This window comes from Oncorhynchus mykiss, chromosome 11 (genome assembly GCF_013265735.2).
Source record: "Oncorhynchus mykiss isolate Arlee chromosome 11, USDA_OmykA_1.1, whole genome shotgun sequence".
NCBI classification, from domain to species: domain Eukaryota; kingdom Metazoa; phylum Chordata; class Actinopteri; order Salmoniformes; family Salmonidae; genus Oncorhynchus; species Oncorhynchus mykiss.
The window spans coordinates 51,929,752-52,043,959 of NC_048575.1; the positions used below are offsets into that span (position 1 = coordinate 51,929,752).

Sequence of the window (114,208 nt, forward strand, 5' to 3'; positions counted from 1 at the left end):
AGCTTCGATATAACAAGGACAATAAGCACACAGTGCCTAGATTCTGTTTTTCCAACATGAACTTCCTACTTCCTCAAATTCTAGGCAAAAGAAACCCATCAGGAAAAAACTGATAATTTCAGAATTCTTTGAAACAGTACATCAAAGCAGAGAGCGAAGTCAGAATGTGAGAGCTGTGATTCCCCTAAGAAGTTGATGGAGATCTGCTGAAAGGAGACAGAGACGCTATGAGAGGGGATATGCTAATGTACACTGTTGCCTGAAGAGGATGGGTAAACAAAGACAACCATTTAATGCTAACACAGCATCTCAGAGTCGTGACAATAGAAGACTCTGCTCTCCCACTGATGCATCAGGCACCTGTGCTATACCGCTATCACATCTGACTGAAACTCCCCTGACAATAGCACAACCACAAATCAATCAATTTGAACAGCATGCTGAGATGGGCAAACAAAGGCAGATCAGTTGCAGTGTGTCGAGGCAGTTTAGAGGTTCTGCACACACAGGCTTGTTGTTACACACAGTCCTTGTTGTTACTCTGTCAGTGCAATCAATTCCACCCTGTTATTAGTGAAAGATTCCTTCAGAGCAGTACTTACTCAGACCTGGCCGGTGCTCTCGGTGCCTTGCTGAAGAACCACCTTAGAGGGGGCACATCCTCACCCAGAAAGCCCGATCATGTGGGGTCTTGCTGGGCAGCCACCGGCCAGTACGAGGGACTCGCTGATTCATCAAAACTGGGGATGTCATCTTCACTGTAGAGAGTAGAGCCAAACGAAAGGGAGAGAAGAGGTTTGGCAATAGAGAGAGATGTGAGCAGTGAGAGCGAGGGAAGATTAGCACACAGAGAGATAGAGTGAAGGAGAGAGGGAGGGAATGGAGGAGAGAGGGAAACTGCATTGAAGAGTAATGCAGTAGATCAGTGAAAACACAATCGCATAGACACGCAGGGAAATCTCGCTTCCCCACTCTCTATTTTTCTCTCTCTCTCTCTCTCTCTCTCTCTCTCTCTCCACACTGCAATAGATTACGCTAATCACTGTAATACATGCAGCCAGATTCACTGCCGAAACTGTGTTCTCTCCTGCATAACACATGCATCTCAGTAACAACCCCTCCACAGAGACCCCAGCTCTTCTCAGACATCAAACACAGTGATCGGTTGGTTACCTATCGCAGTCTCTCCTATCACACTGCATTGCTATCAAATGTCCAATTTAGTGGACGGCACAGTGGTCCTGTAACTGATAAGACTGCTTCTATGCAATAAAAACAAGTTCAAGCTACACCTGTCCACAGCTGCTCCAAATCAACTCCAATGATAAACACATGAATACACTTCAATGCCAAGCTGTTTAGACATGCGTTTCAGCAGTATTAGTCATTCTAGAGAAGCTGTATTAGTCATTCTAGAGAAGCTGTATTAGTCATTCTAGAGAAGCTGTATTAGTCATTCTAGAGAAGCTGTATTAGTCATTCTAGAGAAGCTGTATTAGTCATTCTAGAGAAGCTGTATTAGTCATTCTAGAGAAGCTATATTAGTCATTCTAGAGAAGCTGTATTAGTAACTCTAGAGAAGTCAGTGAGGAAGCAAATCCATCACAAAAAAAAATCGTATTATTAGTCAGGCTGGTTGGCCTTTCTGTCATTGTATCAATGCTGAGTTTAGCCAAACGGACACATACACACACATGTGAGCAGAAGCACGCACACACACACACACACACACACACACACACACACACACACACACACACACACACACACATCACACTGGGGCCGCTGAGGTCCCTGCTTGGGAGCAGACGGCAGGACCTGTCCTGGTAAGCAAAACTCCATCACAGCAGTAGAGATATGAAACAGCTTGGCAAGTTCAGGTAACCAATCAATGGTTGTTATGGCCCTGTCAACTACCAGAACACAACTCGGCATTCATATTCCGGGCTACTATTGCTGTTATGAGTGTATGCAATCATTCACTGATTTTAGATCTTAAAGTGTAGAATTGTTTGAAATGAACTTTTCAAATCAAATTGGATGTGGAGCATAGCAGGCAATAAGCAGGCTATAAACTTGCATCGCGCATGAGTGGGGAAAATGGACCAGCAAACAAACCACAACAATGACTTTGACTTTGTTTCTGTTGAGTGTTTACTCAGCTGAGATGAAAGAAAAACATTGGAGGCATGCTTTGTCTTATGAGCCGAGAATATAATTGTTTCAGACTCCCAGTGATTCAGACAACCAGCCGTCTCAATCTGAACAGAAATCTGGGCCTGCAAGAAATCAAATCCAGTAAGAATCCTCAATTACTGATTTCTCGGAGAAGACTTCTGCTATTACAGCATGAGGTCATGCTCTAGGTCTATGAAAACAGTACATTTGTCTTTGGACCAGGCTGAAAACCAAAATACTGCACAGTACTATCCCCTAAGGAATACCATGCTATGCCATTTGATGTTTGTGCGTGCATTGTATACATAGACCTGCAGAACCAATCAGTGTTCTCTAAACATCTCTTGATATCCTTTGAAGTGCAACTAATTGTTAGGATTTAGAAATAGAACCCGCTTTTGGCTCAAAAGCATTGCGTAATGCAGTGTGTTGCCAGAAGGACATGATCAATAGCCTTACTGCTGTATCTCCACTTCCATCTGAGCTAACTGCAGCTAAAACCTGACAATCTGCCTCCTGATGACGTCTCTCTAAAAGACCATTCAACCTGACCAAACACAAAAAACTGTTACAAACTGTTACAATTCAATCACATCACATCATTTTCTGTAAAAGTATGCAATTTTGTGCCATTTAATAGAGATCAATGCATGCAATGGTGTACATGTACAGTATAATAAAGTTAGCTAATTAGGTTAGGACAATTGTCAACATTTTGTCGGCAGATCTTGGATTACACTCCTCTCCAAAACACATCAGTATGAAATTGGTTCTGGTTTCGTTGAGAGAATATGAGGATGGGTAGAGGCTTTTGCAGAGGCTTTTTGCTGATGTTACCTAGCAACAAGGTATTGTACATACCTTAGGCCAATCACAGCTTAATATCGAAGGAGGGAGAATAATGAGAGTTTCATCACAATTCACTGAGCTTGTATAAATGATCATTCAGACTGGATTCATCTGTTGCTAGAGTACAGAGGGGAATTCTTAATCCAGTGAAAATGACACTCCACAAAGCACAATCAATTAAATCTTATATTCCACTCACCTTTATAACAACGTGTCACAGACTTCTTTCAAGACATGCTGAATTTCAGGGACATCAGGAGGACAAAAGTTGCATGAAAGCTCTATGCAAAGCTCAATACGGCTGGAAGACTGTAAGAAGGCTGTAGGACTAAGATGGTTAGTCTGGGAGAGTGGTGACCAATGTGTGCAGAACATGCTGAGGCTCTCCTAGAGAAAATACCAGTGATTAAATATTGCCCTCCATTGGTACAAAAATGAAATGACATTACTGGCTATAACACGTGATGGTTTATGTAAGGGTAGAGTTCTTAAAGAGGAACACTGCTGCAGTCTGGAGGTGAGTGCCTCTTCATCAAAAGTGACTCTTACATAACTGGAGCCTGGAAGATCGCCCTTGCATTGGCTGAAATGTAGCGAACAGGCAGCACACTGACAGGCAGACATAGTGTCAGACCAGAGCAGGTCTGATGTATGACTAAGGCAGATGTTACATAAGTGTTCTCTTCTCACCTAGTAGAAAATATTTACTGTTAACCAGTGGTGGAAAAAGTACCCAAATGTCATACTTGAGTCAAAGTAAAAGTCACTAAGTAAAATACTACTTGAGTAAAAGTCTAAAAGTATTTGATTTTAAATGTACTTGAGTTTTAAAAGTAAATGTAATTGCTAAAATATACTTAAGTATCAAAAGTAAAGTATAAATCATTTCGAATTCCTTATATTAAGCAACCCAGACGGCACCATGTTCTTGTTTTTTTTGTTTTTTTTACGGATAGCCAGGGGAACGCTCAAACATAATTTACACATTTATTACATCATTTATGTGTGTTTTGTGAGTCCGCCAGATCAGAGGCAGTAGGGATGATGTCTTGATAAGTGCGTGAATTTGACAATTGTCCTGTCCTGCTAAGCATTCAAAATGTAACGAGTACTTTTGGGTGACAAGGAAAATGTATGGAGTAAAAAGTACTTTTTCTTTAGGAATGTAGGGAAGTAAAAGTGGTCAAATATAAATAGTAAAGCGAAGTGCAGATCCCCAAAAAAACGAGTTAAGTACTTTATACCACTGCTATTGCAGTTTTTTTGCGATTGCTCACACACTTGTTGTGGAATTTGACTCATTGTGTCAAAACTCTACACACAACCCAAATAAGACACATCACTTGGAGATAAACATCTCACTTCTATGTCAAAATGAAACTCTGCAATCAAAACCTAACAATCCTTTTTCAAAATTGCATTTTTGCAACAAAAATGATACACCATTTGAATTACTCTTTCAAAGCAGCAACAACACACTGATGTACTTTATACAAAACACTGCTGTGTACAGCTTATTTTTTTGCCATTGCAGGCTGACAACAAAAAAACTTACAGTGCAGTGGTAAACAAAAAATAGTATTGTAAGGGACTGTAAGGGTTTGTAAGGGACTGTAAGGGATTGTAAGGGACTGTAAGGGACTGTATGGGATTGTAAGGGACTGTAAGGGATTGTAAGGGACTGTAAGGGACTGTAAGGGATAGGGTGGATGGTTTATGGATCCCGCGTTCTGTTAGGGTCTGGACACATCCCCTCATCCACATCACAAGCAATGTCATCCCTGGCTAGGCAATGGGGAAAATATCGCCTTGCAACCCTGGACTGACCCCACCTCAATGTCTCCGCATGCCTCTTCCATTGCTTTCAGAAGAGGCAGGCGGTCATGTGGTTGGTGGTTATACACTTTCCAATGCCAAGCTGAAAATAATTCCCCAATCGGATTGAGAAATGGGGAGTAAGGGGGCAAGTATACAACTGTGAAGTTATTGTGGTTGGTGAACCAGTCCCTGACCAGAGCAGCCCGGTGGAAACTAACATTATCCCAGATGACAACAAACCTGGTCTGCTCTGGTCCGTCCTGTACAACTGCATTATATAGTGCATCCAGAAATATGATTATGTCTGTAGTATTGTAGGGACCTAGGGTGGCATGTTGATGGAAAACTCCTTGCAGACTAATGCCGGCACACAAGATGATATTTTCCCGGCGTTGCCCAGGGACATTCACAACGGCTCATTGTCCAATAACATTTCGGTCCAGACGCCTGGTTTTAGCTAGATTGAATCCAGCTTCATCAATGAAAATGAACTCATGAGGCTGTGCAGCTACGTCAAAGTCCAGGACTCTCTGTAACAGAAAATGCATACACTGTACCGTGAATATGGAGTAACTCAAAACACAGGACTACAATGTCTACATTTACACACCAGGATGGGGGTGGGGGGTGGGTTGGGTCAGACACATTCAGTCAAAACTGCAAGCCACAGTCAAGGCAGGTGCCCCGACAGACCCCTTCTACGTAGTCATAGCGAAGGTCTTTGATTCTAGCGCTGCTCCTCTCAAATGGAACCCTGGACAGCTGCTTCATCGTAAGTTGGTGTTGGCGCAAGACGCGGCAGAGTGTCGACATACTGACACAGTTGATATTACGTGCTACCTGTCCCAGACCTGCTGTTTTCTCACTCTCGAGAGACAGCAGAAGCGGTAGAGATACTCCTAATGATCGGCTATGAAAAGCCAACTGACATTTACTCCTGAGGTGCTGACCTGTTGCACCCTCTACAACCATTGTGATTATTATTATTTGACCCTGCTGGTCATTTATGAACATTTGAACATCTTGGCCATGTTCTGTTTTAATCTCCACCCAGCACAGCCAGAAGAGGACTGGCCACCCCTTATAGCCTGGTTCCTCTCTAGGTTTCTTCCTAGGTTTTGACCTTTCTAAGGAGTTTTTCCTAGCCACCGTGCTTCTACACCTGCATTGCTTGCTGTTTGGGGTTTCAGGCTGGGTTTCTGTACAGCACTTTGAGATATCAGCTGAAGTAAGAAGGGATATATAAATACAATTGATTTGATTTGATATTATGGAATGTTGTGTGATCTGCGATGATTTGCTCTCGTAGTTGATGTAGGCGGATGGTGGTGTTTGCCAACACTAGGTTGATAATGGCCAGTTCCTGTTCATGGTGAACGGACGTGGCCTTCCACCCTCAGGAGGTCGTCTGGCAGTTCTCTAGAAAATGCAATAATATTATGTAATTGGTTAGGTTCTTTTTTACATACTGTACTGTCATACTGTACACTGTAACATCACAACTGTATTACATGTACTTCACGGCACTGTACCTTTTTTTTTTCACTGAGGAGCATAGACCTAATATTGTAGGACTACACTGTATTGTACTGTGATGCAGAATGATGTGCAACAATTATAGGTACAGTCTAGTGTAGAAAGTTGAAGACATACCTGTTCTCCAGTCTAAAATGTCCGTATTATGGATGCTACCGTGTAGCGACTCAGGTTGGGCTGGACGCTCTGCCTCCCTCATCGTCAGGCCATGATTTATGACATGGTCCACCAAAGTGTCCCTAATGTCATCGGAAATATGTCTCAGTCCATTGCCTGGTCCCCTTCTTTGTTCTTGTCCTCGTCCTCATCCTACTCCTTCTCTCTCTCTCTTCCTCTTCCTCTACCTCTTCCTCTCGCTCTCACTGCCTCCATGTTTGCAAAGTTATCACAAAAGAGGTGAGCTTACCTGAGGTCTATTTGCAGTGCTAAGGCTCAGACTAATTGGTGTTATATTACTGTATGAATGTTTTCACGTGTGTGTGGGTGTTGTCAATATCTAGTATGTTTTGCATTCTGAATAAAAGTGTTTTCCCAATGATTGCAAGAGATTTCATTATTGAATGAAGTGTCTAATGTAAGAAACAGTGTGTAGTGTTTTGCAAGTGTTTTACAGAAATGCAAACAAAGTGCAAAGTGTGTTGCAGAATTGCAAAGCAGAAAATGTGTTTGTACTTTTGGGGACTTTGTTCAAGGCATGGTTACAAAAGTTAAGGTTTGGATGCTTTGGTCTAAGCATTCACCTTCAGTGTGTAAGCAAATCAGCAAAAACCGTAACAAGGAGCCACAGCTCTATTCCCACCATGCATTGTGTATTCCTCTCACACCAGAGTTTCTTAGTGCCAGACAGTCAGAGACTGTTAGTGTAGCATATTTAATGCATATTTAATGTACCTATTACTACTGTCTATTTCGTACGGTTATTCATTGTAATGGTATACCTTTTCTCTAATTTACAGCGTGTGTGCGTGTGTGCGTGCACACGCGTGTGTGTTTGTGTGTGTGTGGTGTGTGTGTGCGTGCATTTGTGCGTGTGCCTGTTCATATGTTTAAGACATTGGCAAGTAATAAATACTGTAGGTAGGGAAAGGAGGCTGGCTACTTACTGAACTCCGGGGCTCCCAAATGGCGCAGCGGACTAAGGCACTGCATCTCAGTGCTAGAGGCATTACTACAGACCCTGGTTAGATTCCAGGCTGTATCACAATCACCTAGTTAAATAAAGGTTCAATTAAAATAAATAAAATACTAACCAGTGAGCTGAGTCTGTGATGGAGATACCATGTCTTCTACACAGAGGGCGCCATTACACTGCCATATACACAGGTTTGCATTTATTGTGATGAATCTTGTCCTGGAGGCAGCTATGCAGAGTGGTCATCAGCTGGCCTATCCACAAAGTTATAACATCTGATTATAAACATAATCACAGTACTAACCATATGCCTAACCTTAAGACCAAAAAGCTTATTTTGTTTTCATACATTTTTTATAATGTGGCCAATTATGACTTTGCGGCTGGGCCATCTAGAGGAAACCACTCTGTCTTCAGGACAAGATTATTAACAATAAACGTCAACCTGCACCATATATATTGAGTGTAAAAAACATTAGGAACACCTTCCTAATATTGAGTTGCAGCCCCTTTTGCCCTCAAAATTTGTCGGGGCAGGGACTGTACAAGGTGTCGAAAGCGTTCCACAGGGATGCTGGCCCATACTGACTCCAATGCTTCCCACAGTCTTGATACCCACGGGAAATTGTTGAGGATGAAAAAGCGTTACAGTTCTTGACACACTCAAACCAGTGTGCCTGGGACCTACTAACATATCCCGTTCAAAGGCACTTAAATATTTGGTCTTGCCTTATTCACCATCTGAATTGCACACATACACAATCCATGTCTCAACTGTCTCAAGGCTTAAACATCCTTCTTTAACCTGTCTCCTCCCCTTCATCTACACTGATTGAAGTGGATTTAACAAGAGACATCAATAAGGGATCATAGCTTTCACCTGGATTCACCTGGTCTGTCTATGTCATGGGAAGAGCAGGTGTTCCTAATGTTTTGTACACTCAGTGTACAAAGCAATCCTGGAGAGGATGCAGTTTTATGTTTACAGCTCCAAGTAGAATAAAAAACATGAGAAAACACCCAGAAAAATTATTTTATGTAGGGTGGCTGACTAACGGCAAATAAACTATAAGCTTTAAAAATAAAGAGAGTCGCACACTCTATATTTAAACTCCCAGTAATTTATTGGGTAAATCACCAACGATTCGGCATCACTGTGCCTTCTTCAGGGTAATGTCATGAATGCTTGAACCAGTTTATGCAGATAAACAGTGCAATTAGTGCAACCAATGACAATAGTGAGGAGTGTGTCATAATGATTAAGTTAATTAGAATGAACACTGTGTTATTCTAACATCTAGCAACTCATATTCATGTTGTCAACCTATAACAAAAATATAGTCAAATCCATATTCAAATCATAGTCAAAGAACAGACTAACACACTAATATCATCACTGTGGTGATGATGATGATGATGATGATGATGATGATGGCGATTATGGTATTGATGATGATGATGATGATGATGATGATGCGAAGCTACTGTACTGAAAAATCTTGAAGCAACGATTGTTTTTATACATTTATCTCGTATACAAGAGAAAGAGCATTACATGAATATGGATGATTGAAGGCAGCTGCTTAATCCATGCCTGGCGGCCTATTTAAACGTACCTCATTCCTATGCTGTATGTAAAATAACAAAATATGGCGTTATCATCCTCAGCCAATGAGTGGATATTTGTAATAGTTTGCTGTTGACGTCAGCAACGTGGGGCGCGCATTCCAGGGAGGGAAGAAGGTGGCGCCATCGGGCTCGTGCTCTGCTCGAGTGGGTATTTTGGATATCTGGCACGGGCCTTATAGCTTCTGCAAAATGCCTCGGGTGTAAAGGGGCCAACTATTATGGGGTACTGGGACCCCGCCGCAACGGGGTGGACAGACCGACCGCTGTGGAGAGTTCGTCAGGGCGGTTAACGCGGGGGACAAAGCACGCTGGACCGACAATCTTTACATACAAGATAGCCAGCAACAGACATCAAGAGGCTTGTTTTCAACTCAGCTGCAGAGGAGGCGGCACTGTTTGCATGATTAAAGGGAGAGCTTGGTGTGTAAGGTCTTCCGAGTGTGAGGGACATTTTAGTCAGACAAGTTAGCAATTGCCGTGATTTTGATACCAAGGAACCGTATCTATGGAGATATTATCTACAAAAAGAGGATCCGGTCATCCCGACCCAGTAACAGAGCGGGTTCAGTCGGAATAAATCAATTGGTTAATCTCTTTTATTTTTGTCCGCCGGGCGGCGATGTCAGTTTTCTGCCTAGATTTGCACACATCTACCGCCGCGATTTCAGCACCACCCGAACTGGACAGCGACTGCATGGCGCACCTGCTAGATCAGGGCAACAAAACCCCACAAGAAACGGGAGGATTTCAGGGCCACTCGCTGCTACATACCGACTCTGGAGGCCTCGGGATGGCGTTGGAAGAAGAATTAGCCATGCTTACCGGGGAGCAGGACGAGGAGGAGGAGGAAGAGTTATCCGAATTGGAGACGCCTGTAATGGGACAGAATACAGACTTTTTGTTGCTCTTCCGTCAAAAGGAGAGGGACTTGGTTTTAGCTGCTAAACTCGGCAAGGCACTGCTAGAGCGAAACCAAGACCTGACTAAGCAATATGAGAAAATGAACAAAGATCTTAACGATAAACTTGAGGTAAGAAGCTAGTAGTACAAACACACACTGACAAATACTGTAGGCTACCATCATGCCAGATTCGTTTTTCAATTCACAGTTGTTTTGGCCATCATTATTCAATTAATGTGGAGTTAAGCAGTGTATGTAAACACGTTGAACTGATTAAGACTGTCCCACATTATTGGTAATGCTGTTGAGCAGACTTCACTCTTTAAACAACTGTCTTGACAGTGTTTTCAGACTGTCTACAGCTTACAGTACAGCTACAAACACCTCCACACAGTGTCATAACAGTCTAATGCCTCTTTCATGAAATCAGATTCGGGGAGCGAAACAGTACTCTTAAAGCAGACGGAGGTCACTCAATTCCTACAAAGACTTTTTATTTCAATGATTTGGCTGTCTCACACAGACAGCACTGCAACAGTTAGAGAGGAGGAGTTCACAACATCTTGCAGTGTCACTAAAGCCCTCAAATCCCATAGATGTCTCTTGCATTTTTCATGCTGACAGCAGAGCTTTTGTCCTTCTTATATTAACCCTCTCACACCACTGCACTTGGCCTGGACTGGAACAAGTCTAATCCCCTGGGAATGTCGCATGGGCATGGCCTATTGTATCTACTGTAGGATACATCTGCTCACAAAACTGATCTCTAACAACACAGTACTATGCTATGACCCAGTGCACAATATTCATCAAGCTATTTCCAGGCTTTTTAGGGGCAGTTAATATTGTTCCTTATCCTTTTACCAACTTTGTTTTTCCAACCGTTTTTTACTCCTGATGAGGCCTCTTTGTTCAGGACTGATCACCCAGCATGCCCTGTGACCAGCCATGCCACCCATCCCAACCTCCCATACTCTGACCCCCTTGTGCTCTCATTAAAAGCCCACCCTAATCCCCTCACCCCCTGCCTCAGCCTTATCAAGCGATGGATAGAAAAAAAGCTGAAGCTTTGTGCCATCCTTTCAAAATCCAATGTCTATTACTACTACTAGTCTCAGGCCTAACCTGGTCCCTCCAGTCCAGCATCATATCTAAACCTGTCCCTTGTCTCCCCTCACCCACAGCACCTGGAGCAGGAGAAGCACGAGCTGCGGCGGCGGCTGGAGAACAAGGAGGGGGAGTGGGGGGACCGTGTGGCGGAGCTGGAGACAGACGTCCAGCAGCTGCAGGGAGAGCTGGAGCGCCATCAGGTCCAGCTGAGAGAAGCCGACCGTGACAAGTCCACGGCCATCAGGGAGCTGTCAGAGCAAAACCACCGCCTGCTGGAGCAGCTCAACCGGGTGAGTGTAGATAACTGTCCGTCTGTGGACCTGTCTGTCTGTCGGTCTGTCTGTCTGTCTGTGGACCACTGGGACTCAACACTGGATGTCTCAGTCTGCTGTGTTCATTTCTGGAGAGGGTACAACTATGTTCTCATATGGTATGCATACATGCACATGCATACACTCTGCTTCAATCTCTTCCCCCATGTCTCCATCTCATGTCTCCATCTCTCTCTCGCTCACACATATGCTAAGTCATCGAAATTAAAGTGTAACGTTCCCCTCTTAAACACTGAATAATTTAGAATGATTGAGCTGGGGCGGCATACTCCTTACACAACCCTCCTGTCAATATTGATAAGTAACTACAGGCTGTTGAAACAGATTTGATATCTTAGGTAACACACAATCCGTTTTGATAGCATACAGTATGTGGCTGATGGGTTAAGAACAGAGAAAAAGAGGAAGAATTACAGCATGACTGGGAGGCTGGAGGAGGTAAAGGTTCATTGAGGGCCACATGCACTTTGTAGAGAGTGATGGAAGTATGGGAGAAGCTGTCATTAGAACAAGGTATAAACAGGGCTATCATCCTACCTCATCCTGATATTGTCCTGATCTTGTCCGTTTACACTTATAAAATTTGATCACAATCAGATCACAATGGGTCTTTTAATTGTCTACACCTGTCTAAATATATGGGCACAATCCGAATGTGGACAAGTTCCCGGACAAAGGACACATAATTAGCACCAGGTATAAACAGGGCTATTGATTCAACTCTATTCATGGCCCGGTTGGATTGACGGAGCTGAGCAAGAGCAGGTAATACTGTTGATTAGACTCCCCTAAGAAGATGGATTTACTACAGCTTTCAGTCAAATCACTCAATCCTAACTAATGAGGGAGGCATTGCCATGACAGCCTAAATCCCAATGAAAACTACAAGAAACTTCGGTAAGGAGGGGAGTACACAGCGCTTCTACCAACTTGAGTCAAGGTGCAGCAAAAATCTCATAACTATCTGGAAAAACATCTGGTAAAAACTATTTTTCAGATAAACAAATAAATGTAGAGGGTTCGCACTCAAAAATATATTGCATAAAGCATTTCGGCATGCACGCTATCCTGGATGCAGTGAAAATAATTTTCAAAAATGTAACAATGAAGTAAGCTTAATGCAACATCTTTTTGAGTGCGAACCCACTACACCTTTTTGTTTATCTGAATTTGTGGGTTTTACGCACCCAATGGACATTCAATTCAGGACAAAAACACTCAATATTTCATGAATGTATTATCCTCTACATCAACAGAGTCTTTGAAATGATTTTACTGGTGCTCATCTTGCCACTAGCCTCTCATACCAGTCGGAGGCATCGAAACCAGGCATGGCGTCAATATAGTGTTACTAAAAGAGACTAGCTTTCCACTCACGTGTGTCATGCTTCTGTGTGTGCTGCAGGGATATATCGATACCCAAAAGCTAGAACACCTAAACCTTTGAAAGTTGGTTAAGGTTGTTACATGGAGAAAGCTTTGTGTTGACTGCAGTCAGACAGAGGAGCAGTCTCCGTTTTAAAGGCCCCAGGAGATAGGTGGGTGTTGCCTGCTGAGGTGACACCGGTGACAGTGTTGTGGGTGTGGGTAACACTGCCTGTGGTGTGGTGCTGTCTGTCCTGGGAATAGATGTGAGCTGCAGTCAGGCAGATGCTGCTTCCTTCAACAGCCCAGCAGGGAGAGAGCTAGCTAGCTGTCAATGGCTGTTTTTAGCCCTCATCACTAGGGCTGCTGCTGGCTGTATGCTGTCACAGATATAGTAGCAGCACCACTGTGTCATACAGGCCTTCACTCCCTCTCATGTCCATCTCTGATCAGATTAAAGTGAATTACCTGTCATCCACCATCAGTCTCTGACCATGGAGGGGGTCGCTGAACTGGTCTGTTGCTATGGATCCTGCTAGGTACTTAACATAATTAAGTTGCAGTTGATTTAAAAGCAGCCCTGGTTGAAATTAAATATGGGTAGATCTTTGGGGGTAGAGACTTATGTAGGGCTTGGGGAGTGGGCTAATGGTATTCATGAGCCTGAATTGAGATTATTGATCAGGCCTGCGTGATTCAATGCTGTCGGATTCCAGAGAGACCTCCTGTGTAATAAAATGAATGGGGTCAGCCATGGTAGTCTCTCTTTTACTAAGCAATGGCCTGCTTACTCCACGGCTCTGAGTACACCTCCTCCGAGTGAACCCACACCACCCTGACTCTGGAAACCTCCCCAGTAGTAGAGCCACCAGAGAGAGAACAGCTATTAGGATCCAAGTAGGTTTGTGTGTGTGGATAGCCCTAACCAAAGACATAGATTAGGAGATATTTTTGCTTTGTAATGACATTCTTTGTAGCATTAGTAGGGATAAGGATGCTAACAGTTTTATCTACAGACAGACCTTAGTCTGGTAATATTCACTGCAAAACAAACACCCATTCGTTCATTTTCAAGGTTCTTTAGGTTCTATTCTTTAATATATATTCTCAAGCTTTAGCTCCACTCTGGACACAGTGTGTCCACTGTCTTCCAGTCTAAAATCAAGCATCCTCCCGGTAAGTGACAGAAATAAGAGGTAATCTGTTGCAGGCTGCATTAGAGAGCTTGTAAAATGGTTAGAATCCTGTCATGTGGTTGACAGCTCTTCAAAGGGCCATTCTCAAAATGAAGCTTTAAAGATTACACTCACAACAACAATGCACTCACAAAAACAGGTTTGAGAGAGGATCCAATTGTCTGCTGGAATCAAGTCTCTGATTGGATGCAGCAGGAATTAGCTTGTTGTGGAGGGGCTGGCCACAGGAAGTGATGTAAGACGCATTGTATAAAATGCAGCATTGAAGGGATTAGGTCATAATCCTGTGTAATAGCCTTTCCTTATGAATTAAATCAGCAGCCAGAAGAACAACACTGCTCCATACTGCGCTCACAGCTAATTAAAAAACTGTCACTCAACTATTTTGTTTGGGTGGAGAAGAGTCTGTGTGTGAGCCATTGCCCCTCATGTCAAAGGACAGTGCAAACCTGGCACTAATACACTAGGACACCATTCTCTATGAGCTAAACTTAAATCTATGAGAGCACACAAGCCACTAACATACAGTGCATTCGGAAAGTATTCAGACCCCTTGACTTTCTCCACAGTTTGTTACATTACAGCCTTATTCTAAAATTGATCAAATAAACATTTCCTCATCAAGCAATACCCCATAATGACAAAGCGAAAACGGGTTTTTAGAATTTTTACAAATGTATTAAAAAGAAAAAACATAACTTATTTACATAAGTATTCAGACCCTTTGCCATGATACTTGAAATTGAGCTCTAGTGCATCCTGTTTCCATTGATCATCCTTGAGATGTTTTTACAACTTATTGGAGTCCACCTGTTATAAATTAAATTGATTGGACATGATTTGGAAAGGCACACATCTGTTTATATATGATTCCACAGTTGACAGTGCATGTCTGAGCAAAAACCAAGCCATGAGGTTCGAAGGAATTGTCTGTTGAGCTCCGAGACAGGATTGCGGCGAGGCACAGATCTGGGGAAGGGTACCAAAACATTTCTGCAGCATTGAAGGTCCCCAAGAAAACAGTGGCCTCCATCATTCTAAAATGGAAGAAGTTTGGAACCACCAAGACTCTTCCTAGAGCTGGCCGCCTGGCCAAACTGAGCAATCAGGGGAGAAGGGCCTTGGTCAGGGAAGTGACCAAGAACCCGATGGCCACTCTAACAGAGCTCCAGAGTTCCTCTATGGAGATGGGAGAACCTTCTTGAAGGACAACCATCTCTGCAGCACTCCACCAATCAGGCCTTTATGGTAGAGTGGCCAGATGGAAGCCACTGCTCAGTAAAAGGCACATGACAGCCAAAAGGCACCTAAAGACTCTCAGACCATGAGAAACAAGATTCTCTGGTCTGATGAAACCAAGATTGAACTCTTTGGCCTGAATGTCAAGCGTCACGTCTGGAGGAAACCTGGCACCATCCTTACGGTGAAGCATGGTGGTGGCAGCATCATACTGTGGGAATGTTTTCACCGGCAGGAACTGGGGGACTAGTCAGGATCGAGGGAAAGATCAACGGAGCAAAGTACAGAGGTATCCTTGATGAAAACCTGCTTCAGAGCGCTCAGGACTTTAGACTGGTGCGAAGGTTCACCTTCTAACAGGACAACGAACCTAAGCACACAGGCAAGACAACACAGGAGTGGCTTCGGGACAAGTCTCTGAATGTCCTTGAGTGGCCCAGCCAGAGCCCAGACTTGAAACCTATTGAACATCTCTGGAGTGACCTGAAAATAGCTGTGCAGCAACACTCCCCATCCAACCTGACAGAGCTTGAGAGGATCTCCAGAGAAGAATGTGAGAAACTCTCTAAATGAACGTGTGCCAAGTTTGTAGTGTCATACTCAAGGCTGTAATCACTGCCAAAGGTGCTTTAACAAAGTACTGAGTAAAGGGTCTGAATACTTACAGTACCAGTGAAAAGTTTCTTTATTTTTACTATTTTCTACATTGTAGAATAATAGTGAACACAACTATGATATAACACATATTGAATCATGTAGTAACCAAAAAGTGTTAAACAAATCAAAATATATTTTATATTTGAGATTCTTCAAAGTAGCCACCCTTTGCTTTGATTTCAGCTTTGCACACTCTTGGTATTCTCTCAACCAGCTTCACGAGGTAGCCACCTGGAATGCATTTAAATTAACAAATGTGCCTTGTTAAAAGTTAATTTGTGGAATTTCTTTCCTTCTTAATGCGTTGGAGCAGTTGTGTTGTGACAAGTTAGGGGTGGTATACAGAAGATAGCCATATTTGGTAAAAGACCAAGTCCATATTATGGCAAGAACAACTCAAATAAGCAAAGAGAAATGACAGTCCATCATTACTTTAAGACATGAAGGTCAGTCAATCCAGAACATTTCAAGAACTTTGAAAGTTTCTTCAAGTGAATTTGCAAAAACCATTGAGCTGTGATTGAACTGGCTCTCATGAAGAGAACCACAGGAAAGGAAGACCTGGAGTTACATATGCTGCAGAGGATAAGTTCATTATAGTTACCAGCCTCAGAAATTTCACCCCAAATAAATGCTTCACAGAGTTTAAGTAACAGACACATCTCAACATCAACTGTTCAAAGGAGATGGTCAAATTGCTGCAAAGAAACCACTACTAAAGGACAGCAATAAAAAGAGATTTGCTTGACCAAGAAACATGAGCAATGGACATTAGACAGGTGGAAATCTGTCCTTTGGTCTGATGAGTCAAAATGTGTGATTTTTGGTTCCAACTGCTGTAGCTTTTTAAGACTCAGAGAAGGTAAATGGATGATCTCCACATGTGGTTCCCACCGTGAAGCATGGAGGAGGAGGTGTAATGGTGTGGGGTGCTTTGCTGTCATGATTTATTTGGAATTCAAGGCACACACCCAGCATGGCTATCACAGCATTTTGCAGCAATGCGCCATCCCATCTGGTTTGCGCTTAATGGGACTATCATTTGTTTGTCAACAGGACAATGACCCAAAACACATCTCCAGGCTGTGTAAGGGCTAGTTGACCAAGAAGGAGAGTGATGGAGTGCTGCCTAAGATGACCTGACCTCCACAATCACCTGACCTCAACCCAATTGAGATGGTTTGGGATGAGTTGGACCGCAGAGTGAAGGAAAAGCAGCCACCAAGTGCTCAGCATATGTGGGAACTCCTTCAAGACTGTTGGAAAATCATTTCAGGTGAAGCTGGTTGAGAGAATGCCAAGAGTGTGCAAAGCTGTCATCAAGGCAAAATGGTGGCTACTTAGAATAAGGATGTAACGTAACAGAATGTGGAAAAGGTCAAGGGGTCTGAATACTTTCCGAATGCCCTGTATTCATCACCCACAGAACACAGCCACATAGAGACACACACAGAAACACTTACTGTATTACTCATACAGACATAAAGACAAAAACACCTACAGTATACTCAGTGGTGTCTGGTAGGCTGGGGTGTGAGCTCGGCAAATCATCTAGGGCAGGGTTCCTCAAATGGCGGCTCGAGGGCCAAATTTATTTTATTTTATTGTTGGACATAAGGACTGTAAAAACACCAGCAAATCAGTGATTTTAATTTTGAGAATCTGTTCCATTGTATTCTCACGTGTAATAGAGAGATTCAGGTAGCTGGCAAAATAAAGGAAATACCATCATAAAGTGTCTTAATAGGGTGTTGGGCCACCACAAGCCAGAACAGCTTCAATGCACCTTGGCATAGATTCTGGAACTCTTCTGGAGGGATGTGACACCATTCTTCCACGAGAAATTCCATAATTTGGTGTTTTGTTGATCGTGGTAGAAAACGCTGTTTCTGGCACCGCTCCAGAATCTCCCATTAGTGTTCAATTGGGTTGAGATCTGGTGACTGAGACGGGCATGTGGTTTACACAGTTTTCATACACATCAAGCCATTCGGTGACCATTCATTGTCACGTGCAGCGTGATATGAATACATTCTTCTTTAATGAAAGAGAACACTGAACAAACTATGCAAAAAAACTAAACGAACGTGAAGCTATATATAACGAGTGCTGACATGCAACTAACCATAGACAATAACCCACAAAACCAAAATGGAAAATGGCAACCTAAATAGTATCCCGATAAACAGCCGTCTCTGATTGGGTACCAATTCAGGCCACCATAGACCTACATTTACCTAGACAATACCAACACCCCATAGATATACAAAAAACCCAAGACAAAACAAAAACACATATACCAGCCTCTTCACACCCTGACCTAAACCAAAATAATAAAGAAAACAAAGATAACTAAGGTCAAGGCGTGACAGTACCCCCCCCCCCCCCCCCCCCCCCCCCCAAAGGTGTGGACTCCTGGCCGCAAACCTAAACCTATATGGGGGGTCTGGGTGGGCATCTCACCTCGGTGGCGGCTCTGGTTCTGGACGCCGCCCCCCATTCTTTACTCTGAGTCCGCTCTTGTAGCACAGACCCGTGGATCATCGTCGGAAGCTCTGGACTGCGGATCCGGGCTGTGGCCCGTCGCTGGAGGCCCCGGGCTGTGGCCCGTCGCTGGAGGCCCCGGGCTGGGTACTGTCGCCGGACGCTCTGGACTGCCGAGGCGCACTGTAGGCCTGGCGCGTGGTGCCGGCACTGGTGGTACCGGGCTGGTCACACGCACCTCAGGGCGAGTGCGCGGAGGAGGCACAGGATACACTGGACCGTGTAGAGGCATTGGAGATCAAGAACATAGAGCTGGCTCAATACGTCCTGGCTGGATGCCCATTCTAGCCCGGCAAATGCGAGGAGCTGACTCAGCCAATCTCCTCGTGTGCACCCCCCCAAAAAATTATTGGGGCTGCCTCTCGGGCTTCCGTGCTAGCCGTGTACTCTCATATCGTCGCCAGTCCTCTATTCTCCGGTAACTCTCCTCCTTAGAACAGCTATACTATACCTGTATATGTGATTGTATTTGTATTTTTTATTAGGATCTCCATTAGCTAACGTTGTAACGCTAGCTAATCATCCTGGGGTCCAACACCAATTAATAAGACATTACAAATCAAGACTTCACAAACATTCAACAAGTAGACCATACAGACAATTAAAATACCTGACAGGAAACACATTTAACATTCAGTTGATGCTTTCTATTTCCTGTCCAGTCATATGGTCTATCACATTAGATGTTATTTTATTTGGGATGGATTTACTTTTTTTCCTGAGAAATATGGATTGGTAAAGAGTTCTGTTCAGCTATGGCTCTATATACAAATGTAAGCAAGGTTTGAAATGATTGTTTTAGTCAAATATTATATATGTTTGGGCTTCTTGCAGTCTACATCCGCTCAACAACAAAAAACAAACTGTAATGAGCTGACTGTATTACCAAGGGCCATGTCTCTGTTCTGCTTCGTTCCTGTCACAGGTCTCTGTTCTAATAACCATCTGTATACAACACATGCGTCTCTCCAGGCCATCAGTTGTGATGAGGATCAGAAACACGTGCTGCTGCTCCCATACTCTGTCTGTAACCATCAGGGATTCTGACAATACAGCTTCACAGACAGTGATCATTGGTAATGTCAAACTGGAAGACTGACTGATGTCATGTTTTAGTGGATTTCATCATCTACACTCTTAGAATTAGTGGTGTCGTGTCTGTGACTATCATTAAATGGAAAGGCTGTTATTTTATCAAATCAATTCTCTATGTATAATTATTATTATGTGATTAAACTAATCATGTAAACTTTAATTAACTAGGAAGTTGGGGCACCACGAGAAAGTGTTTATAGGGTCTCTATTTCCCAAATTGACTCTTCAGATATTTCATATCTTATAGAGTACAATCTTGTATTAATGTATTGTTATTACCTCATTGGTTCTCATTACTGAACGTCGCAAACCTTTGGAAATCTGCACGAACCCTAGCCTCCATAACGAATCAGCTATATACAAATTGGCTTAATTATTTATTTACTAACTAAACAAATCACATAAATACATAAACAAACAAATAGTAATTGGTTACTAACACAATGCATTGATAAGTCCCTAGTCGACTAAACCGGTATGAAAAGTGGTAGACAATGGAAAGGGGTGGGGACAGATAAAGAGCGGGATAAACAAAATGGATTCACTACACACAATTGATAATTATATTCATTGAAATGCTAATCCTTTGCACATGAACTGCCACTCATTCAAAAATAATTGCAATGTATATATTTACACCTTTATGTCGTGGTTGTCTTCTCTGTTGGAATCACCGCTAAGTCTGCTGGAGAGTCAGTTCATCAGAGAGTCTCTGTTTAACTTCCCCAGAAGTCGCAATGTCTTTCGTGGTTGTAGCTTTCTCAGCGGCTCTGGATAGTGTCTGTTGTAATGGATACGTCAGGCATACAGATGGTCGTTGCATGGAATAGATACTTCTGCGGTTGTCGGTATTCTTGTACTAGATTTACGTAATTTCCAGCTGCAGACTGTAATTCTACGTATAGGATTTGCTCTTATTCTGTAGTGATCGATAGTCTCAGAGTTGAACCATTTCCAGTCGTGTAGCCAAAGCTCCACGCTGTATGGTCTCCATAAGCAATAGTTGTAGTTCTTAACCATTTCACATGTAGCGTAAGCTGCATGTTTTCTAGTCTAATGTACATTTTGTCAGGAGTGGGTTTTATACACTTCTGAGAAAAGGGGCGGTCCATGACGCCGGCGTAATGTCTATACTCACGTGGGCGTGGCCACTGATTTGGTATGAAACTTTCATTTAGAAGGTTAACATCACATTACATCTTTTCACAAATAGCTTCATGTTTAATCACATACGTTTCACAATATTTAGATGTAACCCCATAATTAAGAAGTGTATGTAACCAACACAGTATTGAGTGTTTCCTGTCCTTCATGAGATCACCAAATGAAACACACTCGTCATGACTGTCCCTTAAGTGTCCACAGACCACTCCCACATTCTCAAAAATAGAAATATTGTTTAATTATTCAAACTTTTGATGTCCAAGGGTCTCTCTGTGTTCCACAGTTTACATTCCAATCTCGAACACTACAGAGCATAGAGGCAGCGTATTTTACGACAGTCATAAAACAGCCAACTTCCCGCTCTCCCCCTCTACGAGAGAGAGCACACTGTAGAGAGGACCCGCTGTAACCTGATCCTTCAGATCGTCACAGGAGAGTTATGACAGTTGTGACTCGAGAAACCTTGGAGATCCTTAAGGAACCCCTTCAGATAGATATGTTTAGGCCACCCGTGGGAGTAAGTGTCATCCCTAATTGTCTGTTCTTTTGTATTGTCATCACATGTTAAGGTTGAACACTGACACTTTTGCAGCTTTAATGTGGCTTTCAGAGGTGTATGAGTTCCTTGAGCCTATGCAAATCCCAAAATTGGAATAGTTACCACTTTATTACTATGTGCAATCATGTTAATATCAAATAACATTTTATTTGTAACATGCACCGAATAGAGGTGTAGACCTGACAGTGAAATGCTTACTTACTAGCCCTTAACCAACAATGCAGTTTTAAGAAAAATACGTGTTTAGTAAAAAATAACAAATAATTAAAGAGCAGCAGTAAAATAACAGTAGTGAGGCTATATACAGGCTGTACCGGTACAGAGTCAATGAGCGGGGAGCACAGGTTAGTTGACTTAATTGAGGTAATATGTACATGTAGGTAGTGTTAAAGTGACTATGCATAGATAATAAACAGAGAGTAGCAGCAGCGTAAAAAGAGGGGGGGGGACAATATAAATAGTCTTGGTAGCCATTGGATTAGCTGTTCAGGAGTCTTATGGCTTGGGGGGTAGAAGCTGTTAAGAAGCCTTTTGGACCTAGACTTGGCACTCCGGTACTGCTTGCCGTGCAGTAGCAGAGAGAACAGTCTATGACTAGGTTGGCTGGAGTCTTTGACTCCTTTAGGGCCTTGCTCTGACACCACCTGGTATAGAGGTCCTGGACGGCAGGAAGCTTGGCCCCAGTGATGTACTGGGCCGTACGCACTACCCTCTGTAGTGCCTTGCCCGGGGTGAGCTGTTGCCATACCAGGCAGTGATGCTACCAGTCAGGATGCTCTCGATGGTGCAGCTGTAGAACTTGTTGAGGATCTGAGGACCCATGCCAAATCTTTTCAGTCTCCTGAGGGGGAATAGGCTTTGCCGTGCCCTTTACACGGCAAAGCCTATTGGTGATGTGGACACCAAGAAACTTGAAGCTCTCAACCTGCTCCACTACAGCCCTGTCGATGAGAATGAGGGCGTGCTCAGTCATCCTTTTCCTGTAGTCCACAATTATCTCCCTTCTTGATCACGTTGAGGGAGAGGTTGTTGTCCTGTCACCACACTGCCAGGTCTCTGACCTCCTTCCAATGGCTGTCTCATCGTTGTCGGTGATCAGACCTACCAGTATTGTGTTGTCGGCAAACTTATTGATGGTGTTGGAGTCGTGCCTGGTCATGCAGTCATGAGTGAGTACAGGAGGGTTGCAACACAGACCCCCTGACATGTACACACATTGACTTGTGAGTCATCTTCAACCATACGTGTATACTGTAGCTTGAACTGTACAGTATGTTCAGTTCAGGGGTTCCTTGTTACCTACCCTTACCACCTGGGGGCGGCCCATCAGGAAGTCCAGGATCCAGTTGCAGGGAGGTGTTTAGTCCCAGGGTCTTTAGCTTAGTGATTAGCTTAGAGGGAACTATGGTGTTGAACGCTAAGCTGTAGTCAGGGAATAGCATTCTCACACAGGTGTTCCTTTTGTCCAGGTGGGAAAGGGCAGGGTGGAGTGCAATAGAGATTGCACCATTTGTGGATCTGCTGGGGCGGTATGCAAATTGGAGTGGGTCTAGGGTTTCTGGGATAAAGGTGTTGATGGGAGCCATGACCAGCCTTTCAAAGCACTTCATGGCTACAGACGTGAGTGCTACGAGTCGGTAGTCATTTAGGCAGGCTACCTTAGTGTTCTTGGGCACAGGGACTATGGTGGTCTGCTTGAAACATGTTGGTATTACAGACTCAGTCAGGGACAGGTTGAAAATGTCAGTGAAGACACTTGCCAGTTGGTCAGTGCATGCTCGGAGTACACGTCCTGGTAATCTGTCTGGCCTCACATCGGCTACGGAGAGTGTGATCACACAGTCGTCCGGAACAGCTGATGCTCTCATGCATGCTTCAGTGTTGCTTGCCTCGAAGTGAGCATAGATGTATGAATATTACATTAGAATATGTAATATGCACACACATTCAAGGGCAATTGAAATTTGCAGTGTATAAACTTAACATGATGAACAGGAAGGACATTTACTCTAATGGGTGGAAGCCACACCTCCACTCTTCTGATAGGCTTCTACAATATATTATTAAAAAGGTTCAACGTTCAACCCCTCCCATCACAAAAAGGTTCCCGGTTTGAACCTTTACACAGGGGTTCCTCGAAGACTCATTTCAGAGGGGTTCCTTAAGGAACCTTTTGGAATTAGATAGGTTCCCCCTGTGTGACAATTTTTAGAATCCCAAAAGATTCTTCCGGGCTCCTTTACTTCTAAGAGTGTGGGTCCATACACTAGTGTACACTGTGCTATGACTAAGGGAAATGCCAGAAATATGGCCACCAAGTCACACAGCTCCACCAGTCATGTCTCGCTCTCTCTGGTTGCTATGACAACCCGGGTGTCACATGTGAGATTCCATGTGTTGCCATGGAAATGTGCTCTGCATCACTGTGTGCTGTACAGCCAACCCAATGTCAGGTTGCAACACAGACCCCCTGACATGTACACACATTGACTTGTGAGTCATCTTCAACCATACGTGTATACTGTAGCTTGAACTGTACAGTATGCCTGGATTCTGTCGCAATAGTCCGTTTTCCCCCATGCACTGATAATGCTTGATCTGGGATCTGAGGATCTGACGCTCAGATTAAGGGAAATATCAGTAAATCTGGCAAACCACAGTGAAATATCCTGTTTCTCCTGTGATCTCAATCTGCCAGGCGCAGTGTGATACTGGGTCAAATGTCACGTTCCCACTGTGACTGGGCTCTGTATAGACATCCACTGAGGAGAGATACATCAGTCAGGTCAGAGAGGAAGAGCTGTATACATCATCCTGGCCTGGTTAGGAGAATGTGAAGCACATTCCGAATGGCAGAGTAGAGCTGGTGTGTTGTACACTATGTCTGAATGTCTATAAATGCATTAAAGTGAATATGATTCTGCATTTAGTGTAGGCTACATATCATTCATTCCACGCATCACTGAGGACAACAAGGTGCAATTATGAAAAAGGGGTACATGGACTTCGATGTGGAAGGGATTCAATACTTGTGAAAGAGCCACAACAAAAATGTTTCCTTCTTGTTGTAAGCACAGTGCACAGACCAAACTCTTCCTGTGTTGGAGCAGTGATATGGTACAACTGAAAGTGTCTAGTTTACAGATTGTTCTGCCCTTGGTTACCCAGACAGAATACATCAATAGTACAACTCCTCTCTGAGTTATTTAAGGACACAAGTCCATTAAGTGTGAATGGAAGTAGCCCATTTTTTTTTTACAGCAGACATTACAGAGTGGACATCTCTCTTCACCTTTAAAAGCGTTCCAAAAAACACTACGCCATGCTGGTTTCCAAAACTCAAACAGCTGTCCAATGGAGAAACCATTACCCTCTCACATCAATCTTAAATTCACTTACAGTAGACTTACAGTAGTAGAAAAGATAACACTGTTTAGGACTTGGCATTAGAGAGAGGCTGTAGCCTTCTGGCCTGTCTCATGCAGTCCCTACTCACCAAGGCCTCACCAGTCACCAGTGTGGCCAACACTGCAACCACTGACTGAAATAACCTAGAAATATCACACTGCTACCTAGAGGCAAACATATCGAACATCCTGCCACGGATATAATCTTTGTAGCAAACCCATGTAGAGATTTGATTCCACCTGGTTCTTATTTGTCAGAGGTAGTATACACCTGACCTTTGATTGTGAACAGGAATCAACCTGTTGGATGAGTGTTCTCTAGAATCTCTAATGAGGACACAGATCTATTAGATTCTAGATACTGAAGTGCCATGATGGAGTGAAATACTGTAGTCAGAGAACTGTGTAAACGCATCGTACAGTGTGTACGGGCAGTTTATCAGGTCTCTATATTCTCAGTAAGATCTGTTAAGTTGACTTTGTCTCCAGTGAATAAATCAATGATTGCTTTGTTATATGGCATTTATTTTTCTCAGTGCAGAGGCTGGAGAGGAGTGAGGGAGTGGTATCCCGGATTCCACCGTCCATTACCATGGCAGCGATGATGACAATCAGAGTCTGGGCTTTCTGAGTGCAGCCTCACTTATGCTAATGAAGTTCTGTCGGTCTGACTTTGCGATCTGCACTCGGCCGGTAGGCAGTGGGGTGATCAGAACAGTCCAATGATCTCAGCCAGGGAAGGGGCTTCTCCTGCACTCTGCTGCACTCAGAAGGAGGGGCCCAGCTTCAAATGGAACATTCCAGATTCTAAAGGCCAAGAGTTACTCAAACCTGTGCTTTCACAGGAACAGTTATACTGCGCAGCTGAATGTACCAGTTCCAGGAACACTGTGGTGACTCAGAGGCGACATCGTGTCAAATCAAATAGCACTCAAAGCATTTACAATGTGGGTTACTCACTCAGAACGTGTCTCACCATGGGCTCCCGAGTGGCGCAGCGATCAAAAGGCATCACTACAGTCCCTGGTTCGTATCCAGGCTGTATTGCATCCGGCCGTGATTGAGAGTCCCATAGGGCGGCACACAGTTGGCCCAGCGTCGTCCGGGTTTGGGCAGGGTAGGCTGTCATTGTAAATAAGAATTTGTTCTTAACTGACTTGCCTAGTTAAATAAATGTTAAATAAAATCTAAATGTATAAATTGCGCCATGTGAAGTATGTAAGGGACAATATGTTGTGAACATTTCATTGTGTGTCAGTATTGTTGTGCATAAGGAGTGACGTCACACTGCTCTGAATCAAGTGCTGGAGGGATGAGTTATGTTCCCAGAGGTGAACACGAGGCTCCTTGCTGAGAGACGCACTCAAAGCAGCAACAAACAACAGGAGTTGCTCTACACTGAACAGACTGCACAATACTACTGTTCTGAATTATGACTTTACCACACTACCCTTATGCACTTTGTATTCTATGCAGAAGATGTTTATTCGTAATCTGGTAATGCCCCTGAGGGAGTGAATAAAGTTGAATGTTTATTAATAACATGTTATTCAAATATTTATTCATGTCTTTTGTGCTAACACCCAGTTTCTGGGGTGTGTTTCGTCTCCAGGCTACAGAGGTGGAGAGGCAGCTGTCCACTCAGGTCCACTCGTTACGGGATGACTTCAGAGAGAAGAGCATCTCCACCAACCAGCACATGACACGACTAGAGAGCCTACAGGCTGAGGTGAGACTAGAGAGCCTACCGGCTGAGGTGAGACTAGAGAGCCTACCGGCTGAGGTGAGACTAGAGAGCATACCGGCTGAGGTGAGACTAGAGAGCCTACCGGCTGAGGTGAGACTAGAGAGCCTACCGGCTGAGGTGAGACTAGAGAGCCTACCGGCTGAGGTGAGACTAGAGAGCCTACCGGCTGAGGTGAGACTAGAGAGCCTACCGGCTGAGGTGAGACTAGAGAGCCTACCGGCTGAGGTGAGACTAGAGAGCCTACCGGCTGAGGTGAGACTAGAGAGCCTACCGGCTGAGGTGAGACTAGAGAGCCTGCCGGCTGAGGTGAGACTAGAGAGCCTGCCGGCTGAGGTGAGACTAGAGAGCCTGCCGGCTGAGGTGAGACTAGAGAGCCTGCCGGCTGAGGTGAGACTAGAGAACCTGCCGGCTGAGGTGAGACTAGAGAACCTGCCGGCTGAGGTGAGACTAGAGAACCTGCCGGCTGAGGTGAGACTAGAGAACCTGCCGGCTGAGGTGAGACTAGAGAACCTGCCGGCTGAGGTGAGACTAGAGAGCCTACAGGGCCTACCGGCTGAGGTGAGACTAGAGAGCCTACAGAACCTGCCGGCTGAGGCGAGACTAGAGAACCTGCCGGCTGAGGTGAGACTAGAGAGCCTACAGGGCCTACCGGCTGAGGTGAGACTAGAGAGCCTACAGGGCCTACCGGCTGAGGCGAGACTAGAGAGCCTACCGGCTGAGGCGAGACTAGGGAGCCTACCGGCTGAGGCGAGACTAGGGAGCCTACCGGCTGAGGCGAGACTAGGGAGCCTACCGGCTGAGGCGAGACTAGGGAGCCTACCGGCTGAGGCGAGACTAGGGAGCCTACCGGCTGAGGCGAGACTAGGGAGTCTACCGGCTGAGGCGAGACTAGAGAACCTGCCGGCTGAGGTGAGACTAGAGAACCTGCCGGCTGAGGTGAGACTAGGGAGCCTGCCGGCTGAGGCGAGACTAGGGAGCCTACCGGATGACAGATATTGACAGATATTACCTATGAAATATATCCCCAGTCATTATCAAAAGTGTTGTTTATTTAAAATGTTCTTTTAAAGTGCTGTGTGGGTTTGAAAAAGTAATATCCTGAGATATTAGAATATGCACACCTCAAGTTGTGCTTGCTATCAAACTAATTCAAACAGTTGAGTTAAGTGAACAAATATACAAATCTGTTTTTCCTCCTTTTCTATCAATCATTCCCTGTTCCACTCCTCTAATACCATGATTGAATCCTTCCTCTTGACTGGAGCAGCAAGGGCTGGAAGTGAGTGGTTATATTGGTTTGTCTGCATGCTGCATGTCACATGTGTGTACATGTCCCACTGTACTGCTATGGAGCGTGAGCTACTGTAGCCTACCAGGGGAATACACAGTAATATCAGTAATGTGTAATATCAGCCATTTAGCTCAGGGTCATAGGATGATACCATGACATACAGTACAGTATATAATATCTCTCTGAAGCCTCCTCTTTTAAAGTGGGTCTTATTGGAGAGGAATAACCCACTGCGGAGACCGCGCTGTAATTGGGTGAAAACAATACCGTTCTATATTTAGCTCAGATATACTGCAATGTCTGGGTGTTCGCAGGATTGCAACGGGTGTTCTTAATGTGACAAGGATGAATATATCACAGTCCTGCTAGACAAAGAAAATCACAGCAATGTCAACCAAAATGTCTGAAGGACACACGGAGAACATAAAGCTACAAAGATGTCCACATGATGGCAAAGTCAGTGAGCTGAGCTGTACACGCAATGTCAGCCTCCTGCGCTGTGAAGGAGATCAACAGACGTAGGTCAAAGCATGGCTGGGGGATAACGAGAAAGAACAAGAGCTGATGTTTGTTTAATAGAGTAAGCTGCTCAGGCGGCTACCGAACATTTTACACACAAACTCGCCTTGTATCGCTAGACATGTGCGGTGTTCATGCAATGTTAGCCTTCAGTCCACTGTACAGTATAGACTGATGAAGGAATAGACTGTTATCAGGTTTATTTGGAATATCAACTTATCACAGAGACATTCCTGTATGTGAGGGAGGCAGAAACCGCCTACTCCTAATCGCCTATGCTAGGCAACAAACATTCTTTGGACCAGGGGGAGTACTTTAATCTTCTGGAACATTTGAACTCTCCTCAGAGTCAGGAAAGAAACAGGTTAACACTAGAGGGCTAACACTGAGTGCAGATAGGATAAACTCTTTTGGTAGCTATCTGTCCTTGGTTCCATAGCACAATGTGTAACTTGGCTATTGGGGTTATGTATTTTGTCAGATTAAGATGCTGTCGGAGCGTAAGAGAGAGCTGGAGGATCAGGTTAACGCCGTACTAGAGGAAAACGAGCTACTGCAGAACACTGTTGACGACCTGAGGGAAGGGACGCTAGTGCTGGAGAAACAGTACCACGAGAAGGTCTCACAGGTACGATCTCTGACATTCTTTAGGGGTTTTGATAGAACTGTTGTACTGTGTCATAATATTCCTGTGTAATGTGTGAGTGGGTATGTTGGTGTATAGAAATACAGTACGAGTACTTCTGAGTGTGTTGTATTGATCTGTATGGTATCAGGGCTCTTTGTTGACTACTGTGTTGACCACTGTGTTGACCAGTTTGTTGACTGCTGTACATGTCCAGTTACGGCAGAGCCAGCTGGAGCTCCAGGAGGTACGGGTGTCCCACAGGCATCTGAGTGCCCGCTTTGAGGAGTTCACAGAGGAGAGAAGTCTACAAGGCCTCAGCCCAAACCCTGCCAGCCTACTCTGTGAGATAGAACAGAGCATGGAGCAAGAGGAGCAGGAACAGGAGAGGGAGCAGGTACATGCATGCACATAACACATACAGAGAATCCTTGTTGTTCTATAAGTGATTTACAGTGTATCACGCAGTGGTGGTATAGTGGTGAGCATACAGTGGGGCAAAATAGTATTTAGTCAGCCACCAATTGTGCAAGTTCTCCCACTTAAAAAAATGAGAGAGGCCTGTAATTTTCATCATAGGTACACTTCAACTATGATAGACAAAATGAGAAAAAAACATCCAGAAAATCACATTGTAGGATTTTTAATGAATTTATTTGCAAATTATGGTGGAAAATAAGTATTTGGCCAATAACAAAAGTTTATCTCAATACTTTGTTATATACCCTTTGTTGGCAATGACAGAGGTCAAATGTTTTCTGTAAGTCTTCACAAGGTTTTCACACACTCCCTTTGCAGAAAAACAGCCCCAAAGCATGATGTTTCCACCCCCATGCTTCACAGTAGGTATGGTGTTCTTTGGATGCAACTCAGCATTCTTTGTCCTCCAAACACGACGAGTTTAGTTTTTACCAAAAAGTTATATTTTGGTTTCATCTGACCATATGACATTCTCCCAATCTTCTACTGGATCATCCAAATGCTCTCTAGCAAACTTCAGACGGGCCTGGACATGTACTGGCTTAAGCAGGGGGACACGTCTGGCACTGCAGGATTTGAGTCCCTGGCGGCGTAGTCTGTTACTGATAGTAGGCTTTGTTACTTTGGTCCCAGCTCTCTGCAGGTCATTCACTACCGTTCCTGTGATCATTTTGACCCCACGGGGTGAGATCTTGCATGGAGCCCCAGATCGAGGGAGACTATCAGTGGTCTTGTATGTCTTCCATTTCCTAATAATTGCTCCCACAGTTGATTTCTTCAAACCAAGCTGCTTACCTATTGCAGATTCAGTCTTCCCAGCCTGGTGCAGGTCTATAATTTTGTTTCTGGTGTCCTTTGACAGCTCTTTGGTCTTGGCCATAGTGGAGTTTGGAGTGTGACTGTCTTTTATACTGATAACAAGTTCAAACAAGTGCCATTAATACAGGTAACAAGTGGAGGGCAGAGGAGCCTCTTAAAGAAGAAGCTACAGGTCTGTGAGAGCCAGAAATCTTGCTTGTTTGTAGGTGACCAAATACTTATTTTCCACCATAATTTGCAAATAAATTCATAAAAAATCCTACAATGTGATTTTATGGATGTTTTTTTCTCATTTTGTCTGTCATAGTTGAAGTGTACCTATGATGAAAATTACAGGCCTCTCTCATCTTTTTAAGTGGGAGAACTTGCACAATTGGTGGTTGACTAAATACTTTGTTGCCCCATTGTAGCTGTCTTCCAAACAATTGGCCTGGATTCGATTCCTGGCCATCGCAGCCAAACACTTTATGTGGACGGCAGGTAGCCTAGCGGTTAGAGCATTGGGCCAGTAACCAGCAGGTAGCCTAGCGGTTAGAGCATTGGGCCAGTAACCAGCAGGTAGCCTAGCGGTTAGAGCATTGGGCCAGTAACCAGCAGGTAGCCTAGCGGTTAGAGCGTTGGGCTGGTAACCAGCAGGTAGCCTAGCGGTTAGAGCGTTGGGCCGTTAACCAGCAGGTAGCCTAGCGGTTAGAGCGTTGGGTAGGTAACCAGCAGGTAGCCTAGCGGTTAGAGCATTGGGCCAGTAACCAGCAGGTAGCCTAGCGGTTAGAGCATTGGGCCGGTAACCAGCAGGTAGCCTAGCGGTTAGAGCGTTGGGCTGGTAACCAGCAGGTAGCCTAGCGGTTAGAGCGTTGGGCCGTTAACCAGCAGGTAGCCTAGCGGTTAGAGCGTTGGGTAGGTAACCAGCAGGTAGCCTAGCGGTTAGAGCGTTGGGCCGGTAACCAGCAGGTAGCCTAGCGGTTAGAGCGTTGGGCCGGTAACCAGCAGGTAGCCTAGCGGTTAGAGCATTGGGCCGGTAACCGAAAGGTTGCTCGTTTGAAACCCTAAGCAGACAATGTCAAAAAATGTAACCATAATTGCTTCAGGGATGCTGGACAATGGTGACCCTGGCCAATTGACACGTGTGTTAGTACATACTTATACATAGGTGAAATGTAAGCACCCACCAACTAATTATTATTATTATCAGTGGTCTTTGCTAAGCAGCTTTCCCTCTCTGTCTCCAGCTGCGTCTCCAGCTGTGGGAAGCCTACTGCCAGGTGCGCTCTCTCGTCTCCCACCTGCGAGGCAACGACATCACAGACTCGGCCCTGTCCACAGACTCCTCCATGGACGAGTCCTCTGAGACATCCTCAGCCAAGGACGTTCCCATGGGGAGCCTACATGCCAGTCTACTGGAGCTACGCAGACTCACACAGAACCTGCTAGACGGCAATGAGTCCACGGTACGGACCTTTCACACACATATATGAAAAATACTGACCAGATATACTATACACTGAGTGTAAAACATTAGGAACACCTTCCTAATATTGAGTTGCACGGCACCCCCTTTTGCCCCCAGAATAGCCTCAATTAATCGGGCATGGACTACAACATAACTCCAATGCTTCCCACAGTTGTGTCAAGTTGGCTGGATGTCCTTTGGGTGGTGGACCTCTCTTTATACACACAGGAAACTGTTGAGCGTGAAAACCCAGCAGCGTTGCAGTTCTTGAGACACTCAAACCGTTGCGCTTGGCACCTACTACCATACCCTGTTCAAAGGCACCCTCTAAATGGCACACATAACACAATCCATGTCTCAAGCCTTAAAAATGGTTATTTAAACGGTCTCCCCCTCTTCATCTACACTGATTGAAGTGGATTTAACAAGTGACATCAATAGGGATTATAGCTTTCACCTGGATTCACCTGGTCAGTCTGTCATTGAAAGAGCAGGATTTCCTAATGTTTTGTACACTCCGCGTATAGTTCCTCCGTGCATCTAATAAAGAGTGTGAACTATTCGGTACACACTCAAAACAAGCCAAAATTACAATTGAGTGGAAATCACAATATAATGAACCTCTGTGTGTTGTTGTGGTTGTGTGTGAGCAGGGTTCTCGGCGGAGTGACGAGGAGGCTCTAGAGGACCAGGTTCGAAAGCTTGGGGAAGAGCTGAGAGGAGTGAGAGAGCTGTACCAAACAGAGCAGGATAGAACACGGAACAGCCAAGAAGAGGTTCTACAACTCCATAATCAGGTACTACTGCACACAGAGCTTCATCATCGCTGTTGTTCTCCAACAAGATCACTTCAGCACAGCGTTATTATTCAAGCGAGACACATTCGATGGGAATTCTTATTTATGAGGCTGACAATGTGTTTGATAAGGGTTGCTTGTGTCCTGCAGATGGCGACGTTTTCTGTGGAGATGTGCTCTGTACAGGAGGAGAGTGAGCGCATGAGGGCCATGTCTGAAGCACGAGACCCCAGTGAACAGCTCCAAAGTGCTATACAAGACCGAGACGACGCTATTTCCAAGTAAGACCACACAACATAACTCATCATCTGGGCACAACCAAATTGTATGTGCTTCCTGTGTAAAATCACTACCAATGTAATAGACTAGTATATAACAACAATTAGTCTTTTTATATTCTTCTCCAAATAAGCAAGCCAGTCATAAACTCTGATTCAGCGGAATAAGAGCAAAGAGAGATGTTGTCTGTCTCTAAGCTGTATGTCTGTGTGTCTGTCTGCCTTACAGGAAGAAAGTGGTGGAGACGGAGCTGGCCAAGTGTAAGATAGATATCATGTCTCTGAACAGCCAGCTCCTGGACGCCATCCAGCAGAAGCTGAACCTATCACAGCAGCTGGAGGCCTGGCAGGTGGGTCAGAGGTCAGGGAGCATGAGGGGGCACGCTAGGCCACTCATAGTGTGAGCTATTATTTGATTTGATTTAAAAAACACAATTCAGCCACATGTGTATACACTGTATTTAAAATAATCGAGGGTAACACAATAATGTTTAACAACTTATTTCCATTGTTACTGAATGGACTGCCAAATTGAATGGGCTGTCAAACAGATATATATACAGTGGGGCAAAAAAAGTATTTAGTCAGCCACCAATTGTGCAAGTTCTCCCACTTAAAAAGATGAGAGAGGCCTGTAATTTTCATCATAGGTACACTTCAACTATGACAGACAAAATTAGAAAACAAATCCAGAAAATCACATCACATAGGATTTTTTATGAATTTATTTGCAAATTATGGTGGAAAATAAGTATTTGGTCACCTACAAACAAGCAAGATTTCTGGCTCTCACAGACCTGTAATTTCTTCTTTAAGAGGCTCCTCTGTCCTCCACTCGTTACCTGTACTAATGGCACCTGTTTGAACTTGTTATCAGTATAAAAGACACCTGTCCACAACCTCAAACAGTCACACTCCAAACTCCACTATGGCCAAGACCAAAGAGCTGTCAAAGGACACCAGAAACAGAATTGTAGACCTGCACCAGGCTAGGAAGACTGAATCTGCAATAGGTAAGCAGCTTGGTTTGAGGAAATCAACTGTGGGAGCAATTATTAGGAAATGGAAGACATACAAGACCACTGATAATCTCCCTCGATCTGGGGCTCCACGCAAGATCTCACCCCGTGGGGTCAAAATTATCACAAGAACGGTGAGCAAAAATCCCAGAACCACACGGGGGGGGGGGGGGGGGCCTAGTGAATGACCTGCAGAGAGCTGGGACCAAAGTAACAAAGCCTACCATCAGTAACACACTACGCCGCCAGGGACTCAAATCCTGCAGTGCCAGACGTGTCCCCCTGCTTAAGCCAGTACATGTCCAGGCTCGTCTGAAGTTTGCTAGAGAGCATTTGGATGATCCAGAAGAAGATTGGGAGAATGTCATATGGTCAGATGAAACAAAAATATAACTTTTTGTTAAAAACTCAACTCGTCGTGTTTGGAGGACGTAGAATGCTGAGTTGCATCCAAAGAACACCACACCTACTGTGAAGCATGGAGGTGGAAACATCATGCTTTGGGGCTGTTTTTCTGCAAAGGGACCAGGACGACTGATCCGTGTAAAGGAAAGAATGAATGGGGCCATGTATCGTGAGATTTTGAGTGAAAACCTCCTTCCATCAGCAAGGGCATTGAAGATGAAACGTGGCTGGGTCTTTCAGCATGACAATGATCCCAAACACGCCGCCCGGGCAACGAAGGATTGGCTTCGTAAGAAGCATTTCAAGTTTCTGGAATGGCCTAGCCAGTCTCCAGATTTCAACTCCATAGAAAATCTTTGGAGGGAGTTGAAAGTCAGTGTTGCCCAGCAACAGCCCCAAAACATCACTGCTCTAGAGGAGATCTGCATGGAGGAATGGGCCAAAATACCAGCAACAGTGTGTGAAAACCTTGTGAAGACGTACAGAAAACGTTTGACCTCTGTCATTGCCAACAAAGGGTATATAACAAAACTTTTGTTATTGGCCAAATACTTATTTTCCACCATAATTTGCAAATAAATTTATTAAAAATCCTACAATGTGATTTTCTGGATTTTTTTTCTCATTTTGTCTGTCATAGTTGAAGTGTACCTATGATGAAAATTACAGGCCTCTCTCATCTTTTTAAGTGGGAGAACTTGCACAATTGGTGGCTGACTAAATACTTTTTTGCCCCACTGTGTGTATGTATATGTGTATATATATATATATATATATATATACATATATATATATATATATATAACAGATATGAATATGTATCTGAATGACAACATGTATAAATGACATTCACACAGTAATTATCATTCTTAATCTGTACTGTATTTTATTCATTAAATAAGAGTATACTAGCGGACTGAAAATGTGTGTATGGTGATCTTTTCCACACCACATCCTGTCCTCTCCTCTAACTTACCACTGTCCTGTGTGTGTGTGTGATAACATGTACAATACTGTACGTACTCTGAGTCGCCAATTTACACAAGTGTCTAAGGAACTAATACACTCCTCAATGAAACCTCAATGAGTTTCAACCATGGGTTTTCATTGAACATACTGCAAACAATTAAGCAAGTAGGACGAGTAGCTAGCTAACTAAATTGAGGACTCAGTGTATGACTTTCCCTTCCCATCCTCACCCGTAACTAGCAGCTCTTTCCTCTCTCTTTCCCTGGCTGCAGTTTGCATCCTCAGGGCTCTTTACTGTGTGGCTCTTGTGGTTTCTGATCTAGTGGCCTTTCTCAGCTTCCGTACCACCCTTTCTCCCCTGTGGTACCCCCCTCCTGCCTTAGAGGTGAGCCTAGGTGTGCCATCTCGGCCTGATCCTGTCCTGTGCCACTCTTCCATACCATGCTGAGCCATTCCATGCCATGGCCTGCTGAATCAACAGAAATGCGCTCACCCATTCTAACCCATTTGATCACCCAATACCAGCCACTTCCATGCCAATCTGTCACGCCTTCCTTCTCTTCTCTAAAAACCCTTGTCCTCTTTAACATCCCCTCACATTCCCTTTATCTCTCTGTCGCTCTACTGTGCTCACACCCTCTCTCTCTCTGTCACTCATTCATTCTGTCTTTCTCTCTCTTAGGATGATATGCACAGTATGATTGATCAGCAGCTCATGGAAAAGCACCAGGAGGAGTGGAGGGTGACCCCCTACTCCCTCGCTGGGTCCTCCGGGGGCCCCTCCGGCCAGTCCTCCAGACGAGCCCATCGCCTCTCCGATGGAGACAAGTGGCTCTTTTCCTTCTTCAAAAAGAACTGAGCGCCTCTGGACTGGCCCGAGTAGGCAAGAGAGAGAGAAAAATAATAATTCAAATAGAGTGCAGAGGTAGAGGAAAATAAAGGCAAAGACTGAGTGGCAGTGATACACACTATCAGATGGGGGGGGCTAAAGATGTTCAAGGGTCATTTTGCACTTTATCTGTCCCATCATGTCCTACCTTAAAGATGTTGAAACAGAGAATTAAGGCACTTAAAGAAGGAGTGAGCAACACTGTTAGGGCTCACTCACACCAGTAGTGCTTTCTGGCCGAGAGTACTTGGCACCTCTGAACGTAATTTGAGAACCGAGTGCGCACCGGTTTTACATGTGGGAAATGTCGGCAGTCAGACATCTATAGCGGGTGGTCCCTAAAACACAGTGCACTGAACGATCGACAGATGAACGCTAGATCCACATTAGACCCACATTCAGTGTGATGTGTGCGAGCGCTTACACATCCAAAGGCCTTGGCTCCCATCCCATAAACACCCATTTGGCTTACATATATTTCAAAGAGGACGGTTCCCTAGCAGTGCCGCCCAGTGTCTCTACCCCACTTCCAAAACCCCAGACTGGGAGTGTACGTATACAGTAGGGCTGGCTCCTGTGCCCTGCCACATGCCAAGGTGTCTGGGGAGGGTGTTCAATACGGGACTCACCAAGGCGTTGGGGTGGAGGGATTAGGGCAGTGGGACAGGGATCTGGGTAAGGGAAAATTAATTGAGGGACAAGAACCAGCCTCTGGGTGGGAAGCAGCATTGTTACAGCTAACTCTGACATGTTCTCAGGTTTATTCATATATTCAGGGATTTACAAAGAGGCCTTATTCCCAATCAATCCAATGGATGGATTTCTTTCGGTTGGTATGCACTTCACAATTATGGTCGTGCCATAGCATTGGTTAATAGAGTTAACACAACACACCAAATGTCCATCCTTGAATATCACTGAAGTATAAATGAATAGATCAAGCCACAGTAAATCCATAAACATAGCACTTTATGCATATCAATCATAAGTTTACCTCAAATACTCAATACTAACTGAGCAACCAGTGCATGACCAAGGGAGAGTTACATTTACCAAGCACTGAATGTATGAAAACCAGCCTATCTAAAGTGATTATAGGACTGTTTCAGGTCCATGGACATTTCTACACAGGCCTCTTGTCAGTCTCTGACGTCTGAATAAATCTCTGGGCCGCTGGCGTTAGCTGCAGCCTCTATCCAGGTGGGCTTTTTCTACAGTTAAGAATGTCACGTTTTGCGTACGTTTGACGTACAAAAAGTATTTTCAAACATTGTCTGTACAATGGCCATCATCATGTATATTCCTCCTAGCTGACCAAATCCTCCGAACTGTTTACATTAGTTTGAGAAAGGAGAAGTCTAAACGGTCTCTCAATACGTCTGCAGTGCCTAACTTTGGCAAGTCAAAGGCATCCATATTGTGCTACAGTTAATTGTCAAATTACCATTAATTGGAACACAAATGTAGATGATATTGATTTAGTAACCTACTCAGTCAGGTACCACCAATCCAGTTTCACAGGTAAACCTATTGACAGGGCCTACAGAGTGCTTTAGCTATACTATCACAGTAATATAGAAGGTCTACTGCCATTCCCATTGGTTCAAAGTTTATGATAGTGGACACTTCATTTTCAAGCTTCCATAATGGCCAGACAAACAGTCACCTCCAAAATGATTGGCACCCTTGATAAAGATGAGCAAAAAATACAGTATAAAATGAATAATACAAAAATTGTTTGCTCAATAATTGTGAAAATATATTATTTTGTAGAAAATATTTTGTTCAACAAGTAATTAACAAAAAATCTCAAAAAGATAGGTGTCGGAATTATTGGCACTATTTTCAATGCGTTGTGCACCCTCTTGTGAGGATAACAGCACTTATCCTTTTTCTATAATATTTTATGAGACCATTCCTCCATACAGGATCATTCCAGGACCTTGAAAGATTCATCCACATTTTACAGTAGGTACAAGGTTCTTTTCTGCATATGCATCCTTCATTCGAGGCCAAACCCACCACTGGTGTGCGTGGCCAAAGAGCTCAGTTTTAATCTCATTCAACCATAGCACCCGGTTCCTATTCAAGGGCCAATGCCATTTAACAAACTCCAGGCATTTACATTTGTTGGTTGCTCTCAATAAAGGAAGTGGCGTTTAATTGTATATTTGGAGACTTGGTGACCCCAAGACGCGACCAAGTTCGGTCATTCTCCAACTGTGGCCCTTGGACTTTTTTTTGCCTCCCAAACCGTCTTCCTCAATGTGCGTAGTACAAAATACACTTGGGTCTTACCAGGCAAGTTTACCACTGTTCCAGTGGTTTTAAACGTATTCATTGTGCCCATAATAGTGGTATATTGGAGTTTTCAGTCGTTTTTTTGTACCATTGCCTGATTTATGAAAGTCAACAGCCATTTGCCTTTCCTCATGGTGATGGATGACAAAGGGATTTTACATGTTTGTTACCTCATTTTTCTACCCCAGTGAAACAGGAAGCCATGGAAGGCCACAACACAGTTCCTTTAACTGAGATTAACTTAAACAAGTAGAATGATAATGCAATCTTTAGGGGTGCCAATCATTTTGACACATAATTATTTATTTTTTTACTGGAGCAATATTGTATTAGTATGTTCCTTTTTTGCATACAATATAGCTTAGTATTTGTTTTATTTACACATGTTTTTTGCTCATCTTTATCAAGGGTGCCAATCATTTTGGAGGTGACTGTATCTGTGACTCCATATTTGTAGAGTGTGTGTGTCGATAAATGTGATGCGTCTGAACTGTCCCGGCGTGTTTAAGAAGGAGACTGGCACAGTCCTCGGACCTCTGTCTATGTATGGAAAGTCATATCTAGAGCCCCTGCGCAAACCTATGCAGATGTCTTCTCGCCATCTCAGTTGGTAAGGTTGTTGGTTAGGATCAACCCAAAGAATTATTATTTTTAAAGAGTTGAGAGTAGGTTTGGATGAAATCAATATATTTATAAATGCATACCTTTTTCAATGGAAATCTCGTATTTTTTGTTGTTTTAAAAAACTTTCATTGCTCACGTATTTTTATTTTGTGTTTTGAGTGTTTACATGCAAATTGGGATCTCTGCGGAAAGGGAGGGGAGGGGTGATGTGGAGGAGGGTGAAGATTATAAGTTCTACATGTGACTGTTCAGTTCTGTCTTTGTAATAAGTCATTCTAACTTTCACGTAATTCACTGAATGTTGTCGAAGTTTGAGTTATACTCAAGTCTACCGATTTTTTTGATTCAGAGGTTGTCATCAGGGTTGGGTTCAATTCGAATTGAGAGCAGTCAATTCAGGAGGTAAACTACAATTACAGTTTAAATAATCAAAAGAAGGGCAGTTATTTTCAATGACTTCTCAATAAATTGAAAAAAAGTTCAAGCTATTTATTTCAAAAGTTTTTACATTTAATAATTCAAAATCACTTCCTGAATTGACTACCTTCAATTTGAATTGAGCCCAGCCAGGCTGCAAAAACAAACTCATTATCTAGATAAAAGAGCGATGTCTGCCTTTCTGTCTGTTGTCTAAGCAAGTGTGGGTTGGGCAGGGGTCCAGGTGGGTCGTTAGCTTACATTTTTAGTGCATTGCAAAATTATAAATTATAAATTATATTTTATATATATATATATATATATATATATATATATATACACACATTTTGGGGAATGGAAAAACACTTTGAGTGTAAACTTTAACAACTAAAACCAAATAGAAAGTATGTAGAAAAGATAAGGGACCTATATATTTTTAATAATACTCTAGTCTTTGAGAACTTGGAATCAACAAAATAAAAGCCCCCATTGATTTTGTTATAATGTTTGAGCATATGAACACAGCATTAGCCATGTCCAAATGTGTAGAATTGCAGAATATTTGCAGTAAAAACTGCAAAACATTTCTGTCAGCTCCATGGCAAAATGTATAGAATTGCAGAAAGATTGGCTTTAAAACAGCAATATTCGATTAGGCTCCATGAAGAATTGCAGGAAATTAGTTTTAAAATGGCATTTTATTTCATCTCCATGGCAAGATGTATAGAATTGCAGGACATTTGGTCTGTATGTTTTTGCACCGCTCAACCCTTAGGGTGGGTCGCGACTCAAAAGACACCTCAATTAGTGGGTCATGAAGTAAAAAGGTTTGGGAATCCGTGTCTAAGCAGCTGTGGTGTTGTATTGATCTGAGAAGGATGGTTAAGTGGGTCTAACACCAGGAGCCAGTCAGCTCTGATAGGCACTGACTAGCTGCATGATTATAGTGGATATTAAGCCAACCACACACAGTTAGACTGCAGCCTCAGAACTGAGTGATGACAAGTTATTCTGCATGCTAAATTAGGGTTGGTTGAACCTGGATCAAACATGAACTTATATTACGAACGGGATCAAACAACACTTATGACCAGAATGTAAGTTTTCTCATGTAGTAATTTGTAATGTAACAGGCCAGAGGTCTTGAACTCAGCCTCATGGCCTGTTGTCACCAGAGGGGTATACTACGAAGTAAATTCCATGGCTTAGGCAGCTAATTTGGCAACCAAATATTCTGAAATAACTCACACAAAAAAATAGAAAGATGAGCATAAAATGGGCACAGTCTAATTAACTTAACCAAAAACACATATCTAAGATTTGCTTTCTTAATGGAGCAGAAAATCAATAGTTATTTGTGGTTGTTTATCAAAGTTAGTTGGTCAATTCATGAATCCTTCTTTGTCGTATAGACCTCCGGTGTTCCTGGGCGTGGCCTCTGGTAGAAAAGTTTGGCCGTTCTGTTCATTCAGAGGGGATACGTTCAAGAGCTCTGGCCTGCTAGTTACTTACATCCATGTTATAGTTTTTTCAGTGTAAAGTTATGTACTCTTCATGTATATGTTATGTCCAAAATTACTGTCATTTGTATTGTTTTAATTTTCTATTTGAATACTCTTTTTAAAGTCTGTCTCCTGTCCTCAATCTTACTGTTAATCAGCCTGAATGCTGTGGGAAGAGTTGTTCTCCTGCGTTGAGTGTTTGTGTGTCTGTGTGTGCACGTTGTGTAAAAAACAGACATTCCATGGAGTGTGTCACCTGCTTGTCCTTATGGGTCATGTTCTTTGGAATTTCACTTCATCTCAGTGTTTGTCCTTTTTCATTCACCAATGACAAACATTGTTTGGGTTGCCAAACTATTTGGAACCTTTGAAAATAAGTCATTGACCATGGTCATTTGGGGGAGTAAATGTGGGAATCTGTGGGTCTGGATTCTTTTTGTATCAGTACACCCATTTCCCCCCTGACTCACCACCATAGGGTAAGAAACATAGCTTTCTGTCAACCTCATTATTGGACAAGCTTCAATAATGACACCGTTGCCATTTAGCCTTCATAAATGAATGTGGTACTGAACTTAAACAGCTGCCCCTTTCTCTCCTGACACATTAAAGCTTTTCTGTAATGGTAAGGGACTATATACCCTGCTCCAGTCAATTGAATATGGATAATGCACACTGTTGTAAGAGTAATATTTATGTCATTAAATAAGATGACTTTAATGTAGTCTTGACACTAAAAGGCACGGTCTCAGATCACAAGTGAACTTAGTAACAAAGACAGTTTGAAATGGTAAGTGATAATGACACACAGCTATGTGATTTGACACAGGTTACATATGCATAAGTATTTACGCATACTCGTTCAAATATTGTACATATGACAAACTAGTTTTTCTATACCGAGGACACTTTCATAAAGAGGTACATAATGTTTATGATGGGGCTGGAAATGTAAAAGAGTATGGTTTTATATTCATAGTAAATTACTATTTTTAGTATTGGGGTAAAAATATCCAAAACACTAACTCAGAATGGATTTTTATAGCAATTTTTCAGGGGAAATCATGCATCCAATTAATGTTTCTATATGTGGCGGCCACTGAAAAAATACATGGGGACAGAAAGTATCTTGGTAGTGTTAGTACTTACTTTGGCTTCTCTCCGTGTAGAGAAAAACACCATTTACCATGCCACTCATTCTAAGTAAATGAATAATTACACTGAGTTCATATAGTTTCATTGTGGTCAACAACAAAATAAAACAGCTAAGACACATTCAAGTGGCACAATTCCTCCATAGTTTTATTCACAAAAAGCAAGAAGTTCAAAACAAATCAAGGCCAAGCTTCAAATCATTGACAAAAGAGAGCAGTCATTATGTCAAATATTTCTTTTAAAACGTTTATTGATTAAATTCATGTAGGGAAATTGAATAGTACATCTCTTTTCTCCAGTGTACAGCCAACCACTGCTGATAAGTGTGTTTCAACCATAGCACACGAGGCATGTCAATACATGCACAGTTGTGAGTGTATGTTCTATATACTGAATATAAACACATTTTTTATATACACAATGAATAGAAATCATACAGTTAGATTTGATATCATTTCTCCACTGCCTGGCATGCGTCACCCAACACCCAGATTGTGGCACTGTCACGTGCCCCGCCCCAATGGTCGTCTGGTTAGGGTCACAGATTTCCCAACTCCACATCATGACCACCTCAGCTATCCTCAAGCAGAGGAATAGGTATTCGGGGGGCCCGGATGTGTGTAGGAGGGCTGAGGCCAGGGATTCCATTTCTCCATCACTAATGGTCCCCCATAGCAGACCCTCAGAGAGGAACCTGTCACACCGCCCGCCTGCCACACACTCAAGCGGAACACTGGATAGTAACACTTCAGTTGAATGGGTAACCAGATTGTGACAAGTCCTAGATAAAAACCTGACACGACCAGGCATAAACATGTTTACAGTTCAGAATATTTTGCAAGCTGAAAATCCTGGACAATTTATGAATACTACATGCATGTCAGATAACATATACATACCCCTTCAAACAAAGTGTTTCGTGTTAAACACACTAACCAGTTTGCACCGGTACAGGGTTAGTGCACTGACTCCCATTTCCTGTCAACACAGTCCTGGCACAAACCAAATTCACCCTGTAATGATGATAAAGATGTCCAATATCATTACAATAACCCACAAGTGACCAAAGCTAAGGGGTTTGAATCCATAGCTGTGAAGAGGTGCTGATATGAGGGTGTTTGGTGCATGGGAATAGGGAGGCCTGTGGCTGAAGTGTGGTTAGAGCAGCGCTGGGCTCCCCCCCGCTGCCCGAGAGTTACCTAGGCCTTAACCCAAAACGACTACGCCCAGTGGGCCTCTATCACAACAGTCCAACAGGGAGAGCCAAAGAACTCACTTTTCATTCACATCACATATTGGCAGTATCATTGTTAAAAAAAAGAAAAAAAAAAAAAGTGGAAGATTTTCTTTTAAAAGCAAACTTAGTGCACAATAAGACTGCAGTGAGTGGTAGATGGCAGAGCATTGTGTCCCCGGGCCATGGGAGTGGTTCACTGCTCTGACCAGCTCTGAAAACAGGTCGTTGGCTGATCGATCAACATTACTGTAGGACAAAGGGGAGGAGAAAAAGCTTGGCAAAAAAAAATTGAAAAAATAAACTAAGAAGATAGTCACCAATTGTGTCCATTGGATTGGTTGCTAAAGGGTGCCCATCAATCATCATCATCATCTTTCCCCATTAAGTCAAAAACAAATTAGTTCATGATCAGTTGCTGTGAACCATGGTAAATAAAGGTGTCTGAAAAGTCAAAATAAAAATGTACAAAAGGTTGTGAATCCCTTCCCTCATACCCCATCCAGTTTTTCATTTTTACCCCTGTTCCAACTGACCCCCACCCCCCAAAAAATGTATCATCCGAAAAAGATAGTCCTCCTCTTCAGGTGCAGAGTTTCACTTGACTCGTAATGTCCCGTGTGAAGTGGAATGACAAGGAGAAAATAGATACGAATGTAAGAACATTTGTATACGCATATAGAAATCAGAGCATTATGGCCGTCAGTTTTCAGCTTGCAGATCCTTCAAGAAAGGAGAATCTCTTAAATATTGCCCATCTGCTGAATTCCAAATAAAACTTGATCTGACTAATATAATCTGTACATTTTTAGTTAAGTCTTCATGATTTGTTTGTTCGTTCAAAGGGGACCGTTTTAATTTCTTTTTTTCATTGTATATTTATTAAATCTATCTTAATTTAGATGCTTGGAGTCCCATCCCGTGTGCCGTCTCTGAGGCGGACGCTGGTGGTCTTTGTGATTGGGGTTTGAGTTCGCTAGCAGCACTTTTTCTTTCGTTTACTGTTCTTGGAGAGTTTGACCACATCATTCTGTTGCTGCTGCTGCTGCTTGGCCAGCACCTCCTTCTTGGCTCTTAGCACTAACTCTGTGATGCAGTTAAACATCTGTGGGGAAATGACAAAAAACACGCTGAACACAATCAACTAACATTTTTAGGATGAGAGCTTGTTTTCTTTCCCTCCACTAAAAGCAACAACCTCACCTTCAAGCCCATGTCCCATGAACAACTCCACCCCTTCAACGTTCCCCTACTTATACCAGAGGACCCCTGACCCACCTCTTCAACATTGATGTTCTCTTTTGCACTTGTTTCAAAGAGGTTGATGCCCATCTGCTCTGCAAACTTCTGTGCATCAGTCGTCTCCACCACCTTTGAGTTGGGATCATCGTTCTTGTTTCCCACTGAGGAAGAATACGAATAGGAAGACCATTTGAGCTTTCTCAACTCCAAGTAGGGACTATAAAGTCTGTTTTATTACTTCCCAAATTCCAGTCAGCATTTTCCCAAATTCCTCAATTTTCCCAATTTTTTTTGCTCTGAAAATGATGCAGAAAGTAAGAGAACCACGTGAACCCCCACACATGCAGACAAATTAATACATTTTTCTAATTACTTAAAAAAAAAAAATTAAAAAAAATGTTTCACTAAGTTAATCATATCTTTGAATATTTTGTTTTAATGTCTGGACAGATTTCATAAGGCCTTACGCAATGGTCCCTGATGCAACAACACTGCACTGGGTAAAGGTCATTGAAACAGGTGGACTGGACTCACCTAATATTCGACACACATCATCACAGTTCTGGTTGATTTCATGTAGCCATCGTTTTACATTGACAAAGGACTCGGCACTCGTGACATCATATACCACTATGACCCCATGCGTTCCCCTGTAGTATCTGGAGAGAAAGAGAAGTCAGCATTTTGACACATTTCATGTCCACTAGGGGGAGCCCAACTCAAAGAACTGCCAGAATAAAGGCAACACTTGAATAAATGACAGATATATTGAAAGCAAGTTCTTCCACACAGCTGTGATTCCTGAGCTAATTAAGCAATTAACATCATCATGTTTAGGGTAATGTATAAAAGATTGCCCAGTTGCCCATCATTTTGCCTAGATGGGATCTCAGTGAGTTTGGGGGGTCTCGAAGAAGCCTAGGGTGTTTGTTTCAACAGGTCAACACCATTGAACACTTATGGGAGATTCTGGAGCGACGCCTGAGACAGCATTTTCCACCACCATTTTAGGATGGTATTTCCTTTATTTTGGCAGGTATCTGTATTACAAACACACATGAGATTTTCAATCAATCCCAACAAACTGATGTTAACAAAGCCAAAAGTATGCTTGAAGGACTACCCATTCTCACATGAAGTAGAAATGCTTCCTTTTGATCCCATAGAGCAGGGTTCCCCCAGTAGATGGCCCGCGGGACATATTTAGTGATTTGTTCTTGGACATAAGACTATAAATCACCAGTAAATGAATTCAGTCATTTTAATACAGGAAATCTGTTCAAGTATTCCCACGCATAAAGAGAGAGACATATGTGATCATATCTCAATGTAATCAAGGTTTGAAATTATTCTGTTTTTTGTCAAATACTATCTGTTATTGCGGTCAATGTGCAGTATACAAATTATTTATATCCATGTTCCAGCCCATGACCATCCGCTGAAGGAACGAATCGTCCCATGGTTGAATGGAATTGGGGATAGACGCAGACCTGTTCCAATAAATGGCACAATATAACAATAATCTACTTCCTTTGGTCGCCCTCTAACAGCCAACATGAACTGAAAGCCTATTACATATACACAGACTCCACATGCTGCTTGGAGTTCAATAATCCCTACTAGTGTCCTGAAATCATGAGAGCAGGAAGGGGTGTGTCTGAGGCAGGGTAGGGCAGCGGTCGGCAGGAAACCGGAGCTGATGCTTATCACAGGAATATGACAGACAGATATACATGGAGGGAAAGGCAGACATGCAAGTAGAGGACAGCCACAGTATTCATGAAAACCTGCCCCCCCCCCCCCCCATGTCTGAAAAGTAGGCCACAAAAAGAGGGGGCATCCCCCCTCTGACTGCAGTGCACCACACAATATACAGCTTTCAAAGGGGTGTGTGTGTGTGTGAGATTGCATTGGCCAGACAGAAGCTTTGTCTGTCACACACAGCCCAGCAGTAACGGACCAGTCAGCGGGGCGTTCTGCACAGATGAATGGAGAACCAGAAACACGCAACAGGCACAGGGGCAAGACTCCCAGTCCCTCCACCACACACACACACTCCCAGTCCCTCCACCACACACACACACAGGCTGCTGTCCACTACGAAGACATATATTCAGACAGACATATGGCAGCTATGGACTGTGACTGACAGACATAAGGCTAAACACACCCTGGCTGGGCTGACCACTGAAATGCACTTAGGCCTAATGAGGCACCATGACACTACTTCTCCACAACCCAGCAGCACCCGCCACCTCCCTCCTCACACAGCCAGCCAGGTTTCCAGAAACACACACGGCATTCTGTAGACTTGTAGGAGGTTTTCCCACAGGAAAACCAGCAGCTCTGTTTGAGGGCAATTCGGCATATTTTCTAGAGGGTTTTGAGAAAAAAATTATACAAATCAATAGGTTCAAATGCCTCCCTTTCTCAAAACCTTATTTTTTTTTGAGTGAATGGCGGCAAGGTTTCTACTTTCTCCACTCTTTCATAGTCCCAGGCAATCAAAGCCAAACAGTGTCAAAGATCTATACAGTCCTCGTCAAAGTCCAAAGGGGTGAATAGTTTTTAGACGCTGTGCTGTCCATGTCAAACTGAGTGGTGTGAGTGAGATGGTTGTAAGGTGCTGTAATGAGGACAAGCTCACAGACCTTTAGTCCACCTTCCTGAGAGACGGCATTCTTGTTCATAAACACAGACTACTCATCACTACGAGAGGTCGAGCGTTTAATCGGCATGGCCGATTAATTACGACCGATTGCAAGTGTTCATAACAATCGGTAATTGTCATTTTTGGATGCCGATTATGGCCGATTACATTGCACACCACGTGGAGACTGAGTGGCAGGCTGATCACCTGTTACGCGAGTGCAGCAAAGAGCCAAGGTATGTTGCTAGCTAGCATTAAACTTATCTTATAAAAAACAAATCAATCTTAACATAATCACTAGTTAACTCAACATGGTTGATGATATTACTAGTTTAACTAGTTTTTCCTGCGTTGCAAATAATCAATGCAGTGCCTGTTAATTTATCATCAAATCACAGCCTACTTCGCCAAACGGGTGATGATTTAACAAGCGCATTCGCGAAAAAAAAGCACTGTCGTTGCACCAATGTACCTAACCATAAACAGCAATGCCTTTCTTAAAATCAATACACAAGTATATTTTTTTAAAACCTGCATACTTAGTTAAAATAAATTAATGTTAGCAGGCAATATTAACTAGGGACATTGTGTCACTTCTCTTGCGTTCTGTGCAAGCAGAGTCAGGGTATATGCAGCAGTTTGGCCTAACAAAGACCATAATTAATTTGCCAGAATTTTACATAATTATGACATAACATTGAAGGTTGTGCAATGTAACAGCAATATTCAGACTTAGAGATGCCACCCGTTAGATAAAATACGGAACGGTCCCGTATTTCACTGAAAGAATAAACGTTTTGTTTTCTAAATGATAGTTTCTGGATTTTACCATATTAATGACCTATGGCTCGTAATTTCTGTGTGTTTATTATATTATTATTAAGTCTATGATTTGATATTTTATAGAGCAGTGTGACTGAGCGGTGGTAGGCAGCAGCAGGCTCGTAAGCATTCATTCAAACAGCACTTTCCTGAGTTTGTCAGCAGCTCTTTGCAATGTTTGAAGACCAGCGCTGTTTATGACTTCAAGCGAATCAATTCCTGATATTAGGCTGGCAATACTATAGTGCCTAGAAGAACATCCAATAGTCAAAGGTATATGAAATACAAATGGTATAGAGAGAAAGTCCTATAATTACTATAATAACTATAACCTAAAACTTCTTAAGTGGGAATATTAAAGACTCATGTTAAAAGGAACCACCAGCTTTCATATGTTCTCATGTTCTGAGCAAGGAACATATTAAACATTAGCTTTTTAACATGGCACATATTGCACTTTTACTTTCTTCTCCAACTGTGTTTTTGCATTATTTAAACCAAATTGAACACGTTTCATTATTTATTTGAGACTAAATTGATGTATTATGTTAAGTGAATTTTTAAGTGTTCATTCAGTATTGTTGTAGTTGTCATTACTATTATAACAATAAAATAAAAATATTGGCCGGCTTTTTTTTTTGGGGTCCACCAATAAATCGGTATCGGTGTTGAAAAATCATAATCGGTCGACCTCTAATCACTACACCTATTTCTCATGACAGAGAGGAGAATGGCTGGGCACACTCATCCACTTCAGCTTAGAAAGTCCTCGCTTGAGAGGAGATACCAGCCATAGTTCAAAAACGAATATGAATTCAGAGAGGAATGTCTTCCAATTCTGTTTTTGCTTATAATTTGTGTCCACAATTGAAAAAAAGGCAATGACGTGACCATATTCCACTTGGCACATTACTAGAAAAAAAAGATGCATCTGACAGCCAGCTCAATATCGGTGTCCCAAGAAACCCAGACTCCACAGGAGTAATTATCTGTCAAACATGCAGCCAAAGTACACAACGGACAGAAAATGTGAAGATTGAGAGTGACGGCAAGGACAAGGGAAAAATGAAATTCCATTGGTACAAATGAAGTAAATATCACAAGGTGAAGCAAATCAATGGGGATGATACCCAAGTGAGAGAGGCATTGAGCTCCAATCTTTACAGTCCTATAATTCTGTGTGACTAAAACACACCTGTTACTAAAATGTGTAATTAGGCTCTGTGGAGAATTCCATCAGTTTCCAAAAAGAGCACAGGTGTTATTTTAAATGTCTTTGAGAAGTACTTGCTCAAACCATCTTAAAAAGTTGGCCTTGTAAAATATCCCCTAAATATCAGTTGACGTGTTAGAATGTTGCATGGTCAATGGGGCATGTGTGAGTCTTGCTAACAGCCCAGTGTGAAAGTGAAAGTGAGCGTTGCCTCTGCCAGTACTTACGTGGAGGTGATGGTGCGGAAGCGCTCCTGTCCTGCCGTATCCCAGATCTGCAGCTTCACCTTCTCCCCATTGATCACCACTGTCCGGATCTTGAAGTCCACTCCAATCGTGGTGATGTAACTACCTGCAAACACACACACACACAAACAGGTTATAAGACCCAGTGTTTGATTTGCAAGGCAAGTACTCACTGTACACAGTGCGAGTTGGACAGTTGTTCAAATTCAACAGACCAAATGACTCATAACCTGCTAGGTGGGGTTAGGAGTAACATGTACACTTACCTGAAAATGTGTTGTCTGCAAACCGCAGGAGGAGACTGCTCTTCCCCACTCCTGAAAAGGACAGGTTGAGTCAGGTTAAAAAGGCTTACAATAAGCTAGGCAGGAGATGTGATTTCTTACCACCCTTTAGTTATAACAGTTAGGCTACACAGAGGTTTCTAGAAGTAAGCTCATTTGAAAGAAGATTTAGATTTTTCTAAGTTTGTGTTGTTTTGTAAACATATGTTTGCCACTGCCACCAAGGAGTTCAGATTTCCACAGCTCTTTTTCTCTAATCATAAAATGGCCAGGAAGAATAACAGAGGTACATAACCACCTACAACTAGGCTGGTGTGTCTCCTGACCTCTTTGGTATAGGTCAATTAACACAGTCAGACAGCTAGCCCTTGACAGCAGGCACTCAGACAAATACATGTTATCTAGTGTAGCCTTGTATAAGGACAGTGATAGCTGAACTCTGCATAACCTTTAGTAGGTTAAAGATCACAATAACACAGAGGTATAGTTTTGATACAAATGATGCAGGTCAGGTACAGACCATAACATCCCGGGACGGTTTTGCTAATGACTTTGTACTGCCAACCAATAAGCAATGAGATAACACATTCAGCGAAATCCAAGAGGAACAGACAGGTGGCTAGTTAACCATCGGGTGAGTTGGCAAAACTGTCAGAGCTGAATTGTGAGTCCAGGAGGAGGGACTAACAGCTCAGATCAGTTGCTACCGGAAGGTAATGTGATCGTGTCTGGCTGCGGTTGATTGGTCCCGAATTAAAAGCCCATCAAAAAACAAATCCCTCTGATCGCTCTCTGGAGTCTCGTTCGTTTACCAGACTCAACATTACTGGCAGCTACAAGAAACAGAGATAGTGTACTTTATGTGGGTGGAATATCATTTAAACAATACTGTCACCTGTCAGGCCACTAACAACCACATCAAAGACAAGTACAACTCTCATGAGCCTAACATTCACACAGAGAGCATCTGGGGAATCCCAGGGCTCTACTGCATCACACATTCCTACCCGTTGATGTCCAATCAGGGGGATAATAAGAGTTCAGTCATGCTCTACCAGCTACCCAGACAAAGCAGAACCAGATCACCATATAGGCCATGTCATTATCATCTTTTAAAAATCAGGCCGTTGTATGCCAGGAAAACCAAGCTTTGTTTTGAATGATGGACTGGACAGTCTAGTCAGTCAGTCAGTAGGGCCGGGACGATACCCGTATTGCGATACTCGATAGTATCATGGCAAGGGAACAAAAACACAGAGCAGATTTTACTTCTTTAAGAAAACAGCCTTACTGTTGGAAACAAATCATTAGGTTGTCATCCAGAGTAACATTTTTGTTTTTCAAGCTAAAGCACACAATATTTTCCATACAGTAGGTTGTTAAAGGACCAAAGAGTTATCTGCTTCGTGTTGCCATGGATAAAAATATATCGCAATACTGGTATCGTCCCGGCCCCATCAATCAGTCTTGATAACAGGGATTCCTAATCAATGACGGAGTGAGTCGAGAAGAAACCAGTTGAAGCTCTGGTACCTGGCATGTCCACATCTGGTCTTACTGGTAAAACATCCCTCAGTGATACTTGGGAAGACTTATCAGTGCAGCCCTGTCTTTGAAGGAGTACTTAGCAGTCATATTAGGTACCTGTGGTGAAGACATAGGCCATTGCCTGCTCACTTGTAAAAACGACTGTCCAGGGCAATAAGCAAAAGCCACAAAATACAGTACATGTTATTCAAATCCTCAAATACTATATTTAGGCAAGGTAACAAAGGTGAAGAACAGTAGCCTGGGTGGGTGCTAGTTGGTTTCTGCTTAGTTGTTGTCATGCAAAACACTAGCTACAGGTGAGGTGGACCTCCGTCAGTCCAAATACTGGTTTTCCTTGACTCTCATTTGAGCATTGGTTTCAATCTTCCCTGAATCTCATAACAGCGGTACCAATACTGGTTCCAGATTGCAGCCAAGGGGACACAGCACCCGGTGTGTCTGTGGTAGTAAAAGGGCTGCTGTCTTTCCCACTATTGTGATCAGCCAGCAGATGAGATAGTGCCAGGACTGGGAGTGTCAATGGCTGAAAGGATCTTTACCATCAACATGATTGTGGAGTTGGAAATGCAATGTTGTTTGTAGATGTACAGTGCCATGCGAAAGTATTCGGCCCCCTTGAACTTTGCGACCTTTTGCCACATTTCAGGCTTCAAACATAAAGATATAAAACTGTATTTTTTTTGTGAAGAATCAACAACAAGTAGGACACAATCATGAAGTGGAACGACATTTATTGGATATTTCAAACTTTAACAAATCAAAAACTGAAAAATTGGGCGTGCAAAATTATTCAGCCCCTTTACTTTCAGTGCAGCAAACTCTCTCCAGAAGTTCAGTGAGGATCTCTGAAGGATCCAATGTTGACCTAAATGACTAATGATGATAAATACAATCCACCTGTGTGTAATCAAGTCTCCGTATAAATGCACCTGCACTGTGATAGTCTCAGAGGTCCGTTAAAAGCGCAGAGAGCATCATGAAGAACAAGGAACACACCAGGCAGGTCCGAGATACTGTTGTGAAGAAGTTTAAAGCCGGATTTGGATACAAAAAGATTTCCCAAGCTTTAAACATCCTAAGGAGCACTGTACAAGCGATAATATTGAAATGGAAGGCGTATCAGACCACTGCAAATCTACCAAGACCTGGCCGTCTCTCTAAACTTTCAGCTCATACAAGGAGAAGACTGATCAGAGATGCAGCCAAGAGGCCCATGATCACTCTGGATGAACTGCAGAGATCTACAGCTGAGGTGGGAGACTCTGTCCATAGGACAACAATCAGTCGTATATTGCACAAATCTGGCCTTTATGGAAGAGTGGCAAGAAGAAAGCCATTTCTTAAAGATATCCATAAAAAGTGTTGTTTAAAAGTTTGCCACAAGCCACCTGGGAGACACACCAAACATGTGGAAGAAGGTGCTCTGGTCAGATGAAACCAAAATTGAACTTTTTGGCAACAATGCAAAACGTTATGTTTGGCGTAAAAGCAATACAGCTCATCACCCTGAACACACCATCCCCACTGTCAAACATGGTGGTGGCAGCATCATTGTTTGGGCCTGCTTTTCTTCAGCAGGGACAGGGAAGATGGTTAAAATTGATGGGAAGATGGATGGAGCCAAATACAGGACCATTCTGGAAGAAAACCTGATTGAGTCTGCAAAAGACCTGAGACTGGGACGGAGATTTGTCTTTCAACAAGACAATGATCCAAAACATAAAGCAATATCTACAATGGAATGGTTCAAAAATAAACATATCCAGGTGTTAGAATGGCCAAGTCAAAGTCCAGACCTGAATCCAATCGAGAATCTGTGGAAAGAACTGAAAACTGCTGTTCACAAATGCTCTCCATCCAACCTCACTGAGCTCGAGCTGTTTTGCAAGGAGGAATGGGAAAAAATGTCAGTCTCTCGATGTGCAAAACTGATAGAGACATACCCCAAGCGACTTACAGCTGTAATCGCAGCAAAAGGTGGCGCTACAAAGTATTAACTTAAGGGGGCTGAATAATTTTGCACGCCCAATTTTTCAGTTTTTGATTTGTTAAAAAAGTTTGAAATATCCAATAAATGTCATTCCACTTCATGATTGTGTCCCACTTGTTGTTGATTCTTCACAAAAAAATACAGTTTTATATCTTTATGTTTGAAGCCTGAAATGTGGAAAAAGGTTGCAAAGTTCAAGGGGGGCGAATACTTTCACAAGGCACTGTATGTTTTCAGATGAATGCAGCAGTCTTTAGAATTAAAATAAACATGGTGGTCGAAAAAACTGCAAATTAAGTGGTAGTATGGTTTTTAATATACCTTATATTATGGAATTCAGTAACTTAGTTGGATCTTGATAGTAAGTTACAAGTTAAATTCCTTCCTTATTGGTATACTAAACGTTAGGCCCTAGGGCAGAGATATTAAACTCCTAACCATCAAGATCCACACCTTGTAGGGTTTCTGTTCTACTTGATAATTAATTGCACCCACCTGATGTTCCCGGTCTAAATAAGTCCCTGATTCGTGGGGAACAATTAAAAAACGCAGTGGAACTGGCTTCAAGGTCCAGAGTTGAGTTTGAGGGCCCTATGCTAGGGGATCATCTAGAAATCATTCAGGGCTCATTGTAAACGACTCTGCACTTGATGCAATCAGTATCACATACATATTGCTAGTTTGTCATAGTTAACATTCCTTCACACAGGGAACACGCTGCTCAAATGTTTTTCTTCTAACTACAAACTATGACAAACCACCTAACGTTAACGAGCCAGCTCACAGCAGGATAACACCAGAGTAGCTGGTTGTCAACTTAAAGGAGGCCAGCTTTCTACCTAGTAGTTAGCTAGCTCCTCGGCTAACAGAAAAATAAAATAGGATCCATTAGCTAACGTTGAGTGGCAAGTTAGCTAGCAAGCGAACAACACTTTGCAAGTTGTAAGAAATAAGTCAAAAGTTTAGCTACAATATACATAATTGCAACGCCATAATAGCTAGTTACTAAAATATTCCGCTAAATAACTAAAATCTTAATGGATGGAATTCGTCCCAGTGTGGCAGTACTAGACGCTATCGTGCAATATCTGGCCTGATCGGCTGACATGCCCAGCCCTGCGATGCACACCTCGGCGCAAGTGTCACCGCTCTCTCCCCCAAATATTGCTGTGCATTTTTAAAACTACACATAGTAACGTAGACGTTCACTTAAACATGAGTCCAAAATCACGCTAGGAACCGCGACCTACTCTTCTGCGACTCATTGTGTAAATACCTGGAGAGGCCCATTTCCCGTTACGCATCCCCGGTATTCGCTTACCACTGTCACCGATGATGAGCAGCTTGAATAGGTAATCGTAGTCCCTGGCCATGCCGGTAGTTGGTGGGTTACCCCCGCCGTTTACTATGCTCTTCTTATCGACTTGCTGTCCGAACCCTTGGCTTGTCGTACACAAGCACTACCCCCAATATGAATTAGAATGATTACCCCCCCCTTTACCCAATTGCTAGCCCCCAAGCCGGCGGCTTTTTTCTCAGGGATTCGAGGTGTCAGCAATACTTTCCCTACGCTACAAATAGCCGGAACTGAGTTTCCTTGTCTGGTGGAGGCTGCACCCAACCCTTACGCGACCCAGAATCACTGCGCAGACGCACGACAAAGTCGTGTGCCCATTGATGCAGGGTGCTGTTGACTTCAGGTTGGCAGCTTTCCATTTGTTCCCGAATAACTCACTGAGGTAAAGACAGATTCAGATTGGATATTCGCGTGTAGTTTTCCTTACTTCCACCAACAGCAGTTAGGGACCGTCAACATAGTGACAAATCATATTTTTCAAATTTCAATAGCTCTTCAACCATTACTCCTAAAACTTCCTAAACTGGTTCGAGCTAACCCGATGGCATAGACACATTGCATCTGTACGTAGTCTATTGGTAAATAGCCCACCCATTTTCACCTACCTCATCCCCATACTGTTTTTATTTATTTACTTTTCTGCTCCTTTGCACACCAATATCTCTACCTGTACATGACCATCTGATCATTTATCACTCCAGTGTTAATCTGCAAAATTGTAATTATTCGCCTACCTCCTCATGCCTTTTGCACACATTGTATATAGACTCCCCCTTTGTTTTCTACTGTGTTATTGACTTGTTAATTGTTTACTCCATGTGTAACTCTGTGTTGTCTGCTCACACTGCTATGCTTTATCTTGGCCAGGTCGCAGTTGCAAATGAGAACTTGTTCTCAACTAGCCTACCTGGTTAAATAAAGGTGAAATAAAAAATAAATAAAATAAAAACACACCTTTTCTTTGCACCATATTAAATTATTCATTTTAATTTTTGAAATTCAATAGCACCTTGGTCATGTGACCTACACACCTCAAACAAGGTTCATAATGCACACTTAATGGGCCTACACATTGCACACCCTTTTGTTTGTCCATTTACATCTCATTTTACATGAATTTTTAAAAGTTTCAATCTTCAATAGCTCCTTAGTCTTATGACCTACAACCCTCAAACTACTTACAGAACACCCACTCACTAGCAATATATAATCGCACACCCTTAAATTCATCCATTTTAATCTCAGGTGATTTTACAATCATTTTTCTTTGTTTTTCATAGTTTCACATTTCAATAGCTCTCTAGTCATGTGACCTAAAACCCTCAAACTGGTTTCAGAATGTCCACTGACAATATTTATATATTCCACACCCTTTTCTTTTGTTCATTTGCATCTCATGAGATTTTACATGAGGTTTTCTAACTTACACATTTCAATAGCTACTTGGTCATGTGACCTACTGGACTCAAACAAGGTTCAGAATGTCCACTGACGACCCTTCTATATTGCACACCCTTTAGTTTATCAATTTTCCTCTCATACGATTTTACATTAATTTAGTCAACTTTAGAAGTTCAATAGCTCCTTGGTCACGAGGTCTACTGACCTCAAACATGGTTCAGAATGTACACTCAGTGAGCCTACACATTGTACTTTAGTTTGTCCATTTCCCCCTCACATGATTTTACATGCAATTTTTTACATTTCCATATGGCAAATGGATGGCCAGTTACTAGACGTCCGCGGGTGTTATTAAAATAGGCAGACGGCCTCAGGTCGCCCCCCAAGGCCTGGTCTTCCAGGAAGTCAAAAAAGAACTGGGGTCATCAGTTATTCTAGTTGCACCCGCCGGTTTATACAGTTTGACACATCCGAGTTTCTCCCTAAGGATAACATGGGTTTACAGGTTAAGCTCTAACTCTGCTTCTGTGCAGGCAATTTTCTAAATTCCTTTTGCCACATGTTCAGGGTCATCTGTACCTCTACAGATATCAACATGAAAAGATTGAATGGCCCCCTTCATATCCTAAAGGGAAAGTATGAACTTTACCATCAAATAGGACTGAAATCAACAAATTGGCAGGCTGAAATCATCACAGAAAGGGAAACAAATGGCATCACCATAATCACGTGAGATGAAAATGGACAAACTAAAGGGTGTGCAATATAGAAGGGTAGTCAGTGGACATTCTGAACCTTGTTTGAGTCCGGTAGGTCACATGACCAATGAGCTATTGAAATTAGAAAGTTTGAAAAATTCATGTAAAACGTGCGAGACGAAAATGGACCAACTAAAGGGTGTGCAATGTGTAGGCCCACTGAGTGTACATTCTGAACCTTGAGGTCAGGTCACATGACCAAGGAGCTATTGAAATTCAAATGTAAAAAAAAGTTGGTACTTTGTTTACGCTCCCTAACTAATTCAACTAGGAATACAAAATGCTGTTCACATTTCCAAATGTTTATTAGCTTTGGAAAGCAAATTAATATAGAAATCATGAAAATAAGACCTGTGCAAATTTTCCATCATGACACTTATTTTAAGTCTGTGGCTCAAGTGGTTTGAAAGGTATTGAAGTTTGAAAGTGTGAATATCCAACCTGAAACTGTTTTTACCTCTGTGAATAACCGTACACCCTTGACCAGGGCCCAGTTTCGTAGATTCAAGGTGCTGTTGACTTCAGGTTGGCACTTTTCCATTCGTATAACTCTACACCACGTGTCAAACTCATTCCATGGTGGGCTGGGTGTCTGCAGGTTTTCGCTCCTCCCTTATGCTTGATTGATGAATGAAGGTCACTAATCTGTAAGGAACTCCCCTCACCCGGGTTGTCTAGGTCTTAATTGAAAGGAAAAACCAGCAGACACGCGACTCTCCATGGAATGAGTTTGACACCCCTGCTCAGGGCCCGATTTCCCAAAAGCATCTTATGGTTAAGTTTATCGTTAGAACAATATTCTAATGATTAACTTAACCTTAAGATGCTTTTAGGACACCAGGCCCTGGACTGACTGAAATTTTGTGTATCAAGGCAAAAAGCCAAGTTCAGTGACAGGGTGCCAAAAATAAAGTTAATTCAGATTGTCAACCATTATAAAATCAAGTTTTATTTGATTTCTTTTTACAACTAATATTGATAAGAATATCAACTTTATCCTAAAGATAACTGGTTGCTTTCCCCACACAACCCTCCCACACACAAAAGCAAAGAGGGATAAAACAGCGGAAAGGCAGGGGTATAAATTGAATTGCTGCTTTGTTACTGGTGTCAGTGATGCTCTAAATAAATTCAATAAAATAAGAGGGACATTGAATACACATTTAAATGTCAAAAGGGAATTGGCACAAATTACTTTATTTATGCAGTGAGCTAACAGGACTTTTACCTACACTTTGTGAGAGAGAACCAATGTTATAAATGTTTATAGAGCCACTTAAACAAGAAATGAAATTGTCCAAAGAGTGGGAATATGAAGGAAAGTGAGTGTTCATACTCATCCTTGGTCCATGGAGTTATTCGGGATGTATGCGTGTGTGAGGGTTCTCTCCATAGTTGTATGTATTTGTTAGACATAACAGCTAAGGTTCTCTTGATTGCTGTTGAGGTCTTTTCTGAGTACAAGAGCAACAGTATGGATTTTTTTAAACGGGGTTAAATCCTGTCCATCACGTGAGGATGGTGTCGTCAATCTCTTCGTTAGAGTCTGGAAGGCTGGAGATCTTCTTCAGGGAGCGGCGGTGACAGTCAGACAGCAGCTCATTACTAGCGGAGTCAAGAATGGCACTGACGCTCTGAAAGACAAACATAACAGATTGTATTGTGAATGCACGCACAACTCAAATCCATCAGGCCAAGTATTATCTTCTTTATAATGAGTATTGCGACTGTTTATTTGTGCAAGTGTGTTTGTCACTGACTTGCATGGTCTGCTCTCCCTGACGCAGTCGGAGCAGGCTGACAATGGTGTGTTCGCTCTGGGCTCTGACGCTGGTGTTCTTGTCCTTGGTGTTGTCCAGCAGGCTCTTCACCAGCGGCTTGATGAGGGCGGGCTCCAGGGAGGGCGTGGCCTCGTCTTTAAACACCCACCACAGCACCCGCTCCGACACCAGCCTGATGTCACTGGACTGGTTCTGGAGACACTGTAGGGGAAATGACAGGGGAGAGGTTACTGACAAATTAGAGAAGCACTGTCAGTGTTCTTATTTCTTACATTTGTCCATACCCATGCAGCCACGGTGCTTAAACCTCTTAAATGTAAAGTCCCCATATTTGGGGACCCTATTAGATTGCATTTTATTCAATTCAGTCTGGTATGAGAACGGTAGCCCCTATCTGCAAAAGCAGGGTGTCTGCAGAAAGCTGATAATCTTGGCTATTGATCTGTGCCTTTATATTTGTTGTGACTTACTACCATATATGGGCATATGAATGTATAAGGGCAGGCCGAGGCAATGACCTAATTTCAAGGTGGCTGCTACCTACATTCCGGTTAGCATCGTGAAGCATAAACTAAATAAACACGGAATACATTGATACCCACCGAAAGCCGGGACTCCACAGATCATAAGGATGTGTTATTTGTCTGCCTGTGACCTACCATTATTGACCACCAGCACAGAGAGTCAAAATGGCAGCATTCGAAATTTTGGATGAAAAGCGTGCCCAAATGAAACTACCTGCTACTCAGGCCCAGAAGCTAGGATATGCATATATAGTGGGGCAAAAAAGTATTTAGTCAGCCACCAATTGTGCAAGTTCTCCCACTTAAAAAGATGAGAGAGGCCTGTATTTTCATCATAGGTACACTTCAACTATGACAGACAAAATGAGGGGAAAAAAATCCAGAAAATCACATTGTAGGATTTTTTATGAATTTATTTGCAAATTATGGTGGAAAATAAGTATTTGGTCTATAACAAAAGTTTATCTCAATACTTTGTTATATTCCCTTTGTTGGCAATGACAGAGGTCAAACGTTTTCTGTAAGTCTTCACAAGGTTTTCACACACTGTTGCTGGTATTTTGGCCCATTCCTCCATGCAGATCTCCTCTAGAGCAGTGATGTTTTGGGGCTGTTGCTGGGCAACACGGACTTTCAACTCCCTCCAAAGATTTTTTATGAGGTTGAGATTTGGAGACTGGCTAGGCCACTCCAGGACCTTGAAATGCTTCTTACGAAGCCACTCCTTCGTTGCCCGGGCGGCGTGTTTGGGATCATTGTCATGCTGAATGACCCAGCCACGTTTAATCTTCAATGCCCTTGCTGATGGAAGGAGGTTTTCACTCAAAATCTCACGATACATGGCACCATTCATTCTTTCCTTTACACGGATCAGTCATCCTGGTCCCTTTGCAGAAAAACAGCCCCAAAGCATGATGTTTCCACCCCCATGCTTCACAGTAGGTATGGTGTTCTTTGGATGCAACTCAGCATTCTTTGTCCTCCAAACACGACGAGTTGAGTTTTTACCAAAAAGTTATATTTTGGTTTCATCTGACCATATGACATTCTCCCAATCTTCTTCTGGATCATCCAAATGCTCTCTAGCAAACTTCAGACGAGCCTGGACATGTACTGGCTTAAGCAGGGGGACACGTCTGGCACTGCAGGATTTGAGTCCCTGGCGGCGTAGTGTGTTACTGATGGTAGGCTTTGTTACTTTGGTCCCAGCTCTCTGCAGATCATTCACTAGCCCCCCCCCCCCCCCCCCCCCCGTGTGGTTCTGGGATTTTTGCTCACAGTTCTTGTGATCATTTTGACCCCACGGGGTGAGATCTTGCGTGGAGCCCCAGATCGAGGGAGATTATCAGTGGTCTTGTATGTCTTCCATTTCCTAATAATTGCTCCCACAGTTGATTTCTTCAAACCAAGCTGCTAACCTTTTGCAGATTCAGTCTTCCCAGTCTGGTGCAGGTCTACAATTCTGTTTCTGGTGTCCTTTGACAGCTCTTTGGTCTTGGCCATAGTGGAGTTTGGAGTGTGACTGTTTGAGGTTGTGGACAGGTGTCTTTTATACTGATAACAAGTTCAAACAGGTGCCATTAATACAGGTAACGAGTGGAGGACAGAGGAGCCTCTTAATTAATTAACCTCTTGGAACTACCCATCCCGGATCCGGGAGAATTGTCATCAACTACACTAATTAGCATAGCGCAACGGTCAAAAAATATTACTAGAAAATATTCATATTCATGAAATCACAAGTGAAATATAGTGAAACACAGTTTAGCCTTTTGTTAATCACCCTGTCATCTCAGATTCTGAAATTATGCTTTACAGCCAAAGCAAGACAAGCGTTTGTGTAAGTTTATCGATAGCCTAGCATAGCATTATGTCCAGCTAGCAGCAGGAAGCTTGGTAACGAAAATCAGAAAAGCAATCAAATTAACCGTTTACCTTTGATGAGCTTCGGATGTTTTCACTCACGAGACTCCCAGTTAGACAGCAAATGTTCCTTTTGTTCCATAAAGATTATTTTTATACCCAAAATACCTCCGTTTGTTGGTCATGTTATGTTGGGAAATCCACCGGAAATAGCGGTCACGACAACGCCGAACAAAATTCCAAATTATATACATAATATCGACAGAAACATGGCAGACATTTTTTATATTCAAACCTCAAGGTGTTTTTCAAATATCTCTTCGATAATATATCAACCGGGACAATTGGCATTTCAGTAGGAGCGAGAGGAAAAATGACTACCTCTGTCTTTTACGCAAGAATCACTCTTGAGAGCCCTCAGCTGGCCACTTATGCAATGTAGTCGTTTACACTCATTCTTCAACATAAAGGCGTGAAACTACGTCAAAATGCTGTAAGACACCTTCGGGAATACGTAGAAAAAGGAATCTGGTTGATATCCCTTTCAATGGCCAATAGGGGTGCATAGGAATACAACGGTTTCAAAACATGAGTCACATCCTGATTGGATTTTTCTTAGGCTTTCGCCTGCAATATCAGTTCTGTTATACTCACAGACAATATTTTTACAGTTTTGGAAACTTTAGAGTGTTTTCTATCATAAGCTGTCAATTATATGCATATTCTAGCATCTGGTCCTGAGAAATAGGCCGTTTACTTTGGGAACGTTATTTTCCCCCCAAAAAGACGTTTATCTTTAATCCTACGTGTAAAAAATGTATTTTTCATCAATGTTTATGATAAGTATTTCTGTAATTTGATGTGACACAAATTTCACCGGATGTTTGTTTGAGACAATGATTACTGTACATAACGCGCCAATTTCAACTGAGGTTTTTGGACGTAAAGATTAACTTTATCGAACAAAACACACATTTATTGTGTAACATGAAGTCCTGTGAGTGCCATCTGATGAAGATCATCAAAGGTTAGTGATTAACTTAATCGCTATTTCTGACTTTTGTGAGCCCTCTCCTTGGCTGGAAAATGGCTGTATGGTTTTCTGTGACTAGGCACTGACCAAACATAATCGTTTGGTGTGCTTTCGCCGTAAAGCCTTTTTGAAATTGGACACTGTGGTTTGATTTACAAGAAGTCTATCTTTACAATGGTGTATAATACTTATATGTTTGAGGAATTTTAATTATGGGATTTCTGTTGTTTTCAATTTGGCGCCCTGCAATTTCACTTGCTGTTGTCGAGGTGGGACGCTACCGTCCCACTGGTACCAGAGAGGTTGGAAAACCACACTACATGCTGATCCAACATTGATGTAATGTCCTTAAAACAAGTCAAAATGAGGCTCAGTAGTGTGTGTGGCCTCCACGTGCCTGTATGACCTCCCTTCAACGCCTGGGCATGCTCCTGATGAGGTGGCGGATGGTCTCCTGAGGGATCTCCTCCCAGGCCAAGACTAAAGCATCCGCCAACTCCTGGACAGTCTGTGGTGCAACGTGGCATTGGTGGATGGAGCGAGACATGATGTCCTAGGTTCTTAGGTTTTGGCCTTTCTAGGGAGTTTTTCCTAGCCACTGTGCTTCTACACCTGCATTGCTTGCTGTTTGGGGTTTTAGGCTGGGTTTCTGTACAGCACTTTGAGATATCAGCTGATGTACGAAGGGCTATATAAATAAATTTGATTTGATTTTGATTTGATGTCCTAGATGTGCTCAATTGGATTCAGGTCTGGGGAACGGTCAGGCCAGTCCATTGCATCAATGCCTTCCTCTTGCAGGAACTGCTGACACACTCCAGCCACATGAGGTCTTGCATTAGGAGGAACCCAGGGCCAACCGCACCAGCATATGGTCTCACAAGGGGTCTGAGGATCTCATCTCGGTACCTAATGGTAGTCAGGCTACCTCTGGCGAGCACATGGAGGGCTGTACGGCCCCCCCCAAAGAAATACCATGAAATACCACACCATGACTGACCCACCGCCAAACCGGTCATGCTGGAGGATGTTGCAGGCAGCAGAACGTTCTCCACAGCATCTCCAGACTCTGTCACGTGCTCAGTGTGAACCTGCTTTCATCTGTGAAGAGCACAGGGCGCCAGTGGCGAATTTGCCAAACTTGGTGTTCTCTGGCAAATGCCAAACGTCCTGCACGGTGTTGGGCTGTAAGCACAACCCCCACCTGTGGACGTCGGGCCCTCATACCACCCTCATGGAGTCTGTTTCTGACCGTTTGAGCAGAAACATGCACATTTGTGGCCTGCTGGAGGTCATTTTGCAGGGCTCTGGCAGTGCTCCTCCTTGCACAAAGGCGGAAGTAGCGGTCCAACTGCTGGGTTGTTGCCCTCCTACGGCCTCCTCCACGTCTCCTGATGTACTGGCCTGTCTCCTGGTAGCGCCTCCATGCTCTGGACACTACGCTGACAGACACAGCAAATCTTCTTGCCATAGCTCGCATTGATGTGCCATCCTGGATGAGCTGCACTACCTGAGCCACTTGTGTGGGTTGTAGACTCCGTCTCATGCTACCACTAGAGTGAAAGCACCGCCAACATTCAAAAGTGACCAAAACATCAGCCAGGAAGCATAGGAACTGAGAAGTGGTCTGTGGTCCCCACCTGCAGAACCACTCCATTATACATTATACCACCCACCACTGCGACCTGTATGCTCTAGTCGGCTGGCCCTCGCTACATATTCGTCGACAGACCCACTGGCTCCAGGTCATCTACAAGTCCATGCTAGGTAAAGCTCCGCCTTATCTCAGTTCACTGGTCACGATGGCAACACCCACCCGTAACACGGGCAGGTGTATCTCACTGATCATCCCTAAAGCCAACACCTCATTTGGCCGCCTTTCGTTCCAGTTCTCTGCTGCCTGTGACTGGAACGAATTGCAAAAATCGCTGAAGTTTGAGACTTTTATCTCCCTCACCAACTTCAAACATCTGCTATCTGAGCAGCTAACCGATCGCTGCAGCTGTATATAGTCTATCGGTAAATAGCCCACCCATTTTTACCTACCTCATCCCCATACTGTTTTTATTTATTTTATTTATGCTCTTTTGCACACCAATATATCTATCTACCTGTACATGACCATCTGATCATTTATCACTCCAGTGTTATAATCTGCAAAATTGTAATTATTCGCCTACCTCCTCATGCCTTTTGCACACAATGTATATAGACTCTCCTTTTTTCTACTGTATTATTGACTTGTTAATTGTTTACTCCATGTGTAACTCTGTGTTGTCTGTTCACACTGCTATGCTTTATCTTGGCCAGGTCACAGTTGCAAATGAGAACTTGTTCTCAACTAGCCTACCTGGTTAAATAAAGGTGAAATAAATAAAAATAAATTGGGAGTGTCTTGCTAATTGCCTATAATTTCCACCTGTTGTCTATTCCATTTGCACAACAGCATGTGAAATTTATTGTCAATCAGTGTTGCTTCCTAAGTGGACAGTTTGATTTCACAGAAGTGGGATTGACTTGGAGTTACATTGTGTTGTTTAAGTGTTCCCTTTATTTTTTTGAGCAGTGTATATTACAACAATACTGAATGAACACTTATTTTAACTTAACATAATACATCAATTTAGTCTCAAATAAATAATGAAACGTGTTCAATTTGGTTTAAATAATGCAAAAACACAGTTGGAGAAGAAAGTAAAAGTGCAATATGTGCCATGTAAAAAAGCTAATGTTTAATATATTCCTTGCTCAGAACATGAGAACATATGAAAGCTGGTGGTTCCTTTTAACATGAGTCTTCAATATTCCCACTTAAGAAGGTTTAGGTTATTGTTATTATAGGAATTATAGGACTTTCTCTCTATACCATTTGTATTTCATATACCTTTGAACATTGGATGTTCTTCTAGGCACTATAGTATTGCCAGCCTAATATCGCGAGTTGATAGGCTTGAAGTAATAAACAGCGCTGTGCTTCAAGCATTGCGAAGAGCTGCTGGCAAACACAGGAAAGTGCATTATGGTCTTTGTTAGGAAGAAATGGTCTTCACACAGTTCGCAACGAGCCAGGAGGGTCAAACTGCTGCATATACCCTGACTCTGCTTGCACAGATCGCAAGAGAAGTGAGACAATGTCCCTAGTTAATATTGCCTGCTAACATGAATTTCTTTTAACTAAATATGCAGGTTTAAAGAATATACTTGTATATTGATTTTTAAGAAAGGCATTGCTGTTTATGGTTAGGTACATTGGTGCAACGACAGTGCTTTTTTCGCGAATGCGCTTGTTAAATCATCACCCGTTTGGCGAAGTAGGCTGTGATTTGATGATAAATTAACAGGCACCGCATTGATTATTTGCAACGCAGGACAAGCTAGTTAAACTAGTAATATCATCAAACATGTGTAGTTAACTAGTGATTATGTTAAGATTGGTAGTTTTTTATAAGTTAAGTTTAATGCTAGCTAGCAACTTACCTTGGCTCCTTGCTGCACTCGTGTAACAGGTGGTCAGCCTGCCACGCAGTCTCCTCGTGGAGTGCAATGTAATCCAAAAATGATGATTACCGATTGTTACGAAAACTTGAAATGCCGATTAGTCGGTCGACCTCTACTTTATATAGCTAATTTAATGTTTGCATTTCATTTTTTACAAGTAATCTGCTTTTTGTGCTTTGGATTTAGTTTACATAGGCCTACATAACAAGTCATTTCAATGTTATATAATTCCAAAGTAGTTATTGTCTATGTTTCATATTAGTTCACTGTTTGCTGTTCTACGTGCCATCTTGTAACTTGAGACCACTGCACTCTCACTCCCATTGTTCATTTGTGGTTGACTCCTCTGCCTTTCTCTCTTAAGTGTTATTGTTTGCATTGTGTGTGTGCAGTACACCTATGTGAGCCACTGGTGTTTTTACTTTACAGTAATGTCATTTAGTAAATTTAGTCAACTGTACTTCAGAGTGGAGGATGCAGAGGATTTTGATGACGTTTGAGAGCAACCCTTCCCCAACCAGTGCCCCCCCCTATGTCAATCACCCGTCTGATGGTTCTACATCCACTTTTCATAGACCTCTTGAAAGAGAAAATAGGGGCTTGTGGCACCATTCGTCCTAACAGAATCGGTTTCCCCAAAACCAAGGTAAACGACATGACAAAGACAGCGGAGGAGGAGCATAGGTTGGATCAGGACTACCAAGCTGCTTTTTGTGAAATGGAAGGACACTAGGGAAGTAACCATGCTCACCACACATCATAAGGCATTCAATAACAACCATGTCTCAAGGATGGTGAAAAGTGAAGAATGACCCCATTCCTGTGAAGAACTACAAGGCCAGCATGGGGGGGATGTCAACCTATCTGATAAGATACTACCAGGATACTACCAGGTCCTCCACAAGACCAGGAAGTGGTATAATACTTATTTTTTACCACTTTATGGACATTCCTACAGTAAATCCTTTCACTCTCCACAAGTAGAAGGCCAAAGCACAAGGTCAAACCCCTCTCTGGGGGCCCAAAGCAACCTCACAACCATCACAAGACACCCCACTCAAGGTGAGCGCCACTATCCAACACACATACCAAAAGACAAAAGGATGAACTGCAAGAATTGCACAAAATACTCGGGGGGGGGGGGGGGGGGGGGGGGTTAAATGACTGATCTTCTGCCCGAAAGGCCAGTTTGCTTTTTGTTTCCTGGCAGAGAGGGACTGCTTCAAAGACTATCACGACTTATTTATTGCCTTACCTCCCTAATCTTACTACATTTGCACACACTGTATATAGATGTTTCTATTGTGTTATTGACTGTACGTTTGTCTATCCCATGTGTAACTCTGTGTTGTTTTTGTCACACTGCTTTGCTTTATCTTGGCCAGGTCAAAGTTGTAAATGAGAACTTGTTCTCAACTGGCCTACCTGGTTAAATAAAGGTGAAATAAATCAAATAAAAACGACATGCATAAGCTACGGGGAAAGTGAAATCTAATCATGGGATGGGATGTAAAACGAACACGAATGCCATTTGTAAATAGTTCAGCTTATTTCTATTTTTGCACCTTTCTTAGTGAAGGACAGGTGTGTAACCAAGTGTGTTTGATAAAAAAAATATTTAAAAAACATCTTATGTACAGCACCAGTCAAAAGTTTAGCACACCTACTCATTCAATGGTTTTTCTTTATTTTGACTATTGTAGAATAATAGTGAAGACATCAAAACTATGAAATAACACATTGAATCATGTAGTAACCAAAAAAGTGTTAAATATATTTTATAATTGAGATTCTTCAAAATAGCTACCCTTTGCCTTGACAGCTTTGCACTCTTGGCATTCTCTCAACCAGCTTCATGAGGTAGTCACCTGGAATGAATTTCAATTAACAGGTGTGCCTTGTTAAAAGTGAATGTGGAATTTCTTTCCTTTTTAATGCATTTGAGCCAATCAGTTGTGTTGTGACAAGGTAGGGGTGGTATACAGAATAGCCTTATTTGGTAAAAGGCCAAGTCCATATTATGGAAACAACAGCTCAAATAAGCAGGGAAACGATAGTCCATCATTACTTTAAGACATGAAGGTCAGTCAATGAAAATGTCAAGAACTTTGAAAGTTTCTTCAAGTGCAGTTACAAAAACCATCAAGTGCTATAATGAAACTGGCTCTCATGAGGACCGCCACAGGAAAGGAAGACTCAGAGTTACCTCTGCTGGAGAGAAGTTAATTAGAGCTCCCAGCTACAGAAATTGCATCACAATTAAAATGCTTCAGAGTTCAAGTAACAGACACATCTCAACCTAATCGAGGAGGAGACTGCGTGAATCAGGCCTTCATGGTCTAATTGCTGCAAAGAAACCACTACTAAAGGACACTAATAAGAAGAAGACTTGCTTGGGCCAAGAAACAAGTAATGGACATCAGAACAGTGGAAATCTGTCCTTTGGTCTGATGAGTCCAAATTTGAGATTTTTGGTTCCAACCTCTGTCTTTGTGAGACAGAGAGTAGGTGAATGGATGATCTCCGCATGTGTGGTTCCCACCGTGAAGCATGGAGGTGATGGTGCTTTGCTGGTGACACTGTGATTATATTTAGAATTTAAGGCACACTTAACCAGCATGGCTACCACAGAATTCTGCAGCGATACGCCATCCCATCTGGTTTGAAGCTTAATGGGACTATCATTTGTTTTTCAACAGGACAATGACCCAACACACCTCCAGGCTGTGTAAGGGCTATTTGACCAAGAAGGAGCGTGATGAGTGCTGCATCAGATGACCAGGTCTCCACAATCACCAGACCTCAACACAATTGAGATGGTTTGGGATGAGTTGGACTGCAGAGTGAAGGAAAAGCAGCCAACAAGTGCTCAGCAAATGTGGGAACTCCTTCAAGACGGTTGGAAAAGCATTCCAGGTGAAGCTGGTTGAGAGAAATCCAAGAGTGTGCAAATCTGTCAAGGCAAAGGGTGGCTACTTAAAATAATCTGAAATATATTTTGATTTGTTTAACACCTTTTTGGTTTCTACATGATTCAATGTGTTATTTCATAGTTTTGATGTCTTCACTATTATTCTACAATAGTCAAAATAAAGAAAAAACATTGAATGAGTAGGTGTGCTAAACTTTTGACTGGTACTGTATATCTGTTGCTTAATATTGTTTTTGTAAACAGTTAATTTGTATGTGGGACCAATACGTTGGATATGCCTAGGCTAAACGTTCAGGCACTTTGGAGAGGTTGAAAAAACACTTAGATATCCCCTGTAAGAACCACGACACCACCACAATGTTTGAGGTTGGTGTTGTAGAAACTTAGTTATAGTGAACAATAGCTTTTAGGTACATCCAGTGTGCAAAAATAGTGCAATTACCACATTTGGACACTTTGGAGAGGTTGAAAGGACACTTGAATGTACCCTGGATACCCTATACCACCACAATGTTTGAGTGAGGTAGATATGGTAAAAATTGTGTTTTTATACTGAACAAATACCATTTAGTGATTGCAAATATGTAATAGCACTGGAATTACCTCATTTACAGACATATGCCACTTTGGAGAGGTTTAGGGACACTTGGAAACGTCACGTGACCACACCTGACACCACTTACTATAACATCTGCCCATTTCTAGTTGTTAGGTCTATCAAACCCATTTTCTTTCTTCTGATATTGTTCACTTGTTGTGGAAGCCATCTGATGTGTTTCCAGCTCTGGGCATAAATAATTCACTTACAGTGCCTTGCGAAAGTATTCGGCCCCCTTGAACTTTGAGACCTTTTGCCACATTTCAGGCTTCAAACATAAAGATATAAAACTTATTTTTTTTGTGAAGAATCAACAACAAGTGGGACACAATCATGAAGTGGAACGACGTTTATTGGATATTTCAAACTTTTTTAACAAATCAAAAACCTCTATCAGTTTTGCACATCGAGAGACTGAAATTTTTTCCCATTCCTCCTTGCAAAACAGCTCGAGCTCAGTGAGGTTGGATGGAGAGCATTTGTGAACAGCAGTTTTCAGTTCTTTCCACAGATTCTCGATTTGATTCAGGTCTGGACTTTGACTTGGCTATTCTAACACCTGGATATGTTTATTTTTGAACCATTCCATTGTAGATTTTGCTTTATGTTTTGGATCATTGTCTTGTTGGAAGACAAATCTCCGTCCCAGTTTTAGGTCTTTTGCAGACTCCATCAGGTTTTCTTCCAGAATGGTCCTGTATTTGGCTCCATCCATCTTCCCATCAATTTTAACCATCTTCCCTGTCCCTGCTGAAGAAAAGCAGGCCCAAACCATGATGCTGCCACCACCATGTTTGACAGTGGTGATGGTGTGTTCAGGGTGATGAGCTGTGTTGCTTTTACGCCAAACATAACGTTTTGCATTGTTGCCAAAAAGTTCAATTTTGGTTTCATCTGACCAGAGCACCTTCTTCCACATGTTTGGTGTGTCTCCCAGGTGGCTTGTGGCAAACTTTAAACAACACTTTTTATGGATATCTTTAAGAAATGGCTTTCTTCTTGCCACTCTTCCATAAAGGCCAGATTTGTGCAATATACGACTGATTGTTGTCCTATGGACAGAGTCTCCCACCTCAGCTGTAGATCTCTGCAGTTCATCCAGAGTGATCATGGGCCTCTTGGCTGCATCTCTGATCAGTCTTCTCCTTGTATGAGCTGAAAGTTTAGAGGGACGGCCAGGTCTTGGTAGATTTGCAGTGGTCTGATACTCCTTCCATTTCAATATTATCGCTTGCACAGTGCTCCTTGGGATGTTTAAAGCTTGGGAAATCTTTTTGTATCCAAATCCGGCTTTAAACTTCTTCACAACAGTATCTCGGACCTGCCTGGTGTGTTCCTTGTTCTTCATGATGCTCTCTGCGATTTTAACGGACCTCTGAGACTATCACAGTGCAGGTGCATTTATACGGAGACTTGATTACACACAGGTGGATTGTATTTATCATCATTAGTCATTTAGGTCAACATTGGATCATTCAGAGATCCTCACTGAACTTCTGGAGAGAGTTTGCTGCACTGAAAGTAAAGGGGCTGAATAATTTTGCACGCCCAATTTTTCAGTTTTTGATTTGTTAAAAAAGTTTGAAATATCCAATAAATGTCGTTCCACTTCATGATTGTGTCCCACTTGTTGTTGATTCTTCACAAAAAAATACAGTTTTATATCTTTATGTTTGAAGCCTGAAATGTGGCAAAGGTCGCAAAGTTCAAGGGGGCCGAATACTTTCGCAAGGCACTGTATAGCTTGTCAATGAAAGACTTTCAAAATAAAAAAAGTTAGTGTGTGCTTAATCTTGTGTATTCTGTACTATAACTCCTATCTTCTGATAATTTCCTCCTCTCATAACCTCATAATATACCATGTTTTGGCATGTCAGAATCATGTAATTACACGTGAATTGCAGTTACTTTTGGGTATGTCTATTTGCTTGATTTGCGCTTGATTTGAGGGGGGGAAGGTGACGTAACAGATTACTCCTGAGAAAGTACCCCCCTGCCTCACCTTCACAAACTGTGAGATGATGCGCTGTGATGAGCCACTTCCTTCTTCGGTTCTGAGATGATGTCTCATCAGGTAGCCCATGGCTCTGATCCCACTGGTAGCTATGGGGATCTGGAGGAGTCGACCGTGCACAGTGTTCAGTCAGAGAGGAGAAAGAGGCATGGTTTGGCGTAGTGCTTGACGAGCCAATCCTTCCACTGTCTGGGTGAACAGAATGAGTAAACTAAAAGGAGCGGTGTCCACTTAGATCTGACCAGATGTATGAAGTTCCTACCCTGTCTGCGGTGGCACTGGCCAGGATGGCCTCCGTCACGGTTGAACTGTACTCCTCCACACACAGCTGCTCAGGGGCAGACTTGATTGCAATGGCCAGAGTCATACTGCGACCATGACGCACCATCCAGTCCACTCCTGATATGTCAGCTAGGTGAAGAACGGGAACATTTTTCATAGATTAAACAGAAGTCTTTCCTTACTACATTATAGTCTTGATAGTCAAGAGTTACAGTGCCTTGCGAAAGTATTCGGCCCCCTTGAACTTTGCGACCTTTTGCCATATTTCAGGCTTCAAACATAAAGATATAAAACTGTATTTTTTTGTGAAGAATCAACAACAAGTGGGACACAATCATGAAGTGGAACGACATTTATTGGATATTTCAAACTTTTTTAACAAATCAAAAACTGAAGAATTGGGCGTGCAAAATTATTCAGCCCCCTTAAGTTAATACTTTGTAGCGCCACCTTTTGCTGCGATTACAGCTGTAAGTCGCTTGGGGTATGTCTCTATCAGTTTTGCACATCGAGAGACTGACATTTTTTCCCATTCCTCCTTGCAAAACAGCTCGAGCTCAGTGAGGTTGGATGGAGAGCATTTGTGAACAGCAGTTTTCAGTTCTTTCCACAGATTCTCGATTGGATTCAGGTCTGGACTTTGACTTGGCCATTCTAACACCTGGATATGTTTATTTTTGAACCATTCCATTGTAGATTTTGCTTTATGTTTTGGATCATTGTCTTGTTGGAAGACAAATCTCCGTCCCAGTCTCAGGTCTTTTGCAGACTCCATCAGGTTTTCTTCCAGAATGGTCCTGTATTTGGCTCCATCCATCTTCCCATCAATTTGAACCATCTTCCCTGTCCCTGCTGAAGAAAAGCAGGCCCAAACCATGATGCTGCCACCACCATGTTTGACAGTGGAGATGGTGTGTTCAGGGTGATGAGCTGTGTTGCTTTTACGCCAAACATAACGTTTTGCATTGTTGCCAAAAAGTTCAATTTTGGTTTCATCTGACCAGAGCACCTTCTTCCACATGTTTGGTGTGTCTCCCAGGTGGCTTGTGGCAAACTTTAAACGGCACTTTTTATGGATATCTTTAAGAAATGGCTTTCTTCTTGCCACTCTTCCATAAAGGCCAGATTTGTGCAATATACGACTGATTGTTGTCCTATGGACAAAGTCTCCCACCTCAGCTGTAGATCTCTGCAGTTCATCCAGAGTGATCATGGGCCTCTTGGCTGCATCTCTGATCAGTCTTCTCCTTGTATGAGCTGAAAGTTTAGAGGGACGGCCAGGTCTTGGTAGATTTGCAGTGGTCTGATACTCCTTCCATTTCAATATTATCGCTTGCACAGTGCTCCTTGGGATGTTTAAAGCTTGGGAAATATTTTTGTATCCAAATCCGGCTTTAAACTTCTTCACAACAGTATCTCGGACCTGCCTGGTGTGTTCCTTGTTCTTCATGATGCTCTCTGCGCTTTTGACGGACCTCTGAGACTATCACAGTGCAGGTGCATTTATACGGAGACTTGATTACACACAGGTGGATTGTATTTATCATCATTAGTAATTTAGGTCAACATTGGATCATTCAGAGATCCTCACTGAACTTCTGGAGAGAGTTTGCTGCACTGAAAGTAAAGGGGCTGAATAATTTTGCACGCCCAATTTTTCAGTTTTTGATTTGTTAAAAAAGTTTGAAATATCCAATAAATGTCATTCCACTTCATGATTGTGTCCCACTTGTTGTTGATTCTTCACAAAAAATACAGTTTTATATCTTTATGTTTGAAGCCTGAAATGTGGCAAAAGGTCGCAAAGTTCAAGGGGGCCGAATACTTTCGCAAGGCACTGTAAGTGTTAGAAATTATAACGTGTACATTCAATGTGTGAATACCTTTTATCATAAGTGTGAATGTTTGTGCTATATAAAGGGTTGTGCGTGGGCGAAGAGTATGTGACAGTGTAAATTCTTACCCAGGACATGCTGAAGCAACACACTCCTCAGATCCTCTTCAGACAGGAAGGCACACAGCTCTCCTAAACAACCTGCTGAGGACATGCGTGTAGCATCCTACACACACACAAAGTTAGAACTAAATTATTCTATATAAGGCTTTCATACACACTGGCTGATAAGGAGGCCTAAAACCCCTTTCATTAAGCCACATCCTGCCTTGACTGACGGAAGTCTAGTTCGATCAGAGGTAAAAACTAAACATTGCACTCTGAAAGATCCTTTCATTGAAACATGGAGCTGAATATGTCCTTATCAAATCAAATCTTATTGGTCACATACACGGGTTTAGCAGATGTTATTGCAGGTGTAGCGAAATGCTTATGCCAGGTTCAGTATTGCAGGGCTACAATATATATTAGCTAGCAAGATTAAACGGAAATAGTTTTATACTCAATTCTAGCAATTACCATTGAGAGACGGGGGGGGGGGGGGGGGTATCAGTAGACTGCCTTAAAAACATCTGTTGCATTCACACATGCTTTAGTCAGTGTATCTGCTCGTAAACATACCTCATCATGACCCAGCATACTTAGCAATGTGGTGGTGATGTTTTTCCTGATGGCTGGGTCAACCTTTGACCCTGCTCCCTGGATGACGAATCGTAAGGCTTGTAGCATGGTCTCCCTGAAAAAAGGGAGCAAAACACTAGGCTGATTGATTGAATCTAATCAATCCCCCAACAATCCTAAATGAGAGGAATCCTATATGGAACTGATCACTACTCTTCACATTGTGTTTCTCAGTTACCCAGGTTACCCAAAACCCCTGGTTTTGCATACCTGACTCCTGAGTCCTCAGCATTGTGGATGGCAGAGAGCTGCTCTGTAAATAGGGGGTCCACCTTGCTGTGGATGGAGACCAGCTGGCCCAGGGCCTCAGCAGCCTTCAGCCTGACCGCCCGGCTAGAGTCCTGCAGAGCCTTCAGGAAGGTGGTCTGGAGCTGGGGCAGAAAGGGCTTCAGGGCTATGCCTACCTGGAGACAGGGGCAGAGCAACAGGGTCAGGACCAGAGCAAGATGCCAACCATTCTTCCAGCAGGGAGGAAACAACAGGATTGTGTTTAGTAGGCACAAAATGGGAAAACGTTGAGAAAAAAAATATCTTATTTTTGGATTATTTCATTTATTAACCACATTTCAAAATGTTTCTCCTGTTTCCCATTTTGTGCTTACCAAACGAAACCTTTAACCTCAGAATCAGAAGCAGACACTGACCTTGGCCAGCAGCAGGGTGAGTGTCTCTAGCAGAGAGGTCTTCACGCTCCAGGCAAAGCGGTCTCCCAGGATACGGATGAGCGGTCCAGTGATGTTGACAACAGACGGTCGCAGAGCCTCAGAGGAGGTCAGCTTGATGACTCCTCCCAGCGCTTTGGCCGCCTCCTCTTTCTGCTCAGGACTGCCTGTCAACACTCCTTCCCTCAACACTGGCAGGATGCAGGTCACACCCTGGGGAAGAGGGAAAGAGGAGGAGAATAAAAGAGAATTAGAGGAGAGGAGAGAGCCAAAAGATATATCAAAACTAGTCAGCTTGAGGATGTGACTGTACATGTCAAGAGGAGAGAGAGGCCTACCTTTTTGGGAAGACAGAACCCAGGCAGGTGCTGACCCTTAACGTCTACTGCCACTGACCGGATGTCTCTGTGCAGGTCGTCAATCAGAGCCAGCTGGCTGCCAGCGTCCAGTTTCTACAAAAACAAACTAGAGTTTAACATGACCTCACACATCAATACATACAGTGGCAAGAAAAAGTATGTGAACCCTTTGGAATTACCTGGATTTCTGCATGAATTTGTCATTATTCTTGATCTGATCTTGATCCAAGTCACAAGAATGGACAAACACAATGTGCTTAAACTAATAACACAAATGTTATGTCTATATTGAATACATAATTTAAACATTCACAGTGTAGGTTGTAAAAAGTATGTGAACCCCTAGGATAATGACCAAAGGCTAATTGGAGTCAGGAGTCAGTTAACCTGGAGTCCAATCAATGAGACGAGATTGGAGATGTTGGTTAGAGCTGCCTTGCCCCATAAAAAACACTCACCAAATTTGAGTTTGCATTTCACAAGAAGCATTTCCTGATATGAACCATGCCTCAAACAAAGGAGATCTCAGAATTGTTGCCTTGCATAAAGCTGGAAAGGGTTACAAAAGTATCTCTAAAAGCCTTGATGTTCATCAGTCCACGGTATGACAAACTGTCTATAAATGGAGAAAGTTCAGCACTGTTGCTACTCTCCCTAGGAGTGGCTGTCCTGCAAAGACGACTGCAAGAGCACAGCGCAGAATGCTCAATGAGCTTAAGAGGAATCCTAGAGTGTCAGCTAAAGACTTACAAAAATCTAAAATACGTAAAACACTAAACAAGACTGGTGTTCATGGGAAGACACCACGGAAGAACCCATTGCTGTCCAAAAAAAACATTGCTGGTACGTCTGAAGTTCACAAAAGAGCACCTGGATGTTCAGCACTACTGGCAAAATATTCTGTGTATACATGAAACATAAAGTTGTGTTGTTTGGAAGAAACACAAGCTCATCAAAACCTCATCCCAACTGTAAAGTATGGTGGAGGGAGCATCATGGTTTGAGGCTGCTTTGCTGCCTCAGGGCCTGGACAGCTTGCTATCATCCACAGAAAAACAATTCCCAAGTTTATCAAGACATTTTGGAGGAGAATGTAAGGCTATCTGTCCGCCAATTGAAGCTCAACAGAAGTTGGGTGATGCAACAGGACAACGACCCAAAGCACAGAAGTAAATCAACAACAGAATGGCTTCAACAGAAGAAAATATGCTTTCTGGAGTGGCCCAGTCAGAGTCCTGACCTCAACCCGACAGAAAACGTTTGGTTGAGGTTATTGCTGGAAAAGGGGGATCAACCTGTTATTAAATCCAAGGTTTCACATACTTTTCCCACCCTACACTGTGAATGTTTACGTGGTGTGTTCAATAAAGACATGAAAACGTATAATTGTTTGTGTGTTATTAGATTAAGCAGACTGTTTGTCTATTGTTGTGACTTAGATGAAGAACAGATCAAATTTTATGACCAATTTATGCAGAAATCCAGGTCATTCTAAAGGGTTCACATACTTTTTCTTGCCACTACTATGTTAGTTAACCAGAGTACCTAGTGGCCATTGGTTATCTATGAAATCAATGCTGCATAACGATCCACAACACAACTGTATGACTTCAGTAAACCCAGACAAACCCATTCCTAGTTCCTGTAATGCTCTTGGTGCCAACTGCTAACCTTGGTGATGGAGTTGATGGCGTCCCAGCTCTGCACCAGGACCTCAGGGTTGGAGTCATTGAGCAGGCGGATGAGGCCTGACAGCAGGTTGCGTGTGTGGGCACTGTAATCCAGGCGGGTGCGGGAGAAGTATCCGTTGAGGATGGTGGCGGCGGCCTGTCTGAGGCCGGCATCCGGTGACCTGGTGGCCTCTAGCAAGTCCTCGATGATGATTCGCTGACCCACCTCATCTTCCACAGACAGGATCACTGCCTGGCAGCTGGCCAGCTCCTGAAGGAGAGGCGCGGGGGGTAATATAAACCTGGGGACATACCTATCATCTACGGACCACAACCGCCCACTAAGAACCACTGTAATATTATCCCAAGACGATGACTGTTACGACCACCGACAATTAAAGTAGTGACCCTGAACTTGGAACTCCTTTATAACCATCTTGTAATCATGAATGCTGTTGTTACCTGCTGCCCCTCCTCTGTTCCCAGCTTGTCTTTCAGAGAGGAGTAGAGGGCAGGCAGGATGACCCCCAGGTGGCGTGTCAGAGCGTCTCCAGCCACAGCAGACAGGAAGGCCAGCACGCGCGTGTTCACTGGAGGAGCAGTGAGCTGACAGGGGAGAGGAGAGCATTCATACGCAGAACTACACTCAAACTATAAAAGACATTAAAAACATTTAAGCATCAGGAAAAGTGGTATATAATCCAATACAATGATCACAGAGATGAACCATTGTCAGTAGAGTGTGTAATGTTTGGACAGCTCACCTTGGGCACCAGGTAGGGCAGCACAGAGCGACTCTTCACTGCCATCACCTGTTTCAGACCGTCCAGAGCAAACTCTGCAGTCTCCTCATCATCCTGCACACAGAAACATTAACATCACTCTATATTCTGTTCCATGGTGGGTCCTGTGTCCTCTCCAGAAGGACAGGAGAGTGAGTATTACTGCGTGGATACAGAGGAATGTTAGCGGTAAAGTGGATTCATGTGTGTGTATTTGTATGTGAGTGTGCGTCTCACCAACTGTTTGAGCAGGGCAGGCAGGATGTCGTCCAGGGCCTGGTGACCGATGGTGGCGTGGAGCTGCTCAAAGGTTTTGGCTGCAGCCTCTCGTACCTCCTCCAGGGGGTCACACAGAGCCTTCCTCACCGTGGGGACCAGGGACTCAGAGAATATCAGCACCTGGAAACATACACGCATTGTGACCTTGCTTCTCTGCCATGGGATCACGTCACAACACAACCCTTCTATGTATAAGGCGTTTTAAAAGGTTTCTTCAAACTGTATACTCATCTCAAGGGACTTCCAGGTTAAATAATGAATGAATTTAAAAAAGTGACCAGGTATGTGTTGAGGTACTGACCGCGTCCCTGCTGGTGGACTTCATGATCTCACTCAGACCGATGCACACGCCCTGCCTCTCATCACTCTTCTCGGAGCGCAGACCCTCCTCCAGAATAGGAATGATCTCTGGGAGGATCTTCTCTCCCAGCTTACGGACCAAGTCTCCAAGTGTCCTTGCAGCAATCTAGAACACACAGAGAAGCCACATTCAGTAACCCAGGGATCAGAAGCAGGAGAGAACACAGAATCCAAACACTCAAATTCAGACAAAAGTGTAGAATACTATAATTCAGTAATAACAGAAGACTGAATTGTCTTAGTGTGACTAATGTACATGACAAAAGAGAGATAGACAAAGGGGATCAAATCGAATTGTATTCATCACATGCTTCGTAAACAACAGGTGTAAACTAACAGTGAAATGCTGACTTACGGGCCCTTTCCTACAATGCAGGGAGAAAGAAAATAGAGAAATAATAGAAAAGTAGAAACACGTAATAAATACACAATGAGTAATGATAACTTGGCTTTATACACGGGGTACCAGTACAGAGTGGATGTGCAGGGGTACGAGGTAAATGAGGTAAATATGTACATATAACTAGGAATAAAGTGACAGATAATAACCAGTAGCAGGAGCAAATGTTATGAGTCAAAAAAGTTAGTTAAATAGTTAACCATTGACCCATTTTGCACTAACTATTTAGCAATCTTATGGCTTGGGGTTGGAAACTGTTCAGGGTTCTGTTGGTTCCAGACTCGGGGCATTGGGGCCGCTTGCCAAGCGGTAGCAGAGAGCACAGTCTATGACCTGGGTGGTGCGAGTCTGATAATTCTTAGGGTCTTCCTCTGACACCACCTGGTATAAAGCTCCTGGATGGCAGGGAGCTCCGTCCCAGTGATGCACTGAGCCGAACGCACTAACCTCTGTAGCGCCTTGTGGTTGGATGCTAAGCAGTTGCCATACCAAGCGGTGATGCAGCCAGTCTAGAGGCTCTCATTGGGGCAGCTGTAGCTGTATTTGAGGATGAGGGCCCATGCCAAATCTTTTCACCCTCCTGAGGGGGAAGAGGTATTGTCGTGCTCTTTTATCAACTGTGTTGGTGTGTGCGAACCATGATAGATTCCTAGTGAAATGGACACAGAGGAATTTGAAGCTCTTGAACCGCTCCACTACAGCCCCGTCGATCTGAATGGTGGTGTGCTCTGCCCTTCCGTTTCCTTTAGTCCATGATCAGCTCCTTTGTCTTGCTGACGTTGAGGGAGAGGTTGTCCTTGTACCACCTTACACGGTCTCAGTTTTATCGTCGTTGATCAGGCCTACCACCGTTGTGTTGTCAGCAAACGTAATAATTATGTTGGAGCCGTGCACGGCCACACAGTCGTGGGTGAACAGGGAGTACAGGAAGGGACTAAGCACGCACCCCTGAGGGGCCCCTGTATTGGGGGCCAGTGTGGCAGATGTTGTTACCTACCCTCAACATCTTGGAGCGGCCCATCAGAATGTCCAGGACCCAGTTGCAGAGGTGTTCAGTCCCAGGGTCCTGAGCTTAGTGATGAGCTTGGAGGGCACTATGGTGTTGAATGCTGAGCTGTAGTCAATGAACAGCATTCTCACATTGGTATTAAAGTTGTCCAGGGAAAGGGCATTGTGGAGTGCAATAGAGATTGTGTCATCTGTGAATCAGTTGGGACGGTATGTGAATTGGAGTGGGTCCTGGGTTGATGTGAGCCATGACCAGCCTTTCAAACCATTTCATGGCTACAGATGCGAGTGCTACGGGGGCGATAGTAATTTAGACAGGTTCTGGGTCACAGGGACTTTGGTGGTCTGCTTGAAACATGCAAGAAGACCAGAGAACATGTTGTTCTCAGTGTTCAGTGTTGTTCAGATTCACAGTGTTTAATAGTCACATGTACAGGGTTGAAGGTGTGATTGCAGGGTACAGTGAAAATCTTAGGTTCTGAGCTCCAACATACAGGACTTTGTTAAATAAAATAATGAAAATGGTAATAAAAAAACAACAATATAAATAGAACTATATACATAACTGTAGCAGTGATTAATAAGTCATTTTCCATTGGGGTGGAGGCAGAGTAAAGACTGTTTAGGGGTGGGGGGGAATAACCATAGCGGGAGCAGCATGTAAGGTATGTGACCGTTGAGGGTGTGTGGGGAGGAATGTCCATAGGGGGGAGTAGCAGGGGTGAGCAGGTAGCTTACTGGTGGTGGCTATTCAGCAGCCTGATGGTGAGGGTGGAAACTATTGGCCAGTCTTCCAGTTTTTGCCAAGATGCTCCTGTACTGCCCGCGTCTGAGTGATTGAAGCGGGGAGAACAGGGCATGGCTTGTGTGGCTGGGGTCCCTGATGATCTTCTTGGCCTTTTTGTCTGACACCTGGTGTTGTAGGTGTCCAAGGGTGCGTTCGGCTGAGCGTATCACCCTCTGATGCGCCCTGTGGTTCGCGGTGGTGGAGTTGCGTACTTGGGTGTGATGCAACCTGATAGTGTAGAACAGCGAGAGCCCTCGGGGAAAGGACACATTTCTTCAGCATCCTGAGGTTCAAGAGTTGCTGTTGTGCCTTCTTCACCACGGTGTCCATGTGGTTCGACCATTTCAGCTTCTCAGATGTGTACGCTGAGGAATTTGACGTTATTTGACGTCTCCACAACGGCCTGGTTGATGAGGATGGGGGTGTGTCCAGCCTCATTCCTCTTGTCCATAATCAAGTCCATAATCAGCTTGTTTGTTTGCTAACGTTGAGAGAGAGAGAGAGAGAGGTTGTTTACCTGGCATCACGCCGTCACAGTGCCTACCTCATCCCTGTAGGCTGATCTCGTTGTTGTTGGTCATCCGGCCTACTACTGTTGTGTCGTAAGCGAACTTGATGATAGAGTCTGGGTCGGCAGCCTTGCGAGTAGGGCTGACCCTAATTAGTTGACCGGTCGATTGTTTGGTCGATGGGATGTTGTTCAACCCAGATATTTTTTAGTCGAACAGTAGCAATATATATATATACAGTGCCTTGCGAAAGTATTCGGCCCCCTTGAACTTTGCGACCTTTTGCCACATTTCAGGCTTCAAACAAAGATATAAAACTGTATTTTTTTGTGAAGAATCAACAACAAGTGGGACACAATCATGAAGTGGAACAACATTTATTGGATATTTCAAACTTTTTTAACAAATCAAAAACTGAAAAATTGGGCGTGCAAAATTATTCAGCCCCCTTAAGTTAATACTTTGTAGCGCCACCATTACAGCTGTAAGTCGCTTGGGGTATGTCTCTATCAGTTTTGCACATCGAGAGACTGAAATCTTTTCCCATTCCTCCTTGCAAAACAGCTCGAGCTCAGTGAGGTTGGATGGAGAGCATTTGTGAACAGCAGTTTTCAGTTCTTTCCACAGATTCTCGATTGGATTCAGGTCTGGACTTTGACTTGGCTATTCTAACACCTGGATATGTTTATTTTTGAACCATTCCATTGTAGATTTTGCTTTATGCTTTGGATCATTGTCTTGTTGGAAGACAAATCTCCGTCCCAGTCTCAGGTCTTTTGCAGACTCCATCAGGTTTTCTTCCAGAATGGTCCTGTATTTGGCTCCATCCATCTTCCCATCAATTTTAACCATCTTCCCTGTCCCTGCTGAAGAAAAGCAGGCCCAAACCATGATGCTGCCACCACCATGTTTGACAGTACGCCAAACATAACGTTTTGCATTGTTGCCAAAAAGTTCAATTTTGGTTTCATCTGACCAGAGCACCTTCTTCCACATGTTTGGTGTGTCTCCCAGGTGGCTTGTGGCAAACTTTAAACGACACTTTTTATGGATATCTTTAAGAAATGGCTTAAAATGCCACTCTTCCATAAAGGCCAGATTTGTGCAATATACGACTGATTGTTGTCCTATGGACAGAGTCTCCCACCTCAGCTGTAGATCTCTGCAGTTCATCCAGAGTGATCATGGGCCTCTTGGCTGCATCTCTGATCAGTCTTCTCCTTGTATGAGCTGAAAGTTTAGAGGGACGGCCAGGTCTTGGTAGATTTGCAGTGGTCTGATACTCCTTCCATTTCAATATTATCGCTTGCACAGTGCTCCTTGGGATGTTTTAAAGCTTGGGAAATCTTTTTGTATCCAAATCCGGCTTTAAACTTCTTCACAACAGTATCTCGGACCTGCCTGGTGTGTTCCTTGTTCTTCATGATGCTCTCTGCGCTTTTAACGGACCTCTGAGACCATCACAGTGCAGGTGCATTTATACGGAGACTTGATTACACACAGGTGGATTGTATTTATCATCATTAGTCATTTAGGTCAACATTGGATCGTTCAGAGATCCTCACTGAACTTCTGGAGAGAGTTTGCTGCACTGAAAGTAAAGGGGCTGAATAATTTTGCACGCCCAATTTTTCAGTTTTTGATTTGTTAAAAAAGTTTGAAATATCCAATAAATGTCGTTCCACTTCATGATTGTGTCCCACTTGTTGTTGATTCTTCACAAAAAAATACAGTTTTATATCTTTATGTTTGAAGCCTGAAATGTGGCAAAAGGTCGCCAAGTTCAAGGGGGCCGAATACTTTCGCAAGGCACTGTATATATATATTTTTATGGCACATAAGACACCTGTCTTATTCGTGCCGGAAGCTGTGGGGATGGCACAGTCCAAGAAGGGGAGTGTGGCAGCACAATGCAAGTCTCTCCAGAATGCACTCTCTGCCACCAATTTGTGCACATGCATTGTTTCATAACTTCATTGTGTGAATTGTTTGGGTTTGATTGTTAGTGTATATCAATTCCCCGTGACATATATAGGTAGTACATTTACCCTTAAATGCTATCATTTCAAATCTACAATGTTTGTTTGGTTACGGTAATATCTGTTAATGCATTCAATATATTATTATTACAGTCTTACCGTTCTCATTGTCAGAGTGGACACGTTGTTTGAGTGCTCAACCTAGGCTACACTTGTGAGAAACAAGTTTTGGTTTATTTCATTCCATTTACGAGTTGACAATTTAGTCAATATTTTGTTTGGAGTGCTCCTGTCAATGTTGAGTAAGGACGCGCACCTGATTACGCATAGAATTAGACCTACAGGATTCCTGGCCTGCGCACAAATATAGGCATATAAAATGTGCCTATTTGGGGATCCGATTGGCTTCATGCAGCACCACTAAGGAGGAGTGGAGCTTCTCAAAGTAACATTTTCTTTGGCTCAAACAGCAAGCAAACAGTCCGTTTTTACATCCATGACAATAGTTCAATGTATTTGAAAATTATTTTCCGCTCTGTCCCTTTTGATAACCACTCCGTGTTTAAGAGACAAATGTCATGCTCTGGGCCTTCCGAGTGGCGCCTAGTTGGCTATAGAAGTTACATTTTAGGTTTATATAATTTTCTTTTAGATTAAATTTAGATTAATCACATGACAATGATTTTGAGATACAAAGACGTTATTAGAAAGAAATGAAACTGTTCAACGAAAAAAATGCATATGTAAACCATAACTGGCAAGCAGAATTCTATTAATGTAACCTTTATTTAACTAGGCAAGTCAGTTAAGAACAAATTCTTATTTACAATAACGGCCTACCTCAGCCAAACCCGGGTGACACTGGGCCAATTGTGCGCCACCCTATGGGACTCCCAATAATGGCCGGAAGTGATACAGCCTGGATTCGAACCAGGAACTGTAGATGCAGTGTCTTAGAAAGCTGCGCCACCCGGGAGCCCCATCAGTAGAAATGGTAAGAGAAATTGGCATTCCAAATGAGAAAGCTTGCCGCCGACTCATGTAGCCTATTACCGGCAACTTCCGGAAAGTAACGACAGAATCTGCAAAAGCCAGTAGGGAGCGGGAGGAGGATGGTCGGGACAGGTTAAGTTTTTTTTCTTCTGGTTATCATGATCTCTGGCTCCCTCTTAAGTAATTTGTGTCTTATTTCGTCAAACAGTGCGCTTAAAGCATCAGACAAGCTCAATGCATATATAGTTGACTTTCTTAAAATAGATATTATATATGGAAAAATACACATTTTAAAATGTCGACCAATTGTTTGAAAGAACAGGCGACTTTCGGTATACCAAGATTTTTTGGGGATCGGGGACAGCCCTGTGGTAAACTCAATGTTATTGGATGAATCCAGGAACATATTCCAGTCTGTGCTAGCGAAACAGCCCTGTAACCTAGTATCCGTGTCATCGGACCTCTTCCGTATTGAGCGTGGCACTGGTACTTCCAGCACCAAAAAAACAAACACAGAAAATAGCAGGATTGGTCAGAAGCCCGTAAAATGGCTACAATCCATTGCAGTGCCATTCTCTCTCATTCAACAGTTGTGAGAGCAATAAAGAAACAGCTCCATACATACTAGACATCCTAGCAGTAGAGTTACCGTTCTCTTGTCGGGGCAGTCGGAGGCCAGGAAGCCAAGCAGCAGAGTGAAGAGGGTGGGCAGGATCTCCCGGAGGGTGCGGGGTGTGTTGGACACCACAATCTTCCACACGTGTAGGGAAGCTTGTCGCACCACCAGCTGGGTGTCTGAACGGCCCATATAGAGGCCAGACAGGACCCGGTTACGCCGCTCTCCACCCAGCGCTCCGATGATAGCCTGGGGGAGAGGAGGAAGAGGGCTCAGCACCAACATTACATACATTCAATATTATTTACTTCTCATATCAACCATTATAGAACCAGCAATCTATACAGGAAAATCATGTCAGAATACCTTGTTGGACTGCGCTGTGCCAAAGTTATCGTCCTCTGAAGCGGTCTCAGTGGTCATCTTGCCTGTGACTCCTGAAATGTGGAACAGTAGGTCTCCCAGCAGCTGCACAGAGCTGAATCTGTGGTCCAGAGACAACATGGAGGCTCAGTTAAGACTTACATTTCCAAGAAAAGTATTTAGTATACTATATAATGTTGCATATAATATCCAATCAAAAATTCACATTTTGACCAAAAGTGTAGATAATCCTCTAAGAAAACCATTGGTCCACATCTCATGTCTCTATCATAACCTGTTCAAAATATACTGGAGTTTTGACCCTTGTAGGATGGTCAAAATTTGGGCAAATAAATCAATGGAAGTCAGATATTTTTGTTGGGTCATAAATCAGGAAAATAGCATGGCGGCAGATAGGCTGGATGCTGTGCGAGAATTAAAGCTCCCGGACAGGCTTACCATTGAACTTGTCATCTTTCTTCTCAAATCCGGAGGACATAAAACAACAGACGGATTTGAGAAATAGTATTTTCATATTTTAGTATGCGCTGTTCATATTAATGCAAAGTTTGTGCTTTTTCACAGACGTCTCACAAAAACAAGCGCATCTCTGAAATGGCAATGGAACACTCAGCATATTTAAGCCTTTTACATTTAAATCAGCTGGTGTCGTGCTCATTTTCCCATTTGCATCTGTGGAAACAACTTGGAAGACGACGACCACAAAATGTAAAATCCTAAAAAGTTTAGCCCGAGAAACCAGCACCACTGTCAACGGAGCTCGGTGCTTATTGCCGATACGTTACAGAAAGACACCACTGAAAGATTCAGAACATGAAGAATCATATTTGTCCTGGTAAAACGCAATGCATAACACAAAGAAGCAAAATGTCATCACCAAAGCGCGTTTTCACCCACCGACACCGTATAATATCACATAAATTATGTTTGAGTAGATGTCTAACCTAATCCTCCAGAGGTCGTCAAACAGGCCCTGTTCCAGTTCAGGCAGCAGCAGGGCGATGGCCGTCTCAGCGTACATGCTGATGATGCGCTGGCCGGCACGCAGGGCAGTGTCTCTCACATATTCATTCTCATCAGCAAGAGCCTGATAACAGAGGAGAGGGGGAGACTGGTGAGAGGTAATCACAACCAGAGAGAGGGATGGTGGTGAATGGAGAGTGATCCCTACCTTGAGGATGCATGGGATGATGGGGCCAACGTAGGGTGTGAACCTGTCCCCGAAGGTGAGTGGAAGGTAGATGAACATCATGATGTAACCGTCGCGGACGTGGGAGGCGATGTCCACCTTGCTGGCCGTCTGCACCACGTCTGGCATCAGCTTGTCCAGCTTCTCCACTCCCAGCCCAGCCATCACCTCAGCCAGACCTTGGGCAGCTCCAGAGCGGTCCACAGAGCTCTGCTCAGATGCCAGGGTCTCCATGAGCCAGGGAAGCAGGTCATCAAAGCACGACTCACCCATGCCCTTCACCATGGCACCCAGGGCCTTGGCAGACACGGTACGCACCTGGTAGAGGAGTGGAGAAGGAGCGAGAGTTATCAGGTAACCAAATCACATTCACTTGTTTGTTGATGAGCTCTTCGTTACAAGCACATACCTCAGGCACAGGGTCCAGCAGAGAGGCTTTGAGTCCAGGAATGACACTGGGCAGGTATGGGGACAGGTCCTGTAACACAAAGACAACACATTGTGTCAACCAATAGAAACACACACATAAAACAGTAGAGCACTTTAGAAGATCAATTGTAGTACAATGCAACTCAATATCCCAGTGCTGTTTTGTACCTTCTGGTCGGTGAGGGAATACATGTTGCCGATGATCTGAGCGGCCATCTTGCGAGTGTCGGTGGAGCGGTCCTGGAAGGCCCTCTGGACGATGGGCATGATGAGGGCCAGGGAGGGGGCGTCGATGAAGTGGACAAACTTGGTGTCCAGCAGCGTCTGCAGGCAGTTCTGGGTCTTACGGGAGGGGTCAGTGAGGGCGTCCAGCAGGATGGGGGTTATGGCTGAGGGGGACAGAATATCTGTTAGTAACTATCCTGAAGTACAAATCTGAAATATTATCCTATTCATACCGCTCTGAACTGAAGTTTGTCATTTGTTTAACTAAATCTCAGAGTTTAACACAGCCCTCTTACCCAGGATCTCAGGGTTGCGGATGACAGAGCCAATCTGTCGTAGGGCCTGCTGGCCGGCATTCTGCACTTTGACATGGGAGTCAGTCAGCACCTCGGTCAGCTTGGGAACAATGCTGGGCAGGCAGGAGGACAGCTGCTTAGGGGCACAGTATGCCATGGCCCCCAGGAGTTCCACAGAACCTGGAAGGAGGAGAAGAGAGAGGGGGGAGAGAGGGAGCAACAGAAGCAGTAGTGGGGTGCAGAAGAAGGAAGGACAGGATAAGAGGTATGGCGGTATCAGGACTAACCAGCTGAAATAAGTCTAACAGGTGATTGATTTTGAATGGTTGTGTCCTCAGAGCTCTCTAAAAATGCCCATGATGCTGTGGGTTGACCCTCACCTGCTTTTGTCCTCCAGGATTCCTCCTCAAGAGCCACCAGCAGGGAGGGCAGCACCAGTTTCACCCCATGGGCACTCAGGTTCCTCATCACCGCCTTGGCACAGTCATCCGACGCCTGGGAAAGGGCAGGGAGGTTAGGCAGAGCGTAACGCACAACATAAACGTGAGTGAATGTGAGAATTATTAGGTGGAAAATGAGTGTTTGGTGTGAGAGAGGAGGAAAGGCAGAGGGAGGTGGGATTGAAATGAGAAGCTGGTAATGGTCATCCTACCTCTCTGACATACTGGTTCCCGTCCCCGAAGCAGAGCAGGAGGTGAGGCAGCACGTGGACCACGTAGGGCTCAAACAGCTTCCCCAGCATGTTGCACAGCATCTCAAAGGCAAACAGAGCACCTGGAAAAGAGAAGGGGAGAGAGAACTGTATAAAAAAAATCAGTCACAGATAACTAAACCACGGAGCCCAGCAAAGGTTAAGCAACTGGCGAGGAGTCACCGACCCTCTCTGCGTCTGAAGTTCTTCTTGTCCTGGATGGCGTCGGTCAGGGTGCTCATGATGTCCTGCTGTTTGAGGGCCAGGATGCCCAGGCCTTTGACCAGGCCTGCCAGGCCATAGGCCGCGCCCTTCCTCTCTGCGTACTTGTCACTCTCCAGCAGTAGCTGCAGCAGCTTCCGCACCATCCCCCCAGCATCCTCCCTGATGGCAGGGACAAGAGGGGGCAGGCAGCTAGCCACAGACTCCTGGACCTGAGGGAGGGAGGAGAGACAGACAAGGCAACAGTTACTACAAGCAGGCTTAGAGTTGCTCAGCTGAGGCCAATGTGATCATGTAAAGGCATTCCATTGTAAAGGTCAATGCATATAGGTTATAGAAAGATGTTTATATGTTTCAATAATAATAATGGGAGGGACTTTACCAGAGAAAGGTTGGTGGTCATATGCACATCCTTAAAAAACAGAGTTTGGGGGGGGGTTGGAGGGACGCCATGTGCGACTGACGTGTTTTCTGTTTGCTCCCGCGGTATTCTTAAAGTTCATGTGAATTTTGTGGCAGAACCGTATTTATTTTCAAATATTGGTTTGGTGATCCCTTTTCGTAAAAACCAAGACTACTTTGCTTTCTAATGTCAGCATGTCGACGAAACATAAGGCCAAAAACATGACTTGAGAAAACCCGGCCTACAAGACCCACTCTCATCACCGCCCTCTCCCGAGTCTGAGGGCCCGGGGACTCATACTTTACCCGAGGTGTGGCTTGGCCTGGCGGCGCTGAAATGAACATTCGAGGCCATCAAACTACTACACTCCGAGATAGTTGAAATGAAAACGGAGGTAGTTGCTACGATTGAGGCCCGAATACAGGAGGTTTCTGATACTTTAAAAGCAGATCTAACCATCCTGCGGAACGAGACGGTGCCAGAAATCACATCACTCAAAACAACAACTGCGTCGCACACTACAACGATTGCAGCAGTCTTACTACGATTTGCTAACTTCAAATTAGGTTTTTGGTTGAGAGCCTTTATACATTTTATTTATTTTCTCTCTCACTGCCTGTTATAAGACTGGGAATATAATTATATACATCTACAAGTGGTGCTTTTGTCATTTTGTTTGCACAAGGGATTCACTTTTAATTTCTCTCTCTTTTTGCTGCTTGATCCACTAACACAAAACACGACTTTAAAGAGCGGGACTGAGGGTTTAGGTTTAAAACCGCACTCTCACAGACATACTGTGCGAAGAGAACATGTTCTAATTAGGCTTGTACCTCGTTTGGGGAGGTATTGTCTGGGATGGGGGGAGGAAGGCTGAATTGTTCAGTTCTAATATTGTCATTCTGTCTTTTTAGTGCAAACGTTACATTTCTACAAGAGACTCACTTGAGGACTGGTGAGAATTTTAGGATGCGTAAGGACTGGGTTGGTCAAGTGTTCCACTTTAACTTTCATAGTAAATCAAGAGGTGCTGCCATTTTGGTTGATAAATCTACTCCCTTCGTAGCTTCTGAGGTTATTACTGATCCTAAGGGACGATATGTCATAGTAACCGGTAAACGGTTTTCTACCCTTCTAGTTTAGGCTAGTGTTTATGCTCCCAGTTGGGATGACAAGTTTCATTTCTTCCTTTTGATCTGCTATACCCAATTTAGATTATCATTTGTTGATTTTAGGGGAGGATTTCAACTGTACAATGTCCCCAGTTCTTGACAAGTCCTCAAGAAGAACTACTGGCCCATCTAAATGTGCCCTATTTATTCAAATCTTTTCTTCAGAAATATGCTATGTTTGAGCCCTGGCGTTTCCTACACCCTTATTCTCATGTTCATCAAACATTCGTCAAGCATTGATTACTTATTTTTGGACAAAAAACGTTTGCCTAACCTTCGACGGTGTACTTACGAGAGTATTGTTATTTCTGACATTCACTGTTAGTGCTTGAACTAGTTTCCCCAGCGACCTCCTATGTGTTATCAATGGTGTCCATTTTACTCTCAGATAAGGAGTTTGTCAATTTCATTTCTTCTGAAATCACCTTATTCCTAGAAACTAATTCAACGCCTGGTATGTCCTGCTCTACCATAGGGGGTCTCTCAAAGCATACCTACGTGGCTAAATTATTTCTTATACAGCCAACCAAAACAAAGTTCGCTCTCAGTGACTTCGGGACCTGAGCGAGTCCATAGCCACATTGGATGAGAAGTATGCTACAGATCCTTCCTCTGATCTACATAAAAAGAGCCAACTACTCCAATCTGAATTTGATGAGCTTTCTACCAGGCAAGCTGAACAGTTACTCTTGCGAGCTCGGTACAGAGTGTATGAACAAGGCGATAAGGCCAGTAAAACTCCTTGCACATCAGATCCGTAAATCTCTGCGCTATACACCTCTGAATCCCCTCAAGACCCTTTGCGGATTGATTCATTCATTAATGGCTTGAATATGCCTTCAATTGATACAGACTCCCATGACTATCTAGAAGAAGAATTTACACCTGACTAGATTGCAACAGCAGTGTCCGCAATGAAAAGTGGTAAATCACCAGGTCCGGACGGTTTTCCAACCGAATTCTACGTTTTCTGGTCTGCTTTGCCCATTCTTGTCTCGATTATTTGCAGAGTGCCTTAATACCTCAAAGCTACCGCCTAGTCTTTATCAGGCTTCAATTTCATTACTATTAAAGAACAACAAAGACCCCCTGGAATGTGGATCCTATCGCCCAATCTCGCTTTTAAACTGTGATTACAAAATCCTAGCCAAGCTTTTAGCCATCCGTATGGAAGGCTTGCTGCACCAAGTAATACACTCTGACCAGACTGGCTTTGTGAGAAATAGGCATTTGTTTTTCAATATTAGGCGCCTTATGAATATACTGTACTCCCCAGCGTCGGAGGACCCGGAGGTGGTGGTCTCACTTGATGCGGAAAAAGCGTTTGACCGTGTTGAGTGGGACTACCTAACAGCTGCCCTTTATAGATTTGGCTTTGGCCCCAAATTCATTGCGTGGATAAAGATTCTTTATTTTTCCCCCATGGCTTCGGTACGGAATAACAACTTGTCCTCTGACTATTTTCCCTTGCACCGCAAATCCAAACAGGGTTGTCCACTCTCCCCCTTGTTGTTTGCTTTGGCAATCGAGCCTCTCGCCATTGCACTACGCTCTAATGATGCCATTCAAGGAATAATCAGGACGGGCTTAGAGAATAAATTCTCACTATATGCTGACGACCTCCTTTTGTTTATCTCTAACCCTGATACCCCATTGCCTCGTGCCTTATCTGTTCTTAAAAAAAAATTGATCAATCTCAGGGTACAAGCTGAATCTAGGCAAGAGTGAGCTTTTTCCTGTAAATAAGGCTGCTTTAAAGTGCTCTTTTACAAGTTCTCAGTTTAGGATTGTCTGGGATCAATTTGCCTACTTGGGAGTTAAAGTGACAAGGAAATATTCAAATTTGTTTCAGGAAAACGTTGTTACTCTAGCAGACAGTTTGAAACAATCTTTTACTTTTTGGAATCCACTACCTCTTTCTCTTGTCGGAAGGATTAATGTCATTAAAAATGAATGTGTTGCCCAAATTTTTATATTTATTTCAATGTTTACCCATTTTTATTCCAAAATCTTTTTTTAAATCACTGGATCAAACATTCATGTATTTTATTTGGGATGGCAAGGTACCACGGATTGGTAGAAAACATTTACAGAAGCTTTAGCTCTACCACATTTTCAGACATACATATTGGGCTGCAAATTTCAGAGCCCTCCGTGTAAACCTGCTGTACTTTCTTCTGTGTTGTGCTCGTCTCTCCCAGTGTCCCTAGGCGAAAGGTGTGTCAACCCAATTGTAAAGCAGTCTCTTAAAATTTGGAATCAGTTCCGCTTAGCCTTTAGCCTCCGAGGCTTTTCTCCATCAGGCCCAATCAATCAGAACATTTTATTTCCTCCATCTTTGAATGATGGGGCTTTTGCCATCTGGCACTCACTAGGCATCGCCTCACTAGCCCAATTATTCTCTGATGATACATTTGCCTCTTTTGCTCAGCTACAGGAAAAGTTCAACCTCCCCCAATCCCACTTTTTCCGCTATCTCCAGACTAGGAACTTTGTCAGAGCTAACACACCTGAATTTCCCCATAGGCCTGCGAATACAGCTATAGAGATGCATCTTGGAGCTGAACAAGCTTCCTAGGGGCGCAATTTCAGATGTATATGCAATCATTAATGACTTACAGAACCCTTCTTTGGTGCCTTTAAAGACTCGATGGGAAAAGGATTTGGGGGAGGAACTTGGGGAAGACACCTGGGAATCTGTGCATGCACTCATCCTCTTTTAGCATTAGACACAGCCTCATTCAATTCAAGGTGGTTCACCGTATCCACTGGTCGGGGGCCAAACTTGAAAGAATATTCTCTGATTTTGATCCTACCTGTGTCAGATGTAAAATGGAACCAGCCACACTGTTGCATATGTTTTGGGGCTGTCATAAACTGTCAGGTTTCTGGGAATTCATATTTAAATGTTCCTCTGATATATATATGACACTGTTATATGTTATATGACACTGGTTAAGACCCATCATTTTGTTGACGTCATTTCCGGTCACGACTTGCAGACTTGTTTTTGAGTTGCTGTGCGTTTTGTTGCCAACCTGTTTTGCTACCTGACAAATTTACGGTTTTTACTTTTTAATTACCGTTTATATTTTTGTTTTTTCCTACTCAACTTTTTCACTCCGGACGCTTTATCTGGACACGGTTCGTCAGGACCTCCAACAGCCGAAGCTAAGTAGTAACATTAACATGATGCCTTCTAATTGCAGTCGCTGTACTCGCCTTACGGCGAGGATAGCTGTGCTACAAGCCCAGCTTCAGACGCAATCGCTAGGCAAGGGTAATTTCAGTGTAGGAAAGGATGAAACAGCGTCTGTGCCACCAGTAAGTACAGATAGTAGTATAAATCCCCTGGCACAGTCCCCGCAGCCGGACAACTTTCTCACGGTTTCTGGAAGGAAATGCTGTAGGAACGCTCAACCGGTGTCGCTCATTCAGCCGACAGAAACTTTCAACCGGTTTTCCCCATTAAGCAGCGGGTCGGAGTCAGAGGCCGAGTCTTCTCTGGTCTCTACTCCTCCCGTTACGGGGTCTGAGACGCCGAAGCTTCCCACCATTAGCTCTGACAAATTGAAAACTCTAGTCATTGGCGACTCCATTACCCGCAGTATTAGACTTGAGAATCATCCAGCGATCATACACTGTTTACCGGGGGGCAGGGCTACCGACGTTAAGGCTAATCTGAAGATGGTGCTGGCTAAAGCTAAAACTGGCGAGTGTAGAGAGTATAGAGATATTGTTATCCACGTCGGCACCAACGATGTTAGGATGAAACAGTCAGAGATCACCAAGCGCAACATAGCTTCTGCGTGTAAATCAGCTAGAAAGATGTGTCGGCATCGAGTAATTGTCTCTGGCCCCCTCCCAGTTAGGGGGAGTGATGAGCTCTACAGCAGAGTCTCACAACTCAATCGCTGGTTGAAAACTGTTTTCTGCCCCTCCCAAAAGATAGAATTTGTAGATAATTGGCCCTCTTTCTGGGACTCACCCACAAACAGGACCAAGCCTGACCTGCTGAGGAGTGACGGACTCCATCCTAGCTGGAGGGGTGCTCTCATTTTATCTACCAACATAGACAGGGCTCTAACTCCTCTAGCTCCACAATGAAATAGGGTGCAGGCCAGGCAGCAGGCTGTTAGCCAGCCTGCCAGCATAGTGGAGTCTGCCACTAGCACAGTCAGTGTAGTCAGCTCAGCTATCACCATTGAGACCGTGTCTGTGCCTCGACCTAGGTTGGGCAAAACTAAACATGGCGGTGTTCGCTTTAGCAATCTCACTAGGATAAAGACCACCTCCATTCCTGTCATTATTGAAAGAGATCATGATACCTCACATCTCAAAATAGGGCTACTTAATGTTAGATCCCTTACTTCAAAGGCAATTATAGTCAATGAACTAATCACTGATCATAATCTTGATGTGATTGGCCTGACTGAAACATGGCTTAAGCCTGATGAATTTACTGTGTTAAATGAGGCCTCACCTCCTGGCTACACTAGTGACCATATCCCCCGTGCATCCCGCAAAGGCGGAGGTGTTGCTAACATTTACGATAGCAAATTTCAATTTACAAAAAAAAAAATGACGTTTTCGTCTTTTGAGCTTCTAGTCATGAAATCTATGCAGCCTACTCAATCACTTTTTATAGCTACTGTTTACAGGCCTCCTGGGCCATATACAGCGTTCCTCACTGAGTTCCCTGAATTCCTATCGGACCTTGTAGTCATAGCGGATAATATTCTAATCTTTGGTGACTTTAATATTCACATGGAAAAGTCCACAGACCCACTCCAAAAGGCTTTCGGAGCCATCATCGACTCAGTGGGTTTTGTCCAACATGTCTCTGGACCCACTCACTGTCACAGTCATACGCTGGACCTAGTTTTGTCCCATGGAATAAATGTTGTGGATCTTAATGTTTTTCCTCATAATCCTGGACTATCGGACCACCATTTTATTACGTTTGCAATTGCAACAAATAATCTGCTCAGACCCCAACCAAGGATCATCAAAAGTCGTGCTATAAATTCACAGACAACACAAAGATTCCTTGATGTCCTTCCAGATTCCCTCTGTCTACCCAAGGACGCCAGAGGACAAAAATCAGTTAACCACCTAACTGAGGAACTCAACTTAACCTTGCGCAATACCCTAGATGCAGTTGCACCCCTAAAAACTAAAAACATTTCTCATAAGAAACTAGCTCCCTGGTACACAGAAAATACCCGAGCTCTGAAGCAAGCTTCCAGAAAATTGGAACGGAAATGGCGACACACCAAACTGGAAGTCTTCCGACTAGCTTGGAAAGACAGTACTGTGCAGTACCGAAGAGCCCTTACTGCTGCTCGATCATCCTATTTTTCTAACTTAATTGAGGAAAATAAGAACAATCCGAAATTCCTTTTTGATACTGTCGCAAAGCTAACTAAAAAGCAGCATTCCCCAAGAGAGGATGACTTTCACTTTAGCAGTGATAAATTCATGAACTTCTTTGAGGAAAAGATTATGATTATTAGAAAGCAAATTACGGACTCTTCCTTAAATCTGCGTATTCCTTCAAAGCTCAGTTGTCCTGAGTCTGCACAACTCTGCCAGGACCTAGGATCAAGAGAGACACTCAAGTGTTTTAGTACTATATCTCTTGACACAATGATGAAAATAATCATGGCCTCTAAACCTTCAAGCTGCATACTGGACCCTATTCCAACTAAACTACTGAAAGAGCTGCTTCCTGTGCTTGGCCCTCCTATGTTGAACATAATAAACGGCTCTCTATCCACCGGATGTGTACCAAACTCACTAAAAGTGGCAGTAATAAAGCCTCTCTTGAAAAAGCCAAACCTTGACCCAGAAAATATAAAAAACTATCGGCCTATATCGAATCTTCCATTCCTCTCAAAAATTTTAGAAAAGGCTGTTGCGCAACAACTCACTGCCTTCCTGAAGACAAACAATGTATACGAAATGCTTCAGTCTGGTTTTAGACCCCATCATAGCACTGAGACGGCACTTGTGAAGGTGGTAAATGACATTTTAATGGCATCGGACCGAGGCTCTGCATCTGTCCTCGTGCTCCTAGACCTTAGTGCTGCTTTTGATACCATCGATCACCACATTCTTTTGGAGAGATTGGAAACCCAAATTGGTCTACACGGACAAGTTCTGGCCTGGTTTAGATCTTATCTGTCGGAAAGATATCAGTTTGTCTCTGTGAATGGTCTGTCCTCTGACAAATCAACTGTAAATTTCGGTGTTCCTCAAGGTTCCGTTTTAGGACCACTATTGTTTTCACTATATATTTTACCTCTTGGGGATGTTATTCGAAAACATAATGTTAACTTTCACTGCTATGCGGATGACACACAGCTGTACATTTCAATTAAACATGGTGAAGCCCCAAAATTGCCCTTGCTAGAAGAATGTGTTTCAGACATAAGGAAGTGGATGGCTGCAAACTTTCTACTTTTAAACTCGGACAAAACAGAGATGCTTGTTCTAGGTCCCAAGAAACAAAGAGATCTTCTGTTGAATCTGACAATTAATCTTAATGGTTGTACAGTCGTCTCAAATAAAACTGTGAAGGACCTCGGCGTTACTCTGGACCCTGATCTCTCTTTTGAAGAACATATCAAGACCATTTCAAGGACAGCTTTTTTCCATCTACGTAACATTGCAAAAATCAGGAACTTTCTGTCCAAAAATGATGCAGAAAAATTAATCCATGCTTTTGTCACTTCCAGGTTAGACTACTGCAATGCTCTACTCTCCGGCTACCCGGATAAAGCACTAAATAAACTTCAGTTAGTGCTAAATACGGCTGCTAGAATCCTGACTAGAACCAAAAAATTTGATCATATTACTCCAGTGCTAGCCTCTCTACACTGGCTTCCTGTCAAAGCAAGGGCTGATTTCAAGGTTTTACTGCTAACCTACAAAGCATTACATGGGCTTGCTCCTATCTATCTCTGTGATTTGGTCCTGCCGTACATACCTACACGTACGCTACGGTCACAAGACGCAGGCCTCCTAATTGTCCCTAGAATTTTTAAGCAAACAGCTGGAGGCAGGGCTTTCTCCTATAGAGCTCCATTTTTATGGAACGGTCTGCCTACCCATGTCAGAGACGCAAACTCGGTCTCAACCTTTAAGTCTCTACTGAAGACTCATCTCTTCAGTGGGTCATATGATTGAGTGTAGTCTGGCCCAGGAGTGGGAGGGTGAACGGAAAGGCTCTGGAGCAACGAACCACCCTTGCTGTCTCTGCCTGGCCGGTTCCCCTCTTTCCACTGGGATTCTCTGCCTCTAACCCTATTACAGGGGCTGAGTCACTGGCTTTACTGGGGCTCTCTCATGCCGTCCCTGGAGGGGGTGCGTCACCTGAGTGGGTTGAGTCACTGATGTGGTCATCCTGTCTGGGTTGGCGCCCCCCCCCCCCCCTTAAGTTGTGCCGTGGCGGAGGTCTTTGTGGGCTATACTCAGCCTTGTCTCAGGATGGTATGTTGGTGGTTGAAGATATCCCTCTAGTGGTGTGGGGGCTGTGCTTTGGCAAAGTGGGTGGGGTTATATCCTTCCTGTTTGGCCCTGTCCGGGGGTGTCCTCGGAGTGGGCCACAGTGTCTCCTGACCCCTCCTGTCTCAGCCTCCAGTATTTATGCTGCAGTAGTTTATGTGTCGGGGGGCTAGGGTCAGTTTGTTATATCTGGAGTACTTCTCCTGTCCTATTCGGTGTCCTGTGTGAATCTAAGTGTGCGTTCTCTAATTCTCTCCTTCTCTCTTTCTCTCTCTCGGAGGACCTGAGCCCTAGGACCATGCCCCAGGACTACCTGACATGATGACTCCTTGCTGTCCCCAGTCCACCTGGCTGTGCTGCTGCTCCAGTTTAAACTGTTCTGCCTTATTATTATTCAACCATGCTGATCATTTATGAACATTTGAACATCTTGGCCATGTTCTGTTATAATCTCCACCCGGCACAGCCAGAAGAGGACTGGCCATCCCACATATGCTCTCTCTAATTCTCTCTTTCTTTCTCTCTCTCGGAGGACCTGAGCCCTAGGACCATGCCCCAGGAATACCTGACATGATGACTCTTTGCTGTCCCCAGTCCACCTGACTGTGCTGCTGCTCCAGTTTCAACTATTCTGCCTTATTATTATTCGACCATGCTGGTCATTTATGAACATTTGAACATCTTGACCATGTTTTGTTATAATCTCCACCCGGCACAGCCAGAAGAGGACTGGCCACCCCACATAGCCTGGTTCCTCTCTAGGTTTCTTCCTAGGTTTTGGCCTTTCTAGGGAGTTTTTCCTAGCCACCGTGCTTCTTCACCTGCATTGCTTGCTGTTTGGGGTTTTAGGCTGGGTTTCTGTACAGCACTTTGAGATATCAGCTGATGTACGAAGGGCTATATAAAATAAATTTGATTGATTGAAATTTGGTTATAGATCCGTCTCCCCTTACAGACCTTTTTGGAGTACTGCCCATGGGTACCCCCCTGTCAAGAATCCAGTTGGACACTGTTGCTTATACAACTCTTTTAGCTAGACGGCTAATACTACAGAACTGGAAGATGGCAGCTCCCCCATCTTATAAATATTGGTTGAGAAATGTGTTGTGATGTGGGAACCCCAAACTGTTTAATGAGGCTTGGGCTCCATTCCGGTCTTACTTTAAACAGTCCATCCTCTGATGGCATTCCAATTAAAACTAAAATAAGTCTGTATTTGTCCCCCCTGTGACTTAAGAGTTGGAGGTGTTTTTGCTGGGGGGGCATTAAGGTCCATGTGCTTATTGATTGTGACCTGTGGATGCCTTGTTCATCTTGCCCGGTCAGAGACTAAAATGTGACCTTGTTTTTCCCAGTTTTTTATCTTTAACTTTTGTTCACGAGTACATAAAATTATGATTTAAAAAAAGTATTATTTTAAAGCATTGTAAACGGTTTATTGTTGGTCCAGTGGATGGTCGGTCTGTGGCCATGACTGCTTGTGAGTGGTTGCATTTCTCCACCCCATCCCTCGACTGTTTACAGGAACAATGGTGAGGTGTTTGCACTGTCCCTGTACTATTGATTGCCCTTTAACCTTTGTAGCCTTCTGCCTGGTGTGTTTACCTTGTCTAAAGTATGGTATCTTTAAAGCAATTTTTTAGAAAAAAAATTATATTATTTGTATTTTTTCTAGTTGAGTATATTATTTATATTGCTTTGTGTTGTCTTGTCTGTTTAAAACTGAAAAAAAGTTGCTGGACTAATGAAGGATACTTGAGAAGAACAGGTAGGCCTGCTAATGTAATATGCTTCCAACTGCCACCTTCATTGACAACGTTTTCATCCAACATAGACGAAGATCCTTGTTGGATCGAAACCTTGTCAATAAAGGTGGTAATTGGGACCATGTTCAGTGTGTGGGCCTTTCTGTCCTTTTCAAGGATTGTTCCAGTACCTGCTGTGAGGGTGTTGAAAGGGCAGTGATGAGCTTGGCCACGATGGGTTTGACCTTGGGGTCACTCTTGTCCAGATGTTTGGCCAGAGAGCCCATTAAGATGACCACACTCTGGCGGACTGAGTCGTAGCTGGCGTCCTGGGGGGCGTCCTTCAGGAACTCCTCGAACACCGGGAGCAGGGAGCTCACATTGTCCTGGAACACAACAGGCAACACACTGCTCAGAAAGGAGACACAAAAATGGATATACTCTATTGAGTTAGTAGGAGTCCATTGAGAGAAGAGCAATTGCATTGGGTGCCAGGAGATGGGTGTGGTTGTATAGAACAAATCAAATAAACCATGTTGGTACCTTTCCGTGTGTGTTGAGGGCGGAGAGGGCAGCGTCCAGCATGCAGCGCCGCACCTCAGGGTGACGGTCATTCAGGGCGTCAGGAACAAAGAACAGGAAGAGAGGAGTGACCTGAGGCTCATCCAGGTACTGACACAACTTGTTCAGAGCCAGAGCGATGCCACACCTGCAGACACCAACACACCCTTAGACACCATGCACAAGGTGGTCCCACTTAAACACAGCAAATAAGGATCTAGAGAGTAGAATAAGAGTTGTATTGACATTGTCGAGTGGCAAGAGCGTCCTCTAACCTGGCTTCCCACTGGTCAGGTGGTTGTTCAGAGATGACTCGCCCTAAAGCATCCAGGACAGGAGGAGGTCTCTGTAAAAACACAACAGTTTCACATTGACCCTGGTTCTAGCCTACAATATTACACCACTCCTGATACCCAGTGACTAGTGGCTACTCCTGAGCTGTGATAGGAGGGACACGGTGGAGGGAGACTCACATAGAGTTTCTGGTGGTAGAGCTCATTGAGCTGGCCCAGGACTATGGGAGACTGGTCGCGGTACTCGCAGATGGCGCTGGACAGAGCCTCAGCACCTGCAGTACGCACAGCCTCCTCGTGGTGGGTCACATCCCCGATGAGCAGAGAGCACAGCTCAGGGACTAGCTCTAGACACAGAGCCTGCCACAGCCTGGGGGAGAGAAGAAGGGGAGCAGAGAGGTATGGTCAGTCACAGCAGCTATGCAACATGAGATGGGAGACGCGCTACTTCACAAAAGCAAAGTCATTCTGAAGAGGGGAGCTATATCCTTTATGCAAAGTATTAGTATTATATGAAAAGTGGATGGGACAACATTAGCTACTCACTTCTCAGCCAGAGTCCTTCCCTCCTTCTCCACATCAAACCTGGACACCCACAGCCTGCGGAGGACACTCAGACCACTGGCATCTGTACTTTCTGTAGGCAGAGCCATCTCCATCTCCGTCAGGCCCTGGACAGAGAGGGGGGGGTGGGACATTAACACACATCCAAAGACCCACGCACAGTAATTACCGTAATTTCCGGACTATAAGCCACTACTTTATTCCCACGCTTTGAACCTCGCGGTTTATACAATGACGCGGCTAATTTATGGATTTTTCCCGCTTTCCCAAGATTCATGCCTCCAAAAAACTGAGCACCGTCACATAATGTGACGTAAATCGAGCGCGCTCAAACTTCCCATCATTCTGATTACAGTAGTAATTTTGTCACCCTCATCATGGCAAAGACACGGAGAAATGCATATGATGCAGCTTTCAAGTTGAAGGCGATCGATCTGGCTGTTGGAAAAGGAAATAGAGCTGCTGCACGGGAGCTTGGCCTTAATGAGTCGATGATAAGACGTTGGAAACAGCAGCGTGAGGAACTGACTCAGTGCAAAAAGACAACAAAAGCTTTGAGGGAAGAAAAGCAGATGGCCCAAAGTATTTGCAGCCACTCGACATCAGTGTAAATCGTGCATTTAAGGTGGCGCTCCTTGTTCAGTGGGAGGCTTGGATGACAAGTGGGGAGAAATCCTTCACTAAAACGGGCCGCATGCGAAGAGCAACTTATGGTCAAGTCTGCCAGTGGGTCCTGACAGCGTGGAGCATTGTCAAAAAAATCCACTATCATCAACGGGTTTCGAAAGGCTGGACTGCTGCGTGTTGAAGGGGCAGCATGAGCTCAGCGGGGAATTTGCCTCCGGATTAAAGTGACGAGAGCGACAATGAAAACGATCCAACATCGGATGAAGCAATTCTGAGGCTATTCAACTCCGACACCGAAGGAGATGACTTCAGTGGTTTCAGTGCACAGGAGGAAGAAGATAGTGACCAATGACTTTCTTGGTAGGCTACCGTTTACTGCACAGTACATACACACACACTAATCAAATCGCATTTGTCACGTGCCTGAATACAGCAAGTGTAGACTTTACCGCAAAATGCTTCATAACGAGCACTTTCCCAACAATTTGTTAAAGAGAACATGAACAAATTGATACAAAATAAAAATAGTATAACAATAAAATAACAATAATGAGGCTATATACAAGGGGTAACGAGTCAGTGTGCTGGTGTACGAGGTAGTTGGGGTGAATCATTGAGGTAATGTGTACATGTAGGTAGGGTATGAAAAGCAGAAAGTCCGGGTAGCCGTTTAATGAACTGTTCAGCAGTCTTATGTCTTTGGGGTGGAAGCGGTTTCCTATTTCCTTACCCTGAGGGCAGCGTCTCTGACAGAGAAGCAGGGGGAGAGCAGAGCCTCCAGCAGGACGTCGATCTCATCCTGCTCAGCCAGAGCACAGCCCTTCTCTCCTCCTCCACTGGCACACACCGCCGTCAGACACTGGGATGCCAGCACCTGAAACACACACAGTATGAACGTACGTGATAGCTCTACTGATTAGTATTTGTCTGTAAATGTGGAAGAAGCATTGCCTGGCCACCCAGACTCCTTCCGGACGTTAGTTTCTTCTCCGCAATGAGTCTGGATCTGTGTACCTCCTCGACCCTTTACCAAATGCAAACACATGCGGGGCTGTCTGATTGGTCTATAAACCAATGGGTTGGGCCAGAGCGGCAGTTTGAAAATTTGTCATTGGCTTTGATACTCTGATTAGTTAGAGACGATCCAATCACTGATGACTGTTTTGTACAAGGCCCCTCTCGCCGCCACAAATGACTTCTATGATAGAAGTCTCAGACTAAAGTATGTAGCGGCATTGGACCGAGCAGCAGAAGAATTTAGTGCGTCGTTGTCAGGCTGATAGAAGCATGGTGTACCTGCAGTCTGGGTGCTGCAGTGGAGATGACTCTGGTCAGGAGCAGCAGCATACCGAAACGAGGTAGCAGCTCAGGTCCATTCTGAGAGACAGAGACAAGAAACATATCATACAAACATAAGCCCTTTGTCTACGATAGAGTGGAGAGTTTAGGAAGAGAGGACAAGTATATATATATTGATAGGAGACGCCTCAGACAACGGGAGGTGACAACACACTGCTAAACTCAAACTTTTATTTTGGTTTTTGTATTTTAGCTCTTTTTCCTCCCCAATTTCGATCATGTCTCATCGCTGCAACTCCCCCAACGGGCTCAGGAGGCGAAGGTCGAGTCATGCGTCCTCCGAAAAATCCACCAACTTAACCCAGAAGCCAGCCGCATCAATGTGTCGGAGGAAACACTGTTCAACTGACGACCAAGGTCAACCTGCAGCCCGCCACAAGGAGTCGCTAGGGCGCGATGAGCCAAGTAAAGCCGCCCCGGCCAAACCCTCCCCTAACCCGGACGACACTGGACCAAACCCTTCCCTAACCCGGACGACGCTGGGCCAAACCCTCCCCTAACCCGGACGACGCGGGGCCAAACCCTCCCCTAACCCGGACGACGCTGTGCCAAACCATCCCCTAACCCGGACGACACTGGGCCAAACCCTCCCCTAACCCGGACCACGCTGGGCCAAACCCTCCCCTAACCCGGACCAAGCTGGGCCAAACCCTCCCCTAACCCGGACCACGCTGGGCCAAACCCTTCCCTAACCATGCTGGGCCAAACCTTCCCCTAACCCGGACCACGCCGGGCCAAACCCTCCCCTAACCCGGACCACACTGGGCCAAACCCTCCCCTAACCCGGACCACGCTGGGCCAAACCCTCCCCTAATCCGGACCACGCTGGGCCAAACCCTCCCCTAACCCGGACCACGCTGGGCCAAATCCTCCCCTAACCCGGACGACGCTGTGCCAAACCATCCCCTAACCCGGACGACGATGGGCCAAACCCTCCCCTAACCCGGACGACGCGGGGCCAAACCCTCCCCTAACCCGGACGACGCTGGGTCAAACCCTCCCCTAACCCGGACGACGCAGGGCCAAACCCTCCCCTAACCCGGACGACGCTGTGCCAAACCATCCCCTAACCCGGACGACGCTGGGCCAAACCCTCCCCTAACCCGGACGACGCTGTGCCAAACCATCCCCTAACCCGGACGACGCTGTGCCAAACCCTTCCCTAACCCGGACGACGCAGGGCCAAACCCTCCCCTAACCCGGACGACGCTGTGCCAAACCATCCCCTAACCCGGACGACGCTGTGCCAAACCATCCCCTAACCCGGACGACGCTGTGCCAAACCCTTCCCTAACCCGGACGACGCTGGGCCAAACCCTCCCCTAACCCGGACGACGCTGGGCCAAACCCTCCTCTAACCCGGACCACGCTGGGCCAAACCCTCCCCTAACCCGGACCAAACCCTCCCCTATCCCGGACCACACCGGGCCAAACCCTCCCCTAACCCGGACCACGCTGGGCCAAACCCTCCCCTAATCCGGACCACGCTGGGCCAAACCCTCCCCTAACCCGGACCAAACCCTCCCCTATCCCGGACCACACCGGGCCAAACCCTCCCCTAACCCGGACCACGCTGGGCCAAACCCTCCCCTAACCCGGACCACGCTGGGCCAAACCCTCCCCTAATCCGGACCACGCTGGGCCAAACCCTCCCCTAACCCGGACCACGCTGGGCCAAACCCTCCCCTAACCCGGACCACGCTGGGTCAATTCTGCGCCGCCCTATGGGATTCCCGATCACGGCTGGTTGCGATACAGCCCAGGATAGAACCTGGGAGTGACGCCTCAAGCACTGCGATGCAGTGCTTTAGACCGCTGTGCCACTCGGGAGGCCCAACATGATCAACTCTTACCTCATCGATGAGTATATCTGTAGTGTCAACCTCGGCGCGGAGTTGAGCGTGCACATTGATGACCTGCAGGGCACGGACCTGCATGCTCTCCGTCTCCTCGATGCTGCCTGAGGAGTCCCTGAGCACGGTGTTGAGCAGGGGGAAACAGAAGGAGAAGGCTGGGGCAGACAGTGGAGCCATGTCTGAAACAACAGGATGAGCGCATTAGCCCATCTGCAGGTAATATACTTGCACTACGTCCTTGATGTGTATTTGTCACTATTGTCTCGCCCTCTCCCTGCGTGTGTCCCCTCACCACCACCCTTGCCCTCTCTGTGTGGGACAGTGTGCATGTGCAGCAGGCCGACAGTGCGCTGGGTGGCTGTATCTAGATCCTCCTGTCCCCAGGCCTCGTCCAGATCACACTCAGGTTTCATCAGGCGCAGCGTCACCTGGCCCACCAGCACAGCTGTGGAGAAGGCCGGGAGTAGAACATGCAGGAGGTTAGAGGAAGTTTCCTCACCGAAACTATTTCCCTGCACAGATCAGACAACTGGAGATATGTAGGTGTGTGGGCAAGAACATTGTGAGAGATAGCTCTCCCTAGTGTAGTAGCTCTCCCTAGTGTAGTAGTCCATGTACCCAGGTAGTGCAGCTCCTTGGAAATGAGACAGGCTCCTATGTCGAGGAAGGCCTGCTGCAGGCGTGGGGCGGCCAAGGGGGAGTGGAGGAGAGGCAGTAGGACCTGGAGGACCCCTGGGAGCTGCCAGGAGATCTGGGGAGGCTTCTGGATCAACGTTGCCTCCAGCAGACCCACCGCACACCGCAGCTCCATGTCCAACTGACAACCACAATCACACAACAATCAATGATCAATCAAACAGGAATATTATTATGTCAATGTCCAGAATCTAAAGTTTGAGAAACGGGGTACGTGTTCAAATATCTAGCCGTACCCCCTGTAGTCTCTTGCGAATGGAGGACTCTTTCTCCAGCTGGGCTTGCATCATCTCCTTCTGTTTGCTGGTCAGCTGCAACTCGTCTTTGATTCCTTTCTTCTTCTTGATCTCCTAAACCACATCATCAAAATCCCAGTGAATTTCAAAATTACTTTCTTCAATTATATAATGGTTCCATCATAATTCAACCTACTAAAATGATCTGATAAGTTAACAGAGGAGGATCAAACGGTTCCAATATGCTCCTGTATCTAGTAACCCATAAGATGAGGTAGGAGTGCATCTAGTCTCCATCAATCACAGTCCCCCAGTCTCACCTCCTGCAGCTCCAGTTCTATGATCTGTTCCTTATACGAGTAGGCCTTGTTCTCCCTCTTCATGTTGCCCTTCTTAGTGCTCTCCTGCTGGGCACTGCACAGGAAGAGAATGAAATGTCTTACAAGCAACAACAAAGAAATCAACATAGCCAAGGTGTTTTGGATCAATGATAAGTGTTTACAATGGTAAACCCACAGAACACCTCTTACAGTAGTAATACAGTGTGTTTGTGTCCTACCTCTGGATAATGCTCTTGTCATACAGCTCTCCCTCAGGGGTGAGCATGATGGCGTACTCTTCTCTGGTGACCTGCCGCAGCGCCGGATTGGACAGCCACTGTTTCACATGCTCCATCACCCGCGGCAACAGCTTGATAGGAGAGAGACCGGACAGGGCCCCAACCGCATTCCTTACAGCCTGGAGAAACAAGAGGACCAACCATCAGTCAGCCAATAAGAGAACAGGTCAAGTTGGATCATAGGCTTGTCTCAACTAATCACAAGAGCAAAAGTGGGCCTGAACCAACCCTTGGCTGTGAGTGTAAGTGTGTATGTGTATTGTAATGTGTACATCTGATATAAGGATGTCACTATGAGAAATATGTTCTGACCTGATTGTCAGCGTTGGCCTCCAGGAGCCGTGGCAGAATGTCATCCAGGTTCTTGTCGATGAACTCATGGGCTTTGATGTTCATGCTGGACAGCAGGTAAGGCCACAGCCCGGGTCGAGCTGCAACTGCATCGGAAGAGAGGAGAACATACGTCAGTACTAGAAGTGGGTTTATACAAACTGTAGTGTGAAAGATGCTATAGTGTAATCCAACAGACCTATGGAGGGATGGTGGGTAACGATGAGGATCTCCATGGCCATCTTGTCTGCCTCGGCCGGGTCGCTCCACTGGCCAGCTACAGAGCACACCACACGCAGCGCTTCCAGGAGGACGCGAGGGGGACTGTAGGCCTTGCCCACCTCAGACAACTCCCCTGACTCCGCCTGCAGCACCTCCTGAGGCAAGACCTGGGGAAAGATAAAGATGCAGTATTTAGTCAGTAGCTAGGTTTCCATCCAATTGGCCACAGATTTTCATGCAAATATTCTAAAATATGCATAAAAACAATATGCATATTTTCCCACCAGAGATGGTGGGAAAATTTGATTCCCATCAAATTGACTCGTTGCTGATAAAAAGCTGTGAGTGACGATGTAGTGCACATAAAAAAAACTTTAGCGGTTAAATTCCCATGTACCGAATAAATAAATACAAGTAAATGGGTTTCCAGCAAATGTTCTAATCTATAGATCGTTTTGTCAGAAAATGTTTTGCATTATATAGTGAATGTGCCCACTCTGGTGTTGGTTTGTCAGCTCAACAACAGCTCACAGATACCTACACTACACATTCTTTTTATTTGTCAAATGGCAGCCAAGCGTCGATAATCATGTCACCAGAATAAGATATTCGATATTTACTGGAAAGCAGCATTACTCTGTGAAGTTGTTCATAACTTATTTCATCTGCAGCCTAATAAACTGCATGGTTTCCAGAGCCGTAGTGGGAGGACCACAACATATCATGTGACTCCATGTTTAATTCAATATGATGGTTATTATATCAATATTTGCGCAATAAGGCGTTTCCGACGCCATTTCTCGCATAATTAACTTTACAGACACAAAAAGATCTCACCCTGTCTAGCGTATTTTGTTCTGCAGACATTTGGAAAGTTTACCGATAAACTTGTTGTTTCAATCAGGCCTGTCGTGACATTTTTTGACCTGACATGTACTTTACTCACATAAGAAGGTTGGATGGAAACCTGGTTTATGACAAACACAAAATGTAGAGAATACTCTACAAATAGAAAGGAAATAAGATCCATGTCTAACATCACAAATTAATTATTCAGTCATTACTAGTTTATAGTACCACTGAAGTGAGACCTGACACTACAAATCCATTCAAATGTGTAGCGCATCCCATCGTCAACTATTCTTACCTTGTGTTTGTTGATGACCACTCTGAGTTCTCCCAGAAGGCCGTAGGCTAGGCCGGAGCCGCTCAGGGAGAGCAGCTTCTTCACGATCTGCTGTGCCCGCTTCCGCACACACCAACTACGAGACAGCAGCACCGCCACAGTGGCGCGGTGGTACATCCTAAGGAAAGGGGAGCAATTGAGTTACAGTCAGAGGAGAATGGGAAAAATGTTTGGAAAACCGCTATGCTTGACCAGCGTCAAAGTCACTTACTGTGATTTGCCATTGGTGAGTCTGTGGGAGTGGTCCAGGAAAAGTCTCTCACACAGCTGTATCACTGTGCACAGAGCTGAGGTGAAAGAAGCAAGGTTTACTGCTCAATGTCATTCCATATCTTGACACTTGTGTGATGACTGATCGTTGGCATATTTGTGTATTGTTTGTTTCTGCCTCACCTTCCTCACTGGCCTGGGAGAGGAACTTCTCTGTGGTGAATAAGGGTTTCTTCTCATCCAGGATCAGGGTCCAGAAGCCAGCCAACTTGGCCTCTGCAGCAAAAACAAAAAACACACAATTTTATGTCAGTCTCCAAACTGATGAACAAGGATGCTGTCCCCTACAGTCAACCTCATTCAACAGAGTCAAAGACCTAGGACTTCATTAATCTCAAGGAGTGCCATGATCCTACTGTAGATTCACTCACCTGTCTGAGTCTCCAGCAGAGACAGTCGACTCAGGAGAACGGCAGCAGCCACACCCTCTGACAGCAGGGCATGCTGGGAGTTCTGGGCCGCAGCCTTCTCCACTGTCTGGAGGAGGAGGGGCACGAGGTCAGACGCCTGTCCCAGAGTGTCACCTATGGAGGAGAGAGGGGTCAGGACTATGACACTGTGCCTCCTGCATGCTGTAGAACTGGATCAATGCACACACACACACAAATAACAAAGTTGCCCAGCGCCTGTGACTAACTGACCTTTGAAAGCCCCCAGCATGGCCTGCAGGTATGCGTGGCGGACAAGAGAGGTGGAGGTCTTGAGGGTGAAGGCCTTCTTGAACCATTCCAGCAGAGCCTTGGGGACCTCCACTGTGAGCCGCCCACTCCACTGAGACAGAACAGCCACCGCGTGCACCAGGGTACCCTCATGGACTGACAGAGACAATCACATGAGCACCTCTCTCTTTACGGACAAAGGGAATGAGAAGGAGGAAGGAATGAGACATAGTTCTTACCTTCTTGTTGCAGATAAGGGATAAACAGCACAGCGATTGCAGAGCTGAGCGTTTGGCTGGAGGTGCCCGACACAGCATGACGGCTGCAGCTGCCGATACCTGGGCAGAACAAGTCAAGAGCAATCAAAACAGGGGTTAAAAGACAACATCCATCTGTCTTCAAGACGAACATACTAAGTGCGGGTTATGAAAGACAGGACACATGGGACAACGTTACCTGACAGCACACTCATCTTCTGGCCGAACGCTGTGAGCTTCCCCTCTGACCCTGAAAAACACACAGTTCTGTTAGTGCAAAAATATACTTTACACGAGGTGCTGTCATATGTTCTCAAATGTTTCTTAGGTGAAAGTATGTGCGATGTCCTTGCCTCCCAGGATGCTGAAGAGGTGTGTGACGACGTCCTGTACAGCACTTGGGTCACTACACTGCTTGGCCAGGTTCTGCATGGCCTGCACTGCCTGCTCCATCAGCTGGGGGTTATTGGCCTTCAACTGGCCTGAAACGCATAGCACAGCCTGGTTTTACACACAGACACACACACACACACACACACACACACACACACACACACACACACACACACAGCTACATTTCTAGATATAAAAGGCATGACTTACTTGCAATGCCTTTTCCAATATACATGGCATACTGACTGAGGTCAAGTGTCACTGAAGCTAGTAGACAGGAGACGGCTGAAGGAGAGGAGAAAATATATATTGAAAAGGACAAAACTACAATACATAGTATAGAATATACACAAAAGTATGTTGCGGTATTGGTTATGATATTAGCTACTGTACTCACTCTGCATGGCATTCTCTGGGCTGCGGAGCATAGCCTTCTGCAGGGCAGGCAGCAGCAGCATCTTGAACTCAGAGTGGGAAACATGCCGCAGCAGCGAACCACTCTTGTCCTGCAGAGGAACACAAAACACATTACAGAGAAGAATTTTCAGCACCAACACCCAAAACATATTTCACAATACACATCAATTGTGGCGATGGGTGGTCTTTAGGTTGTGAACACCAATCTTTTGATCTCCCTGAGAAGCGGCAGTCCAGCTTCACTCACCAGTATGTGTTGGTGTGGTCTAGTCTTGCTCATGAGGACTGCCTTCATATACAGGTCCAATACGGCACTCTGAAAACAGAATACAGGCGTGGTTAGAGATTTCAAATGTGAGCATATGTACTGACTCAATCTGCAAAAAATATAGAATATACTGAATTCAACTAATATCAGACTCACCTTGTGTTTCTCTACAGTGGCCATGTCTTTGTGAGTTGTGCAGAAGTCCAGACACACCCCAAGCAGAGCCAGTGAGCTGGGGTTCTGTTCCAGACTCAAAATGGTGCTTATATACTGATCAGCCAGGCCAGGGTTCTGGTAAAAACAGCAGAGACAAGCGTTCTAAATCACAGCAGATCCAATATAGTGATTATACACTGGACCATGGTGACTTTGCCCAAATATTTCTTAGAACTGTCTGTCAGGTCATTCCTTGAACGCCAACTCCACACCATCCTTACCTTTTTCCACATGTTGCTCAGGTTCTTCAGGGTTGACCGCAGTGCTGGCGCTTGAGCCCCACCCACCACCTCAGCCAGCAGCAAACTCTGGACCTCCACCTGTCAGAGGAAAGATAGTGAATCATGAATCATCAGTCCAAATCAAACATCTCCCACAAATGGTGTGGAACTAGAAAGCATACTGATAACGGACATGCTGAAATTGTTTCACAGTATAGAGAAAGGCGCGGCTTCTATAAGCATTGTCCTCGTTCACTTACCAGTTTCTTCCAGATGGGGCCCTCTCTTTTCTCTGGAGCCGAAAACACAGAGCGAACCAGCAGGCAGGTCCAGGCCAGCCCGGTAAAGGCAGCCGAGCCTGTACTCTTACTGACAACACCACAACATATAACAGATGGACAAGGAACCAAAACAAGGTATTCAATATGTGGTTGAATTAGTAAGATATTGCACATAGCACACTGTAAAAGTATATACAAATTGATACAAGGCATTTGGCCTTGGCCCTCTACCTTTCCCCATGTCCTACCTGGGTGCTCCATTCTTGCTGATAACACCACTGTTGAGGAGGCAGTGGAGGAGGCTGGTTGCTAGGATTTCAGGTTGAGACTCGGCCAATAGGCCAATGACTGAGAGGAGGGCTCGTCGAGATGCAGCATCCCTACAGAGTAGCCAACGTTTTCATTTTAACACAACAAACACTACTAAGGACTAAACAAAGGAGTTTATTGTGGACTACAGGAAAAGGAGTACCGAGCACGCCCCCATTCTCATCGACGGGGCTGTAATGGAGCAGGTTGAGAGTTTCAAGTTCCTTGGTGTCCACATCAACAACAAACTAGAATGGTCCAAACACACCAAGACAGTCGTGAAGAGGGCACGACAAAGCCTATTCCCCCTCAGGAAACTAAAAATATTTGGCATGGGTCCTGAGATCCTCAAAAGGTTCTACAGCTGCAACATCGAGAGCATCACTGCCTGGTATGGCAATTGCTCGGCCTCTGACCACAAGGCACTTCAGAGGGTAGTGCGTACGACCCAGTACATCACTGGGGCTAAGCCACCTGCCATCCAGGACCTCTACACCAGGCGGTGTCAGAGGATGGCCCTAAAAATTCCCCAGCCACCCCATTCATAGACTGTTCTCTCTACTACTGCATGGCAAGCGGTACCGGAGTGCCAAGTCTTGGACAAAAAGGCTTCTCAACAGTTTTTACCCCCAAGCCATAAGACTCCTGAACAGGTAATCAATTGGCTACCTGGACTATTTGCATTGTGTGCCCCCCCCAACCCCTCTTTATACGCTACTGCTGCACTCTGTTTATCATATATGCATAGTCACTTTAACTATACATTAATGTACATACTACCTCAACTGGGCCAACCAACCAGTGCTCCCGCACATTGGCTAACCGGGCTATCTGCAGTGTCCCCACCCACCACCTACCCAACCCTCTTTTACGCTACTGCTACTCTCTGTTCATCATACATGCATAGTCACTTTAACCATATCTACATACTACCTCAATCAGCCTGACTAACCGGTGTCTGCATGTAGCCTCGCTACTGTATATAGCCTGTCTTTATACTGTTGTTTTATTTCTTTACTTACCTATTGTTCACCTAATACCTTTGTTGCACTATTGGTTAGAGCCTGTAAGTAAGCATTTCACTGTAAGGTCTACACCTGTTGTATTCAGCGCACGTGACAAATAAACTTTGATTTGATTTAACAAATTACTAACTGGGGAATCCTAAATAGCAGTAGGCTAATTGAGGGCACCTACCTGTATCTGTGTGGAGTGAGACAGAAGAGCTTGCATAGCCCTTTAATGGCTGTCTCTGGTAGCTCTGTAAGGACACACATATACATCATTGTCAATCATTGACACCAGTTTGCTATAATTTTGACCATCCAAGCCAAATACTACACAAGGAGTGAGAGCCAAAAATAAAACAATTATGCTGACTGGGGTATATGTCTTCTCACCTTTGCCACTAATGCACTGCTTCAACTCGCCAAGGACCTCTTTGCGCTCTCTTACACTGGCTGTGGTCACTTTCACAGCAAATTTCTTCAGCGTGTCTGAAACCTGTTGCAATACACAGACATCCGAAATCAAAAAATAAAGCTGTAAATATGTTTTAAGTTATAACTTTGTCAGACGTCTCCAATTGATCGAGATGAAAAAAGCTGGGGCAACATCAATCATTTGTACCACTTTTTTTTGTTTTACCTTTATTTAACTAGGCAAGTCAGTTAAGAACAAATTCTTATTTTCAATGACGGCCTAGGAACAGTGGGTTAACTGCCTGTTCAGGGGCAGAATGACAGCTCTGGGATTTGAACTTGCAACCTTTGGTTACTAGTCCAACGCTCTAACCACTAGGCTACCCTGTCACCCCACTTGCACTGCATCTCTAAAAAAATATGTTTTAAGTTATAACTTTGTCAGACGTCTCCAATTGATCAAGATGAAAAACAAATATTCTGATTTGACATCGGGCAGAAAATGATGAGACCACTCTTAACAATCAAAACATTTTATTTAGCAAAATGTTCCAACAAAAATAGTCTGTAAAAAACAAAGAGCGTCGTGAAATGATTCATGCTACTTAACAAGTAAATTAGTTAGGCTGGCTAAAACTTGCTCATCTAGCTACAACAGCTGGCATTTCGATGCATCTTAATCAACGGAGTTGGTCACCAATATGCACAAGAAAATTCGCTTAATAGTTAGCTAACAACAGCTAGCTGGCCACGTCTTGCTAGTAGTAGCCGAACACAACTCAACTCCACGATATATGATGGAGTTGAGCGGCGACTGGTGTGGGCGGACTGGAGCTCCGACATCACATAAAATGAAATCAAAAACATGAAATTCTCTTGTGTAAATGGAGGCTGTTCTTTGTTGCCGTGTTCAAATGCTTGTAGGATATATGAAACATGGACATTTCGTGTACTCAAATTCAGTTTTTTTTAACGTAATATTGTGTGACGTCTGAACTCCAGTCCGCCCACAATATTCGCCGCTCAACGAGTCGGCTACGCTTGTAGTGGCTAAATTAGAGCTATATGGGGTGTAATCATTAGTCCAAACAGTTACAAAACGGAACATTGTCCAACGACAACTAGAGTTCATATTGGACAAATCGAGGTAGGTTCCAATCCTGGTTTCGTTACGTTTGGTTCCTAGAGAATACACCCCTGGGGTATATTCATTACTCCAAATAGTGGTAACTTGTCATTGTTTTTCAACGAAAACGAGTGTTTCTATTGGACAGCTGCAGGTACGTCCCTCCCGATTTGCTGAACCTGTCCAATAGAAACGTTTGGAGTCATTATTAAACCCCTGCACTCTCCGCATGTAACGTAACTACTATCCAAGTTGCTAGCTAGCTTACCCAGCTGGATAGACTGTTTACATCTATTTTTTTTAACAGAAAGACAGACACAAAGTAATTATCCCTCATAACATCTTCATTGTCAAAAGTAATTGGTCGACATATTCTCGAGGAAGAATCCGCATAATTTTAAACATCAGCGACACAAACCTGCGTGTCCGCTGCCATCTTGCCGGTCTCGAACTAGGAAGTACTTGTCACTTCCGGTTCATTACAACGCATGATCACCACGTGGAGTGGAATCCTACAGGTGGTACATTTTTGGAATATCTTTGCAATTGATACACAACCTAAAACGTTAACTGTGCACATATATACTAATTTAGAAGGTAATCTCAAGTCTGTGTGTGTTTACTTTCCTTCTCTAAACCTTCCACACTGCAACCAAGGGTCAAAATAGTTGGCTGATAGGAGGTATGTCAAGGACAGATTTAGTCAGGTCTTCTTGCTTTCCTCATACAGAAAAACATTTACCCCACTATTCTTACGAATATTGTTTGTGAATAATGACATCTTGATTTCGCAACTGAGGCAGAGGCAGGTAGATATTTTGGTTAAAAATCTAGTGTGCTAAATCCATTCTTAATTATTCCTAGATGGGTGAAGGTCATTTCTATGTCCTCAAGGTACATTTTGGGGATTTTATTTAATATGCTAAATTGACACTACAATCACCCCAGATCTGTCAAATATTTTAGCAACTTTTCAGATGCATTTTATACCTCAATTTCACTGTTTTGCCCTTGTCCTCGTCCCTGACCCAGACTTTTGAGCTTCTACTATGTTTTTCTATAAGAAAACATGAATAATTACATATTATATAATGTTATCTACTAAAGAAAGAGTCAATAACATTTATATCAATATTTATTGTGAGTATGCCTTTTATATTGTTATTTACACAAAATATACCTGTCCTTTGGTAGTGGTGTCATTTTCACTACTGAGGGCAAATTCCTCATTAATAAAGTTATGTCAAGAGAAAGTTAATTTAGTTACCAAGGAAACTTATTGCAACATTGAAACACATGTCCAGACATTT

The 114,208-nt window shown here is 44.0% G+C and overlaps 4 protein-coding genes across 11 annotated transcripts in view; 1 reads left to right on the forward strand and 3 right to left on the reverse strand.

The window, feature by feature from the left end:
* Positions 1–985, reverse strand: part of LOC110535055 (citron rho-interacting kinase) — a 55,832-nt gene extending 54,847 nt beyond the window's left edge. For 3 of the 5 annotated variants that reach the window (XM_036935731.1, XM_036935732.1, XM_036935730.1), the window contains exon 1: positions 603–985. The gene's annotated coding sequence lies outside the window, so the exon portion shown is untranslated. The remainder of the gene's footprint in view (positions 1–602) is intronic. The other 2 variants (XM_036935734.1, XM_036935733.1) reach the window with 1 other exon arrangement.
* An 8,263-nt stretch (positions 986–9,248) lies between these two features.
* bicdl1 (BICD family like cargo adaptor 1) lies at positions 9,249–43,325 on the forward strand. 3 transcript variants are annotated; one of them, XR_002475336.2, is made up of 12 exons: positions 9,249–10,172; positions 11,228–11,443; positions 26,324–26,440; positions 27,726–27,737; positions 28,750–28,896; positions 29,111–29,290; positions 31,419–31,637; positions 32,293–32,436; positions 32,587–32,717; positions 32,944–33,064; positions 35,380–35,492; positions 35,790–43,325. XR_002475336.2 is itself a non-coding variant. In XM_021621285.2 (11 exons), the coding sequence occupies exons 1-11, from the start codon at positions 9,762–9,764 to the stop codon at positions 35,964–35,966; spliced, it is 1,875 nt and encodes a 624-aa protein (XP_021476960.2). In that variant the 5' UTR covers positions 9,249–9,761; the 3' UTR covers positions 35,967–43,325. The 3 variants fall into 3 exon arrangements, 2 of the variants coding, with proteins under 2 accessions (XP_021476960.2, XP_021476961.2); XM_021621285.2 differs by lacking the exon at positions 35,380–35,492; XM_021621286.2 differs by lacking the exons at positions 27,726–27,737; positions 35,380–35,492.
* rab35b (RAB35, member RAS oncogene family b) lies at positions 42,228–54,943 on the reverse strand. 2 transcript variants are annotated; one of them, XM_021621289.2, is made up of 6 exons: positions 54,548–54,943; positions 49,668–49,718; positions 49,384–49,507; positions 45,006–45,130; positions 44,508–44,632; positions 42,228–44,334 (listed from the first exon to the last, which is right to left on the reverse strand). In XM_021621289.2, the coding sequence occupies exons 1-6, from the start codon at positions 54,597–54,599 to the stop codon at positions 44,206–44,208; spliced, it is 606 nt and encodes a 201-aa protein (XP_021476964.1). In that variant the 5' UTR covers positions 54,600–54,943; the 3' UTR covers positions 42,228–44,205. The 2 variants fall into 2 exon arrangements, with proteins under 2 accessions (XP_021476964.1, XP_036791631.1); XM_036935736.1 differs by having other exon boundaries at positions 54,503–54,926.
* A 611-nt stretch (positions 54,944–55,554) lies between these two features.
* On the reverse strand, positions 55,555–113,455 carry LOC110535056 (eIF-2-alpha kinase activator GCN1). Its single transcript, XM_036935737.1, has 57 exons — positions 113,317–113,455; positions 111,752–111,854; positions 111,549–111,612; positions 110,291–110,422; positions 110,022–110,130; positions 109,762–109,860; positions 109,481–109,615; positions 109,304–109,372; positions 109,037–109,145; positions 108,850–108,924; positions 108,600–108,728; positions 108,446–108,496; positions 108,229–108,327; positions 107,972–108,145; positions 107,702–107,854; positions 107,454–107,546; positions 107,272–107,347; positions 107,022–107,178; positions 105,852–106,041; positions 105,635–105,759; positions 105,263–105,441; positions 105,024–105,117; positions 104,704–104,817; positions 104,390–104,588; positions 104,064–104,216; positions 103,769–103,950; positions 101,853–101,933; positions 101,287–101,430; positions 99,912–100,036; positions 99,546–99,735; positions 99,348–99,418; positions 99,055–99,220; positions 98,703–98,897; positions 87,648–87,894; positions 87,422–87,543; positions 87,150–87,264; positions 86,770–86,949; positions 86,417–86,637; positions 86,229–86,297; positions 85,802–86,137; positions 85,575–85,717; positions 84,613–84,730; positions 84,280–84,495; positions 77,896–78,060; positions 77,553–77,714; positions 77,298–77,390; positions 76,996–77,139; positions 76,535–76,804; positions 74,843–74,956; positions 74,487–74,717; positions 74,053–74,246; positions 73,783–73,897; positions 73,231–73,327; positions 71,248–71,396; positions 70,974–71,084; positions 58,503–58,724; positions 55,555–58,376 (listed from the first exon to the last, which is right to left on the reverse strand). Exons 1-57 carry the CDS (start codon positions 113,332–113,334, stop codon positions 58,251–58,253), a joined length of 8,013 nt encoding a protein of 2,670 aa, XP_036791632.1. The 5' UTR covers positions 113,335–113,455; the 3' UTR covers positions 55,555–58,250.
* Between the last annotated feature and the right edge of the window lie 753 nt (positions 113,456–114,208).

Bases quoted from the DNA above. Each gene is read 5' to 3' on its own strand.
- bicdl1 (XM_021621285.2), top strand. From the start codon at position 9,762: ATGTCAGTTTTCTGCCTAGATTTGCACACATCTACCGCCGCGATTTCA. The intron at 31,638-32,292 runs GTACGGACCTTT...GTGTGTGAGCAG, and splicing joins TAGACGGCAATGAGTCCACG to GGTTCTCGGCGGAGTGACGA. The intron at 32,437-32,586 runs GTACTACTGCAC...TGTGTCCTGCAG, and splicing joins TTCTACAACTCCATAATCAG to ATGGCGACGTTTTCTGTGGA.
- rab35b (XM_036935736.1), bottom strand. From the start codon at position 54,599: ATGGCCAGGGACTACGATTACCTATTCAAGCTGCTCATCATCGGTGAC. The intron at 49,719-54,502 runs GTATTTACACAA...TGTCCTTTTCAG, and splicing joins CGGGAAATGGGCCTCTCCAG to GAGTGGGGAAGAGCAGTCTC. The intron at 45,131-49,383 runs GTAAGTACTGGC...CTTTCTCTCCAG, and splicing joins TTCCGCACCATCACCTCCAC to ATACTACAGGGGAACGCATG.
- LOC110535056 (XM_036935737.1), bottom strand. The intron at 108,328-108,445 runs GTAACGTTGTCC...TGTTCTGCCCAG, and splicing joins GAAGATGAGTGTGCTGTCAG to GTATCGGCAGCTGCAGCCGT. The intron at 73,328-73,782 runs GTATGTTTACGA...GTGTGTGTGTAG, and splicing joins GTATGCTGGGTCATGATGAG to GATGCTACACGCATGTCCTC.